Below are 144,179 nucleotides of genomic sequence, written 5' to 3'. Positions count from 1 at the left end.
ATTAGTGCGATTAAAGATTCAGTTTTACTTAAAGTACTCAAAGCTTGCAGGAGCATATCCAACATGGGAGTCTGTGATTCGACACCCTGACACCATGAGCTGTTTTGTTTTCCCTTGCTATTTTTAGGGTCCAAGCACGAAATGTGCTTGTGATAGAGTTCGGACCAACAATGTTAAATCAAAATAAGTCAGCTTCTGATTGGGTTAATCCAAATGTTAGTTAATGTTAATGTTAAGTTAGAAAGAGAAACAGAGAGATCAGATGTTCTTTTATCATATACATCAAAATATAGTTTTTTACACTGTGGGTGTGACTTCATTAGTTTTAACTTTTAATCTATAAATGTTACATTTTATCCAGTTTGTTCTGAAGCCTAAGGCCCCGTTCACACTGGAGAAAGTCATTCCAGCTAGAGTAGGATTGAGCCCAGACAGCCTTTAAGCTGGATGTGTTCAGACCTATTTTCAAATCTGGCTAGCACACAGTTGTGTCCGCACTCAATCCGGCTTCATCCAGCGTGTTTGCTGTTCTCCAAACCACTAGGTGGCGCCTCATAATATGGCTAATAATGTGGCTAGCCAGATTCGCTAGCCACATTTGCGTTCACACCTGAGCCACATTTGATCTGGATTGATCTGGATGCGGCCAAATCCTGCTTAAGCCACATTTTTTTCCCCAGTGTGAATGGGGCCTTTAAAGTGTGTCCTTCAATTCTAATCATCAAGCATGCACACAAAGTGAACAAAATGTATAGATATCAGTCATCTTGTGTGTAATCTTAAATCTCTCCTCAGTCTGTTCAGTGGTGTTGCGTGTCCTCAGCCTAACTAGATTATCTGTCCACAGCAGTTTATGTGTGTTGCTGCATTCTGTTGCAGCCAATCCATTCTAACTGTATCACCCTGTCAAATTACTTTACAACACATCACCTCTAAGGAGCAAAACACCCACCCACATACAAATACTCAGAAACTTTACAGACACATAAAATGGTAGGATAAAGCCAATACACAAGCACTAACTGTAATGGCTATCAAAAGAGACAACAAAGAGGCAAACAAAATCTATGTAATTACTTCTTCTTCCATCTCCTTGTCCTCTTCGGCTCATCTGTGACATGCATGGAGTTGACGCAGGGCTCCGTACCATCACCAACAAAACCCTCTTTCTAAGAATAAAGTGGTTTTGATTCTTTTATTGGCCCCATGGGTTATCTCAGTGCATAAAGAGAACATGTAGCTCTCCATCGTGACATCGGATCTGCTCTATAATGATCAGTATGTAAAGTGCGACCTCACACACAGCCGATTGGCTCAATTAAACAGAGATAGATTAGCAGTTTATCAAGAGACACAAGGGCCACTGATAATGTCCGACGGTTGACAGATTTCTTAATCCAAAGAGATTGCCAGTGTTTCAGACTGACTTCTTCAACAGATGGATGGATGTACAATTAAATTGTTTTTACAAAAGTAAAAATACTAGTACTAGATGAAAAGGGTGAACTGCCTATTATCCTCATGTAAGCATGTTGATATGAGCATTTAAATCAAAGTGTGGATTATTTTTATTCTGGTTTAATCTGACTATTGTCACATCACTATCAAAGGAGCTGCACCAATTTGTAACTTTGGTGTGAAACTAAGATAAACTGCACACATGGCTTGCCTTCACAAAAGGCCACATATGTGTCTGCCTGAAAGAATGAAAAGAATCTGAATGAGTGTATGAATGAAAGATCCATTCTGCCAGCTGCATCCACACAGTGTGAAAGTGACGCATGTTTATTTGCATATCAAGTGGGAACATCCAATCAGAAATTATAACGTGATGTGGATTTTGATGCTGAGTGCATGTGATCGGTCTGTTGACATTATGAATACCAGCCAGGTTTTAACTCGTCAGTTGTTGCTCAGTTTAGGACAATACATAAAGTGTAGTTGATATATATTTGGCACTCCTGCTGTGGCGTCAGCCTCGTTAATACCTACCACTTTACAGCGTTAAACACACACACACTCGCACGCACTCTCTCAAGGCATGGCTTATGCAACCCTACAGTGTTTCTGCCAATTGAATTATGCAGGCTGAAGTAGAATCGTCTTCAGTGCTCCTCTCAAAGTGATACACGCAGGCTCACACCGACCAAATCACATGTGGTTATGCATATCTAAAGCTCCACTCCACATCTTCTCTGTTGTTTGCAGTCCCCGGCGTGCAAGTGTTTGAAGTAGAGGTGCTGGAAGCCATTTTAAATCTGCTCTCTCTGTACCCAATATCAAACACACAATCCTGAATTTATTTGACCAGAAAAAGTCTACAAATATATAAGGTTGATTCTCTGACAGTGTTTTCCAAATATATATATATATATATATATATATATATATATATATATATAAATCAGGGACTATAATTATAGAAGGGGAATGGCAGCTATGAATATATAGAATATGTCTTTAGAGTTTTAACTCACCCTGGTGATGTGAGATTCTATGTCTCTTGGCCCAATTTTGTGTGTGTTTCTTTCTGTTGCTCTTTTGCTATGTTTTTGAAGTTGCTGATTTTGAATGCAGAAATGACATTAAGAATAAAAATCCCTCCCTTATTGTGGTGGAGTAAGTTAAATTCCAGACTGACAGGAGGATTTTTGCTGCTTTTTATTTTGTGTTTTTCTCTCCATCCACCCTCTTCTTCTCATCATAGGGGGGTGAGCAAAGGAGCTTATTTAAATGTGTCTTACAGCAGGAGTCACTGATTTGTTTTACTTTCTGTTTCTATTCATGCCTCCTCTGTCTCGGCTGCATCTCTACCCACCTCCATCTCACTCATTCCCAGGAGAAGACTGATGGCAGTTTAAGTTTATAGCTGTGTGCACATTTACGATATTGTATGTAAGACTCTGAAAAAACAGGCACAACATTGTTCATACTGTTGTTGTGATAAAACTAACAAACAAAACTCGTGTTTCTCAATAAATCCCAATGAATCAAATTTACTTTAAAATGGTGGTTAATGTGCATTCTCTTTTGCATTTCTTTCTAAACATTTGAATCTCTTTCATCATTTTGTCCAATCACGCTGGATTAAAATATATGCCCAGTGTTATCGTGTGCACATCTCATTCAGTATCACAAATAATCTGAGGAGTCACATTGTTCTTGTCTGAGCCTTCTCTATGCCTGCAGCCCCAGCAGAGCTCAGACCCAGACCTCTTGTGGGTCTAATTCTCCCTCTCTTGCTCTCTGTTTTTTTATGCGGCTCTAAGGGAGACGGATTTTAGGCAGAGAGACTCAGATGGCTAAGTGAGGATAATACTGCTATTAAAGAGAGAGAGAGAGAGAGCAGAGAAAGTGTGGACAGAAAGTGGGATGGAAAGGAGGGAGGGATAAAGCGGAGATGAGGGGGGTGGAATCAAAAGCAGGCATTCATGAAAGACTTAGTGGGAGAAAGAAATAGAGACAGAAAGAGAGAGAGAGAGAGAGAGAGAGAATCATTTTACTATTGGGGTTTTAGTCAAATCCACTGATGTATGCATTGCTTGCAAGTGTTGGATTTTTTTTTTGCCCCTGCAAGAATATTTGTCAGTAAGCACCTTTGTGTGTCACAACAATAACAGACACTTGGAAATGAAAGGAGACAGAGGAAGGGAGGGCAGCAGCCGAGAAGAAAGGGAGAGGGTGTGATGAAAGAGTGGGAGAGAGGAAAGGATTCAGACATTGCTCTGACTGGTGAGCCTGCTCTGTCTGCAACCCAAGGATACACAGCCCCTTACATCTCTTTTATTCATTGAGAGAAACACTGAAAACAAGTGTGCTTTCCTCAGCATAATTCAAAGCCTTCAGCAGCCATATTTGTATGAATTGTGTTTGTTGTTGCAGGTAGGAATGTCTATTTGTCAAGGAAATTTTAATGACCAACCAAAGATTATCATCACAGGCTGAGGAAGGGAGTTAAATATTTACAGTGTTCATGTACTGTTACTGTAGTCCACTGAACTTGATGGGGCATTTTACTGTATATAAAGCTGACAGCTCCTCAAAGGTGAGGATAAATCATCTTGATTGCCCCCTGGCTGCCTCCTCCATGTAAGAGGAGAGGACACAGATGTGACTTTGTTTGTGTGTTTGTTTTTTTGATCACACCAATCTGTATTTATTTTTTTCAACATTCATATTCAATTATTAGATGTTACTGGCTATACAATTGGCTGCTGAATGTGGAGTTACTACATTATGTTCGGCTAACAGTGTTGCAGCTAAGCAAAGCAAAACAGTTGAGAAATAACAGTAAGCAGGATTTTGGGTGATGGACAGGCAGAGCCATGTTGGTCATCTTTATATACAGTCTATGCGTTATACAGCCATACACAGGGTCAACAACAGTAATGCTGGGGCATTCGGGGAATGTTTGGAATTAACAGCATCACAAGCCACAGCACATAGACAGACACATAGACAGCACATTGCGATCCGTTTTATGGGCATCTTATTTTTTTTCTCACTTGTAAAGTTTTTGTGCCCACCTTAAGCCAAAGATGTTTTTTTGGGCTTACTCCCCTATACTCCCCAACAGTTGCAGTAACTCGCTGTGCATTCTGAGGTGCTTTTGTACTCACCACCGTCCTAAAGAGTGGTTATCTGAGTTACATTAGCCATTCTGTCTGCTCCAGCTAGTCTGGCCATTCTCCAACAAGGTGTTTCTCCCTACAGACCTGCTGCTCATTGTTGTAGTAAAAATCTCCCAGGAGAGCGACACTTTCAGAAACACTCAAACCAATCTCAAAGTTCCTGAAATCACAGTTTCCCCATGCAAGCAGACAAGAGAGATAACGCCTCGAGGCCCCAGGTCAGTCGGGGCTCTCTTAGGGCTGACAAACTTTAAAGTACAGCAGAGTTTGTAATGACGGGTAGAAGAACTTTCTATTTTTCACATTTTTTCTATGTTGATATTTTAATAAAATATAGTAATTATAGTTAAAGTATAGTTTTCAAATTACATTAGCAAATTGATGCTGTAACTTAATGGTGACGAACGCTGTGCGGAATCACCACTGTCCCCATGTTGATGAAAAATTATGTGAAGCTTCTAGACATTGATGTCACATGAGTTTATAATTACATTAATATACAGGTATACTGTAAAGTCATATGTATTTATGATTAAATAACAATTAAAACTGAGTGCAACATCACAATCTCTGGTCACAGTACTCCTAATGTCTGTTCCCACATCCATGTCTGGGCTACACCCTTTTCTGTCTGCTCCACTGGTATGACAACTGAATGTTCTGTCTCTTTGGGCTTCCTTTCTAGTGTACGAGGACTGTAATTCCCCATTGATAACGTCGGCAAAGGTAGAAGCCATTAGCAGTCTGAAGTGTGTATGTTTGTGCGAGCATTGCTGAGTTGAAGGTCAGGGAAAGGAGAGGCAAACATCATCACACGTCAATCAGAACACAAAAGAGAGATGAAGAGAGAGGGGGATGAAGAAGGGCATAAAGAATGAAAGAAAACACAAATTACATGAAAAAAGAGACAGGAATCAGCACACATGATGAATTTCTTCAAAAGAGGACCCTTTGCACACTGTAACCTAGATTCATTTCTCTGATCTGGGTGTCTGTATGTGTGTTTTGCTGCTTTAAACATTTCCCATTGTGCCAGCTCATAAAAAATAGACTTTTTAAAGGCAGCTTGGCAACTAGCAAACTGAAAGACACAATAAGGCTTTTTTGTGTTGGGACAATGTACAGACCAAAGTCATTTTAGTTATCAATGGCTCAGTGTGTCAGTAATCTGGAGTTCATTTACAATAGTATTAGTTGACCTAAACCCAGATTTATCAATAGGTTTATGCAAATTCAGTCAAAAGTTGAATACATTATATCATTTTGCTTCAGTACCTTTTCACTTCAGCCCAGTGAAATTGTTTTTGCACTTTCAAATCAATACTGCTTTGTCATCTCTGCCAGATGTCTATTGTACAAGCCTGTTGTGCTGCCTTTAGGTTCATACTGAAGGTCAGGGTACTTTGACCTCATCAGTTTTTGATTCGTGAAGATGTCACATTGCAAGGGCCGCTCTTCTTCTCAGCAGTTTAACACCTTTCCCTCTGTGTTTGAGCTGCGTCTGTCTGCGGTGTACAATACGTGCCTCTCCTCACTGAAAGTCTGCACATTATTCTGAAAATGTAACTTTAAATCTTTACATCTTTGCTCTGCTATAATCTCCTTATGCAAATTTGAAATCAAAGATGGAGTCAATGTTTATGTACAAAAAGACAAAAAACAGACACGGTTGAGACTAACAGTAATTTATTTTACGTCTCTCTGCCTAGAAACATATGCCCTGCACTGCTGCCCAGAGCAGCTCTTCTTTTGTCAATGAGGGCAACATATAGAAAGACTGATGCATGATCAAAATTGTGTAACTCTTCCACACAGAGAGACCCGAGGCCTGCCATAACTCCTCATGTGTGGACATACGCAGACTGTTTAGACATGATAAATCAGCTGTAATGACTCGGTTTTTATGTTCCTGCGTCATAATGTGTGATATGTGAGGCATTATGTCGTCTCCGTGCCATCTGCTTGTGGGTGGACACGTTTCTGTAAGAAGAGGAGCAACAATGACTGATGAAAGAACAATAGTTTGTTACTGAAACTGATATAAAATTAATTATTAGTTGAATAGTTGTCACACTTTTAAAGCTGGTTTTTTAACTTTCAGAACATGCACATTCACACAGCAGCATTTCTGTGCTGGACTTTTAAAAATTCATGGGGACGAATGAGACCTGGAAATGGCAATTGGTGGGTTTGCCCTCAAATAGAATAGCCTTTAGAAATTCAAATGTCAGCCCAGGGGCTAGCAGGTAGTTATCTAATCATTGCTATTAATCTAAATCCCTTATGATACTAATTAGATGTGTATTACGACCTTTTCGTGTAAGAAGACAGAAAAATAATCACAATTTTACTTCACCATTTAGTATCATGTTTGGTTAAACTAAAAGTAATTGCATATATTGTATAGCAGCCTACTGAATAGCACCTGTTCATGAACAAGAGCATGTTTTTGAGATTTCATTATATATAAAAGAGATATTTCTTCTGCTTTCAATTTAGCAGTGACAGCAGCTGTAAGCCAAATTATCTAGAAAGTACATCACGTCAAGCAGCTGTACTTTGATAGAGGTAGAAACATAGAATTAGATACTATGATACTCTATGACTAATATGTGGCACATAAAGTAAAGAAAAACCACTGAAATTAAATAAGATATTATTAGACAGAGACAGAAGACAGAAAAGACAGTTTATCACAAAATGTAATTCTTTACAGATTAGGCAAACAACTAATTTATTGAATGGGTTATTATTATCATTAAAGCAGTTTCAAATGTTTGAAAAGTGTTTGTGGTGTTAGCAGTGTGCAGGTAGCTAAACATAGTTTAGTGCATGTCTAATGGTATGATAGATAAAGAGATGGATGAAATGCTTTCATTGTGACTTGAACCCATGTCAGAAGAAGCCATAGTGGAACTACAGCCCTCTGCTGCAGAGTGAGTAATAGTTCCCAGGCAGCTGCACTGTCACCTGCAGGGCAGAGTCTGTTGGAGGTCCAAATAAAAGCAGTGCAGAGATACACACACCCTGACTGCTCACACCGTAAGATAAAAGCACAATCCTAAATGGTTGTTGAAATGCCAGCATTGAATTTTAATGGACTAAAACATTCTCACATTTTTTTTATACCTACAGTTATCATTGTTTCTGAGCGCACAGCACCCAGGGGCTGCATTTGCATGATGTGATTGGACCCTGCTGGAGACTCTAGTGTCTCTTTGGAGGCTTTTGGAGGCTTGTGGTTGGGGTGCAGTGGTTTCAGGAGGGCATCACCGCTGACACTGATCAAGTTTAAACAGACATCTGGGGTGCATTTACAGCTTTTTTTGTTAAGTGAGATAAAGGATTTATTACCTTTTTAGAAAAAAAGAACAGCTAGCACACTCATTCAAATTCAAAGTACTGCTCACTATGAAGGATTATTTTAAATCCATTTCTAGAATATTAGACATGTCACTGCATAAACAGAAGAGATGTAAGGATGTCACTCAACAAAGGTTTTTTGGCTGAATTCCACACACTGGTGGATGACAGTAGCTACGCCCCAAGGTCACCCTGGAAGATATTTGTACCCTTTCATTTTCCACCTGTCACGTGCCGCTGGGTTTGAATGAAAACGCTGCATACTCCTGGGCTTTGGTGACACATACACCACTGCAGCATGCAGAATGCAGTGGTTTCAACACAGTTTGGTGTTTCTCAGTTTAGAGTAAGAAAATGACTTTTTAGGGTTAAACCAGACTCTTTTACAACATTCATTTCTTGGTTGACGCAAACGTCTCCAGCATCAAGCTAAAGCTTATTTATTTACTTGTTTGCTTTGGGGATGGGTCCTGCTATATGTGCTCATTTTTCATTCACTACAGTCACATCAGTGTGGTAGTAGTTATATATATATATCAGTTGCTTTTTGGTTGAGGTCAGACTAAGTGCACTGAGTTACAGACTCAAGTGTCTCTTTGGAATGTTGCAATGAAGACCAGTAGCACACTGAATCAACAATTCAAGAGTCTACGTCAACTTGTAAGCCAAGATGCTTCACTATTGTGAGAAATTCAAAGAACATTAGAAACGGATAAAAGAATAAAAATCCTGTTTATATTGCAAACATCAGATTTAACTATTCTGTGATGTTCTTTTAATTGTTTCCAGATTCCTATTGACTGTGTTATAGGTCACCTTCGTGACTGCAGTAACAATTTGTATTTTTTGACCATTTGTATTTTCAACATTGCTTTTCTGACAAAAAAGTGAAAAATGAGGTCTGGTCCACTAAAAAGTGCTCCAGCCTCATACAGGCCTTGAATGATGAAAGTCTCGGCTTGCTGCACTGCATAGCAGATTTGTTTTTTTTTTTTTCCTCATTGCTGTGTCCTGAACTTGAATATTCTTCACACCAAAAACTACTCCACCCAGGTGTGATTTAATATAACTGCCTGAGTGACAGACTCACTGGCAAAGATCTCTGTGTACTTATGGAAACTTTTGCAGCATGAGTGAGACATGAAGCTGGAAGAACACATTACCAAAGTAATAAGGTGTTGATCGTCTAAACTGCAAATAAAACCCTAAATATCACAGTTTTTAGTTTTTTTTTTTTTTTTTTTATTTTAGATACTTTATTAATCCCAGAGGGAAACTCTTTATGGCTGCTGCCAAGCAGTGTCATACAATGACTAGCAAGGCGCGCCACAGGCTAGGGTGAAGTGTCTTGCCCAAGAACACACAACAGTGACTAGGGAGATACCACTGCGCCACTGCTTTTATCCCCTTTTTTAGTTTATGGAGGTCAAAGGTTAAGCTCCAAAAACACCAGAGTAAATGATTCCCATATACAACTGATGGGTATTTTAACAAGAAAGATCGCCTATGACCTTTGGCTTTAAGGCCTTGGTACTGCAACATGAATGCAAACAGAATACAAATAAAGTATTGATGAAGCCATGTGTCCAAATATGCTTGTCTTACATGCCCAAGAATAAGACTTCACAGTCCTATTATGAAAAATTCAGGCTGCAGAACGTGACTGCAGCTGTGACTGTACTCAGCTGAATGATGGATACAACTGTCTGACTGAATGACTCCCATGTGTGCACATGTGTCACTTTATATGTAGTGTGTGTTTTTTCTCTGAGTGTGTGTGACTGTACCAGGCTGAAGATGAAGGATACTGTTCCACCTGAGTGACTTGTGTGAGCATGTGTGTGTGTGTGTGTGTGTTTGCTTGGTTTGTGTAACTGCAGAGCTGGATGATGGATGTGTGTGACAGGTGTCTTGTAGGTGATGGATGGTTGGTATTTCACTGGCAGCAAGCAGCCCAAATTTTAGTGACTTGCCGTGGCAAAAAATAATGTCATTTGGGCATATCAGTATCCCACTTAGGTGAAAATTTAAATAAACATACAGTTAAAGTTTTAATGATGCTCATGTGGAAACTGGGTCACAGTGCTGAAGATAGTAACAGCAAAGAAAAGGGAGAGGCATGCAAGTGCCATTTACACATTAAAACATAAACAGAACATATATGAATAAAATCCTGACCTACAAGCAGCAAGGTGGGTTTTCATGAAGCAGCAACCTCCGGGGCTCAGACTTGAAGCCCGTGAGGAAGTGTCAAAACTTGTAGTTCACGCTGCAACCGCTAGGGGCTGGCTCCAGAATCGAGTCATTTCCCATAGACTCCCATGTTAAAATGGCCGACTTCACAGTGGAAATGAACATGTTTACAGCCTGGTACAAAAACCATTCTGGTCTCAAATGATAAGTTCTTTTCTAGTGTCAGTTGTTCGGGGGGTAAACTCACTTGTTTTAATTATATTCAGATTTAAAATTCTGCATAATTACGGGCGTTGCCACTTTGAGTGACAGGCGGTTGCCGTATCACAGCACGAGTTTCCTGCTTCCATGATCGCCGTACCTCCTCAACTCGCTCAAGCTCCCCCTAGTCCATATTTGAAATTTTGGCGAACTGTGATGCTGCCAACATGGTGGCGGTCAGAGCGTCCCAGAGCCTCCCCTTCATATGGAAGCTCTGTCCAATTTTATCTTGAGTACAAGTGGATAGATCATCAGTATTTTCCTCACATCTGCATTTTACCGTGCAGTGAACTTCTATTTCATTTAGGCAAACAGATGAACTCCAGACCAAATATCAAACAAAAAGTGTTAGCAGCAGAGAAATCTGAGGAAACGGGATGTGATGAAAAGTAAGAAGTAAAAAGGAGGGATTGAGAGGGGGTAACACAGTGTGAAGAGGAAGTGACAAGAGAGAGGTTAGGGGAGAGAAAGAGAAGAGCACCGGGAGAGAAACAAAAATTAATGGAAAGACAGAGACAAAGAGCAATTCAGCCAGTCAAAGAGAAAAGAGAAAAAAAATGGGTAAACAAAGCGAGTGAAAAAGAAGTAAGAGGAGACGAGAGAGAATCAATCTGCCATTGCAGGCTGCCACAGCCACAGACTGATTACAGCTGCCTGCAAAACACCCTGTGGTGTGTGTGTGTGAGTCTGACTGTGTATTGATTAGCCACAACCCTTTGACTGTTACAGCGTGAGGTGTCCATGACTTACCCAATCACTGATGAGAAGGACCCTGCTCACTTCCTAGTCTCTCCCTCACATACACACACACACACCGACAGACCTGGACTCTTTTATCAGTGATCTTCTTCGTCGCTTACCGTGGCATCACATTTATATCAGTCAGCTGGTCCATACACACGCAGCCATGCAAACCTGTGAGTACTGTGAACACACACACAAACAGACAAACATTAGGTTTTCCATGATAGCGAGGACTGTTCACTCTGCTGGATTGCTGCCAATTGACATGACTCAGTTGTCATTAGCAGAGCCCAGGGAGGGTGAGAGATACTGGGCTCCTGGGTACATCACAACAAACTCTACAGAATAAGGACATGCATCAAAATTAGTTTTCTCTTACATTTACAAAAAAATAGGCTTTTTAGACTCTGCAATGTGTAAAAAAAAGTAGATGACTTACTAAGTGCTGCAATTTCAAAGCACTTTATAGGAGGAAGCACAGCACACAGCATGTAAGACATCCAACATATGTGACAGATGTCACCGCACAACTCTCATTTTTTGTAAACCTTAAATGCATTCCTCACAAATGTGTATTTTTTTCTAAAGGTTGGTTACCTCTTGTAACAGAGTGTCACTTAAGACTAAAGTGGGTTGAGAACTCTCCCCAGCTGTTACAGTAACCCTCATGTTTAGAGGATCCAGCAGCATTATATTCCTCGCTGCTTGGTTGCCATTTCAGGCAAGTCTTTTTCATACCGAATACACTTTTGCAGCTCACCGAGACACAATAAACTCTATTAAGCATGACAAGCCTCTGTGCATCGAACTTTTTTTTGGTCAATACGACCAATGTTGCGCCTCAGCTGCTCTAATTAACCTGCATTTTTGCTCATAATGTTGTGACAATATTGTAATGATTTTACCTCCACTACACGGTGGAATATTTATAAATTGTGATCATATTGGCTTCGTGTGGAATACAACAATGAGGTAGAAAGTGTAAACTTAGCATCAGTAATAGAGCTACAGTAGTCCCATTAGCACAAAATAGAACAAGAGTTGGACAAAAGACTTTGAACATTAGCCAGAGGATTAATGATAAAGATGTGATTGCTCATTCAAATAGTAGCCCACATTCACACGTGTACAATGGAGCAACAAAGATGCAGATGGATCACACGACACACAAGTATCAGATGTCAATAATGACACACACATACAGTATACTACACAGATCCACCACCTACTGCACGTGTGTCACTTCTGCTTGTTAGTTCAGTGCACACTGTCTTTGTGTTAGGAGATAACACTGGATTAAATGAAAGGCTATGGAGGATGCCTCATTAGTAAGAACTACTGCCAGTAGACATGCAAAACACTCTATTGTCTATTTAGCCTGTTAATTGAATCAGTGCACTGCAATGAAAATAACTCGGCCTTGTTTTTTTCTTTTCTTGTTCTGATCCCTGCTCTACCCTTTTTAACTGTTAGAGAACAAACCTGGGGACACAGTGTGTGCGGATGTTGACACAGTCAGGAAAGCTGGTCATTATCCATTTATTATATTGCCTGGATGCCAAAGCACATTGCCATCCTATTTTATACTGCATAAAAAAATGTTTATTGCAGCCTTATCTGGTTACTTATGTTTTACATTTGTGATGTAGCAAATGGCTGTAGCTGCCTTCTTTGTGATCAGATGATAGCATTTACTTAGCTATGTAGGCAGAAAAGATTGCAGGCAGACAATTCAGCTTTGTTGCCCCCACATTATGAGACCTGTTACACCTTGTACTGCAACACTGTGCCGAGCTGAGGTCAGACTGATTCGACACCACAGATAAAATAACCAGTTAGTTTGACATGGGTGAGTCGCTCCGAGGAACACCTGCTTCCTCGGCGCACATTGAATGATTCTGTGGGTGTGTTTGCTTGTCTTCCTTATGTCATGTAAATCAGGTTAGCTCTTCAACATCGCAACAAGATATCATCACCATTATTTGGCACTTTACTTAACAGGCGATGAGACAAATGATCCTCAATGTCTGGAGGAATCCTTTAGCAAACACCACAGCAGAGAACAAGAAAATTAGCTTATCATGGAGATTCTTATAGCAAGCAGTAAATATGCTGTCTGGGTTGGTTTAAATGTTTCAGGTCAATAGAAACCATTAGAAAACACTACAGTGTTTGCCCCCCATTAAGGAAATATTCATTTTGAAGTGTATAAATAGTACCTGACAGTATTTCCTTGCAGGGCTATCACAAAATTACGCTAAAGAGGATGTTGAAAAGTTTGGGGGACTTTCTCTAAAGTTTTTGTTACAGTACACAAGCTGTAAAGCTTTAGAAATAAATGCATTCTTGCCTCAGTGGCCACATTTTATACATCTGAGTTGCTCTGAAAAACAGTCTGAGGTGTGTTCTTATGACTGACTGGAATTAGAGGATTGTTTCATTTTCCAGGAGTCAGGGCTTGTTGATAAACAGTCTATACTGTTAATAATAGCTACTATTATACTGCTATTAAACACCCTGTCCAATAGAAGATAATGGGATTATTATTCATTTTGAAGGTGTTGAATTATTGATCTTAGAAAGAAATATATATATATTTTGTTTGTGTTGATGTTGGAATTTTCCACTGGTTGGGTGAAAATAACAATGCCCATATAACAGCCCTAGAAACCAATTTTGCAGATGCTGACAAGAGTGAAGCTGACAAATAATAGATCAACATTAACTCATCACGAACTATAAGACACATTCTTATATATAGGCTATATATATGTATTACTGTTGCTGAGCAAAGCCTTCAAGTGCTTTATTTGCTGGCATTACATCTCAAGTGCCCACGTTCTAATGATTGCAGAGCTCTTCGAAAGAATAAATCCATCTGCATCAGACTTGAGACACAGTGAAACCACCACTTGAGACACGGTGAATTAGAGACACATTGACTGAATGTACAAATCATTGCTGTCCCCCTCATCACTATGAACTCAGTTTAATGTTAAAAAAGGCACCCTGGGAAGCAACAAGCAAATACCCTTTTTAGGAAGGCAGCACCTGGTTGTCATTTATGCCTCTCTGTTTTACATTATGGCAGTTTTCACTCATCATTTATCCTAAAAAACAAAGTATCTCCCTTGGTCACAAAGCTAATCAAATAAGCTCCGTGTACGGTACACTATGGTGGACTCAGGGTCAGGCTGCCTTGTAAAGTCAATAATTTGTTTGCAGTGCTTGTTTGTTGACTTGTTTAAAATGTCAAATGAGAGGCGAGATAACAGAAAGCCTGCTTTGATTTTCCAATTCATTACTCAGTGATGCTTTGCTAATATCTTAATCAATGCAAAGAGGCACACAGGGAGGAGTGTTTCCATTTTCAGCTTCCCCCACTGTACCTCTGACAATGACATACTAAGCATTCTATCATATAAATTGATTATAAACTGCAGTCCTAATATTTTCTTTATCTAACTCCCTTTTTTTGAAGGCACATTTATTTTCTACTGTGGCTGTATGTTTACAGGTTCAGGCAGTAAATATGCTTCCAGACTGAAAGTGTAATAAAACCTGCAAAACAATATATATGCTTTTTGATGTTTTTGGCTAGAGGCAAAAGATCTCCAGACTTTGTTGTGCAGTAAATATATATAATGGGCACAATGGGCCGTGTGCTGCATGCCCTTATCTGCAAACACATGCATACCAATATGCACAGTCAACAAAGGACTAAATAATCAACACACTTTTTATTTGTAGGAGGCCAAACTGTGTATTCTCAGATGACCAAATAATTTTGTGTTATGTTTGATCTCACCTTTGAACACACATAGGTTAACAAAAGACCGAAAGGTAATTTTGTTCCAGCTCCCACCAGTCTCCTTAACTTCCAGAAGGAGGCCATTAATTATGTATAAGTCTATGTACATGCAGTCACATGCTTGGACACGACACCTGTTTCAGTGATTTTGGCACTGCATTCATGTGTGAGGATGTGTTGCCTACACAGATTTGTGAAAACATAGATGCACACATAGTGTAAGCATCTACAGTATGTAGCAAAAGGAGTGTTTTTCTTCTAACAGTCATGACACTACTGTATTCAATAGCATCTTTGTGTGTCTGCTTGTGAAGTGGGTGTAGCGTTGCCATAAAGAAGCAGCATTGTCTTTCAGTGCTATAAATTATTAAGATTCACTAGGCCTACCAGACAGAGGGCACAGCACGAGAAAGAAGCAGCAGAAGGGAGATGATATGGATAGAAGAGACGAAGACGGCAACACTGAAAGGAGGGTGAGAAAGACCTGACCATAGATATTCCACCCACAAAGCTCAGCAAGCTAACCGCTGTCAGTGCAGTACATACGGAAGCAAGAACAGTGAACAAAAGCATCTTTATACAGTTTGATACAGAAAATGACAGTGGACTTCTATGCATATTCTGTACATGGTAGTTAATAAAAAGCTACAGCAGGTTTTAAGAATAAGTATTAAAAACTGCAGTTCACTCCGTGGTTGTTTTTTTTATATAATTTTTCTTTTTTATATAATTTATTTTAAAATTGTCTTCCTTGATGTTGTTTTCACATTTAGTATAATGATGGACGAGCCTGCTTGTGGATACTGACTCACAGTGCAAGCTTGACGATGCAATGCTACATGGCAACAGTCAGAGCCTTCCGCAGGCAACAGCTCCTCAGAAACCTTTGAGTGAAGTCATGGATACTTTGTCACAGTTATATACAGTCTGTGGTAGTATTAGATCAAAAAGAGCATCATCAGGGAGGCAGATCATCAAAAAAACTGCAGAATCTGATAGAACAATTTTAGTTTTAATCATTTTCTGCACACAGGCACCATCTTTGAGGGTTAAGCTAGTAGTAGAACTGACCAATGCTCACTTTCTGACGTTGCGCCACATAGCTGTCTCCCACTTTCATCAGAATTGTTGGGCTAACATCCACTCTGTAACTTAACTAACAGTATTTTGCCATTGCCAGCATCACTTGACAATGACCCCAGGAACCAATTTATCCTGAATGATTTAACAGCCATTCTAACTTTGCAGCAGGACACCTTTGGTCCCACACTAGTCTTTGAAAACCTCTATGTGTCAAGAAGAAGCAGTGGCTATCCTCTGTAAGCCAGCTCCATGCAGCAATTTGCTGGAGCAGTGTGACACAAAATCCCATTTCCCACTCTACAGTAGTTAACAGGATGGAAGGTGCTCCCTCTCTCCCTCTCTCCCTCTCCACCTCACCCCCTCTCTCTCCCCCTTGTTTCTTCTGTCTACCTTGCTTTGTCTCTTCCTCTCCTTCTCTGCCTCTCTAACCTTTTCTTTGAACTGATTTCAACTATGCTCTCCACATTCTTGCGCTTCTTTACCTTCTGTTTTCTTGTCTTTTCTTCTGTCGGCCTTGCATTCAAATGCATCCTTATTCTCAAGCTAATCCTCTTCTTCCCTGCTCAGCCCTCCTCCTACTTGTGCCCTTTCTATGTCCTCTACTTACCTTACTTTCATGCAGTTATACTAAGCCAGCCACATCTGAAAATGCCCTTTATGTATTGACAGTTTCTGTATGCGTGTGTGTGTGTGCGCGCACACGCTCTTAATTGACAGTAAAACAACCAGATGGCGGCTGAATGTCTTCTTAGTTGTCCTCTTTTAATCAAGCTTTTTCAAGTCATAGATGTAGTACAGCTGACATCTGGTCAACAGTGGGACAGAGCTGTGAGTTTTCCACTGTCTATGCCATCTATGCTACCTAACGACCTTTAATGACATCCTCTATCATCCCCTGCCTCCCTGTTGCACATTAAAAAAATGCCCTATTAGCTATAAACATGCAATCACATAGCCTATATGGTGGAAGGGTCCCATATACATACAGTACACATAAACAAAAAGGAAATGTTGATTTATATTATTTTTTAATACCACAAAAAAGATTTTCAGTGCACTAAACCAAAGGTAACTGCATTAGGTGACATCTTTAATCTAAGTATTTGAATCTTAATCATTCATGTACCTGCTTTTCAGGGTATATGGATTTTATTTGGTGAAAAAAGGAGGCATAGTGAAATATTAGACCTTAAGGCGATTTCGATGCAGACTATATTTTTTAATAAAGACAAATCGAATGAGTCATAAAAATTCAGTCTGCTGCACATTACATTTCTCAGCCTATTTCAGGGCAAGTCTTTCGAATTCACGCATATTGAGACTGAAGGTTCATTTAAAGAAAGTCAAATGCAATAAGACATACAAAAAAAAGGGGGGGGGGCTTCTGCTACAATACAGACCACAATTTCACATGGCATCACACTGCTCAACCTGAGGTTGGCTGCATTAACACAAACAGAATTCAAAGCATCCCTGACAATTTACCTCAACTAACATCCAGAACTCTCCCTTGATTATGAACCTGCTCCCATTCCACCAAACAGAATACTAATCTGAGTAGAAAGGTGTGATGAACCTTTTAAGAAATTGCATAATTTCCAGAAAGATTGTGTGACAGACACACACTGAGAGTGTCACTGACAACGCAATATGTGTTGCATGCACCTTGATCATAGATACATACTTTTGCTTGTTACCTGTTTGTAAACCTGTGCAGCAGAACAGCTTCTGGTAAAGCACTAGGTAATGGTTCAATGTGTCAACATACATAGGTGTTTATAGGCTTAGGTTTTATAGCTCCTGGTAGGTGATGTCAGTACATATGTGCATTTTCTGTGTGTAAATGTGTGCCTTAGGATGGATTTGTGCATGTGTGGCAAAGGTTTTGTGTGTATCCATGACTCTGCAGAGAACCTGGGTCTTGCTTCTCTGTTCCTAACAAGCACCACCCGCAGCTATGTTGTTCCCCTGTGTGTCTTATTGTGTGCCTGTGTGTGTCAGATGGAATAAGATAAACCCTAGAACACCAGTGATAACAACTTGACGGTTCACGCACACTTCTTTTTGAAGCAGTTTTAGATGATGCACGCCCACTACCTAAAGCTATTAGAGAAGTGGTGCTGGATTAGATGACCACACACTGGCAGACCAAATTAAAAGTAAAGGTGAGTGAGGAGAAAATATTTCCAGTCTTATTAAGTCCTGCTCTGTTCTGACTATTTTCCTACCTTCTAATACATCTAAGTGGATAGTTTATGATTGCTCTTCATGGAGTGAATACAAAATAAGCTCAATATGTATTCCTATATTCACAAGATGTGTTTGTTGACGCACTAAAGTGTGAAATCTGATCAGATTTGACATCTACTTTAATATCCAAATAATTCCAAAAAACATCATTTTTTAACATCTCTTATGATGTATAAGTGGTGTGTGTGTGTCTTTTCAGACTGAGTTCACTGTTCTCATTTTCCTGTAACTGCTTGTGGCACATCATGTTTGTGTTGTGATGTCTCAGACTGTGTGGGTGTGTTTTATTATGTCTGCCTCTGTCTGAGTAGTGACACATTGTTTCACATGTGTTGGTTTGTGTGTGTGTGTGTGTGTGTGTGTGTCTTCAGTTTATGAAGTCTGTGATAATTTGGGTGCATGTGCCAACTCCCTCATCCAGAGGATTGATAATTAAATCTCATGGAAATAACAACGGCACACACCAAACAAGGTTAGAGAGACATCAGAGAAAGTAAGGAGGGGAAGAGAGAAACAGCCTAGGAAAAAAAATAGCAACAAGACTTTTAGACTGAAGAAAAGTAGTCGAAATAAAGGCTCAAATTTAGGATATGTAACAATCATGTGGAAAAATCGACAAGCAGTAGAGATGGCAGAGATGGAAGTGATGAAGAGTTCACCAGAGTGGGTAAGATAAGAGAGACAGCTAAGGGAGAGAGAGTAAGTGACTGAGTGAGTGAGTGGGAGGATCATGGGTGAGTTGGAGACAAAGAGTGGGGTTTAAAATGCCAGGAGACAGTGTGCGGTAAATAAAAAGCTCTTTATGGCCGGCTGAGCGATTTAGTGGATTATCCCTTTACAAAGGTCAATGCTGGTTTGGAGCACGACCAAAACAACAACAACAACAACAGAATGAAACAAGAAAAAAAAAATCCTTCTGACTCAGGCCTTAAATGGCATGACCAGTAAGCAAATATGACAACAATGACAACAGCTTAACAGACAGCGTCGCTATGAACAAGAAGAAAAAAAGCAAACAAAAACTGAAAAATGGGCTGTTTGAAATTAAAAATTAAAAGCTTAAAAAAGTAAAAGTCCCTTAACACACAGCTTCAGCTGCTGATGAAAATGGAGAGTAATGCAGCTCAACACAAAAGGACATACACGGAGCTTATGACAGCTCGGGGATGTTATATTAGCAGATTTGCGAGTTGGGTAGACACAAACTAGAAGTTACCACAATGTTTAATAATATATACATATATATTAATTTGGTATTTATTCAGAATTTTTTTAACAATTTCTCAAATTACAATACATCTGTCTTCACATCAAAAAAATTACCAAATGAATAATTTAGTTGCTGCATCAGGTGTGTATGTACTACTACCTAATAAGGATGGAGATGACATCACCAACATGGCTGAAAATTCAGACACATGTTTGTTTATGCTTCATGGCTAAAATGGAAAATAAGGACATAAGCGCATACAGATCACACATTCACACATTTTACAAAGAGAGATGTTTCACACTGCTGCTGCCAGCTAACACCGACCATCTTCCAACAATATACGTGACGCACAGGCGGCAGATATGTAAACAGTGGTTGCTTCCAAGGACTAGAAGTATTGACGTTACTTTGTGTTTTCCTGGTTATGTGGCCCTGGTCTACAACTCCTGAGGTTTCACCATGCACACAATGCAAAAAAAGAATCCACATAAATGTCGATACCTGTCGACATGTAGCAGTTCCAAGTATAGGGACATGAAGAAACTACCAGTTATTTTGCCAAGCACAGATTCAACCTGCCGAGACATGGACTCTGAGTATTTCCTGTGTTATCTGGCACTAACACGTTAGCAGCAGATCCTCAGCACATCCTCCAACAGCCTGACAGCGCTCCAATGTTTGTTGCTTCTGGACCACGGTCAGTGAGATTGTAAATGCAGAGGGGAAAATGGTGAAGGAGGAAGGAAGTCTGTGAATGGGAGAGAGGGGAAATCTGAAAAATGTTGTGAAGCAGAGTAAAAAAAGGGAAAGGGCAGGTAAGAATGTGAGCAAAGGGAGGATCAGTGAAGACATTTTAATCAAAAGTAAATGAGAGGGAATGAGTGGGCAATAAGGGAGAAGACGGAGAGGGATTAAAGCGAGAGACAGAGGCGCGTCATTAAAAAGTCTCTAGTGGAATAAAATGAGGTATTATAATTTTAATGCATGAGTTAATATTCCTGCTTGTGAAATATGTGGGAGGCACACATACACGTAGCCTTCATATCTCTTTATCCGCCCTCTCTAAATTGCTGAATGCCTTTATTTTTAAGTTTCATCCCCGCCTCTCTTTTGGTACCAGTTTATTTTTATTTCATATATTTATGTACACCTTAACCAGGATGGATTCACTGACATCATGCAAGCTGCACAATATTTCCTGAGAGGCAAAAGCAGCAACAAAAGGAAAAAGAACACAAAACACGATGAGAGAGGACAAACACTGGCCTGATTCTGTGACCTGACTACTTTCAATTCATTACACAGCTGTTTGTGTTGCTACAGTTAAATTGCATTTTGGAGGAAACACAATGCAGCCAGATTATGTTTTCTATTAACTTAATGAGGAAATGTTATTATCTAAAATGGAGTATTTGGAGCTGAGCTTGTCCTCAACCTGAGGTTGATATTTCAGTCTCACGTGGGAGCAAGGACTTGTCATGATGGTAGCTGAAAATAGTGAATAAACAGAGAAGGAATCTTTTTTTCCCTATAGAATGTGCTTAATGTTGCAAATTTGTATATTAGAAAATGATCTTTACTTAAACCCTTACTCCGTTTGTAATACCTAACATTAAACAGTTTTTGTCTTTGTCTTGTTTACCAGCTGTGTACAACAGTACAATGTGAAGAAAAATTTGCAAAAAAAATTAAATAAAATAAATAAATAAAAATTTCCGTTCACGGCTGCAAAACTGAATCAATCCCCATATATGTGAAAACAAAACAGCTAAGGGTGTCAGCGCTACTTTAACCCCAGACTCCTGAGAGGAAGTCCACTGCATTGCAGGTATCCCTTACAGTATCCCCACAAACCTTTGCAGTTGTATTGGTCCCATGATCAGAGGTCTTTGGGTGCATACATATAAGCATACATATAATACAGTATATTGTCAGGCATATGTTCAATTAGCATGAGCGTACTCATGTGTGTCATATCTGCTGGATGTATTTAGTGTTATGTACACAAGTGTTACAGTTTTTTTCAAAATCACAACAATGCTTTAACACTGAGTCGCTTCACTGACAACATGAATAAACTGCTAATGGTTATGATGGCAGCAGTGGAGAAAGACTCCACGATTCAAACAAATTTGTAACATTTGACCAAAATCAGGAATTTTTACAAAAGACTTGCATTAAGCGTTAGTTGTTGATTTGTCTTTCAGACTCACTAGAAGAAAACAGAAACCTCATTTTTTATAAATAAATAAAATGTCTTTCACTTTGACCTTTAGTGTCTATCCCAACTCTAAGACATACAACACTGTGGTCAGAAGATACAGTACTGGGTGAATAAATACTTGCAGAGGGATATCAAGATCACCTGCACCACACTCTGAGTAAGGAGCAAAGGTTAGACAAAGTTCCAGATTTTCATTCATTACATTACAATTATTCTTGATTTACAGTTCACACACATATGTCCTATCATGGCTTGAGCAGAAGGCTCCTTGATTTGTGTAAAAACAAGGCGAGCTCATAGCTGTCAGTGACATTTAACAGAAACATATGTATTCTGTGAGGATTCGGTGATTTTCAGGCAGGCACTCCACCAGCCACTTATTGGTCTTGAGGGCAGAGATGCCTTAATTTTATAAATAAATTAAATAAAATGTGACAATGCATTACCCTCTGCGAACCCTGTGACATTTAAAATGAGTGAGTCACTGGCTTATTTTTCTGTTCTTTCTCGCTCTTCCCTGCTCACTCTCTGCTGTACACACACGTACACTTTATGCAAGTGACACAAAAGCTCAAGGGCAAAATGTGCATAGTCACAAACGGTGGACAGTTTTATGCAAAATACGCACCATAACTTTGGGTAAATGATTTAACACAGAAGAGTTTTTATTTGTGTAAGAGTAAATTAAGTGTAAACCTCTGCAATCCCTGCAGCTTCTTGATGGCATGAATAACAGAATATCTCACAGCGTGCTGAGGTTACGAGCCCACCGAGCATCCTGTCAACAGCAGAATCAAGCCGTAAGTGTGATCTTCCTATTGATTTTCAGGCAATATGAGCTCTGTCTTCCTCCTCCTCCTCCTTCCCCGGTGCTATCGAGCTCTACAGGTGTGCTCACATGGAGAGAAGTTGGCTCTGTGATCAATGACAGTTGCGATGCCCCCAAAACTTCACGATGATCAAAAGCAAAACAGCAAAGACACACAAAGGAAATATCACATGTATTACAATTCTCTCTTGGCTATGGAATGTCTTCTCAATAATAACCACACATTTAAAGAGAAACGGTAACCAAAGTGTGTCATCTTTGTATCAAGCCTGAACCCCTCTCCACACACACACACACACACACACACCCTCTCCCCTGCAGACTCGCAGAGCGACTATGTGAAATTTGGATTCACATCACTTACAAGAGATTCCAATTGTGACAAGTTTCACAGCAGGAGAAAACGATCAAAACACTCAATACTTCTCAAAGCACTTGTGCAGCATAATCCACTTCTTTGCTGTCAACAAGTCAGTACTTGAATGCAGCTGCAAGTTTGTGCTGAAAAGAGCCTCTGTGAATTATTTGGGGATATTACTTTGCAGAGAATGACTGTGCAATATCAGGATAGAATGGGTGCCAGAATATGTTGAAGTTTCAGACACAATGACCCTAACTGAAAAGCACAGTGATCGTGACTCGACGATTGGACATGCACAGAATTCTCACTCGAGGCAGTGTCTGTTTGGAGAGTTGTCTTTAAAGGGCATGCTGCTTTGAGTTAAGTGGATTAGAGGAACAGAAGATCCTCTTGTCACAAACTTTAAGAGGTAGAAACTCAGCGTGACGAATGGTGTCTCCCCCATTTTGTTTTCTGTATTCAGTTGGAGTAATAACAGTAACCCTATGGTAAGACCATAAGGTTTTTGACCACTTTTGACATGATATCAACTATACATTATATTTGTTGCTCATTTTTATGCCTCTGTGTCACTGACGGCTATTGCTGGAGGCATTATGTTTTCAGGTTTGTGTGCTATTGCTGGCATTTATATACTCTTAAATACTTACATGAAACCATGTGCCGCTCAGAAAGGCAGACAGTCTGTTATTGTAATGCATCCTACTGAGGTGTGGGTGGGTTATTGCATCGGTAAGTGAGCATATGTGTGTCAGCGTGACATGAATTTATCAATGATAAACTATATGCATGCAAAAAAGACACACATGCATACACACATATAGTGTAAAATAAGTCTATCATGTTGGCTCTTAGCTCTTGGCTTCTGTTTGGGGCTGAAGAGCTGTTATTATTGCGTGGGAGATAACAGGAACACATACACACAGTTAGCGGAGAATTGTTAAGATCTGCAGAATTGTGGCTGCCATAATGGAATCATGGGAGATGTAGTAGCCTGTTGAAATATAAGACATGTAGATTCAGACATGACATACACATTTAGATGACAGTACACTGATGATATGATGATGAGGTTTTCTGCCAAAAAAGTTGTTTGTTATACAAAAAAATCTATCTTTGCGTGCACAAGCTGGTCTTGTGTCTGTACAGCTGATGTGAGCATTAGACAGAGAGGCAGGAGTGAAAAAAAATGTGAGAAAAAAGTGATGGAGGTGAAATGGCTTTAGGCTTTATGTCGGGTTCTGGCACAAAAATATTTTTGTTACATATCAGGGGCAGGTCATGGTGAGGTGTAGTCAAGCCCTGCACTGTGAACTACTGTAAGAGGCATGCAGTCTCCACATACTGTATCAAACAACAGTCTTATTCAGAAAAAAGGCCAATCACAGTTCAATGCATAGAAAATAATAATAAAAACAACTTCCAGTATCATACATTAGGGGGAAGTGGTTCATGGTTAGGCATTCTGTATTAAAATGACACTTTAAACTTCATATGTCAAATAGGACATATAACCTGTTGAAGCCTATTACTCATACATTTCCCCATGAAAAAAATGACATTTCTGCTAAGATTAATCTGTTTTTCAAGATTTTAAATGGATCATTTACAACTGGATGATAGGTTGACATTTTTTCTTGACACTACAGAATCTTGAACTGGTGCTCTATAGATGAGTCAATAACTAGCAATATTTTCTTGATCTTGATTCTTCCTGTCTGCCCAGCTTTTGAATTATGCAGGGATGAGCTGCAGAACAGAACTCCTGGGATCAAGCAGGGAATCAATATGGGTCAAGGACAGGTGTTGGACAAAAGTAGTGTGAATCTGATTTCCATGTTCATTGCACCACCTCAGCTACAACTGATGTATAACTGACAGAGCCTCAGGTAAAAGACAGTGTGTTAGTATGGAAACAACAACAGAAGGTGAATGCAAAGTAATGGAAACAAACGGTAATTTAAATACACTGTCAGCAGGCTGAACAAGAGCCATGGTTAAACTGCTGTGTGTGGAGAAGCACAGAAGTAGGATGAGGATTCTCCTCTCATATCTTTGTCATAAAGTCCCAATGCTGTCTAATGCCTGCTGAGTTAGTGATTGGTGGTCTGCAGAGGGGTTTGCATCTTGTATGGTAAACTACAGCTATACCTCAGGAGGCTCAGGCTTCTTTAAGAAGCGTCTGGTTTAGTTCCGGTAATGCACCACATGCACTGGTTCGTGTGGAATGCAAATGACTGGTGAAGGTTACTATCTAGCACACACATGGTTTATGCGATGCACAGCCCCCCACAGACATGCTCACATGTTTTTTACACATGCAATTTATAGCTGAGCACACACACACACACACACACACACACAGTATGCTGAAATAAAGGATTAGCAGCAGAGGAACTATAAGGTTTCACAATAGAGCTTTTACAGAACACACCATTTCTACAAACCTTTGTACTGCTGATTGAATTAGTAATGCTTTCTTTGAATAATTTCACATAAGTCTTCGTGATGCCCTTTGAATTAGTAAGGTGCTCTCCCTATGCTATGTTTAGTCAATTACAGCATTTTTCATTTTATCCTCAGAAATTCTCTTTGGTTTCAGTTTTTTAATTCTTTCTTGTTATTTCTGCACATGCTTCTGGTTATTTCACATTGTTTTCACCTCCATGAAACTGAGCCCTTAAGGTCTAACATGTTTGCCCAGAGATACAACAAGGTAATCAAAGCTCTTGGTCTATAAACCGGAATTAATTTAAGAAATGTGGCACCATACAATGATGCCATTTTGTCCCAAAACTTGTCAAAGATAAATCAGGTGGCGTTAGGTCGGGAAAGCTACCAACTGCTTTCAGCATTTTGAACTGTGTGTGTTCCTTCTTGGTCACAAGCATATTATCATTATTGCTGTAAATGTATCCTATAACTAAGGCTTTCACAAAGAAATTTAAAATGTTAATGCACACTTGAGCAAGACAAAAGAGGAAAACCAAAAACACATTTCTTATTCAGCCGTGTTGACAAGTGTTGACTCTGCTCACATTGTCATTTTAAATTGCACACCATCGCACAACCCAGTGATTTGACTGCTGAGAGATGCAAATTATTTCCTATACCATGTTGTTTCACTTTAACTCACACACTCGAGTGCTCACTTTAAATGGTAATATCTGAAGATTCTGATTAGCCTAATACACAGTGAAATTGAAACGCAGCAATCACACAGGTGAACCACATGACACAGCTCATCAGGAATCTGGTTTACTTCACATCTACTTAACTTAATTACGAGAAAGGCTATATCAAAGCTGCAGTCTTTAGGTCTGATAAATGCTGCTGCACTACTCTGTGCTTACTATGTAACCTCAAAGTCACAAAATAAGAAGTAGATAAATAAATAAATGCAACGTTTTATTCACCATCCTGCATGAATCATCACTTCTTACTGTGGCTCCTAAATAGTTAAAACACTGCTGAAACGATTGTGTCTGTTTCACTTTTGTATCAATAAGCATTTAAACATTATGAGCACAAATTGCTTGACAAGTTTTCACACTTTCTTCTTAATGTTCTTTCACAATGAAGCAGGCCTTCAATAGACGCTTGAATGGCAATGTGATTAAACCCAGTCAAAATAATATGAGTGTGAGACGCTTTATTAAGAATTACTGGAACTGAGCTCTGAGAAAGCTGATCCTAATGTTTTATTAGCCATCAGTGTGCCTCTGCAGATGTATTCTTTACCCTACTAATTTTCTTGAAATCGATTTCCATTTCTATTAACAGCTAAATGTGTTTTTAGTAGGATAAAGTGACAACTCACACTGTCTTCCCTTCCGTACCGACCTCTGCTGCATGATTAGCCACTGTGGGACTTCATCGGAGCCTGGCTATTGATTGCGGATCAGCTTAATGAAGGTGACATTTCAACCCACCAGTCCAGCCCATGTCATACACTCCTCAGGGGGGTGGGAGTGAAGCAGAGAAACAGGAAGTAATTGATGGATCTGATTAGCAGACTAATTAGTCATGTATTCTAATAGCTGGTTTGAAACATTGTATTAAAAAAAACATATGAGCCGCTAAAAGTGCTGTATCTGCAAATAGAATATGTCATGTTTCATCAATATTTTTTACATACCACTGTATGCTCTATAGCTTTAAGTGACTCATTTTTCTCTATCTGTCAAATTTACTGGCATTTTATGCAGTTTTTTTATGTCTGTGTTAAAACTGGCACCTGGCTCGGTGTAAAATAAGGTTATAATAATATAATAATAACTTTATAAAAAAATGTGATAAGCCAACACTAGCTGTGAGGGGTGTTTTTATTTGATTTGTCTACTTATCTGTTCATACATAAACTCCACTTTTAAATTCATGGTTCCATCAGGATGTGTCTCTAGTGAATTCTGATGTTGGATTTTGTGTATGACTCTGCTCTGTGTTGTGTTTCCTAAGGAGAGAGAGAGCGAGAGAGAGCTGTCATTTCTCAAATCTCAAATTTGATCTACCACTGTGTATTTTTCTGAGAGCCAACAAAAACACTGAGATTTGTTTTTGTTTTATTTTGCAGACACACTTTCTGAAGTGCAGCAGATTTCACTACATGCACATTTTTTATTATTATCGTTCATATTTAACCCCCTGCTTTGCTAAACTGATTATTTTTATAGTGTCATACTGCCAAATGTGTTGTTGCCATTACCTTGGTAATTGAGCAGCCATGCTTTTAATTAACATTTAATGTGACCTTGGAGCTCAGTTAAAGACCGCCTGTATTAAAGAGGGCAAGTTGGCCCAAACAACCTGATGGGCATTTGATATGACAAAACTGGATGTCCCTTTATGAGCTGACTGTAGCACCAGCATGCAATGTTAATAATGAGTCAGCCTACAGATGGTGTGTTACACTAAATGTGCCCATCACACCATGAAAATAATGATGTAACAATAATATTTCCACATGTCTTAATGAGTAATTTTAACTAATCTATTGTATATTACACTATTAGTCCTTTTTACCTAGCAACACCTAGCTTAACAGGATTTTAATATTCATGTTATAAACACCTATCTCAACACATATGGTTGTAGGCCATTGTGTAAACTCAGTTTTTCTGCATGTTTTCGATCTCCAATCTGTAGTTTTTTACCATTTCAGCTATAATCCATAGTTGTGTATGACAGCAATCCACTTAGGGCAAATGAGCAAGGCATTACATCTTGAGCGTCATCCTTGTCATATGGCTTTGTAAGCATCTCTGAAATGGAAAATTGATTTAATGTAAATCGTAGCACTTCTAGAAAAAAAGAGGCTTCATCAAGCACGATAAATTGATTTCCTTAATGGTGCAAAATTGATGGGTGCCATAGTCCAGTCCAGTAAGTTACAACAGAATGTTAAATCCCTGACATTCTAGCTAAGAAGCCCTGCATCAAAATACACCAGCGCCATGGTTAAGAAACATGAAGTAATTTGCTGCTCTTTGACCAGACGTATACAGTCCAGTGACCATGGAGCATACAGATCCCTTATTTGTAAGAGTAAGCTTTGGATATTGAGAAAAAAAGAATAACACTTAAAAGATATGTATCTCACAACAACCACAGTGCAGTATAATTACAAATAAATCATGAGGACAGACAGTAAGAAAAGATTCAGGTTGTTAGTCCAACAAGAACATAACGGCATGCATTGCTCTGTGAACTTTTTGGATCATGAAAATCATTTTCTTTTGAAATTTTAATGTAAGTGTGCGAAACAGGAGCCTCTACTTCAACAAGATCAACAAAAGGTGTGGATAACATCATCATGGTGTTAAATGGTGCAAGAGAAAAGCTTAATGCAGTCTTGTTAGGATCACTACAGCCATAGGCTTTTATGGCACTCATTACAGAGAGAGGGGACAGAAAGCGTAACACTATCGCTGTGGCTCTAATGATACTCATTCACATCATTCAGCTGGTTACACCTCACCACCACACACATGTATAGAGTGATGTGTGTGTGCGTGTGTTTGGGGTCTGACAGAGAGGGAGAAGTTACAGAGAAAGACTGAAAGTACTGCAAGTGCCAGACTAAATGCGTCATTTATCAGAATTAAAAGGAAGAATTACATTGCACACTTCAGTGACACACACATACACGGAAAGAGAAGGAGAGAAAGTGATCCAAGTACGGAGCTACTTTTACTTTGTTACTCTGTTAGCTGTTACTTGTGAGTGTGTGTATGTGTGTGGTGATCTCCGTAGCATGCATGGGGCTCGTGTCCATCACGTTGTCTCTCTGCAGCACAGCAGCACTGACACACAGCAAATCAGACTGCCTGTGCCATTTTTTTTTCTTTTTTTTTTCCAGCAGGAACTTGGCTGTCGGCTTGTTTTAATGCGCTGCCATTGGATTCCAGCCTGGATGAACAGACAGATAGACTGATGGAAGATCAGTGAGACAGAATAAATGACTGGATGATATATACCAGGTGTAAGAAGGAGTTAATGAGTTCTCGGATATGTCGATATCTCCAAATGCCTGGAGCCACACTGTGAGACCGTATACATGCACAGCAGGGCTTTAAACATATACTTGCATACAGGAAGGTAATATTAACATGTTCGCATACCTTAAAAAGCAGGTGGAGAAGAAGTGAGGCTGATGGGAATCATCATAGACAGACACATGAAATCAGCTCATAATAGCTGAACATTTAAGGGGAAGGGTTTGCCCATTTCAGGAGCACCACTACACAACAAGTCATGATGATCTACCCCACAGTTGGTACCTGACAGACAACCTCCTGTCTGCATAGTTGAAAATTCCAACCAGTCATTGTATTTTCAAACCCAGCTCTAGTTTTTCTGTGATAACATTTTGTGATGTACTTTGTGTTTTATTTACCTTGCAAACTCAGTCATCATGTCAGCCTTGTTGGCACACTACTGTTAGAAAAGTCTCTTTTTCCAGTCTCATTAAAACAACTTTGACCTTTTGAGGAACCAGCTCAGTTAGATCCATGGCCCGTTTTATATCTAAACTCAACTGTAATGAGCTCAGTGCATTGGAATATACAGAGAGCAGTTATTTCAATGCAGTAGTCGTTGCTTAAACATATTATACAACACAGCTGCGACGGCTCTGTGCTTGTTAGAGGCCTTAACCACTTTCCATTTACATTTCAGGAAATCGGTTGTCTTTCATCCCGAGCAACCAAAGGTAAAACAGAAAAAGGCTTTGAATCACAGATCACACATGGGACTCTTGTGACCCAGAATATATAAAATAACATGGTTATAAACTGTGCAGTAAATGACCGCATGCAGTGCAGACTTTAGCTCCAGGTAGCCGAAAAAGTATTAGAGACCAAGACAGTGAGACAAAATTGACCACGAATGCACTCTAATTGCTGTCTTCTACTGTATATGAGCAATATATTCTGTCAATATATCGGTATTATACAGTATCCCTGCTCCCTAGGTAATGATGAAGACTCAGTGGTAGTGTAGGTTAAATGCAGGAGTTGTGTATAACACAATTCATCTACAGATTTAGATTTCAGTAACACAAAGTGTTGTTTTTTCCTTTTGCATATTTTAAATGGAGGGACTGTTTACATTCTCCTGGCAGTTTCTGCTCCCTGTGACCCACCTCTGGCCCCCCTGACAAAGTGTTTGACAACCACAACAGATTCAGCTCTGTAGTGCTTTTGCAGTCTGAAGAATAACGGTGTGCCTAGTAGGGTGTGTGATGTTGTCAGCTTCTAAAGCTCTAGCCTGTGTTCACACAGCGAGGCTCAGTCAGACACAGAAATTGTGTGGGCTTGTGTATATCTGTCAATGTGCTTTGTGTTAGTTTTGCTCCACTGAGCACCACTCCTGTTTCACACAAGTCTGGCGTTCTCTCTGTCGTCTCAGTCGTCTAACGTCTTCCATTTCCCCCATGGCTTCTTCTTCTTCTTGTTTTCATTGACGCTGTTGTTGTTTTTTTCTCAGACGTTGTTCCCTTCTCATACCCCTGACTTTCTGTAAACTAAAATGCTGTGGGTCAAGTCACGGTGTCTCACTGTCTATTGCTCAGGAAAATACTCACACCCATGTCAGCTTAAATTGATTCTTTTGTTTACGCAGGTCATTTATGTCATATTAGACTTCTAATCAAATAGTGTTTTTTTGTTTTTTTAATCTGACTTGTCACACATAAAAAAGTTGAGCAATTCATCAATAGCACTGCTTAAATGTCATTTTCTTTCAGGAAATATTGTTCCACCTGTAACTCTAAGAAGCTTCAAGCGTTCGAACAACGTTGAATTGGACAGTGCTATATAACATGCAGCAGCCTATTTCTGTGGAGCAGTTAATATTCCTTATGGTATTATTCAGACACACTTGTTATGGAAAGAGCCGCGGTTAAGCTGCTTGGTTATCTCGTTCTCTGTGTGAAGGGAGAGCAGCTGTCTGATCTTGGGCCAATTTTTAGCACTGCTATTCAAATTATCCAAAACAATTCCTCTTTGCAGTCAAACCTGCCACTTCTGAATGATGTCTGGCATTAGCAGCTTTCAAAAGTCATGTCTTCGGCTGTTGTGATTGGTAAGCGTGCTCTACATGAAAATGAAGATGAAGATGTGTTCAAAGGAGATGAGTTACATGGCTCTATTACATGCACAATTGTGGTTATGAAGAAATCTAAAATGCTAACAACTTTTAAAGCACACTAACCACAGTAAGACATTGAATGCTGAGCTTCAGCAGCCTGCTACTATATACTGACCTTATATGTTCGCATGCAAAGCTAGTTTCTTTCTTGCTGATATACTGCCACTGTGCAGGTAGCAGAAAGACAGGGTGCATTTAAAGAAAATACAGTACTTCTCCAGTGTTTTGTGAGTGTCAACGTGTCCATTTTCTCTTCATCATCCCAGCCATTACTGTCTGTTTTACAGTTTGGCCTCTTCTCTGACCTGTGTAATGTGTATGACGTATCAGAGTGAAGGTAAATGACAGTAATGGCAGCAGTGTTGACATCCCTGAAGCAAAGTAAAACCTCTGGTGGACTGCGATGCTGTTGGCTTGACCTTTACTGCAGCTTCACCCATATACTTTGATGTAATTGTTGACATTTGGATCCCAGGGTGTACAAGCTGTGGCTCTTCAGTGGACTGATGGCTCTTTGATTGGAATGTTTGGTCCTGCTGAGAGGTTAAAGAGTCTTCTTCAGACATCCTGGAGCTGTATTGCTGGAGGCTACAGTGTCCTCTGTGGATGCTACATGCCAACATTCATTATGTTAGGGATGGGAGTTGCCTGACTGTAATAGGCCTCTACTGAGTTCCAGTACTCTTGCAAGCTTATCCATTTTTTAAAATGTGGAGTGTCTGCTTATAAAAATACAATTAAATTAAAAATGAGGGCTGGATCTAACATGCAATGTCACAATACTGAGGTGAAGTCCAGAATGATTTTAGCAAATGAAATGAGCACATAGTGTATTAAGAATTAAATGTAATCAGCCCTAATGGCTGGCCTCCATGTTGCTTACTTGTATGTTACAATGGTTATTTTTATTTATTATTGGTTTCCCTGCAATGTAAGTAATATCAGAGTGCTGATTGAACAAGGTTAGATGAAATTCATGGCTGACGTGCAGTGAGCGGCTGACTTTAATAATGGATGTGACCAGGAAGGTAAAAGTTAGCATGTTCACCGCTGATCAGAGCTGGAGCCAAGAAAACAACCATTTTATGGAGACATTTGACCACAAATGAATGCTGTGTGCACCCTTTGATGCATATTAGTGAGTTTATTGTCCAATAAAGGTGATATTTGGAAAACAAGTTATGAGACTATGTGTGAGCTAGTCATAGCATGTAGGACATTTTACCTTTTCTGACACTGAACTGAACTGAGAGACGTGGACTGTTCATTTATTAAAGTTTTCCCTCCATGATGCCTTCTCATATAGAGTTAGTGCAGCATTGTTGTGATTCAACAATAACTGCAGGGCCATTAAATGAAGGCTACTAATTCTGACAATCAGCACGTACTCAGATGACATTACCCACTGAATAAGTGGTTAAACTGTGCACAGATAATATGAAATAACACATAATATACATTAATAGTTAGAGACCTTCTCAAAGTGCAGTCCCTTTTTATTTTTCACAAACTGTATGGTGTAGTCGATTCACATGGTGATAGATCAATGAAATGACTTAGGTTGACACAATTCAACAACATGACTGTTATAGAGATTCAAAAAAATGTCACATGAACAGCTTGTGAGCTGATGTAAGAATATAAGCAGTGTTTATCCCACTCAGCTCCCCCTGATGGCCCGTTTTCATGTCAAGGTATGGTCACATTTGAATTCCGTCCAGGGACACGTATTCACACCACAGAACAGGTGGTGATGGATCATTTTTGACGCACATAGCTACCGAGCAGTGGAAGATAAGCTCCTAGCACGCTATGAGATAAGCAATGATTACCATAGTTGAATAAACAAGATGAAAACATTTGTCATTGTCTAGTCCTGTCTCAGTTTTTACTGCATTTTCTGGCTATAATTAAAAAAAAAAAAACAGACAGGGAAGGGACAATCAAAATGTCCTAATGTTAGGATTAGACAAAAGAATATCTTCTTCATTCCATTCTTAAAAATACCCTGAACCCTCCGGCTTGCTCAACCCGAGTTCATATCAGGTATCCTCTTGAGCTATATATTTCCACTCGGCTCACTGACTAGATTCATTTGCATGATTTGAGATAGATTTTGAAACCTTCACTGCGGTGCTGTCACTGCCATTGTTTTAAATCCACATTAATCACAAGCTAAATTAACTGCAGTGGATTCACCCTTTCCATTTAGATTGTTTAGTTGTAATGACAGTGTATTAACAGATGCTCTGGCAGAGAAGGGGAAGGGAGAGGAGTAGATAGTTTCCAAAGAGCCCTGTTTTATTAATGTTAACACGGTGACTGGGCAGAATGATCAGTCTCCTTCAAGCATACATAATTACTGTGGTTCCCAGAGAAAGAGAGCGATAAAGAGCAGTAAGAGAGAGGGAGAAAGGTCCAGACAGGTGCAGTGAGGTGAACAGCACCGGGGAAATGAGGCTCCATTAAGTTTGTCATCAGCAATACGCCACCCGAGGTCACCTCAGAGGGTGACGCTACCTTATTTCTCCCCTCTTCTTCCTTCTCCACGTCCCTCTTTGGCCTAATTGTTTTGCATCTTCCAATCTCATATTCCAATCCTGTCTCGCAGCCCCCCCATCATTTCAGTATTTAAAAGCCTCTTTGTCCATGAGGGCGATTAAAGTGGAATGGAGCGTGTACTCAACCATCTCACGTCCCCAATTCTTCCCTCTCTCCCGTCGCTGTATTTAATATGCATAGCTCTAACCATTAAGATGAACAGAGGACTGCATTTCAGCGCACCTCAATCCATCTCTCTCTGCCCATTACGCCTACACAATAAGGAATAATTTAAATCAAAGCTTCGCTTTGGGAGAGGGGGCACCAAATTCACTTTATCTGATAACATAAAGGAAGTGATTTTTTATGTATGAAGCAGTGAGATAACAGTGAGAGTGAAACGCTGGACTATAAATTTAGATAGAGTGGTATTACTCCGATATGGCATAAGGTTTAGGATTATTCAAATTAACGCGTTGAGGACGACAAATTTCATATTATCCAGTAATGTAAAAGATATCCACTCTTTTGTTAGGATGTAGTCCATGTAGTAGATAGAGAGCAGAAGTAAAATACAATAGACACGGGCAGTGAAATAAGTTAATATGACACAATGAAATGAATAATTTGCAACGAACTCATTTATAGAGGTGGGCAGTTCATTCAGTGGTTGAACTAATAGATATTGTTTTATTCAGCAATATATTATTAGAGATCCCTTTAGATGAGTAATGCCTAAATTCAAAGATGAATGCGCTTGTGTGCTTTGAGAAATCAGGTTCACATGAGGATTACCTGTAATTGCAGTGTCTGTTTGATTTTGGGGGGTTTTGAAAGAGCTACACTCGATGCTAATCCTTCTTCCTCATCACGGACCAGCTGGTTCAAAACAAAGAAAGAAAGAACATGAAAAAAAGCTGTCGTCACAGATCAAATCATACTTGCTGTTCTTTTCTATTTGTGTATTATTGTATCCATATATTCTGTACTTAAAGTGCTGCCTTGATTAGGTTTAAAACATACATTTGTGTTCATTGAAATAGAGAAGCTGATTGGTGTTGAAGCATCATTCTAATAAACACATGGCTGCAGGCTACAACTCAACAAATGACCTGTAAGATAACTCAATTAAGTGATGAAATAGAGAAAAGACATATGACAACAAAAGAAGAGAGAACACAGAGAATTGTGGGGAAAAGGTCACCAGAAGAAAAAAAAGCAAACAAGCAAAAAACAGAGTGGGCTTAGAAATAAGATGTGTGAACATAGAAGGGCAGAATGAAGAGAGAGGGAGAGAGAGAGAGAGAGAGAGAGCGAGAGAGAGGTAATAAATGATTGTAAATGATCCTTTATTACTGTGGAGAGTGCCGCACTCAGCATTCTGTAAAGTGATGAGCCATGGAAGGTGGTGTGTGTGATCCTCAGAGGGGAGGCAGTACACACATTTATTCTTCAGCCCCTGTAGACTGCTGCCCTGCCTGCAACAATTCCTCTGCCTTTTTGTTTCATGTGGAGATGTGTGTCTGTGTGTGCGTGTGTGCACGAGTCTCTTTCTCTGAGCTTATTCCTGTATTAAAATGTGTGATATTTCACAGGCAATGTTAGAGTAATAAGTCGAGTTTGCAGAAAGTCAGATTGGCTTGGTGTTTGTTTTTGCTAGTCTGACACATTCATTTTCCCAAACCCACCAGATAGTCAGTGTTAACAGTGTAACATCACTTTATGTATGTTTGTTAAATCTTTCGTTCATTTTAAAATGTTCTATCCACTGAGCATTATTAGCTATTGTTGGCAAATCTAATAAGTGTGAACACCACATACACATTCGGGAATCACATTAAAGCTGCCTTTATTGTTTTTGTAGGGACTGCACACAACACACACACACACAAGTGAGGACATATCAGCTTTACATGTCCTCTGGCTAACAAACACAGCAGATTGCTGGGGACAGAGAACATTCTGCTTTGTGTGTGTGTGTGTGGGCTTAGCCCCCCACAGCGTCACTGATACAGAGTAAATGACACTGAATGGGCTTTGTGGACACTGTGACAAGACCCATGATAATTTCAGTGGATAATCTTTTTTCTGTAAAAGTGTTGTGACACTTTTCAAACGTTATGACCACATTTGTGAAGAGGAACATTTGTCTGTGGGAGCTGTAGAAAGAAAGGAAAGAAAAATGACAGTTGTATAGTGTAGGATTCACCCTGAATGCTCCATTCAAAAAAATCTGAAGGACTTGAATGGAAAAACGAAGGAAATTGGAAAATTCAACAGGATGAACACAATGATGTTGTACAGCTTTTGTTATGCCAATTTATGCCAACTATTAATAATAAATAAATACAAACATATCATAACTTTTTTAATGCTACAAAAATGTATTTAATATTTAATTTAATATCTCTATTTTACTGTTTATAACAATTGTACCAGGGTGATAAATTGACACATTTAAACTGCATTGTAACAAGTTATGTGTAAAACTTGCTCTTGTAGCCACCCACACAACCACTTTAATTAATATTAAATGTATATTTATTTGTGAGCTGCAAGGTATTTTTATTGAAACCCTTCTTAAAATTATTGCTACCCCTTACTTGTAGCTACTGAGGCAGGATGGGAATCATACAAGCTGTTAAAAGATGCAACTGTATGACAAAAAAAAACGAATTGGCTTCAGATGTGATGCAGTTGTAAATCCGCCTACACAGTTGTTCAAACTGAGTACCAAACACAGTAAATAAAGGAGCTCTCCAAAGATTTCGAGATACAGTTGGCAGCATCATACACAAGTTTAAACCTACTGTACTGTACCAGGTACAACAGCAGATCTTTGCCGTGGAGGAAAAACACAGCAACAATTCTCTAAGGGAATCAGATTTAAAAAAAAAAAAAACATCAGCTGAGGAAAAGACTTTTTGACTGCCAAGACCTGAAGGAAAACCTGCACAAGGAAACAGTATCAGAGTATCAGACTATAAGGAGGACATTAAACACAGTGCCCACAAACCTGGCTGCACTCCAAGCACACAGAGGTTGACATAAGTATATACATGCATCCAAAGTGGATACAAGTTATATAAAGTGCAGACACATAACTGGAACTGTTGAGACCTGTGGGTATGTTGGGTCCAGAACTGACAAGACGTATTTCACAAAACGAACACAGATGGGTTTGTCTTGTTGTGGGGGTGTTTGCTGAGGGAATGAATAATATGACTGGCATCTAGGATCCTTTGGAATGCCATGTGACTTTAAATAATAATGTGATGTACATCCAAGTCAATGAAACAGGGCAGGGAGTGGACACTGAAAAGTACACTTATGATTATTTTGTGAAGTAAAATAAATGGCAGTTACCCGTGGGTGCTACAGGTCACTCACATGTCAGCCTACTGAGTTGTTTACTACTTCAAAACGTCACTCAACACGAGTCTGGTCAGCGTGACCCCACCCACTCTGAAACATGCTGAGATACTTTACCAACATCCTCTTTCAATACACACATGCACAATCACCGTCCAGCGTGTTAGAATGCCAAGGTTTATCCCGGGAGCTGACCCTTTGAGAAGATGAGAAATAAAAGGCAAACACACACACACACTCAACAAGACCAGCTGCCAGCACATGAGGCACCATGTGTTCTCACTTTGGCTGTTAATGCTGTTAATTCCCCCTGGACAAAGCTTCCTCAGTTGATTCAACCTCACACATGGGTCATGGCAAAACACCACATCAGGTTCCACTCATACTGTCAATACTAACGTGATCTTCGGTTAAGTGTGACTCCACTCTATACACGCACAGTAGATGAGCATCTACACTAATGGGCATTCTACACGCACATGTACACTTTAGGCTTTTCTTAGTATTGACACTTTTTTGTTTTGGTTGACTTTATATTCTATACAAGACAAATCACAAGGGAGTAACTGATCTCTGCTGCTTTTAACTGTCAGCATCTGTTTGTCAATTGTATGTACAGTATTTGTGATTGTCACAGTAAAATGTTGCACAATAAAATGCAACAATTTCATTTCCTATCCGGGATTTAAACGTTTTCTGTTGTGCTTGCGTGTGAAATAGAGAAAAAGACAAAGTCAGAGAGGCTTTAAGTTAATTAAAGCTAATAGAGTTAATTTATTTTCTAACCTCGGTAACCTTCCAATCCGCCTGTACAGAATTAACCTCATGTATCCTTACTTCTTCACACACATTCTCTCTCTTTTTTCCACACACAAACACACACACACGGGCGTTCATGCAGAATTGTATCCAGAACCTAAACCAGCTTACGGTAATCTCTATGAAGTGCAGCTGAAATTAAATCTAACCTTTGACCTGACCTCTGTCACCGATCGGTGACATGACACTCCGCTCCGTGTGAAACTGCAAAGCAGACAGGAGGTATGAGAGCTAAGTGCAGCTCACACACACACGCAGTTCAGCCACCACTGAGAGTCGACAGAACTCTCAACACTTCTGAAACTAAAATCATCATTTGAAACACACATCATCATCATTAAACATCTACAGAGCAGTTTTAAACTATGTATCTCACTTTTGAACCTTTAATGACCCGGATACAATTTTATAAATAATTTTCAATGAACAGGTTAATTAACTTGATCTGTTACATTTAGGTATATCACTATGCCTACTCTTGTTATATAGTATTGTTAAGAAGGGGGTCTTCTTCTGTCTTCCATCACATGTATACTTTGACTGGCACAACAACAATAAGAAGTTTGTAACCATGGCATGTACAAAGCTTTTAAGCTTTTAGTAAAACTACAATTACTGCCTTATAGATGTGCTTCACAGGTCAGTAAAGTCCAGACTTATACTGTATTCTATAATACACTGTATATAAAAAGACTTTAACTGTAGTGACTAATATCCAGTCTAGATAACAAACACCTATAGAGCTTCATCACATGGTCTAAATCTCAATGTCAGAAAAATGACCATCAATCATGAAGGCTAACACATACGGTTATTTAGCTTTTGCCTTTGGTCACTTCACATTGTGTAAGCCAGTCTCTCCCCACGCTCATGTTCATGAGTCGCTGTTTCTGAAAGTGTGTCAAGCCCACACATCACACATCTAAGGTAGGGTGGGATTTACCTCATTAGTTAAACAGCTTGAAAAGGTCGTGCGGGGGCAGTGTGTGTATGTGTGTGTGTGTGTGTAGAAAAAGATAATGATGACAGGATTTAAAGTCTTTTATTCATAAAGTGCCACTTAACCCATAGAACATTTAGAAGTAAATATATATTTTTGTTAATCCCTTAACATGGGGGGAGAGGCTTCTTTCTTTTGACTGAGGAATCAGTGTCGGGTGTTCGTGGCACTTACTGATTTAAGTTGTAGTGGCATTTTGGGAAATCAGAGTGACGGCCTGATGAAGATTTACTGTCAGAAACTTAAGACAATTTAAGATTTTTTTTTTAAATCCAATTCCATCACCATTTAACTATCCTTTTAAATTGTGTCAACACTTGATTTTAATTTTTAGAAATAAATGTATTTTTTTTTAAATAAATAAGTTCGGCATGCCTCATTAAAATGAAGTTGTGTCAGATGAAACCGAGGGAATCTTTGTGTTTGCACTGTAAGCCTGCTCTCACTACATTATGGTGTAGAGCTGATCCTTATGAAGGGAAGACCCAACACTTCTTAAATTAGACTCACAACCAGTAGCCTATTATTGACAGTTTAAAGCCAATTATTTCAGTCATTTGGGAAATTGCAAAGATATCTGAATATGAGGGTGGAAGTGATGTAAAGCAACATAGAGCCCAAGGGAAAGGAGGAGAGCTGGCACACAGAGCTAACTCTTGCAAGTGGCAACTTGTTGCAAGATATACAGTAAAATACGGTAATGGTAGTTTCAAATATGCTGATATATATAAGTAAAATGATTTCTCTAGCACTTGGTATACCAACAAGTATATTGAGTTTTCTAATTATAGCCTCACTGTGATGCATGCTCACATAGAAGTGTGCGAGGGGAAAATGGCTGTTTTATGTGGGCAGCATGTCTTAGAACAATACACATAGCTGTGTCACAGACAGAGAGGATTTCATGTTGCTCAAAAACAGAACACATCTTGCCCAAAGCAAGAGACAGCCGAGCCAATACTCCGCTGTCCTAATCCTGTCAAGAGGTGCTGTCTGCATGGTGTTTTTCCTTTCACTTCTTATACGAGAGTCACTGTATGGATTCAGAATTGCTTCAGCCCATTTACACTCAAATGATTTCTGATTCTAGAGTCATACTGTTTTGAAGCAGATAAGGACTGGCAGTTCAGTGCTGTGGTTGTTTATCACTTCATAAGAGCATAAGAGTAACACGTAATGACATCACAGGTTTAAGTCCAGCGTTTATCCTTGATTTGGACTGGTTAATATTTGACATATATCTGATACCTGAATGTTTTTGACTCTCAGGCCTCTTACACCCCTTGTTTTCCCTTGTTTTCTTCCTAACTTGCCCCTTCCTTCTGTTGGAAGTGAATCTTCTCTAGCTCACAAGCGAATCAATTCTGAGTTGCTGTTCGCTGTATATGGCTGTCATGTTTTACAGTAGAGCGATCCAGAAAGCTGCGCAGATAATGACCCTGTCCTCTGTGTTTCCTGACAGGGGAGATGTGAAACATCGATAGCCTCCATTCAACCATTTTTAATGACAAATACCTCTGGGAGGTGTTGAGGTGTTGTGACATGACCACTCATCCTTGTTAAAGCCACTTTGTTTGAGAATTACATACATTTAAGGTGAGAGTTGCTGCATTTATGGATAGATAGAAATAATAAATGGAATAGCATTCACTTACGAATACTGTACAAATATTATACAGTGTATTTTATTTATGTGCATCTTTCAGGCGCTCAAGGACATCTTACAAAGCATACCATGAGTGTCATAGCTGGTAGGTCAGTTTGGGAAGGCGAGTTATGAGATGGGATTTCAAGGTCAGAGAAACAATGGTAAGGGTAAATGTCCCTTGAATTGTGTAGGGAAATCCATGTTGTTGTAGCCTAAAACTGTCAAGACAGAAGAGAAATTCTCTCGTTAGAGTGTTACTAGCATGTCCATGCATACATTGAAATCACCCAGCAGTATTGTGTTTGGGACATAGGGTATATGTTGGCTTGAAAAGTAGAGTGTGGGCGGTCGCTAAATAGTGGCCAAAACATGTATACATTTCGGACATGGATGATGGCATGATGGTAAAGATGTAGAACTGGTGTAGGCTCCAAAACAATGTGGGTTTGGAGTTGCTGCTGTGTACTTCAGTAGTAGTGTATTGGAATGATGTAGTACAACAGAACATATGTTTCTAAAGAGCCATTTTGTGTCCCTGTGGAAGGTTCTCATTGTGGAAACTGCAATTTGCTGCTTGCTTGTGTAAAATAAATCACCTAACTGAAGGAATCCACAAATGTAGGTGATCCAGAAAACTCATTTTAAATTGAGTAAAAAGGCAGTGACAAATGTTGATCGCATTAAACCACAGCAAGCCCTCATCAATGTCTGCTCTCAAACCCCCTGCTGTGCAGCAAATAAACTGCTGCTACTCATCTTACCTTAACTCTGGTGTAATAGCTGAAGGCCTGTATTTCACTGTATTACACTATATTGCAACAGAATCCAGCCCAACCGTAAAAAGAATAAAAGTTGTGCGGTGCTTTGACTTTACTGGACTCACAGCTTTGACAGCAGTGGGGGTGTTTTATGAGTACTTCACTGAACTGGAACTATATTTACATGAGGTGCTGCTCTTTCTTTGATACATATACTGTATGATAAGCATATCCCATTAGCGTACATTATGTGCCACAAAGTGATGTAAACACCTCCCAACAAAATTCTTCTACATGCGATAAGACATAAATGTATGTGCGTGTTTCAGACACTACTCCCTATCTGACTGTGCAGAAGTTTGCTGGTTGATCTATAGCCACTCACAGGCATTATAATTATGTGGCACCATTAACATTTGCATGCTAGCCTGTCATCTTGTAGTGAGCATGCTTGAGTTATTGAACCCACTCTGTGTGTTTAATCTGTACTGCAGACTACAATGAGTTACAGTCACAGGGACGTACTTTGTCTTTATGTTGAACAATTCTATGTGTGTTTAACTTTGCAGGTGCAGCAGGGTAATCAAACCAAGCTAGTGTGGTTTGAAATTGTGGATTTCTGTATTTGTTAGAGGATTTTTTGCAGATTTGCAGTGGTCTCTACTTGTTTTCTACAAGGCATCTAATTCAGCTGACAGATGCCCTCTGTGAGAGAATCAAAGAATTTGTAATGAGGAGATGCTTAACTGGAGCAGATGATGGCAAAATTGTATTAAATCTCAAAGACGTAAAAAGATGTATTCAACCTCAGTCTGTGATATTTTGCCTAATTTCCTGTGCTACAAAATGGCTTAAATTAAATGGTACATAAACTCATAAAAAAACACAGCAGGAAGGCTCTGAGGCAGTTTAATGAGATGGAATCTCAGCACAATATCCTAGAACAGGCTTGTCCGAGTGCATAGGAAGAAACACTACGACTGCAAAGGCAATGCAGCAACACTAACGACCTGCTGATGCTAAAATGTCACCCAAACATAAAGCACCTTTTTCTTCTTCTTCTTTTTACCTGACCCAGTGAAACATCCTTACTTCATAAATTATAGGATCACACAAGAACAAAACATTTTTAGAATATTTATGTAAATCGTATGTCACACCACACACAAGTTTGTCATTGCATATGTGATAGAACAATACAAACATTTTAAATAATCAATTATTTATTTTTAAGATCTTTGTGCCTCCAGACAACATGAATAAGTATTAGCATTGCAGTGCAATGACCTCCTGTCAGTCACTGGAATTTGATTTCCCCATATGGGTCTTGAGGATACTATGCTAATGTGAAATGACATCACCAAAAAACCGTCCAGTCCAGTGTCAGTCCATGTTATTTCATGTCTTCTCCTAAAGTATAACAGGGTAGTATGAATATGAACCAAAATGTAATGCTAGTTAGCATCTTATCAGCTGTAATCTGGGCCACACAAACACACATGAATTCACCCTTTTTGTTTTAGTAGTCTCGGATCTGTAATTACCCAAGCAACCCCAGGAGCTACTCTAAATCCATGTAGGAGAATTATGCATTTAATTAATGCAAAGTAACACAAGAGAGAGCGAGAGAGCCCATTGTTGCTAACAAAGAAAGGTCTACCTTTAACAAAATATAGTAAGTGCACTTGGAAAGTGGAACCTCGGTGTAAAATGCTTCTTTAAGAGCTGTTTAAGAACAGGTGGGAAACTATGTAGAGAAGTTGTTGGCTCAATATGACAATTTTGTGTCCAAACGGAAAGTCTCTGCCACCAACTCACAAGATTTAGGCTCACACACATTCATCTCACATATAGCTTACATACTTTACACCTGCTCTTTAAAAAAATCCAGATAGTAACACTGTACAAAGTGTTGTGGGGTATTAAGTAGGGCAACATGTTCTTTCCTGTCTGGGTTGTTCCTATTATAGAACAAAGTGGGAGGTACAAAAGAGCTGTCAGGAATTCCAAACTGTGAAGTCAGTTACCTAAACATTCCTGACAACCTTCAGTCAGCAACGTGATGCCTGATGTATATGACTGAATGGGAGATAGATATGTCTCATAGCCCCAATCATGTCATTTATGTTGGTCATTATGTAGTGTGATATGTTTAGTGACATGTTGGGTTTGTAATTAGACATTCTCTTGTTCTGTCAATATGTACCATACACACACACACTTTTCTGGGCCTGATATAGTAAAAATTGGACTTTCTCTTTTACTGACATTTTTCATGCTCTGTGTTAAAATTCTACAACCATCTGTTGTCCAGAGGCATCATTTCATCAGTCTCTAGATTTGTCTTGTTGAGTCATTTGGCCTGCTTGGACTGTTCTGAGTGCTTGCACAGACTGGGCTTCCTGGAACAGCCGCAAAATGTCAGAGCTGTATGGATTACAGAAGGCAACTTGCCAGTTCCACCGTCAGGACTATCACGTTCACTTTCTAGGCATATTTCCTCCAACTGTGCCTTCACTGTCACATCCAGCAATAAAACTGACTCAGAGTAGCCAAAAGGTATTCCACCCATGTGACAATTGTTGGTGTTAAGTGACTGACAGCAGCTCATTTAACATTTTACTAACCATAAATTGACATTTCTGTCGGTTCTTATCATAAAAGGATGGCATGTGTGTGAAGTCCATAAACTACTCTGTGTGATTGGACTTCAATTAAATGCTTTAAACCCCCTGGCTCCACACTAGTACAGAAGTAGTTATGGTCCAGGTTACTTTCTGCATATTCTCCTTAATGCCTACGGGGGTAATATGAAGAAGCCAACATTGGGATATGGCTTTAAATTAACCCATTCGCTTGCTGCTTTTGTCACAGGAAACCTGCAGAAATGCTCAAAACACGCTATGGCACCATATATGACAAAGACCATTGGCACATTTTTTTACCACTAAAGCTAACATCGTATCTGACTTGTGTAAGTAAATCCAATAACAGCTGCACGCTGCATTTCAGCTTCATCTTCTCCTTGTTAAAAGTGAATCCTCTTTATCTCCTCCCTAGGCTAAACTCTAGCTAAATTGTCTTGCCTGACCTCAGCTTTACAGATTTTCTGAGTAGGCTTATTAAAATCCTCAGAACTCCAGCAGCTGCCTGCGCCACTAGCCATGCCACTATACTGCAGTTTTAGGTGTGCATTGTCCAATTGTTCAACAGTTTGTTTGGCCGTTTAGTGTGTCCCCAGGTTCAGCGTCTTTTAGTCTGCAGCTAGTGGCTTTAAAATGCCGGTGCTAGTGTAAAAAAAGAAATAGGGTGATTTAACAAAGGAAATGTTGGACATAAAAAGGTGTAATCACACCCTGGAAGAAATCCCACTACAACAGAGAGGACTGGAATGAACAAAGTTGTGAGGGAGTTGTGTAGGTAAAAAATATAGTATTTTGCAAACTGTGCAAAGTCCTCATTCTCTCTCTCTCTCTCTCTCTCTTACACACACACACAGACTGTTCTCATCATTTAAATTTGTATAAAAATGTTCTAATGCAGGGCGCAGGGCCTAATACAGGGAAATAGCTACCTACAATCTCTCCCTTTGTTTTCCACTCTGCCCCACACACACACACACACTTGGCCTGTTTCAAAACAAATAGGGATGAAGTGAACTGCCTGGACAGAGGTCTGTGGTAAATCTCAGAGAGCAAGCAATAATGGAGGGGAATAGACAAGAGAAACTGTTGGATTGAATAGAATGAAGCAAAAGAGACACTCATAGAGTTATCGTGGAAGGGGGGATAGGGGAGGAAGATAAGAGGAGAGCAGTCAACAAGAGCAGGAAGGTGAAATGAGAACGGCATCTGCCTCACTCTTCTTGATTTTCTTAAGTCATTAATGGGTTGGTTTTCGTGTGTAATGTTGGTCTTTACACTGGAAAGTAGACAGCAGCTAGCTCAGGTTTTGAGGTATGTAAAAATAAGCAGATACACAAGCCATGATGTATATGTATATTGTTTTCTTCCAGAGACTCCATTCACCCAGTCATTTTACTTGTTAGGTTTAGTTATACCTGCTGCACCTTCACTTCTTCCTTTATTAATTTATATGTTTTGTATTACATTTATATGTTTTGTAACTATTATATTTTTGTTATATGTATATTTATGTATCAATTCAGACAACAACTGTGACTGATCCACTTGGCAGCATGGCATTTCCTCCCATGTGACCTCATTTTGCCACATGAAGATGTGTCAAATCAGTTTCTATTCTGTGTAACCTAGTGTAGGTGCATCACCCTGTTCATCTTAGAAACCTGCCTACCTGGATTTCATCCTTTCCGCTGGTCTCCTAAACTCCCATGTTGTCAGTGTGCAGCATAATGTATTCCTCCCTGGTTCTTCACCAATCAATGATCAATCTAATGATTTTTCTTCTTGCCAAACTGCTGCTTTTGTGTCCCAAGATCCTAGTCTCTTTGTCGATCTTCTTTTCTGCCTGAAAGCATCTTCCCAACCATCAAAGTACTACAGCATTCCAAACTAGGTCTTCTCCATTATGTTCCTTCCAAACTCTCCTTCAAACCACCCCACTTGAATAAAAGCCCTAAATAGTCTTCTCTGTTCCATTGCTATGTTGCTGATGCTAACAAAGGGGACTTGCTTTTTTTTTAGTTCTGGAGTAGATGGAGTCTATTTTCTTATATAATAAATAGAAAGCACAGAGTGTGTACTGATGCGATGAGTACTTTGGACTAAGTCAAGTAAATTATTGACCCGAGTTAATTCGGTAAATGTAATTTATTACTCCACAGTACCCTGTTAGTGCATGTTGTTGCATAATGCAGCAAAATGAGGAAAAAAGAGACCTGAATACTAAACAGTGTTCATATGACTGATTAGAAAACACTATGCTTTCCTCTCCTTGCTACTGTTTTCACTTCATCCTGATTGTTCTAAATAGGATATGACACTCATATTTGCCCACTAATGAATAGACTACTTGTATGGTTATCCACATAGGGAATATCAGTGTGTGTTTAAATGTAACGGATAAGAAAAGGACATTTTTTTTTCCATGTGAGCATTCTTCCTCCTCTCTCTGTTGTCTCTTCTTTTCCCTCTCTCCCTCCATCTTTCTCTTTTCTCTTAATGGGAAGCATCTATCACAATGAAGTGTGTGCCTACTTTTACACATACACTTACAGTAAAATAGCTCTCTGGTGGCCCAGCCCAGCGTGCACCGTATGCATGTGTAACCTCACCATTTTCCTCTGTGCAATGTCTGCTGCTGTGCGTTTTCCCATCTGTCAGTAACATCGTGTGTTTGAGAAATGAGCTAAAATGCAACTTCATTCAAGAAGCATGTTCTCTGTGAATCTCACATAATGCACACATTAACACAAAGGAACATCAATAACAACAGTAGCCTATACATTGGCAGTAATGTGATAAATTAGATGACTTTGTCCAGTGTTTGGCCTGTGGGCAGCAATTAAATTTTACATGAATCACATGGAGCAACACAAGGATACAAAGGTTTTTAAATGAATTAAGGGATCAACATTTAATGTAAATGTCTAAATTGGGGGGGTATTTTCCGGATTATAAATTGCACAAGCCAAAAAAAATCCATAATGGAGAAAAAAAAACACATATACAGTGTGAAAATAACAAACTTGTGAAATTAATATATAAGTCACACCTGAGTAAAGGTTGCATACCTAGCTAAAGGATGAAAAAGGTGCGACTTATAGTCCGGGAAATATGGTAAAACATTTCAACTGAGTAGCTAACCTGCTAAGCTAATTTAAAGTTACATTAGACATATTTTAAGCAAGTGATGGGTCAGATCAGAAAGTTGGAAGACATGACTCTTTGAACTTCCAAGATATCCCTTCCAGGGTGTGATTTTGTTGAATATATATACACAAAAAAAAAAAAATTCAACATCCAATACAATAAAGTCTTTGTATTGTTATTGATTTTCTGTCCTGGTTATTCACAATGTTTGTTGTTATCTTCACTATATATATATGTATATATATATATATATATATATATATATATATATATATATGATGGATATGATCATGATACAAGATGCCTCCTGAGGGCTTTGTAAGTTGAACTCGGACTGGCCTCTTAAACGGTTGTGAAGTGCTAAATACGCATCACGTGCTCAACTACTATTTTAATGTAAGAGAAAGGTTTATTTATGGCAGGATAGAGCCTCAGTGCGTGCATGTTTTTCCATGTCTGTGTGCTTGTGTTCCTATGTGCATGTGCGTGTCAGTAATTATTATCTAAAACCTATTTAAAAATGAGCCCCTGGAGACTATTGCGCACTGAACAAGAATAGAGGATGGAAAGAGATACACATGGAAGAGAGGGAGGGGAAAGAGAAAATAAGCATGATAAGAGACATGTTTTCATATTAGGAAGCTGTAATGCGTAATTAAACCACACGACCATGCTCAGCTCGCTTTTATTTTTAATTTTTGGAACAAACAAACTCAAAATAAGCAGCCACAACACACTTAATCTCTGTCGAGCTTCATTGTTAATGTTTGGGGTTATAAATGGTGATATAATGACAAAGATAATACTTATCCTTTCATATTGTTGAAGGAAAATAGTAATTTCAATAAATTATACATCATTTTCCAGGCTATGTAATTGTCAGTAATGCTTCTGGTGGCAGTGTTGAATTATGTTTTTAACCTCTAGGTGAAGATCTACTGGTTGGAGCAGGTTGGGCTTCATAGGTCGTATGAACAATAAACACACTTCTCTCCCAAAGCAAAGTGTTGTTTCAGGACAGTGCCATTCGCTTCCCACTTCTTTGGTTTTTCACTATAGACAATAAACAATTGCAGCTTCACACACATCGACGATACATGGACACCGGCTTAGTCCTTTGAGCTGTGGAGGTGTTGTGGAGGTTTATCTCATTCGATGTGAAAGCAGCTTTAGTTTTGTCAAGTATAGAAAAGCTTTAAAATCTTTTCCTACAACAACACTACTTGTACTTTGGAGCACGTTTAGCTTAAAAGGCCACAGTGTATGTTGAAGAAAAAGAGAAGATAATACCTTCACTGAAAAATGGAGAGTTTCATGCTGGCATGAGAAATAAAGAGAATAGTTTTCTTTGGACCTTGACTATTGCATTCTTTCGTTGAAATGGCAGTCTATTTCAAAAAAAATAAATATAACCTCACTCATGCATATGTGACAAGTATATTGACCTACAAAAAAAAGCCTTCTAGTCATCAATAGTTACTCATATTTATGCATCGTCTGAAATTATATTTCTAAAAAATGTGTTTTGTGTTCAATTTGAGATGTTTATTTGTAAAATTAACTCCAGTTCGGTTGTGGATACGATGAGCGTTAAAGCCAGAATGAGGAATGACAAATGAGACGACGTCTCGCTTGTTCCTTTCGGGTAGGTGGCCATCAACCAGTTGATCCCACAGTTGACTTTAATAGGCCTGCCAAGCTAAAGCTGTAGGTGTTAATTATGTGTGACATTGATTGAGTGAGAGAGTGCAAGGTATGGAGTGAAAAGGCAACAGAACAGAAAGAAGAATGAAGAGGTGGAAGAAGAAGAACGACGTGTGGAAAAGGAGAGTAAGAAACTAGACATTTTATTGGAGATGGAGGGAAAAGAATGAAAAGACAGGAAGTGAATGATGGCCACACTGAGAGAGTGAGGGGAAAAGTTGTCAATCCACCTTGACATTGTGTCTGGCACACTTACATGTATGCACACTTATTTCAGCATTAAACTCTGCTTGGATGCACGTACGCTGCACATCATTGGCTGCCGCAGTAATGGATGTGACAACGTCAGTCAGACACACACTGCCAGCTAGTGTGGTTTAATTGCTAGTGAATGTCTGCATGTGAGTGACAGGTGATTTTTGCTAATGACAGAGCTGGTTAACTGAGCTACCCAGGGGTGGGATGAGAAACAACTCTAATTGGTTAAGCTCCATGAGGTGTGCCATCAATCAATCAGTCAGTCAGTGAGTTGGTATCACTTTATTTCCATAGCAGGTGTTTAATAAGGTCTGTTATTGAATCATTATTTTCGCTATACTATATAATATTTGCTAACTGCTAAGCTTGATTTTGGTTCTAGTTATAATTGTTGGTTTATGTGGTCAGGCATGGAGGCCTTTGAACATAACACAGTGGATAAAGATGCCATTGTCCCACCAGGAAGTGGTTCTGAGAAAATAGTGTCATTGCTCAACAGGTGGAGCTGAAAGCTTGTCAGTATACAGCAACAGTACAACTAGCAAGTCATGCAGAGTCCTCATGATTTAACCTAGTTTTGTTCAAGAGAAAAGTTCTGTTGGTGTTGTCCCTCATTTGACAACAAAATCCTTCCTAAATTTGAGAGCGTGACACACATTAAACATGACAGCTCCGCGGCTCCGTCTCTCAAAGGACATCCCTGTCAACACAATTTGCATTTGGTTAGTTTACCAAACAAGGGCACTCAAACTATTTCTCCAAGTCAGATTTTACAGAAATGTCTATTGGACATCAAGAGCGCATAGAAATCATTTTGGCTTTCTTTGGCATTCTGCTTTAAAAAGAACCCCAAAAAACCTCACATGTCTTGTGATGCTGTCATGTTCTGCTTATCTAACCCTCTCTGTAATCACTGCTTGAATTTACAGTTAAAACAAGAAGAACTCATGGTGACTGGACATTCCTGAAAGCTTATCATAACTCACAGGGACCTTTTACATCACCTATCTGTGTTTCTGCAGCTGATAAAAAAATACTGTATCTGGTTCCAGCTCAGCACTTCAGCACTGCTGCCTCACTACCTGTAAAATGCAGCTAGAATCATGGAAGAGAAGTCTTGTGTGTCCTTGCCTACTGTGCCATCTGGATGGACTGTACTTATCTGATAAAACAGGAGGTAACTGTAACAAAATGACTGGTTCCTCTCATCTCCCACAGTCACCTTCAGGCAAGAGACTGCATGTGTGTGTGTGTGTGTGAGGGAAAGTGAGAGTCCAGGGCAGGACACTAATAAGCACTACTTTGTCTCTGTATGTCCTTGTCCTAGTTTAGTAGAGAGAAACACAAAAAGGAAAGAGAGAGAGTGAGTTTCACAGGAGGAGAGGAGGAGGAAGAGGAGGAGGAGGAGAGAGCCTGAAAACATCATCATGACCTGCCATTGTACTTTGGGAACAAGATGTCTCTGAAGCAATGTGACACACATACTGTGCATTTACAGATTATTACTGAGGTGTCTACCTTCTGTGTAACAATTTGAAGACAGGGTCACATCAGGGAACATCTACAACCTTCACCTGTCCAGCTCTATGCTATGCTATGCTGTGCACAGCAGTGTAGCATACTGTGAGTCTCTGTACAGATAATACGACCTAACCGGACCATGTAACCAAAATCTTCATAAAAATGATTTATAACCTTAGTTATCGTACAATTGCAGCAGCCTGTAGTAGGTGTAGTAGTAAGGACAGGAGGTAGAGAATGAAGTGAGGACATCTGACTATATGTGTACAAAGGGAGGAGCTCAGGGCCAATGGACGGGTTGACAAAACACCAGACTCTCTAACAATTAGAGTTATTTAGCACAGTATTCAAGGAAACATGGGTGCTATATTTGAACTCAAACACTAACATTTTTATAATATCTTGCAATATATATGTAATATAAATATTATGCTGCTGTCATTGACTTTTTAGAAGATAACACTATAATAAGATTTAAAAAAACCCTAACAAGTGTCACACACATGAAGTACTAACATGACAAGCAATGCTTTCACCTAATTGAAGCAGGTGTGTAATTGTATTAATTTCAGTAATTAGGGTACTTAATTATAATCCCATCAGTGAGAGAGCTACTAAAAGGGGGAGTAGCTGAGATAAACTGGGAGGAATGTGGATACAGTTCAGCAGGGTGATATGAATTAACATTAAATCACAACATCATCCTGTGTCAGTCAACTACAATGACATGTTGCAGTTTATAATTTTTAAATGTCTCAGTTTAGCTTTGCGAACATATGTGAAATGTATAAATCAGGAATAATGTTTAGTATTTATATTGAACATGGAATCCTCACAGTATATTACTGAATAATGACAGAAAAAGAAGCACTACACGGCACCAGAGGCATCACGATCCATCTGAATTATTGTGTAGGCAGTGTGCCAAGAATAAAGCCGACTATACCTAGAGGCCAGCAGCTGTACTGATAGGCCAGTAGGGGTAAATGAGAGGCTGGTAGAATGTAGTTCTTATTACTTATTATTATGAGAAAAACACCCATACATACAAGATTCAACCAACCAAGTCATTCACACACCAGCCCCTTTTTTCACCAATCGCAGTGCTTGGACTAGTCATCTCAAATCCTGGATTCAGTGTAATAGAATATAAAGCACCTTACAATAACAAAAACTATTTAACCATCTTTTTGACTAATCAGTTATAAGCAATTATGACAAACTCATCAAAACATTTGATGTGCATTGACTCTAAGGATACCATAAGGTAACAAAAACACTCCAAAACAGTTTACCCAAGATTATTATACAGTATATTTAGTTGATGAAGTGAGTTTAGTACAGAAAGGTGAACAAGGACAGAAAGAGAGATATGGATGGGAGGATATGCATTAGCCGCAGTCTGTTTTGTTGCTGCTTTCTGTCACGCAATGGGCTTTTATAGAAGGTGTCACACATAAAGAAGCAAGCAGTTGAATGATGTGACACGCACACACACAATACCTCACACATATGTCCACCCACACATACCATCACACCAAACTGACTGAGGAGACTCTCTCTCTCTCTTTCTCACTGCCACATAGGAGTCCTGTTGTGTGTGCCGTGATGAATATATCATTTGTCCATTTTCAGTGAACAACATGGCGGTTCCCACACGCTATGCGGCTCTGCCCTATCGCTTTCAGTTAGATGAACATGGGGTTAGGGCAGGACTGGTAAAGAATTTAAATACCATGCATGAGATGAAAAACTTAAGGGGGGACTCACGAGGAAACGGATAGAGCGAGGAAGAGTGGGTGCTGGAAAACAAATACAAGGGAAGAGAGGAGAGAAAAAGGGAAGGGAAGTACCATCTGTATCTGCCTGATCAGTTTCACTTAAGCTAGACAGGAGCAGTGAATGGGGAATAGTTCCAGAGGAATGAAGAGGAGAGGAAGAACAGACGAAGGACAGAAGGAAGGAAAGAAGGAAGGAAGGAAGAAGGCCGTAAAATATATGGCTCAGCTTAAACCCATAGCTGCCCTATCTGCTATCTGATAGCTTGACATGTCTGACAGTCATCACTCACTGCCCACTGTGATGTAAAGAATGATTATAGACCATAGTAAGGACTGGTCAGTCATGCAAGGGTGAGCTGAAGCAGACATGAGTGGCCTTTGCTTCTGCAGCATTCAGCGTTAACCATTTATACTCTATAAAGAAACATCAATTAGTCACCATCATGTAATAACGTTCAGTAGTTTTACTACAGTGTCGGGGGGAAATTAAACCATCGGAACCAACCTATTTATTTATTTATTTATTTATTTATTTTTTTTTTACAAACTAACGACAATATGGAAACTCTACATTAATATTGTTCCTGAAATGTGTTTGATTTCATATAGACAACAGGAAGTATTATTTGTGTCTTTAAGTTTTTAGTGACTAAATTAAACAGCTATACGTAAATCCTTCAAATTGTTACTTAAGTCTGATGGAAAATTTGTTAACAAAATATTGGTAGGAACTTCTCCTCTCCCCTCCAATTAGGTACATGCAGCAGTGATGGATAGGCCCTTGACTACAGCACCACCTGTTTACACAGTTTTAACTGTTTAATAAAGTTAAACGTCCACACACTAACAAGAGACAGCTGTTAACCAGAGAAGACACACACCTGCACGGACACAAACATTTCACAGCCTTAAGGGCTGATCATCCGCTGTGTTAATCTCCATGAAGTTGTGACAACATCCCAAGTTCACTGTGAAGACACATAAAACATACGCCAACACCTGCCACACACACACACCTGACTTTCACATCAGCATGCAGTCATGCACTCACCATGCCCGAGCAGGGTTTTAATGGCTCTTTAGTGAGGTTGAAAGACATCTGACATGTTGACAGCAGGCACATTAACACACACACACCTACTCACTGATGTGCGGTCTCGCTGCCACAGCAACTCTTTAGGGGAGAAGATGTACACACTTTTGACATGTAGACACACACACACACACACACACACACACACACACACACACACACATTCTCTCTGAAAGGTGGATTTATGCAGTCACACTTCTTGGGGGTAGCTCATGCGAAGTGGCAGGCCACCCTGCATCCATTCACACTGCAAGTTATTCTCCCATATACGCACAAGCTGTCAGGCATACACATACACAAATTTAACACTTGGAAGCACATGCTCCCAGAGTTCATGCATGGAGACACCTGCCTACACAGCAGAAAGGTAAAATCTCTGAACATATACGCGCTCCCAGGAACTGTCACACTGCAACAATTATTGCAATCATCACACTCCGGAGACCGTTATGTGTGTGTGTGTGTGTGTGCCTTTTAGGCGCACACACATCACGGGGATCACTTAAAATCTACTTTTCTTGCTGACAAGGCTTTGTGTGTCTACGTGAAAAGTAGGCCAGCGAATGACAAGCTCCATTTTTCACTGCCGTTACTTCAGAGACAGAGTAGGAACAGATGCCCCCCCGGGACACTAAAACAGACACACAAAGCAACACTCCGGCACGGTGTTACCACACACATACACATAAAAAAAGTTGACCTTGCTCAGTTTGAATTAAAATCGGTTTCTCACATAGTTGTATGAGTAATATGCAATATATGTGACAAACACAAAATCTGTTTCAGGGTTTATTTGTGATTTTAGATGTACTTCTAGTTGTTTTGGGTGTATTTCAATCAGGAGTGACTGAATGAGATTGCGATACAAAGAGTTGAAAAGAGCAGGAGGAGAGGCCGCTAGAATCAGAAGTCCCCCCCCCCGGGTCTAGACCTGGTGGTGGTGAAGAAGGCTGGAGAGCAGAAAAGAGGAAGGCTTGAACTGGCATATATCTGGCAGTGCCTGGGGCAGAGGAGTGTTGCCACAGTCGATCTTTAATTTTCTGCTAAACTGTGATTGGGTAGGTGAGGGACGGGCCGACAGCTGATTGGTGAGGATAGAGAGAGGGAGAGCGAGAGAAGGGTGGGAGCACGAAATCAGGAAGGCAGATAAAGAGAAGATAGGTGAATGGCATGCTTTAACAATGATGAAGAGAACAGTCTTTGTGATTTGTGATGGCCCTGGAGCGGGCTGGATCTTGTCTGTGTCTGGGGCCTTTAACTTTTGCTTCCAGCTCTGCCTCCTCCTCTTTGTTTGCTTCTGTTCCTATTCTCAGGTGTGTTCCTGATTGTGGTGCCACCTGGCGGGGGCGTGGCCTGCTGATTTAAAAGCCAGTTTCCAGCACTGATCAGCCCCTGCTCAGCTCTGCCAGCCCTGCTCTGCGCTGCCTGTGTTGGCCTGCTCGCCAGCGGCCACCTTTTCTTTTGTTTGGGCACTCATTTTGGGTTTTATTTATGTTAATAAATTGCACTTTAATTGGCATCCCTCCCGCTTCGTGTTTTGTTTGTCAGCCTTCTGCGAGCCAGGCGTGACAGATTGAACTTGTGTTAAGAGCATCCTTTGTGTTTCTCTGGGTTTGGTTATGCTCCTTTTTATTTATTTTTATTTTGAAAGTCCTGCTCTCCTTGTGCATCCTTGTTAGTTTGCTTAGTGTTTCCCCTCCGTGTTGATGTCGTGCCCTGGCCTAATGTGTTTCACCTGTGTCTCGTTATCCCTCATGAATTTTAGTCTGTTGCTCCCCTCTCCTGTCTTTGTCTGTCCGTACTGTGTCGTTCCTGTCCTGGTCTAAGTAATGCTGATGTGTGCTACCAGAGCTACCTGTGAATTTGCCTGGTTAGTTTCCATTTTTGGGGGGATTTTTAGTTTAGCACTGGCTTCATTAAAGCTCACATTTTGTTGGAGTTCTTACAAAACATAACATCTGCTACAGAAATATTAACCATACAGGTTGTGTGGTGTTCATTTTTAAGACCAATATATAAACCTCACAGTATTTTACATACTGTGGTACACTCAGACACTCCCTCTACTATATACAGTAAGGGGATAACCCACTTTTTTATTTTTAACATTTAATGTTTAATTCTACTGGCCTTTAACCTGGAGACCTGCTTAGTTAGCATGCTTCAACAGTGCTAGTGTGTGCACATGATGGAGTCTAATGTAAGATAACTTTGCCTCATAACATACACACAAATACAAGAACAACCTTTTTATAATTGAATTTTGTCTTTAAAAGCATCCAGCCATAGTGACTAAGCCTCCCACGCTGTGGTTTTAACTCCCTTTAATAGACCTCTATGGTTGCTTTATGGTGCCCTTTACAGTGAAATTATTTCCATGCTTTCCTTGTACGGCCAATATAACCAATTTAAAAAGTGTTGTTCTAGCTTGTGTTTTCTTGAGTTTAACATTGTCACATTAAACATGGCACACCCATCCAGTCTTATTTCAGCAACTGAAAGTGTTGGGAAAACGTCTCAAGTAAAAACAGAACACCCGTCCAAAGTGTTTTCACTTACTGCAGCAACACCTTCTCCTCCACCCTAATCTCCTGTCCTAACACAGTTTCAACAACAGATATTTTGACACAGTTATTCACCACTGCCATCCAAAGCTGTGTCAAGCTGGGGAACAACATGAAGTGGAATCAGCAACACGGTTTTACCCAAAAGCCTTTATGTTTATTTTGTGTCTTTTTTTAAAAAGAAAAACCTTTGGACTATTTTGCAATTTCAGCCAAAATACTGCTTACTAACAAAAAAAAGTGTTGTTGCCTGCTAACAATATGTAAATGAGAGTCTGTAGTGGTGGGTGTGTGCCTGTGTAAGTGTGCACTATGAATATGTAATCAGATCTGTTATTCTTATGGATGTATTTTTAGAACTTTGGACATACGGACGTAAAAAAATACCCAGATGAAACCGAGTACACACCAATTAACAATATACATATATATACAAGCTCATAGGACCTCACATAGACCTACAAGAAATACACAGCTGTCAAAATCAGAACTTTAACACCTGCAGTAGCAACTGTTATTGTGATAAACAACAAATTACCTTTCACGCTCATGTGAGCCAGCCACCCGTGCATTTAGTTTGTTCACCACTGCAGCAGGTACCACATGAGTCCAATTAAGACTGCATTCTCACCAGTGCAGCAGCAGCAGCAGTAGTTTTAGGGAGAGAAAGAGAGCCTCATGCCTGCCCAAATACACTGCTGGTGGGTAGTATTGCCAGATGTGTGAGTTTCCATCAGACCATGTTCCAAGCATGTTCCAGCGAAGCAACGTTTTTCTTCTGTTTTGGGTTTGTATGATCAATTCTCAAGAAAAGTGACAGAACAGGCCATCAGTGAAGTAAAATGATTGTCTCTCAGATGGACGTTAACATCATTCTACACTTACATGACACCCCCTACTCTCATATGAATTTGTTTTATTTATCATCGTGTTTTTAACTTCAGCACCAACCTGCAGATTTTTCAGTTTTTTTTTTCTCCATACCTTAAAAAAAGTCCAGCTGAATATTTGCAACCTTCTTTTTCCCCAAAAAACTCAACTATGACAACCCTGAGCTGTTCCTCTTATGTGTCAGGAGTCACTTTCTGCATGATTTCTCTACCACCGTTGACAAAACAACAGGGACTCCTGTCCAGCCTGCCTAGAAACTTGGACTAATTCTAGACAACCAGCTGTTGTTGTTGAAGCTCATGCTGGAGCCAAATCCTTATCCTGCAGGTATACACTCCACAAACACTGTCAAATCAGACACTGTCTCACCATGAATGCTGACCAGCTCAAGTTTCAGGGATCCACACACACACACACACACTTTTGTTGAAATTGCCAGCACTTCCTTTTTGTGTATTACAGACAATGGGTAGCAGCTTGAAGATGGACAGGTACCAACTGCCTTGAAACCCCCTTTTAAAGATATCACTTGGGCAGACCCTGAATAGACAGCTTCTAGTAAAAGATCTGGAGGTTTAGGAAAAAACAACATAATAAAAGAACAAGTGAAACAAAAGTAGCTTCCATTGTTGAGGTTTAATGGTTTGAGAACAGCATATAAGTGCTGTTTGCTGAGTGAGATGAATTGAAACAAAGTAGCTTTTCATCATCAGCACAAAATGCAGTTGAAGCAGCGCTTTTACCACAATAAAAGCAGAATAGTGTAAACGCGTGCCCTTAGACATTTCCCATCTGCTCTACTTAATTTGCCTCTCTGCGTAGCACTCGTAAGCCTCACACTCCACAGCTCAGTGCCTGTTTTCATATTTGTTTTCATTCCAGGCTTACTATATATAAAAATACACACATACACATACACGACAATTTAAATTTATTTTTGAAGTAGTAATTGGAGAAAGAATCTCAGTCACTCCACTAGTTTTGTAGCAGCCATTGCTGTAGCTGCAGGGACTATTAACCCTTGAGATGCCTGTTACTAAAACATTTTTTAAACTATAAATTTGTCCAGAGGTTTTCCTGGAACTACATTGATTTAAATTGCCTAAATAATATGTTTAAACCCTGTGGACATGGCCCCTCACACACTTTCCACATGCTAATCTAGACTAAAATCATGTTTTTGAGAAAACATACTTACATTCTACATTAGGAGCTCATGGTATACATAGGCCAAAACAGGATTAATATAAAGCTGTTCCTATTTGATTTAAAAAAAAACCCATCTATTGAGAGTCAGTGAATAAGACACATTCATAGGTTTAATACACTTTTTTTTCTTTTTTTTAATTTTGAACAAAGCCAAGCTGGAGTATTCTGCATATTGACTCATCCACTTGAAAAACACAGGCTTAAATGGGGGTTTCAGTTTCAAGTCCTGTCTGCAGGGAATTATTTTCCATTTTGCAGTGTCATGGTTTTTGATAACAAAGACATGCCTTCTGAACACAGGGTGATAATTGCCTATGATTCGTATTAAAGTGTAGCATATGTTTTCACAAGGCTGTCCCATTATGACACTATGGTGTCCATTTGTGCCCGCATAAGTTTAACCATGTGTTAAACTGAAAACTGTGGAACACTTGTGTCCTATTAAGCATGCTCACAGATAGACACATTTGTAAATGAAAGTGCTTTTTTAAAAAAAAGAGATGCTTTTGTCAGTTAAGGAAAGTTAAGTAATACTGTATTACTTTCAAGAGGAGTCACATAGAGACCTCTGGAATAAAAACCAACATGATAAATGCCAGGCATTCATTATAATCAGGGTCACTAAAGAGGGCCATGAATAAAACACACATTAACGTGCAGCAGATGAACTAAACCAAGCAGGAATAAATCACTGAAACATGCACTCTAAATAGTAAAAGAACATTATAGAACAGTGCTGCTACATTGCTGGTTTGGCTCCACCCTTATTAGTGATGTCACAAAGGGCCCTCAATATTGTTATCTAGAACAATATATGTGCAAAAATATTGGCATTAATACTAGGGATGTCCCAATCCGATCACGTGATCGGAAATCAGGCCTGATTATGTGGTTTCAGCCTCGATTGGAATCGGACGTTACCTCCCGATCAGGACTTGGGTATATATATGTCAGTTAATGCGTGTCTGCGTTAACATTGACAGTCTGAACAAAAGTATTTAGAATCTGCGCCAATGCGTTTTGGGCAGTTTGTGGAATTATTACCTGTGCAAATGACCAGTTGATCCGGTAAGCGCTCTTGACGCACACACACACACACACACAGAGTTTTGCACAATTCAATTTAGTAACATTTATATGTCCTGTGACATCACAGCAAGATAGCACAAAAGTAACACTCGGTATCGGCAGATATCATCGGCAATGACAGTGACTGAAGAACAATTATGGTTTGAATGATGAAGAAGATGACAGAGATGAAGACAAGAAGGAAAAAATGGGAAGAAACAATCAAATGAATGCCCAGCATGATGTCCTCTGCTTGCTCGGCTAACCCCTCTCATTAATTAACGTGTGACTGGTACACAAGTGAACACCCACACATGCACCGCTATTTATACAGGTTGCCTCAATGTAAGCATCATGGTTTTTGGTTAGTAGTAAAAACACACAAACATTTACTGGCTTTACCCAAACACAAACATGCACAATAAACAAGGGATTGGCTGGCAGCAACCACAGAGACAAAATGATACAAGGTTCAGTCCAACCACCTAACAGCACTGCAACATTAATGAAAGAAATATGAGCTTGCAATGGATTAAATGACTGATGAAGATAAAAGTTAGAGAGTAATATCCAGGCTTCTGTTATTGTATTCTCTCTATACATGTTTTGAGAGGTTATGCAGAAAGTTTGAAGTAAACTTTTGTGGTGTGTTTGAGTAATTTGGCTTTTGGCTAAATATAGTTTTAGCTGTCTAACATTTCACGCTGGGTTGACTATGCTTCTGGATGATTATTATAAATAAACTAGTGGGTTTCCCATCCTACTGCTCAGTTACACCACTTGAGCTGTCAGAGACACATTAGGATGTAGAGGAGGCGTATGTGGTGAGTATCTGTGTGTGAGACAAGAGCGTGTTTGTCTGAAGACATTCCTTCACAATTATGATCTATTTTGAATTGCCCATGAGTCTCAAGCGGTTGCTGGTTTTCGTGCTTGCCTCTCTTTCTCTCACACACACGTAGGATTTCTCAGCAGTACAAAAACATACCTCTGAATCACTTTCTGTTATCGTCAAAGTCAGCTATTGAAACCATAGCGTGTCCAACCCCCATGAACTCAGTTGCCTCAGTTCTCTGTTCTTTTTCTTTCTTATTTGGAAATAAGTTGGAAATCAATATATTTACAGTGTATGCTCTTTCACAAATTATGAGACAGTGATGCCAAAAGGTGAAATTTTAAAGGGCCACTGCAAAAAGTGCAGAATTATTTTAGGGAGATTTAAGAATTTCCTTGAACTGTTGGCCTTAGTTGATGGTGTCTAATTTCTACCATGATCAAATCAGTATTGTAGTTTTTTTTCTGATAACAAAAACTCAGATAAAATACTGGGATATGATGTTTTTGTCTTTGACTAGTGATAACAGACCAGCCATCTGAGAAAAAACTGAGATATATAAGACTTCTTGTTTCTCATATCTTCTTTTTTTTTTTGCTTTTGCCCTTCCTTGTCGTGCTTGCTCTTTCTCATTCAACACAGCTTGCACACTTATAATAAAGATGCAATAACTATCACATCCACTGTCACATCAGTTTTCCAGACTCCATCCACTTCCTGTATTGTGTTCGTGAGTGTTTGCCATAATGGTGAGATTGCTGCACAGCAAGACTTTCGTTATTTCGTGAGGTCAAGAGAAAAATCATGAAATGCTCCAAGGGACCCCGTTAGCATTAAACGAGGCCTGTTTTATCGATAGACACCCTGCCTTTATGCCAAACAAAAATTCATGACACACCACATCCCAGACTGTTACCAGCATCCTCACAGAGACACAGAAAAAAAGGGGAGCAAAGAGTGCAAATAGCTGCTGGATGAAAGCACTGCAATCCGCTCAAAAACGCTTCAATCCAGCTTTTCTTTGGCTGTTGCAGGTGATTGTGTTTGGCCTTCATATTCTTTACACTTGAACGCATTCCCAGGGCACACCTGAGTACACACACACACACATACGCACACCCTCGCCAACTGAGTCCATACACTCACACATAAATTTAGGAGAGGAGGACAGGCAGCCATACTCTACAACCACTAACACAATAATCTTTATTTCATGCAAACACACATGCACACATATACACTCATGGTGTGTCTGTGCTGGAGAGATAACCCAGAAAGGATTAGTTGTAACATGTAGATCTGAAAACACACACACCTTGGCTGTGTGTGTGGGAGAGAGAAATAGATTCAGGGCTGAGAGACAGGGTTTGTAGGCCAGCAGTGCTTTCACACTCTACTGCTAGTTAACCAAGAGCTACCGGTTTTGTTTTGTTTCATGAACATGTGCAGAATGTGATTCACATTATTGTCAGACACAACATAATTTGGTCAAGTTATGGTGCTCAGACTGGTTCTTTTGTGTTAAGTCTGTGTGTAATGCTTCAATCACACAAGTCATAAAGCAGTAAAGCAAAAGAGAGACTTTTTTTTCTTGTTTCCACACTGTGGCTGCAGAACATTTCAATCATGTGCTACATTCCAAAATGTTAAATTGCTTGTTGGATTGGCAGAACTCACAAAGAGCCACTGCAGTGGAAATGAATACAGGGCGAGGCCAAGAAAAGAATAGAGAAAGTTCAGAAAAACTGCAGCTTCAACCTGTTTTTTCTATATTCTGACAGAAAAGATTAGCTCCTGTCCAGACAGAGACGTATATACACACACATCACAACAAGTGAAGTGATGATGGGGTGATTACATTACTGAGTACATAATAAAGAGCTACAATTGTGGAAATGTGGTATTCATTAAGCTGTGGTGGTGGACTAGGAGCAATGAATGCATGATAATATTTGGGAATAGTGATGCATATAGGAACAGGAGGGGTGAGCAGGATGAGTGTCATCAGACCTGTAGTTCAAACAGACCTGAGGAAGATAATTGATCTCTTAAACTGCAAACTATGATTGAGGCATCTTCAAAGACCTGCAGTTACTCTGAAACTCCTTCACACACACACTTTAGCCCCTTGAGGTACCAGTGAATGACCAACATACCCCAGGAAACACCAACTGACATTCTGAGAAAACAAACTACACACATATCCATATTTTAAACACTGTGTGGGTACCTGTGCGTGTATGTGTGTGTATTTGCAAATTTGTTAAAAGCTAAACATATTGTTTACAAGCGTAAGCAAATGCTCTATTGTGTTGCAAGCAAACTATGTTTTGCTTTGATTGACAGTAGCACACTTTCAGGTTGTAATCCTGCCATTAATGTGATGACTAATAAAAGCCAAATGAAACTGGAGTCTGTCAGTGTCTAGTTTGAGTGGGTATTCTACAAAATGATAACTTACAGAGAAAGAACTGTATATAATGTCTTTCCATTCGACTAACTCTTGGATCAAATTAATCAAAGTGAAGCATGTTTGCGTAGTCACTCCTATAACTCCAACTCCCCAGACCTCCAATTCATCAGTGCCATCCACTCACAGTTTACAAGCTCTCTCCTAAATAACTCAAGGCTCTCATGTCCTGCTGTGATTCCTGCTCCAGTATTCCTACTGGCATCAAAAACACATTTCAAAGACTCTATTAGTTTTAATGGCACAATCTGTCATTGCAAAATATGTTAGATGTTGTAAGCATAATAAACTAATGATCATTTACACAGAGATAGGGTTGGTTATTTAAGGTATTTTTTTTCAATATTAACTGAATAATGTGCACACCAAATTTATTTCAAATTACAGCTGCTTGATGATTTTGGCCTTGTATTTAGTCCGGGTTAAGTGCAGCCCATGCAAGAGAAAATGTCAAGTGGTTGAATTTTAGCAGAACTGCTGGTGCACTTTAAGGAAAAAAAAGATAAAAAATCCTTGCAGCGAATGGCCTTTAACTAATCAAGTCACTCAAGGGTGCACTGCACTGCTGGCAGGTGTTGCAGACCTCCACACTGACCATCAATTAAAGGAGCTGAACAAACCTCCGGTAGCAATCAAACTTGTCAGTCTTACACCATGCTATGCTCAGATGGTAATGACTGCATGCGCTTGTATTAAATCACACATTAGGTGTACTGTGTGTGTGTGTGTGTGCATTCTCTGACTTAAACCCAGCTAAAGCCGTGGTAGTAAGAGACAGTGTTAGTGCAGTTAATAATTCTGGGGCTGATGTCGCCGCTATAATTGCAGATAGCTAACATGACTATTTATTATCTCAACGCAGCAGCTGACTGTCCATCCATCTTTCACATGGTCCAGTGTCATCAGACATGTAGTTCAGACTACAGACTTCAGTAGTTTCTTGAGGTATTGTCTCATACAGACACAGATACAGAGGGACTGAAATATTAATGTCCGATTATGTGGTGTATACAATGTTTGTTTTAATATTATTATTCCCAGTAATTGATCCTGGTCTTTGGCTCTGGTTTACACACCCACCCATGTCTCTGCTTAATCTTGGTCATAAGCCCATACTTCTCTTTTACATGTCAAAAAGCAAACCCTGATTGGAGTGAGAAGGTTTTTTCTGTGAACTTCATTTTTCTGTGGAAGATATACATACCACACCATACCATACCATACCATACTATACATATACATACATGAATACAGCACAGCCTTGTCTGTCTTCTCAGATAAACTTTATGCTGCTGTCCAATCAGTCAGTCTTTCAAGATTTTGATCTTGACCTATGTGTCATTTCTATATGTGAATCACTATATACAAATAAAACTAACAGACCTATTCTCCAAATGTTGAGGAGAGACGACTACTAGCTATGTGATTGTCCTGGGTTAATCATCATCTTTGTCCTTCTGCAGCTGGAATCCATGACTTTAATGTGTAGATTCTGCATGATAGTGTCTATAAAATTTGTCAGTCCCCAGACAGCATGGTGATATACGTATCTTCATAAGGAAATATTTTAAATTGTGAGACTGCATCAATTCAAATGTTTGTCAGCTTCTCTGAATGTCTAAAAGACTCCTTCCAACAGACTCTAAAAGACTCCTTTTTTTGGTCTGTAACTCAATTTCAGCCACACCCAAACCTGTTTCAACAACACAGAATCATGATAATCCCTAAACAATGACAACACTTTGCATACAGGGTGTAAAGTATTGAGTATCCTCATACCTTAACACCACACAATCTCATTTAAATGCCCATACAACACTGAAGACCAAAGCAGTTAACACATAGCACACATGATTACTAAAAATCTTTCTTTGCTTTTAACCGAAACAGCTTTTACATGTAGCTGATAAGTGGATTTCAGACTCAAGCCAATCCATTATCCTTTGTTGTTTTAGAAGCATATAGAGCACTCTCTCTGCTTCTCCCTCTTTCATTGGTCCATGTATCTCCCTGTGGGCATGGGAGGAAGCCTGATGAAACTCCACCAGGCAAAGAGACCAGTAATTGTTTATCGATCTATATCAATACGCACAAAGCTCATCTGTGAACAACAACTTATTCCAATGAAGCCAAACAAAGAAAGCAGCAACTGGTGTGTTGATGACTCCATTAGTAATGCACCCCCACCCACATACAGGCAAAATGGTACACTTCAATATGAACGACTGTAAACATGCACCCAGCAATTGCAATGCAATGCCAGAAAAGACCAAAAAACAAACATTGCTGAGGACATCTAGTATTAGAGATCATCATTTACTAAAGGCTACATGGTGCAGTGTTTTTATACTACTTTAAAATGATCATCAAATTCTGTCTTTGCATTAAGTACCACAATCCAGATGCATCAATTTGAAGAGATAATATTTATGCTGAAATGAAGACATTGTGTGCTCAGCACACATGCACACATGCATGCATGCACACAAAATTGATACAGTTCTGCAAGCAGGTTGCCACTGGGAATAGAGGTAGTTGTTGCCAGTAGCCATAGGGTTACAGTTTAAAAAGGTTGCCTGGCCTGTGAAAACAGGGAGAGAACTGACACTCAGACTTCAAACACACACAAGTGCACGCAGTCAAACACAAAACACACCAACACCAGAGGAGATTCTGGCACTGAACGTCACAGCTGCCATTTTGCCCTAAGCAAAAAAACACTGACAAACAACAAACTATAAAAAATATTTTTGCCTGTGAGTGACCCTGGAAACAGAGAGGAGAGAAACTAAAGCAAAGAGACAGATAGTCTTCACTGTGATGATTCAGTATAACACACATTTCTCCAAATCACAGGCATGTGCCAGAAGAGTCTGAATTTTTAATTGCTCCTCATAAACAATTTAGAAACTACTCACATCTTCATCAATCGCTAAGTCTCACATGGCTGCTGATGTTTCTTCATTTGTTGCCCCTCACACTTCAACTAGTGATTTTCTTCACTCGCTTCAATAATTTCAATATAAAATTGAGGAGACAAGGACGAACAAATTGATTTAACTCCTAAGGCAAATATTACATATAAGTTACATAGACCTCACTCTGCTCATAGACCTCATAAACTGATATCTTGCTAAAACCATTCATGCACGTTTACCAGCCATCCTCTAAAGCACACCATACTTGAGCCCTTCATCAAAAACCAAGATCCAACATCCTATAGACAACTGCAGCATCACAGCAAGATGTTAATTAAGCCGAGTAGAGACTGGCTTCATGTAGCCTCTAACCTGCTCATTTCCACTGCTTTCTGGTTGTTAATGGAGTCAGCTCTGATGTCCTTCTTGTCTCTCCAGTCATGCACATCAGGGGAATGATTTCAAACATTTCACTGATGTCTTGCTTTCAGTCTGACAATCAGTCCATCCTTGACCTCTGCTAATTCACAATTAATTATCATCTTTAGCGCATAGAGAAAGAAACTTGTCAAATACTCTAGTTTGGATACAGGCTAGAGTGAATCAATTCAGTTGTGGATGAGTCTTGAGCACTTTTTGAAGATGGAACTGTTCCTCCAAGGCAGTATTTAATGATGTGTCAAGGAGATGAAATCAGAAGGTTCATTTTTTATCTTGTGTTGTTCACTGAGATCTTTTTTAATATAAGACCTCCAACTTGGAATGGGGCTGCTATACAGTAGAGGGTTCAGGCATCTGTGCTCAGGGAAACATCTTATGATCCTTTACAGTCTGACTATATCCGAAAGTTCAGAATGCTTATTCGTCATATTTAGTAAGCATGAAGTTGGCATTATCTGGAGTGCACTTGTAGATATCTCCAGACTTTGCTCTCTGAAAATGTGACTACATGCCATATTGTTTCCCTGTGCAGTGATTAATGGGATCCTTCACTGCTTATTCTGTTCATATGTGTTGATGTCCTATACTGTGCATAATGCCCATAGCCATTCACAAAACACATAACAACTGCACCCATTTCATTGCACCCTCCAGTACAGTACAGCCATCATCAGTCCACTCATTCTTTTCCTTTGTGTTGCTATGACAACCCTAAGAGTAATACAGGCACCCTCTGTAGTAATTAAGTGTGTTTTTTGTGTGAGATAGAAATAGGGAAGAGAGAGAGAGAGAGAGCAATTCACCTGGTTGCTTGCAATGACCCAAATGTATTGCCAAAGGCTGCAATTAAACCTGGTCACCCTCTTTAATACAACGAATCCAGTTCCATGTGCATGCATTACTATGTTGTCCAATGTATCATCGCATTGTTATAATCATGCACAGCTGTTGCTAATGCAGGTTATGGTGCTGGACATTAACACTAATTTATTATTTTAGTACTCATCATCCACTGAGCAGTTCCCCCACCTCTTCAACACCACCACCATGTCTGTTCCCCCACCTCCTCTCCTCTTCATCTTCCTCCCTCCTATCCGCTCATCAGGCCGGCGTATGATCCATTATTTCATTAGCATCACAACATCACACTTTATCAAGATTGATAATAATAATATCTTTGATCAATTATATTCACTAAAAGATATGTCACATATAAAGCATGTCTGTACCAGATGTTAGAAACAGCTGATTTATTTTGAGCACTAATTGTTATTACTAATCATATCACTAATTAGAATAGAAATAGAACTAGAAATAACGTTTTAATTGTGGCTTAAGTATTAATAAGGAGAAGAAAATATCTTAAACTCAGTGATATCATACATTCATGTGCACATATCTGCACATATTAAGAGGATGTTCCGATTTCATATCAAATTACCATAATACATGTCATTACAATGCAATTACATAAAGATAGCCCCATCGTTATGATGCTGCCGGCTTTCATCTTGCGGCAGGTGATGACAACTCCCCGCAGTGCTACATAATGAGATTTTGTCCCTATCATGCGTCACATATTTGAGAGGGACAAGTGGGTTGCAGGATAAAAGTTTGATATCTGAATAGCAAAAAGGATACCGTATAATTTAAAGAAGCAGACAGCCTGTAGGTCAAAGACACTCTGTTGGTGGTAGGGGTGGCTTAGAATGTGACACAACGGACATCAGATAGTAGAAATGCCTGTTACTCTGTCTTAAGTTGGGGAAAAAAAGCTAATGTTCTTAAAGCTTGAACTGTCTTTTGTCGGTTAAGGGAGGATGAACATGCCTGTGTGCATCAGCTGTTCTCATAACACAGCATCTGTTGGGCAGTAATTGCTGTCTGGAAGGGGTACAGTGTGATGTTTGCAAGTCTGTGTGTGAGTGAGAAGGAAATAAGGAAATAGTTTAGAGACTGTGGATGGAAATGGAAAACAATAATGATGATGCTTGTAACCATGAGCCAGGTTAGCAGGGATGTGGATCCATGCTCTACTTTTCTTTTAGGTCCACCTTGAAAAGTGATTAAAGAAACCATGCAATCAAGAGCATAAGACTCTTAACCTCAGGGTCATGGCATACACTGTGTGCATTGGTATGCATACTCCACCGTCCTTTCACATTTCTTGTCAAACACGGACACCTTGTTTTATATATTTATATATAATACTTTCATCAAATCATTCAGTCAAGGCTGGTTTTCTCAGTCAGTGCAGCACGGGTTGCTGTTACTGCACTTTTCATTTAGCCACATGCTCAAAACAATAATGAAGGAAATCATTCTATGATGACCAGTTAGCATGAGACTCGTGGGTTCGAGCCCCACATTGGGCATACACATTGTTCTACTTTGCATCTCTTAGCATATCCCTGAAATATTACAAATGTATTTTCAAGCTTGTCTTGTCCCAATTAACAAATAAAATACACTGGCCCCCATGAGTTACTTTTTCTAGTTAACACCATTGTACTGTTTTTCTATCTATCTTGTTTTGTTTGTGTGATTGAAATTTTCCGGTTGACCCTGTATGAATAAAAAAAAAGACGATTTTAGTTTACAACAATTGTAATAACCTTGACAATCATAGCCAGACACACCAACAGCAGTGTTGGCCATCTGTAGACAGTAAATTACCCGGTTAGTAGATAACACGGCTGAGTGACAGAGAGAGCCAGCGGGCAGCTGGGACAGAGGAAAGCACAGAGTGCAGTGCACATGGATCGCACAGGAATGGTTATCTATATGTCGAGTATATACTACAACCCATCTTAACCATTCTTACGGTAACACCTTCCTGCGGGTATGTGGGATGTACATAAAACAAGCTAAAAACAAACCGAAGTAGTCAAGCAATAAAAAAATGTCAACCTGTAGCTTCAGTGCCTTCTTTTACAGTTGTGTTAGCATGTAGCATTTTTTCCGGTTTTGTAGGCGTAAGTCATTATTTCTGTGAGTAGTCCTATGAAATATAAAGATTCACAAAGCCCAAACACCCTGGTTAAAACGTCATTTGTTTGATAGATAATACACAAACACCCTCAGCACACAGTGAGTGTTTCGTAATGATAGGGATGATGAATGGTCACATCACTGCACCTATTATAAGTGGCATATTAAAGCATGCATACAGTAAGCACAAACAAACACACAGCACACTTGTGATGTGTCCATTTATCAGCTGCCTAATTATCAAACACATTAATCGTGTCTATATGTGTTAAAAAAAAAGCACTGTTCATTACAGCAGCGGCCAATAGGGTTGCATTGTTGACAGCAGTAAATGATGGAGCGGAGGCGGGTAGAGACGAGGTTGGTGACACGCTCATGAATCAGTTTCCAGTTCAGCATTTTGAGTTTTAAAATGCAGGTCCATTCAAAAGACAGGGTGTACAGTACAAATGATCTTCTTCTTGCATATCCTTTATACTTTTTAATGAAGCAAGGGATTAAGCATTATTTGAAATCGGCTAAGAGTGCTGTGACGACTCTGTTGTTCCCCCTCAACCTCCTTCATTCTGCACCCCACCCCCTTTTTCCTGGCCTCTCGTTCTTCTAGCTGCAGGCATCAATGCCGTTACGGCAGGCGTAGGAGAGATGAAGATGGAGGTGGTTGAAAACAGAAAGAAAAGAGTGGAGCAATGGAGACCACCTGCAATGACCAGACGTATCCCTCACCCCCCTATATGTGGTTATATAAGGCACGCCTGAAGGCAGGGGCCATAAATAAAGGCATTAACAATCTTGTGGTACAGACAGCCATCATCTGAACTGATGCAATAAATTGTCACATGTAGACAATGTAGAGCTGTAGGTCTTCATAATGCAAGTCAAGGGAGTATTTAAAGCTGATTATGTTATATAACATAGCATAAAAAAATCTGACGCATTTGTTGAAAAGTGATTGTATGAGTGGGGTGACATTATGCATATAGTGCATGTCTGTAGAACTCAGAAGGAAGGGTAACATTTGTTTTTCTTATTGCCACTTCTTGTTATTTGTGTTTGTATCAAGCTTCATGCATAATTATTGAATGTAATAATTTGATTATTTCCCCATTATCTTCCCCAAACCATGCAGAATTAGAATACGGTTCACTCACAGCTATTATTCATTGTGTTCAGTATGTTATATACATTGTATATATACATATATATTGTTATATACATACATAATATATATATATGTCATGAATCATGAGAAAATGTTCTGATATCTTGTGGTCTTTGGAGTGAACAAAGACTTAAAGCAAAAAATAATAATATGCTTATGTCATCATAAAATCACCAATTTATTGGCATCCAATCTTCAACATTACACAATCTGACAGAGGCATAACAAGAAGAATGTTAACTAAGCACGGCAAAATGATTTAATTGCCTGCTGGTGACAAGAACAAACTGACATTTCACATGCATTCACATTGCCCCAAGTCTAATCTGGATTGAACTTTAATGTAGTCAGACCTCTTCTCCAGCAAAGTCATGTCAACTCATCATGTACATCACATAAGTCATGTGCCAATCAAGCATAACAACCTGCAAAATCTGGAGAAACATAGCAGTGTCTCTGCATGTTTTGTTATAAGACAATTAGTATTGGTTCTATGTTAAAAGTTACTCACACATAGGTTGTTTGTGATGCAATAAGAGACAGTGAGACTGAAAGAGGAAGATCTCTTGTGTGCTGCAGCCAGGGGAAAATAAGATTGGGGTGAGCTGATTTAGTCTTACCTGTGTTTGGATCTGTATCTCTGTGTGTGTTTGTGTCCTTTGATTCTGGACCTCTCCAAACACTAAGTTGTCCCCTCTGACTTCAGACGTTTGGAGAGAAGCAGCTTACATCGAGGTTGTCACACACTCACAAACAAACTAAGGGGGGCACTAAATAAAAGTGACTTATCCTTGGCCTGTTTCACACACACACATGCACATGCACAAAGCATTAAGCTGTGTCTTCTGGTCCCGGTGGTGTATTGCTGCTCTGAATACATATGTATGTTTGTTTAGAGAGAGATCAATGGATGATTTAGCTCTAATGCAAAGGGGTTTGGAGGGAGGAAGACTAAGATGGAAGGATGGGGAGAGACTAGAAAGAAGAAGAGGAGCAAAGGAAATTAAAGTCTTAGCAGGGCTGAGATAGAAAAAAATGAGTTTTCTGAGCTTCCCATTTGATCTCTCATCATTTTTTTCTTGTCTTCTTTGAGCTCTCATTGCTCTCAACTGTCTCTATTTCATTTCATTTTTAAATCCTAATTTTTCTCCCTATAAGCCTGCTGAGTGTCCCCACTGTGCTCACACTGTTTTTTGTAATTATTAGAATAAAAAACATTTTGCCACATTGACAAATCCTGTCTCTATAGAGCACAGCATGATGCAATGTGGCCTTTTCTACCGTAGGCTACAATTGTACAAATTATATTGGTCAAGTGGCCCTCAGAAAACCATTAATTTTACTAATAATATGTCATGCATATACAATTTGTCAGTTAGGAGTGCTGCACACTTCAGAAAAAAAAAGTTTAATAATCACTATGACCTCAAGGTCAAGATGATATAGCTTCTTTTTAAGCGCTTCTGTGGTCTGTATAAAGACACTTTAAAGAGAGGCATTATTTTAATGCCATTTGAAATGCATTTGTGTTGTCTTGTCTGTTCATTAATTGTTCAATAGTTCAATAATTGGATAGTTTTTAATATGGGTTTTAATGGAAGGACATTGGTTCATTTTGGGTCTGGAGTTTTTCCCCTCCCCTTTAAACTTCCCTTTAAGCTTAAGCCTTCACATCTAACTTGTGGGAGTGAGCCGAGGTCATTTTCATAAATCAGACTGAACTTTCCTCAGTTGGCAGGATTGATAATGATGGCCTGCTGGTTGGATGTACAGTATATTACTATGGATTCCCATAACCAGCAAATAGACCTGAATCCACTGAGGGGCAAATTTAAATGGCCTGCTTATGAATATTTAATGTTCTACATGAAGAAAGTAGGTTTATGTCAGCAGCAGTGATATTGCTTAATATGTGTCTGTACTAATAGATTGATTGAGTTGTTAATTTTTATGCATTTTGTGTCATTATTATTTGTATTTAGGGCTCAGACCATGTACAGTATAGAGAGCAGTGACCTGGTAAGGTAAGGTGAGCAAAATTAACCTCAGCAGGGTGACATTGGACCCTGAAGCAAATGAATGGCTCACTGCCTTTTATCCACTTATAACATCACATCGTATTAAATAATTAAATTATATTTAATTAAAATTAAAAATGTTATTATAGCCTGTAAAAGAATTAGTCAGAATTAGAACTGAGAAGACAACAAGCTTACGCACTTGTATTGGTTTTGATTGGCAATCCGCGCCTGATGCATGTGCCCTCTAGTGGTCATATGAATGGGTGCATGTAAATTTGAGATTAATTAGATATATTATAATTAAAAGGTTACTTTTTTGTTTTTCTTTCTGGTTTTTGATGTGAAAATATAAGGCAAGAAAGTCCCACTGTGACTTTCTAACATCAGCAAATCACATGTTTGATTAACAGCTAATCAATAACTAAGGTTAAATGAATATTCTGTTTCATTCCAGCAGCAGTTAGAAGGACCTAAAGAAGCATACTGAGATAAATTGTCAGTAAAAGAGTAAAAATGGGAGGAATGAAAAGACGAGTGGGAGAGACAGAGGAGGGAAGATTGCATCAGAGGACGAGGTGAAAGGGTGTCGAATGGTAAAAGTGACGGCAGATGATTGCTATTAAATAGAGAGGTAGATAGAGAGAGTCAAGAAGGGCTGGAAAGAGCGAGGGAAGGGAGAGCAAAAGAGCGATTGAATTTGAGGACAAGATGGCTGGGTGACAAATGGTAGAATTGATGGCAGATAAATACCCATGGATAGATGGATAGATAGACACAGGTAATGGAGCAGAGAATGAGGGAATGCATGAGGAGAAGGAAAAGATAAGAGTTACCACATGATGGAGGGATTAGGGGAGCAAAAAAGAAAGAAGAGGCGGTGAAACAGGGGGGAGGGAGCAGATAGGGGTCACTTAAGAAGAATGGATGAGAAATGACCAAAAGGGGAGTGAAGGCGAGAAAAAAAGACGAGGAGAAAATGGGGTCAGTGTGGGTAAAATGGAAAGATAAGAGGGGGGGAGATCGAAGAGAAAGCGAGCTGATGAGGAGGATGATGGGATGGAAAGAAGGGAGGACACTGGAGAGGAATGAGAGAGATGGAAAGAAAGAAATCGGCTTTGATGAGATGCGAAGATGGAGTGAGGATGAGGAAGAGGAAAAAACATATTACATCTCTCATCTGCTGTGGGGTTTAATGAGCAGACGTACACTGATTCATACATTATTGAAATGAATTGGTGATCAGCTACCTGCTGGGTTATGGTTTGAATGGTCTGAATTTCTTAACTGCTAGTAGATCCATGATATATGCATGTATTATCTTCAGAACTGGGCTATAATAGAGTTGTTAGCTGATCTAGCAACACAATCCAGTCTCCTCCTGGATTTACAGCTGCCGGTGTGTTTATTTCTCACCTACACGCATGACTCCTTGGCACGGAGAGAGAGAGAGAGAAAGAGCGAGAGAGAGGGAGTCCATTTCTTTTTTCCATCTTTTTTACCGTGTAATTGTCCTTCCAGGACACCTCGAAACACACACACACACTTGGTATAATGTCATCACAGGCTATCTTCTGTGGTCAGATCACTCTAATCTCTGTCCAATCGTATCAAGGACACTGAGACATTCACACACAAACACACACACACACACAGCACATACATAAAAATGTGCCTTGAGATCCAAGCACAGCTACATTCACACGAACAGTAAGTGTGATGTTTTGTCTCTATATATACATACACAGCCAGATGCTGGTTTCCTTTTGTGTGTGTGTGTGTGTTTTAAATTGGTGGTAAATGTCTATTGCCACTTTGTCACAGAGGATTTAGACACCTCTGGCACATTTTGATAATAGCACTGACATCACACACAACCGCCTGCAGGGTTCAGATTACATGACTCTCCCCTAACATTACCTGATCAAGAATTAGTTACCATCCCAAATATAGCAATTGAAATATAGAGTAGATACATTCCTGATATGGAATTGGGTGCCTGTGTCCAAAATGTGGCTGGGTGTTTTTCAACATTTGGTCATATACATGTAATTAAGGTGATTAAAAAAGGTGCTTGTTGCAACCTATCTGGCATTTTTACACACTGTTTTAATGGAAGTTATCATATATGCTATAGTTATGCCTGAAACTACTTTCACACTTTTGTTTTAACCTTTTGATACATAGGTAATGAAAATATGGAAATATGTAAAGGAGTGGTGTAAAAAAAAGCACCTATAAACTGGAGTTACACAGTTTCTGTGTTTTTTTTTTTGTTCTTTGTCTGAACTGTTTTTATTTCCAACATCGACAGCAACAAGATTTAATCATACAGACTGTTGCTTCACTTCCTGTTTTCAGCAGACCTTCTGAACCAAACACTGTAGCAGAAGTAAAGAATGACTTCATCATAAACACAACAACAAACCTCAACCTGAGTAAACACTCATGTTCAGTCCCCTGTTTTGCAATCAGACATTTCTTCTGTCAATCAAAGGCAGTTTCAAGGAAACTCAAGTCCTTGTAAATGCATTATATTTAGGGATTATCTTGATAATGTTTCTTCCCTATGATCCCTTCAAGTGCAACTCATGGCAAGGTAATGAGAACCCAGGTGGCCCAGAGAGCTTGGCCAGATGCTGCTTCAAACACAATTACATATGATCGCATGTGAGAAGCCGGTCGGCGCAGACAACCGAGTGCTCAGTCCTGTTCTGCCAGTAGAGCACACCCCTGTAAGGGTCAACATTTTACTATAATGTTTCATTCAGTAGCTGCTATAGTTCACTGAATATAGCTGAATTCTGTAGTTGTGCATTCATCTACTGCACTGATGTTTACCCTGAAAGAGATCTAAACAACCTAAAACAGTCATTATCTTTATTTGTTTTAATATGTTTTTGTCAGCATTTGAACTGCAAGCTGGAGCACCAACACATACAGTACATGTGAATTTCTCCTTCTGGGGACTAATAAAGGATTACCTCTTATCTTATCTCATCTTATGCAGAGTGGCACAAAACCACATTTGCCCCCGGCTCTAAAAACTGCCTTTCACACAATCGCACGATCACACACATACACAGAGCCCACGGTTGTCTTGAATAGGATCAGCTGTTCTGACATCTGTGTTGTTGCTCTCTATTAGATCAGCCTAACCATCTGATATGTGCTGAGGGTCTGTGTGTGTGTGTGTGTGTGTTTGTGTGGGACAGAAGAAAAGACTAAAAAAAAGAGTGATGAAATGAAAATAAGAGCTAAGAGCAGGTGTGTCTGCAGATGGTCATAGCAAAGATCAGGTGTCTCTCTCTCTCTCTCTCTCTCTCTCTCTCTCTCTCTCATGCACACACCCACAAACACACACAAACATACACACATTCGGCCTTGTACTTTACAATCTGACATGCTGCACATGAAACTACAGTGATGTCAATGCTGTGATTATGTGTGTAGTCAGCTTGGTATCACCAAAAATTGAATAACCAATTCAAAAACTCACTCTGAGTGGTATTACTATGCATTTGGTGTGCTATTCCGTGCCACTTTGGTTTCCAGCAATATGCACTGAAACGCCATAGTGGTGGCAGACGGAGACAGTTCCCATTTAAAATGCATTTAATGTCATGAATGTGCATGTTTAAGGGCAAACCATGATCTTAAGAAAAAAAAACTGCCAGTAAAACTTAAATTTAACAGTGACAGTGGTGTGTGTGTGTGTGTGTGTGACACTGCATGCGAAGTGTCATTAAAAGTCATGCTATTTATTTGTCATCATGTTGGTATATAGTGTTCATTCTAATACAGGTGGATCATGGTTCACTGGGCACCCATACTTTCTGTTTGTATGTGTGTATATCTGTGTATGTGTGTTGTAATTCCCAGAGTGATGCAATGGCATTTCAAGAGCAATACAAACAACCTTGCTGCATTGTAACAATAGATGTATGCAAGCTGGCGGCAGGATGTTAGCAATACATATTTCATGTCTTGTATGTTACAAAAGATTAGATTTGGCCCAGTACATCCCTCAACACATGATGAATGATGTACTGGACAGTGAATATGATACAAACAGTGACCACTGCTTACCATCATTACCTCACAGTCATGTTCTAGTCCAATGGTCTTTGCACTGGTTCAATGAGAATTTTACACTGAAGTTTTTTATTTCGGAGGAATATTAGATTTAAAGTCTAAGCAAAATGTGAAAATGGTAAACCTGAGGTGAATCCATTAGATTAAAATGTTTTTTTTTGACAATAAAGTTAAAATAAAATGACTTCACTGCCCTGACAAGACTCAGTCATTAGTCTTGTTTCCCCTTGTAAACCAATGATTTCCTTGCATGGTCACTGCCTGAGGAGACTTTAAATGCAGTGAAAGCCTCCAAGAGGGCCTTGGTTTTGTGGTGTAATACCCTTCTAAGAGCTCTCTGTATTCAGCTGGGCATATCAAGGACAGAGGCAGTAAAAACATTTCCTTAAACCCCTGCCAATATGTGCTCTCTCACACACACACACACACACAAAAGCAAACAGAGGCATATGCATAAACACACATATTCACACAAAACGCACAAAGGTACAAACCGAGCACATCACAAACACAAATCATTGATAACACACATATGCAAACATCCAAACGGTGGCAGCTTGTATTGAAATGGTAATAGATAACCAGCGGTTTGTGTTCCCATGCTGTGCTCCCATAATGTGCTCCTCTTCTACCTCCTGTTTTCCTCCCTTGCGTCTGCCCCCCCTCCCTTCTCTTCTCCACTTTCTTCTATCCTGTGCTCAACTACCCTACGTCTCTTTACCTCTGACTCTCCCTTCCTCATCTTACCTTCCATCCTCTCCCTCAAACCGTCTTTGCTATTCTCCTCTCATCTCTCTTCACTTCCTCCCTCTCTCTGTCTCTCTTTCTCCTTCTCTGTGAACCTGCTACAGAGTGATACTGCCCCCTATGTGCCAAATGAAAAAAAAAACATTTTCCACTTCTGTGTTCCCTCTCTCTGCCAATTTGTCTCACTCTCTTTCATCATTGCTTCACTTCACAAACCAGCACACCCTCATCTCTCTCTCTCTCTCTCTCTCTCCCCCTCTTATCTTGATCACTCCATTCTCAATCTGTCATTGTCCTTCCTTCATCTGTTACTGCTCTTTCTCAACCAACATTGTTCTTCTTTTTTCTCCACATCTGGTTGCTTCTCATCTGTCAGCTACTCATCTATATTCTTACACCAAGCAGCTCAGGAGGGGAGCTTGTTTTTTGTAGAATAATTGCTGTTTTGATTACACAATGAAAGTCAATCTACCTGCGGTTAATTTCTTTTAATCATTTGGTTTTCTTCAAAAACTGTCTAATGTGTGATGGAAGAGAAGGTTGCCACAAATCAGCATCCTTCTCAATAAATGGCTTTTAGTTTTTATTTTTACCAAAATAAAAAGCAGGGAGAAAAGATTTTTTCCCCACATGACATGAAAATGATCAGGGTCAAGAGGCTTGCAGGGTAGCTTAGAGAGGGATATGAAGTGTTCCTGGAAGAAATGAGTTTTTCACACAGGCAGTTGCATCCTGTGTGAGGTGGGAATGTCATTTCACCGCCGAGGGGCCTGGAGGGAGAGAAGTGGAGCTCAGAGTGGAGTTATGACCCGGTGGCTGCTGGGAGCTTGGAGCTAAGCACATGTCTTGGAGGTATACGGGGATGCGCCTCACTTAGCAAACTTCAACAGCAGAGGTTTGTGATTTTGCCTCCGGGAGGTAGAGGAAGGGTGAAGGGAACCATGGGAGAAAATACAGACTTTTTAAAACTTCAGCACACATTATCAGCTAAGAGCAGAGTAAGTCATTAGACCAGACAGGGAGGAGGTGCTGTGTTTGAAACAGGATATAGGCAGACTAAGACAAGGTTCTAGCAAGAGGAAGAGGCTTTGGCTCTGATGCAAGCATTGCATATCAATTGGCTCCCTAGAATCACAACTGAGATCCTTGCTAGTCTAGGCAGGTGTCCCTATGGTGCTGTCAGTCCTGATAGAGAGGTCTTGCAGAGGACAACATTTGTCAGGGAAGAGCAATATCTCACTTTTGTCAAGGTTGAGTTCGAGGTGTTGGGCAGTGATTCAGCTGAACATATGCGTGTGGAAAGCAAAGTGAGGAGCAGAAAGAAAAAAAAAGTTCACTGTCCTCTACCATGGGTAAAAAAGTTTCAGGTTTGTTGAGGTCAAGAAATAAAAGCAAGTGGCTTTTGTATGAGCACAGAGGAACAGTGAAACATGGCTTGAATTGAAGAAAACTCCTTCCAAAACAATGTCAACTCAGTGGTGGTGCCTTTTCCTTCTACAATATAAAAAAATCTACTAGTGTACCAAATCCCCTTGGTTTGAAGGGCAAAAAATAGACAACAGAGGTTTAAAAGGACATCTTATTACAGTTTTTCTTGATTGTTTACACACAAATTCTGGTACTTGAGACACAATGACCACAACATGTAACTCATTTACCAACCCCCTGAACCAATGCTGCTAATCTACAAGCACAATTCCTGCTTTACACTCAAATTGCAGTCAAAACAGTACACACATTTCTCTACTTTTGGCACAATTTTCATACATATCTTGTTTTCACAAGGAACACACTGCCATTCAAATATGAAAACTGACACATCACAAGGGCAAACACCCATCACACAGTTTTACAATTAGCAATCAGAGCTTTAGCATAAAAGGGCAACAGGTGAGCTATTCTGTTTTGGAGCAATGGATTTGTGTATGTACTCTCACTAGAAAATGGCAGTGCTGCATATCAATACAGTACTCAATGAGTACCGTAGTACAGTAGCTACCCTTGGCCCCTACAACACCGCCCATCTGATCACATTCCTGGACACCCTACACAACACACTCATTCCACCAGATCAAAACATTGCTTGTGATGTGGATGAGGTGCTGTGGCCCGACCGCAACAGAAGGGAGGATGCAGCATTGTTTTTGTTTGTTTTTTGTTAGTTTTTTTTGGTACTGTAACTGTACACAGTAAATTCTTCTGTCGTTTTGTATGTAGTGTATGTGCATGTGTATGTGTGTGTTCTGAGTATAAAAAAACAATATTCTCAAATATTTTACAACACACTTGTAATGTATATATGTGTCTGTAGTCAGTGTAACACTGAACCAAAAAACCAAGTCATTGGAAAACACTCCATTCATCATAGTGTTTTACACAGAGCACATCAGTTGTCAAATAACTTTGTAATTAAAAGCTAAAGCAGGCTGTGTGAAAGGTGACACTTATAAGTTCTGATGGTACACACCAGAACACACACACAGCTTAGAGGAAGAACAGAAAAATGTATGCACACATGTGGGCGCACGCTCCAGTGTAATGTCATGATGATCCATCTGCCTCTCCATCCCTGGTTCCCTCTTCTCTTTCATCACACCTGCCATCTCTCCATCCATCACACATCCTTCTGCTTCACTACATCTCCACAGCTCGTTCTCTCTGTATAGTTCAATCTCCCTGTTCCCTCCAATCTCGCTCTGTCTCTCTCGCTGCCCTCTCTTTCCCTCCCTCCATCTGTCACCTCTGTCTCTCCCACTTTTTTTATTCCAATTCTCTTCTGCTGAACAAGGCACTCTCTACTGCTGGTTTTAGACACGTTAACAAAGTTGGTCCAGGAACCAGAGGATTTGCCTACGACATATCACAACAACTCTGGGTAGTTCTATGGATTTTCCAAAAGGAAGGAGGGGTATTCATAGTATTCATAGTATTGGATCAGCCTGATGGTTCTCCAATAAACCTGAAAACCCACTGGGACAAAATGTCAAAATATTTTCTACGCCTTGTTTTCTTACGTTTTTAGTATTAGACATGTGCTAATGTTTCTCAGTTTCTAGACATATAATCTAAATCACAGTAGTCCTTATGCCTGTTCACACACATGAACACACAAACTGTTCATCCAGACCGGTTCAGACAAATCACAGCCAGCATCTCAAACTTTTGCAGTTTTCTTTTTTTTCTGCTGAAACTAAAGTTTTCTAGAATTTCCCCAGGTACCTGCAAAAAATACTAGGTCAGGTTTAACACATCCTGTGAAAAAAAAACGAAGGTGAGGAGGAAGAATTAGCTGAGTCAAGGAAAATAGGGCAAAAACTCAATGCCACACCATTTCTTTATGCTTGTGGTTTGCACGTGTGCAGTGTCTGTGTGTGTGTGTAATTATACAGCTTTAACCAAACTGACTTCTAATTATAATTGCCCCCTGTGGTGCTACATTCACACTTGTTATCACCTTGCAATCTCTTTTTTCCCCCTCTGTCACACACTCTCTCTCTCTCTCACACACACACACACTATCTCACACACAGTTGCACACACACTGATTTCTGGCAGCGCCAGAGGATATGAGGTGTTAATGTATTCTCTGAAAATTCATTTGCTGGTCTACTCTAATAAGTTACCTGCAAGGAGAAAGCAAGAAGGATACAAGTAGGATGGAGGTGGGGGGGTGCATAAGGCCAGATAAATGCATCTTCCTTTCAAAAGGCATTTGGTAGTTTGGAACAACTGATTTTTTTCTTGACTGGCCCACTCTAGCTCGGTCAGATTGAACTGCATCTTCATGCTCTCAGCATTGGCTTGTTGGCTTGGACATTAAAGGACAGTCAGACTTGTACACAGCTACAGCACTGTCTGGGCTGACAGACAAATAATCAGATGGCATCATTGGTTCCATTTTGGAGAAGTGAAATGTTGGCATTCACTTTGAGAGCCCTGTTTGCTTGTTTGTTTGTTTTTTCTCCCCTAATTTTTGACCCTCCACACTGAGAGCAGAGAACAAAGTCTACTTAAGAAAAAAAGTGTTCTGTGCATTGATTTTAATAGAAAAAAATAACTGCCACTAGCAAAAAAAAATATTTTTCATAAGAATCAAAACAAAAAGGAGGAGGGGTCTTTTGCTTTCTAATGTGACCATGCAATTAGAGAATGCCATTACAGCTTATAATTACACATATTCAGGTGTGATAATGTGCATTAGTGTTCCCTGATTCTTGGCTTCAACCTTTCAAGCAGCCAATCAGATTCTTATGCAAAATCTGGCATTTAGAACAAATGGAATGAGATAGGTATCTCTCTCTCTCTCTCTCTCTCTCTCTGTGATTTGTGCTCATGGCAATAAATACAGAAAAAGTGAGCAGGCACCTGCAGCAGATGATTTTTAATGAGCATGAACTCAAGCAGATTGCTTGTTTTTTGAACACAAATTAAGAGAAAATTATTTCCCCATGTCCTAAATTGCATTGGCATGACATTTAAACCTATGTATCATAACAGAAAGTTCACTTGTAAATTACAGCAGAGATTTAATTATTAAACAGTCCCTTGCAGCCTTTGTTCTGAACTCACCAAGTCCTCTTTTTGTTTCCTTCAGTAATCACACAGGGACAACCTCCACCCATAGCTCAAAGGTTCCTTAGAATGCTAAAAATGAAGGATTGATTTAAACACATAAACACTAAAAGTGTGAATTATAAACTAGCTAATTGTCTTACACAGAACCAGCTCTAATCATTCTTAATACACATAGAAAGGTATGCTGTCATGTTATCCAGCCGTCTTAAATCACAGCCAACCTCTTTCTCCTGGTTTATCTCTCTCTCTCTCTCTCTCTCCTTACTTCTCACACAAACTGATACTGAAGCGGGCCACGTCCTCGTGATGAAGGTGCTGCTGGCAGTGTGTCTGAGAGGGTGAAACGCCTGTTACTGACTGGAGGTGCCATGGGATAGGACTTTGTGCGGGCACGACAGAGTCATAGTAAAATGAAATTTCACAAGGTAAAGACCACCACCTGATGTGACTAGAACTGGATCATTGATTGTTGGATTATTGAGAGTAATTCTTGTTTGATTGAGCTGATGCTAGCTGACAGCAGGTGAGAGTGAGCAGTCATTGTGATTTAGTGCTTGGAGATACAAGGCAGATCATTGGGAATGGAAGAGGGTTTATTATAGTAACCAAACATTAACCCAGAGGTCCCATCAGGCACCTGTGTGCCGTGATTCAGCAGTGCCATGATTCTGTTTCCTCCTCTATGCAGATTAACATGGTTCTGCTCTAGCTGAAGACCTATATAGTGCATATTTTCAGCAGAGCGGAGCAGAGGTTTGCTTCTGGGATGCTTCTACAACAAGCATGCATGGGGTGGGTGCATCCAGTGGGAACATGCACACTGACTAGAGTGGCCATGACTAACTACGGTGGCTGTGGCACAGCTGGCTCATGGTGACACCACAGGGTGACACTGACACTGGTCCTTACCTAAACTTTTTGTGTGTGGAATTTACATACAGATTATGAGCTCATCTGGTCAAAAAGCAGATCTCCAAGTTATCCAAAAGGCAACAAATGTCATCTTGTATTTTAAAGTAGGAAATGTCCTTAGTGACACACCTGTAACAGACATGCCTGGCAGACAAGTTCCTTTTGTACACATAATAGAAAACATGAAAGATCAAACACACAGCCATATTGCACGTTCAAGTTTACATAACCGTCCTGATGGCTGTGTCAGAATGGAAAATCTCAACATCTATGCATCCATGCTTCCTAATATGACCAACATCCTATTACTGGGTTTGTGAAGGACATCATCCAAGAGAACAATTTAGTGTTGAGGTCCTGGGTCAGACATAGACACACTTGTGCAAAAATAACACCAACACTTGAGCTCAGACAGACGCTGTCTATTCACTTTGTCTCCACTTTCATCTCCCACTCATGAAGTGGATCACAAAGCACATACTTACACCAGATGTCATCTAGTACAGTATTGCCTGCTGAGGCTGCGCCCTTCCCTAAACCCACAGTTGATGATTGAAACCAAATACATTCATATATTCATGGGGGTTTTCAATTGGTACTTTAAAACGACTGATATATCAAAGTTTTGCATGGCTGTAGTGATTACATTGTGCTGTTTTTAAAAAAAGAAAGAAAGAAAAAAATAGCATAAAGCATTAGACACAAATCCATAATTCACTTCCACGTATGCTGCATGAACACAACCGCTCAGGTCATGTTAGCAAAAAATGTCATGACAAAAAGAGAAGAGGAGGCTTAAAAGAGAACATGCTTTCAGGATAAGATGAAACTCCAAGTTAATGATTTGAATAATTGATTTTGTTTTTGATATTCAGTAGGGAAATGTGGGTGGAGATGGCCAGCTGTTTCTTTTGTTTGGAAACAGTTGCTGAATTCATTTTTCAGGAATTTATTACTATTATTTTTCAAAATAAAGTTTGGACTTTAAAACATGTTTTTTTGTAGTATTTCCTACATATTTATATGTCAAATTATTCCTCTAAGACAAGGACAAAGCACAACGATACTGCAATATACAACTGACTGTGAGGCTTCATGTACAATATGCCATTGATAATTACTAACACTTTATCTCTGTAGGTCCTCTGTGAGAGGTGATAGCTATATGAGTTTCAGGAAGACCTCTTTTGGCCAATCAGCTTCCTCTATTAGTGCAAAGATGGAATTTAGATGTAGATGTAGTCACAGTAAAGTGATGATATAGAGATGTAGTCACAAGTGACACTTTGCCAAGTACCTCTGGGCTTATGACCTGTGGCTTGCTGGTAAATCCCTAAAACAGCTGGGAAATCTGGGTGTAAAAACGAGTAAGCCTCCCTTAAGATTTAATACTGTTGTTTCATCGCCCAAGGCACCAAACACCAGCTGCTGAACTGGAGCAGCTTAAGCGGAACACTGGCTTTACCGGAAACTTCTGGGACGTGACACTGGGAAATAAATGACTAAAATAAACTACCTCTAGTCAGGTATTTATCTGCAGAATTTAAGAAAAGTAGAGGCTACATTAACAAATGGGAAATTTAATTTAATGTAACTCCCAATCAAGTTCCACTCCCGCTCCACCTCTCTGCCGGATTGGTTAGTTTAGGCTGACTATGACAACATGGCAGCCTAAACTTTGACCTTGGTGACGTCAAGGATGCTTCTTGCTTATAAGCAGTCTATCTGACATGCTCCACACATGTCAGTCTGTTTGACTGGCAGCGATTAACATATTGTTTGTGTGAGTGATGAGACAGCCAACTTGACTTAAAACCACTAAGCCAGTGTGAAAATAAAGAGACAGAGAGAGATAAGGAGTGAAGGATGAGGGCGCTGAGGTGGAGCAGGGAAGGTTTTATCTATGGGGAAGTGAGGGGACTTCAAAGGGTTCATGTAAAAAAGTGCATAGCTAATAATCATATGCAGGGATTTTGATCTCCATACTAACGTGCCACAACACGTTCAAGCATGGAGCCTTTAATGCATGCATGCATGTTCAAGAGGGAAGGTCATGGCCACTGTCTTCCACTTCATGGATTATGAAAATGTTTTGAAAAGTGTGGTACTGTCATGAGCACACTGAAGGAGCTGTGATAATGCAGGTGATGCTTCAAGGCAACACTCAACCCAACATGGTCATCACAGCATCCTATAGCTGCCCTTAAAACACCCTAATCTGACCAGTTCTGAACCAATAATTGAATCGAAGAACAGAATTTAAAATGGCACAAAAAGTCCCTTACTAAGCTTTAAAAAAGCAAGGAGAGAGTGTCACAGATTATTGGTGTGTTAAGTCTGAATGCTGTCATTACTGCGCAGTGTTTTCACCACATATCTAAAGATCAACAGCCTTGAAAGAGCAGTTTCTTAGCAACAGCTCCAGGACAGGGATTTACAGGCAACTCTGCTGCCATTCAGAAGTGGAGAGGCTGAACCCTTTTTTTTTGTGGCTGCACACTTCACAGACCAGCCTGTTGAAAGTGATCTCCTCAAATTATACAACAGCAGATTTATTTCAGCACAATAACCCCTGCTGCACTGCAGCATCGCTCTGTGCTGTGAGCGTGTGTCTGTGTTTTCAGTTTTCTTTGCCAGTAACACCAGCTAAATACACACAAACATGCACACAAATGGAAGCATTTGGCAGTTGCAGGCTTTATGGTGCAAACAGTGTTAATCCAAAGGCCTGAACGGTCATTAAACCACAGCTCGACCTCCCTAACACGTACACTCAGACAATAACATGTGGAGTCACACACCTGCTGACACACACACTGCTTGGTGGCTTTTGAAGCTTAGAGCTAAAGCAGATATTGATCAGATAGGCTGATCTCCTCTCGAATATTACCTGTGCCTGCCTTCTTCTTTTTCCTTTCTCTCCCCCTCGCTGGGTGTCTCCTTCTCCTTATCTCTTTCTCTGCCCCTCTACACCTGTCTGTCAAACACATTTTCTCCTAATGAGAGTTTCAGGGTTGAATGAATCATGTGGTTCTACTTGGAAATCCTGTTTTTCATATTTATGACAGCATCTCCATGCATCTTTCATTCCCTGTAATATACACCAAAAACTGATCCTAACTTAAAGTAATATAAAGTAGATGTTTGTTTGAGGCCAGACTGGAATGATCGACATCATGCCAAACCTACCTATGAACCACCTGCACACAGCCTCACTCTCATCTGTATGTGACCTTTAAAGGTAGGGTAGGAGATTTTGAAAACTCAATGAGAGTCAGCCAGATTTTGAAAATAAACACACGCCCCGTTCTCTTGGAGCTCACCCCGAAGCCACGCCTCCCAACCAGTCTGTGACTTCGGCCATCATGCACGTACCTCTCTGGTGCGTGCAGAGCAGGAACCAGCCAGGACAACCAGCCAACTATACGCGCAGAGGCGCCTTGTAGGATTGGCTGATGTTTTTAGCATTATATAGCTTCCACAGATGATTAATATTCTTCGTTTTAAAGCGAAACTGCCCAACTAAACGGTTGCTATCGGATCGTGAAGAGAAGTTACACTAATTTAACAAAAAGTGCATCAGAATGAAATTTCCTACCCTACCTTTAAGGACGGTTGCATGTCTGCCATCTTCAGGATTCTATAGACTCTAGATAGATATAGACTTTATCAAAACTACACCCCCCCTTTCCCGTCACACTTAGTCCATGCCAGTGACATCACTGATGATGTCACCTAGAGCTGCAATACAGGAAGTGTTTGGACACCTCCTCCTTTTGAGTCATATGGTGGCTATGCTAGGTTACAAACTCTGGTTTAAACTTGTGTTTTTTTAAGATGAAGACAAGCATGAACAGATGAGGCAAAGTCCCTGAGTGTGGGTGAGTAAACTTTGTTAGTATTTTACATCTCTGTGGATGTTTTGTTGTCTCTTTTTGGTCATTTTGTCCTAGCCTTTGTTGGTGCCTGTCTATGTGTCTTTCCCAAAAGAAAGAAAAAGAAAGAAATCCACATGTATAAGAGGACACAGGCCCCACATAGGCCTGGCTCTATATGTATTACAACATATTTTCAATAGCTGTGTTATCCTTTTATTCATGTAAAAGCAATCTGACAACACATAAATATGTTTTTTTTTTTACACATTTTACAGTCTTTTATTTCAGAGGTGGTGATGACAGACAGAAGGCATTCTTCTCATTGTCACACACCTGTGGCTGGCTGATACACAACATGATCTTTTTTTGTCATTACTGTGGGCTTGTGTGTGCCTGCTATTATTAGATCCTCATCTACAAGCTTTGCCGTGTTGGTGAGGATTTGTTTACATTCTGTTCAGCAGCTTTGATCACTTTCTGTCCTCATTCCTAATTGAATTCTATACTTTTTTTAAATAAATAATCGGCAAAACTCTACTAACAACCCTATTTCTCTATCCTATTCCATAGGCCACCATGCCAGAAAAATATACATATATATTTATTTAGTTAAGGATACAGCGTGAATGAGAAGAGGAAGTTGGCAGCTACTATGTTTCATCTGGGGATCAAAATGCAAGAAAAATAACAATGGGTGCCAGCTCTGTGTTGTGTTATGCCTACATTTAACTGCGCAAGAGTTTCGGTCAACAGATGGTGTTTATTTTACTCGTTCTATCTCCTCTCAAGATGGAAAATCACCAGTGTACTATGCCCCCCCCCTCCCCCCACAAAAAAAAAAAAAAAAAAAAAAAAAAAAAAGTAAATAGTAATTAAACGGTTTACCAAAGTTTCATACTTCCATCCAGGCTTGTTTGGTCTGCATAGAAGGATTAGGCCTTTTCTCATCTTTGATAATTGAATATTAAATGTTGTTTTTTTTTTTTAATAATTGTGTGAACTATGACAGAATTTTACAGATGAGTAAGCCAGTGTTTGAAATGTTTCAGGGTAAATAGAAGAAATAGTGCAGACGATTTAAAAGCTGCCGCACAATGTCTTTGAGATTTATACCCGTGTGTTGAAATGTAAGCAGGTTTTAGCTTCTGCCATGTAGTATTTGAAGATAGAAGTTTGCTGTTGGTACAGGACTTGAGCTGATATGGTGTCTGTTTACGTGCACAACAACAAAGACTGACAGAAGGGTAGACGGGGAGAGCAGATGCAACAGCAACACTGTGTCAACTGTTTGTCCACAGTCCACTCATAAGCTGTTCAGTCCGCTGTGAAGTTAGCATGGCAGCTCTTCAAGGTTCCCCCACTTTGTAGTCGGCCAGCTGCACTGAGAGTCCTCCTGTTCATCTTTGTGTCTGCAGCCACACATCCTCACACAGTCTGTCTAAATTCACATTTACTCAGCAACAAATTGCACTCAAGTATGGTGTGCTGTCACAAGCTACATGGATGCTATTGAAAAGCTCTGCAGTAAAACTGGTCCCATGTGTTTCAGGATGATGAAGTTGTCTTAGTATGAGTCAGTGATTTGACTCTGTTGATGCAAAAAGATGATGGTGTGTGAGTAATCAAAGTAGCAGTTTGGCATTAATGAGCAAATAAATATCAAAATTATGTTAAACAGTCAAATGTAATTTGAACAATTGTCCCATTTGTAACAAGATTTTCATTCAGTTCCCACAAGTCAGGAATTCATAACCCCTAAAACAGTAATCAAACTGTTTATTATTATTTTCTAAATGTACTCATCAGTCATCAGTGATTAATCTCCTTACAAAACACTGATGTGGTATTGCCTCTGACATCCTCAGAATTCTAATAAATGCATTTAATTTCTGCATTTTATACCCAACAATATTTCAGCATTTAATGCATTCAGAGATCAAAATATAATGCAGCACATCCATATTGAATGCCAATAAGATTGAAAAGCATGATTTTAATTCAAAGTAATTCTAAATCAGTGCTCAAAATCCTGCTGTAGTTAGCACATTTAAATTAAAGGTGCCTAATCTAAAAATCCCTTTAACCATGTTACACAAGAATTCATTTTAAAAACAAAATATTTTATGTCTCAAGTATTTTTTTTTAATCAGCATCTCAAACACGGTTACACAGCAGTGTCTTGCTGTATCAGCATTTGTCCACTTGAGTCTGTACACTCACGGAGCATAGGTCACAGGAAATTTGCTTGTTATAGAAAGTGGGATGATTTGGACTGACTAACTTGCTGCCCTGTGGTGCTGTGCTGATAGAAATAAGGGCTATCGAACCAAGCATGCCCCTGTGAGCTACGCTGAGCTCAATAAGGGATGTTTTAAAGGTCAGGGTGCAGCAGTTAATCTGGAGAGTGCTGAAACAGAGCCAGCAGGAAGGCCAAAGAGAGATTATCCTATATATTCTTTCTCTCTCTCTCTCTCTCTCTCTCACACACACACACACATGCACAGACACAATCTTGCCCCCCACCCCCCTCTTCTTACTCTGAAAGAGATGCTGTGTAGTGGGCAGAGTGTTTGTGGAAAAGCCTAGACCTGATTTAATCTGCACAGCTGAAATCGAGTATTGTCTCATTCACGGGTCCAGCTGTAGATACGGTTTTATTCAGTCAGAGAGAGAGAGGCAGGCTGACAGAACGGAACAGGGAGGAATGAGGAGAGCGGGATAGTGTGGGATTAGACTGTCACTGACACGACTAACTAGACACAATGTGAAATATCCCTGACAGTCCATACTCCACCGCCCCATCCTGTCCAACCTACAACAATAGACAAGAGGCTGGAACTTTATTGATGACTGAGGGGAACTGTGGGGCTGTCGGAGGTTAAGTTATAGATTTCTTGCACGGTATGTCAGTAGTTTATTTAATTGTATATAACAATAAGAAGCCATTCTAGATGGTTAGGTTCACATGTTTTACTTAGGTGCTTCATGACTGCCTTACTACTTCCATTGCATTTTAATGGCTAGGTTTAGGCATTAAAATAACAGGTTTAGGTTAATGTTATGGTTTTCCATAAACACATATTATTAAATATATTTTATGAGGGAAGATTTTCTCACCACTACTCCACCATCACTCTGACAAAAACTCACAAAATGTACTCTATAAACAGACAGACATGGCTAGGAAATACCGTATGTGGACCAAATATTTTGTGTCTCCTGGTGATGATGAGCTGTCCTGGTGCCTTTGTGAAGTGGTACAAATGTAGGAGCCACTTGAAATAAACTTCCAACAAAAAAGGAGTGCAGCAGAGAGGTAGGCCATGATAGAAACAGGAGAAGACAGACAAGAGTGCAACAGGACCAAGAAAGACAAGTGACAGAGAGGACGGAGAGTTGATAAATATGGCTGCGTGGATTTTTTTTCTTTGTGTTCTGCAAGCAGAAAGAGATAGGGTGAAAGAGATGGAAGAAGGGAGGGTAAGAAAGGAGAGTAACACAGTCAGGAAGCTAATATAAGTGACAGTATTTTGTTCTGTCTCCTAACAGAATTGGACTTCAACTCTGTCCAGACTGTGCCCAGAGGAGGGAAATTAACAATCTGTCTGTTCGTTTAGTGACTCGTTGCTTCCTGACGCCTTCTGGCGCCTGCTAGGAATCTTAACAAGGACCAGGCATGGCAGCGTGAGACAGGGATGTGTGAAGTGACGAAGGAAAACAGAAAGAGACAGAGAAGGGAGTGAGAATGGAGGAAACATGATTATCAAAATTGTTGATAGCATGGTCTGCCTTAATTCAATCCTATTCAAAATCAAAATTCATTTGTTACATGTGACTTTGGCTTCATGCCACAGATATGTCAACATGCACCAAAATGCTGCCAGCTGGGGTTAAAGCACAGATTCTGACAGTCTAAGAGAAAAAAAAAATGCATTTTAAGTCAGAAATGTTCTGCATTAAAAATAAAGTGATCTAAAAGAGGTTGTGAAAAGTTTCAGGGTCAAAGAAGGAAAACGGGCCTTGACACATTTGCCAAGGACAGAAGCAAGTTAGGAAGGAAGTATCAAATGGCCTAGTTGGCTCCTACTCCTGCTCCTCCTATTTCTATATTAGAGTTTCAATTAATGTGGCAGCATCCACCATTCCCAGATTTGAGGGAGTCACAGAACACAATGTGTGCTATACAGGTCAGCTGAAGGTGTGAGCTTCCAGTGCATATGTAGCTTCATCGTGCTACTTTTTTTTGTGCAATCGAAGGCATGCACCTCAAAGTGCTCAGCAGAGCTGAGGTCAGAAGAGAAACCAAACTGAGGTAACACCCGCACAGCAGGAAACCACTCCAACCCCGCTCTGCCAACCAAAGCCTTCACCAAGCTCCTCTGCAGTAACATTTCACAGCTGCATATCCATAGGCTCATTGGCTTTATGTGCAGGAAGTGTCGGCTGCATACTTAGAACTGAATGACTCCTGATAGTCACGTCGGGGATTGTTATCACAAACAGTAGAACTACTTACACCCATTAAACCAGTGAACACTAAAGATATTCTGAAGCTACGGTACGGAATTTGCAGTAGTCTTATCTGGCTTAATGTAACAGTATGTCTTCATCTCAGCCATAATAATCTGTTTAATGGCAGGTAAATAATCTTAAGCAGTAAATAGGCTGTTTAAACTTCACTTCTCAGCTGCAAATGTGCACCCCATGCCGAAATCCTTACTTTAAAGAAAAAACATTAAACACAACAGGATGCCTGAGAGAAGAGAAAAAGGAGACAAGAATTATAGGTAGAGTGAGTGTTTTATCACATTTTCTCCCTGAAACACCTGGCACGGAGGAGATATTAGAAAACGGATAGGGTACTGCCAACCTGCTGACACACACTCACTCTGCTAAGTGACCGTAGAGTACTGTCGTGCATACTAACTCTGTGTAGCAACAAGAAATAGGAGTGTTTGTTTTGCTACTGATGGCCTCAATAACACTGCAACGTCGCTTAAACAAATTGCCTGACCTTTAGAGACATTTTATGCATTTAGTGCAAATTACGCCGAGTGAAAAAGTGGAACGCTGTTTTTAATCTCATAAGATCACCATCCCCCCCCCAAAAAAACATTATATGAAGACTATAAATCATTGCTCTGCTTCTATATTTAACTGAGTCTTCCATTATCCCACACAGAGAGGACGCTCCATCAGGAGGTGGGGAGTCAGAATAGTGAGCATGCTCAAGTGTCTTCCATGATGATGTATTATGTTTGTGCATAGTGAGTCAAGAATGAAGGAGAATCCTACGATGTTGAATAATAAACTTGTTTTCTTTATTTTACTAAACTTTTGATAATGCAAAAATCATTTTGTGTTTGCAAGGCCAATTTAGAAGCATATATTTGGACCCACAAGGTCCAAGGAAGATCCACTATAGTGGATTCAAACCTTAATGCAGTGTGTGTACAGGTGATGAATCATGCGGTGTTCTCACAAATTGTTAGGTTAAGCAACGATCCGTAAATAATTGACATTTTATTTTAAAGGTTACTACTGTTGATTAGATCATGCACTCATGTTCGTTTGTCACAATTTGGACAGCACACAATCCCGAGTAAGCATACTGTATAATAAAGAAAATCAGGGCTGTGTGAGAAAACACCTACATTTACTTGGAATATAATTGAGTTGTCATATCGTTGATTGTGCAAGAATTAAATATTTATAAGGCATTTACAGACTTACCAGAGGCGTTAAGCTTTTTGCAAGAAGTGCCTCTCTTAATCCAAGTTGTTCTCAAGTGTTTTCTGCTCTGAATGACAAGAACCAATTTTGCACATCTACATATTCTTTCACAAGAAATGTGTCTGCAGTCTGTAGGTGAATATGCATGTTTTCTTTATGAGTGTGTTCGCCCATGCATATGTTCAGTCAGTGTGTCACAACATGTGCTTTATTGTGTCTGAGTGTCAGTGGGTGGTCTCTGTGTCCCTCCTGGGACTTTAATTTGTTCCCCCGTCATAATCATTCTGTGCATGTCTGATTAGTCTTGTTGTCATGGCAGCACTCCACATCACCAATATGATGGGAGGGGTGGCATCATATTGCTGATTAGATGACTCTTGAGCTATGTATATAGGCTATATATCTGATTTCTTGTTTTTTTAATGAAACAGGTGCTCTGTGATGGATTGTTGGAAAGTGTAAGTTCTTGAATCCAATATGCAATGAGCTGGGAACTCTCAGGTATTTGTTGTTAATTCTGATTAATTTATTTTGTTTTCCAGGAATCCGTCAGTTTTGAAAGTTTTTACAATTCCTTGATACTCTTACTTGACACTCCTAAAAGCAAGCAGTATGCCTCTGTTTATATTGTATTAGTGTGTGTGTGTGTATATATATGTATATACACACTGTATATGTACTGTATATATATATATATATATATATATGTATATGTATATATATGTACTGTATATATATATATACATATATATATATATATATATACATATATATATATATATATATATATATATATATACATATATATATATATATATATATATATATATATATATATATATATATATTTATATATTTTATATATATTTATTTTGATATCTTCACTGTGACCTTTGCTGAAACTTTTCCTTTATTAAATTATTTAGGACTTTTTTTTATTATAGTTTTTGCAGTGCGTTTAACTTTAAGACATTTTTTTAAAAAATACCAATACATTTTTTCATTTAGACTGAGACAAACTCATTGGTTTTGAAATCTTACTGTTGTTCTCACTCAGAGGAGAAATTGTTTTTTTTTTTTTTTTTTTTGCAGCAGCAGCAGCAGCAGCAGCAGCAGCTGCAGCAGCAGACATTTCTGGCACCAAGAGACGCTCCTTCTCTTTGTGTCTGAAAAGTGTTGATGCTACAGTTGTGCGCTGAAACTTTCATATGAGTGAAACATTCCCCAGTGATTACATGGCACTGCTGCTGCCATAATCAGCACATAATAGCACCTTAAATTGTCCGTTGTCATGTCCTATTTTTTAAATTTAACATAAATACTGGATGAAGTTTGATATGTCTTTACACTGTAATGTTTTTTAGTTGGATGCTAAAGGCATGGACGGTCTAAACTAAACTGTCTCCACAACTTTTGGTGAGAAACTGAGGCTAACTGTTGGTGACTTTGATTCCTCATCTTTTCCTCTAGTTCTACCATTTCAAATGATGTTTTTACTTTTCATCAGATAAATATGTTCATATTTTACTGAATAGATTCCAAAAAGTTATATGATTTGCCTTAAGACATCACTGAAATGGATCTTAGCTGGACTCAAAATGTGTTTTTCTAAGCTATAGACAACTAAATAAGCTGCACGAGAAATACAATATTATCTATTATCCATAGTGCTTGGGAGAAAATCCTCGAATGAAGATGTAATCTTCAGCCTGTTGTTTATGTCTGCCACCATTTCCTGGTTCCAAACCAACATGTTTATGAGGCACAGCTGAGTCTGTGTTTATGCTGATTAGCTGGCACTGTCCAATTCTGGTGCTTACTGCAGCAAGAAATTCCATTTGAATTTAAACCTTGCTCAGACCACGACTGCAAACACGGGACCATGTACCTATGTGCTTCATTTGGCAAATGCACACACACACAAACAGAATGATAGAAAACCTTTCATCTGGATTAGGTTTTTGTCTTTTTCCGTTTGCCCTTGTTCCAACAAAATTCTATTTTTAATGTGGCGAGAGAGCAGTTCGACCGAGAATATCATTCACATGTCGCTAAGTGCAATCCAAGGAGGCAGAGTCCTGCAGAAAAGTCAATAGTAATTTCAGTTTGATGAGTCACCCACAACAACTTGTAGAACGTCTGATCATTTCAGTGCAGTTGATTAAGTGCCAGGAGCCATCGCACCACTGAGAGAGAGGCTGTGCATAATTTTACACGTGGATGTCACAGCAGCGGTGACTTCATTAATTATTCAAATCTGCAGACAGGGTGACAGGCTTGGTCATGTTTGCATTCATATTTTTATTTTCCGTCGCTTAAATAAGCACTCATATTGTGCATATGGACATTTAGATGTTTATTGGACTTAATGGATATTAATGCTTCATATTTGTGCAGCGTATTATTAGAAGACAGCATAATTGTGTCCACACCTTTTTTTCATACTCCTATACCTAAAATTTATATTAAATTTTAAATAAGCAAAGGAAAAAGGTGTTTAACGAACTGTAATTATATCTGCATCAGATATGACATTTATCTCTCTGAACACTTTGTTCAGTTTGCCTCTCCAAGGTCTGGCATTTTCACTGCAGATCCTCTGTTAACAAAAAAAAAGCTCTAAAGGACACTCTGACCCAGATGTTCATCCCCTTTTAATGTGATACCCACCTATCTGACAGTGTTTCTTCACAAGTGTGAGCAGGGTGAGAAAGTCAACAGACTGCAGGTGGCAGCGCAGGGTGTAGTGTTCAGAGAAGATCTTTATACATTTTAAACTTTTGTATTTATTTTCTTTTGGGAATACGTATACATAGTGAGCAGAAGGTTCAACCTTGATGTGAAGATGCATGAGAATGTATCAACTCATTTTCTAATACTAATTTACCCAACGGACGTCAGCCATTGGCATTAGCTCAGATTATGCATGCACGGCAGGAAGGCTTCCATACTTGGATCAGATTGGAGGAACTGCTGTATCGTCAAGTCCCATTCGTTTTTTTCCCTTATAGCTTATTAAATGTCTGCATTACGACATAGCAGCATTATAATGATTTCCTCCTACTGCTTCTATAGGGAGGCTTAAGGTCTGCTACTGGGCAAATGTACTAGCAAAGTAAAATATAGCTTTGAAAAAAAAAAAAAAGTCACAAGTGAAATAAGTAGCACTGGCCCATTGTGTAAGCTGGAATCTATATAAAAAGCAACAAAGAGCTCCCAGCGGCTCAGCAAGAATTAAACAGATGATGGAGAGGAGTTATTAGATGCAAACAGAAGAGGGAGTCTTCATCCGCTCGCTGCTAGAAAATAAAGCAGACATACAAAATAAGGTCAGCATAGGAGCTCGGAGCTCTTCTTTTGCAGCATAATAAAGGAAATGTTGATATGCATCCTTTTCACTGACGGCAGCAAAAAAATCCCAAAAGAGGCACATAGCGGTCAGTACTTATTAGCTCTTACATTCTGGGATTCTGTGTAGAACTTTGTTTTTCCAACGCTCTTACATATCACAGACCGGACTCATAGAGCAGAGAGAGCCTTATATCGTAAACATTTTGTGCTCTTGTAGTTGAATTTCTGAAAGGTATAGTTTTTAATTACTTCCTGTCTTATGTTACACAACTTGCTTTAACTTCCCAAAGCGACAATGTGAAAGGTGTTTGACATCAGATAACAAAGGCACACCTTAGAGGGTATGTCGAGGCTTAATTACGGTGCAGCAAAAACTTTAATAATTGCACTATGAGGGTCTCTGCATCACCAAGTGTGCGTTGTATAGTTTTCCCTCTGTGTTCTCAGAGGCTGGTAATTGGAGAGATACAGCAAGATTGCTGACACATGACTTGTTCTAGCTGGGGGGTCTAGAACCTGCCTTTCTTTCTTTCTCTTCCTTCATTTCATTCATGTCCAGTGGGCAGAGGAGCAGAGACCGGGGAACAAAGGCTGTTAAATCACACACAGCCCCAATTTCTAGCTGCTCCCACTTAACCAGCCTTGGATTAAATTGGCTTTCACTTCTCTCTGCACCAAAAGCTGCCAGCACCCACAGCTCACATAATGATGGGGCCTTTATCCTTAGTCTTACTTTACTGCATATGAGAAGTTATTCTCTAAAATAAAATGTCACATTTTTTGCTTCTCATTTTAATAATAATAAACAAATGAAATAAGTCTTCTGTAAAGTGTCACTTTTTTGTGGTTTTTGTAGTGAAAAAAAATGTTTTCCCTGCCGGTTTGCTTGGCCAAGGCTTGAATATTCCCAGTGCAAGGGTGCAGCATGGGGCCATTTCCGAAGAAAGTGTGAATGCCAAATCAGAGACACATGCAAAAAATGTCATGATTACATGAGTACAGGATAACGCCCAAGAATATACACCTGTCTTGGGAATGAAAAGGTAATCAGAAGCCAAGTGTACACCAAAACCCTTGGCTGAAGTTTTGCTTGTGAAAGCCACTCTTGAATATGGCACAGCATGGGCACCATGAATCAGACACCTCAAAAAATAAGGGACATTTTCTTCAGATGATTTTAGGCTTTCCAAATCAACACGATGCCTTAGAGGAACCATGGCTGCTGCAGGAGCCAAAAATGTAAAGTAAACTTGCAATTTCTTACAGTAAAAAATAGAAGCAGCTTTCCTATCTGGTGGTAGATGGTGTGGTTTGGGATGTCTTCCTTAGATATCATGAAGTATAAGACTGTATTCATCTCAGGATTGATGAACAGAAAAACATGTTCAGATGTGTGATGTACTCAAGAGCAATGTCATTCCTTTGGATGCAGAAACAAGTCATATTTAGTAGAAAAGTGCTTACACGCATGCTAAAAGGTAAAACCTGTTGCATGCTCCAATCTGCTGCAAGCCTTATGTCTGAAAAATTAATCTCAAGAACCCCCAAAAGTGGAGGAAAATGAGCTTTCTCATTTCTTAGAAAGAACTGAGCAGTGAAGCATTTTTGAGTTTCAGAAGCTCAGAGAGTCATTTTTAGGTGACTGTCAGAAAGTTTAAGGTGCAAGGGAGTTGCAGATATTCTTTCTGTCACTCTGCCTCCGAATGAGTCACAATCCAGGCTGCAACGCAGAGCAGATGATATCCCACTCGGCCTGCTAGGAATCTCATTACAATGAGTTAACTGCATGTCTTTGCTATATACTATACCCCTCTATACCCCCCACCCCCCACCTCCTTGCAGCCCCACAGCACTTGACTCAACCCGTGTCGCTCTCCTCTCCGCCCACATTAACATCTATTTCTTGCTGTCTGTTACTCCTTTCATACTCATATCTGCTTCAATCTACTTTCTGTCACTGTTAGATTCTCTGGTCTCTACCCTCTGCATCTAATGTTATTACTCATTCAGTCATTTTGCTCACATTCTGAAGAGGCAAAGGAGAAAAGAATGATCACCAAAGTCATGAGAGATTTTTTTTTCTTAGTGTTAGGGCTTTTGCTTTTCTCCTTTAGGATTCTGCTCCACACGTTTTTTTTTATTCACTACCTCCTCCCTGTGCCCTCTCACAAATCCCATCTTCTCTCCTCTCTGGCTGATTTATGGTGTCAGTGTCTGTCCTCTTAGGATTATGGGCAGACATCACAAGCCTCATTCACTGACTTTCTCACCCATCTCTTCATTCTATTATCATTTCTTGGAGTAATGCAAAAGGTAAAAAGTACATACAGAAACATTCATGCCCTGTAACAAATGCAATCTCCACAATCAATAATGAACAACTATTGTAGTCATTATTGTAGTGTTTTATGTATGTGTACAGATTCCTTCAGAAGGCTGCTGGTTTGTAGATCTAAGGTCAGCTGGTGCTCTTTCATCGCACCGAAGCTACGCCGCTCACAGCTCTGTTCATGGCCGAATAATTAGCTACTGAGGGAGATTCAGATGAGACGAAGAACCATCTGTGTTTTTCTCTCTGTTGGAATTCGACTTTCAAATAGCGCTAGCAGCTAATTCAAAAAAAAAAGGACACAGAGTACAATGGGCTCAAGTTGTGAAAGCTTGGTCGAAGTCAGTGCAACAGAGAAATGTGTGGGTACCAAACGGAAAGCAGGAGATGTGTTTGTATTGTAGTATGAATTTATTTTACACTGTCTTTTACCAATACCAATGACCGATAAAGTGTCCAACTTTTGTTGTTATCTCTTCAGAATGAATGCCCCTAAGAATGAGCTTTTTTTCCCCCTGTACATAGATAGACGCTCATTTCATTCATTACCTTTTGTTCAGGCTTATCTACATATGAGAAAACAAAGTCACATTCATTCACAATTTAAACCCTTCTTCAAAATCTCGGTAATGTTCAGTTGAGGTGATGTTTGAATTGAGATGGTCACTGTCTGCAGAATCACAGTGGGCGAGTGAGTGAGTGGGCACACGTCTAGGGCCGTCAGTCTCCTGCTGTGAACTTCTTTTGTGTCAGACTTGATTCTCCTTACTTTGTCCAGAGTTCCTGTAAAAGTGGCTTCAGAACTGGAGGCTGATTGATATATTACGTTTGTAGTGCTTTTAAGAAGTCTGGATGTTTAACTTGGATACCATCAAACAGTTTATACTTGCACTCGTGGCCAACAAAAGCTCACCATAAGCCTGTACAAACTATTTTCCCAAGAGGCCATAATGGCTGCATTTTACAGTACATACAAGACCAAGGCTTCAAATCCTTTTTCTATTTAAACCATCTCTCCATCATGCAGGCTTTTAATTGAACAGTGGGTTCAAAGGCCTAAAACACACTCTTTGGAAAGTAAATAATCCGACACCAAAAGGCTCACGGCAAACATTACTCACACTAATTAGGCTCAGTACTGTAGACTTACTCACCCTGTCTTCAAAACCTACCCATGTCGTTGTTTAAATCTCTCACAGATACACACACTTCAAGACCACGGCATGGGATCAATTGTGTTGTTTTATTTTTATTCCAAATCAATAAATGGGAAAAAGGCAGGAAACTGCTGTCCTAATATGAAACACTATGACAATTATAGACAAAAAAAAAAACACAGTGAAAGAAACACAAACGAGCCTCTGTTGTGTACCCTGGCACACTCACCATATCCAATTAGTGTCAGTGTTTGCTGTGGTCTGACTTCAGTACAACACAGACCTTAGCTGCTGCAGTCCTGTCGGTCCCACTGAGCTAAACAAAATCCATCAATTTACCAACTCCACAGAATCCGCTTTGAAACGTCTCCTTCTGTCTCTCTTCCACTCAATCAATCCCTTTTATGTTTTTGATGGGTTTCAGAGTGTGTTTTTTTTTTTTTTGGTCTATACATATTCTAGATGAGCGTAGTGAACTACAAAAGGTCATACGGCCATGCTGCAGCCAAACTCCCAGGTGGAAACGGAGCAAGAGGATGTCATCAAATCCCATTCCCTGGACGAGAGGCAACATCGCTGAGGATCATGACCCTTGCAAAGCAAGCATATGTACAGATTCCTCAGTCTTACTAGTAACAGAGAAAGTAGTGAAATAAATCATCTTACGTTTTTTAACTGAAAAAAAGTTGAACTTTCATTGAGTTGCAGTATGACATGCTTAAAAAGCTTAGCAAAGGAAAGATCCCCGTACAATCACTGCATGGTCTCACTCGAGCCCCTGCTGCGTTGCTGTCAGAGTCTGTCTTTCCTTTGTTTCCACTTGTCAGCTCTCAGGAGGAATCAGAGGGAAACAGATTCAGGATGAAGGAGACAAGTGAATCTGAGTGCAGTCTGTCCAAGCTAAAGATATCTGTGCGTTACTCTCCTCCTCCCTTTCACTGTCACCATCACTTTCTATCTCTGTCACTCTTGCTTTGTCTCCCCTTTGTGTCGTTCACAGCATAAAGTTTAGCACAAGCCAAAGTTTTAGTTTTTGGATACGTTTTGGTGAATTACATACTGTATACCAGTTATATAATGCAGACGGCAGCTCGAGTCGTGTATTCATTAGAAGACTAGAGTTTATTTAACTATTCTTTGATCCAGAGATTGTGTGAGTAGTTTTATCCTTTAAGGAGCTATCAGCTGCTATAACGTGGTTGTTTTACATCATGATCAGTGGGTAGAGAAGATTGAAGCAAGGCATCTGGACTTGTAGAGTTTTCTTGAAGTCGTTTCGCTGCTCATCCAAGCAGCTTTATCAGTTCTAAGTGTTTTGGTGGGGAAACTCAGTGGGTGGGTCTGGGTAAAACAGACAGAATGAGGATCTTCGTGAGAATCTTCATCAACATCGTGATCAGTGGTCACAACAGCAATAGTTGAATTTACATGTATATACAGATTTCAACACTTCATTTCTCAGACATGAAGAGTTTTTTTTAGTGACTTCATGTTAACAAAAAGTTAAAAAATCAGGCAAAGATATTAAGAAGACTAAGGAAAACTAATACAAGAAAATAAGACTGGACATAAAGACAGAGTGATGGTATATCAGAGACTAAATGCTGGGAGGACAATACGACAGGTGGAACCACAGAGGTGGAAACTGTTTTAAAGCAGGAAACAGATTTGTAAATAAAACAGGAAATGACTAAAAACATTGAGAAATGAACAATTGGAATCAGATTTAGCTTTATTAAACTTTTGTCCCAGAAGCTAAATCACTCCCACAGTCCCCCCCTCTTTTTTTCATGTGTGTATATATGTATATATAAAACAATATTATTTTCTTCTCTCACTTAAACCATGTAAGGCATCTAACTGTTAGAGCAGATGAACTCATTATTGAAGTCAGCAGGTTGTTAAAGTGCCCGCAGACCCAGCAGCTGTAAAAGCTGATTCCATGCAAAGAAAACCACAGAAGCTTTGTTATACCATTGTGATGTTTTAGCAAAGGACACTGGCTCATTGTTTTTTTTTTAATTCTGGATGTGATACATGCAAAGATATAAGAATCTACATGAAACTTTGTACATTTTGACATGCCACTGTGAAAGGACAAACATTAATACATTACAAAAAAAGGTGATGTACTTCAGGCTTTGAGGTTATTATGTAGGAACTAGATGTACCCAAAATGGAACATCAGTCATTTACACACTACTGGATTAAATGCTGCTTTGAAGCATTACTAAAAGAAAACACTCTCAGAGAGGAACAACAGAGGAAAGGGAATTGTTGAAATCCAAGATAATATTTAAACAGATGACTATTTCTGGAGCTGTTTTGTCTGTTAGCTTCAATGTTAACTTCAATTAGAGATTAATAGCAGTGAATGGATATAGACTTGAGTCTAGAGGGACCAGAGAGGAGGAAGATGAGGAAAGGAATGAGGAGAAAGAGGGAAATTAGAAGAAATAACAAGGAAGCTTAATGAAAAAAGAAAAATCTTTATTTTGACTTTATTTTTATATTTTTGTGCTACTATAGTTGTACATTGTGCACTGTCTTGCTTTTTGTTCTGCTACTTTCCCTCCAGGGATCAATAAAGTCTTATGTAATCTTATGTTATATATATCTATAAATATATAATATATAATAATATATAATAATATATATCTTAAAAGAAGCACATTCCCACTACTACTTTGTATGGCGGTAGACAAGTATCCATTATTGAGGACCACAAAAGGGGCCACGTGACACACTGATTATCTGCACATAAACAGTTTTTTTGTGTATGATTGCTGTCGGTTTTGGTTTTGGTGTGTGAATCCTTGAACACAGCAACAGTTTTGTGGCAGCTACATGGCTGTCAGTAGAAGTGATGGGATTTCAGCTGTATGTTTACACCTGAAGCACTGAAGTAAACGTCTGTTACACTGTGATGGAAGCATACTGTGATATGAGAGGCACTGAAAACATGATGTCATGTTACTACATAGTTTAAGCGACCTGTGTGTCATTTCGATATTATAATAATGTGGTTGATCCAGTGAACAGTTAGTATCCCAACTAGTAGAAGTAAGAAGAACTAGAGGTTACCTTCAGTTCTGTGAGGGTGGTTCAACACAAAGGGAACAAGACACAAGCTAGTTACCGTGGGAAATAAAATTGAGGCACAAGTGTGACCATATGAGATACCGTTTCAGTGCAGGTATCATCTGAAATCAACTGTAGAACGTGTACTGCAGGTATACACTGGGTTTCAAATTAAGCCTTTGCATTAAGTAGAGATCCAGACTAGTCTTTGTTCCAGCTTTCATCTAAAGTGACAGACTAATAAGTTCAGTGATCCTGGAGGACCTTGATGTCAAGCTGTTACCTCATCCTGCTGGAGAGCTCGTCCTGTTAGTCAGGTTCTTATAAGGACGCTCTCTGGCCGCTGCCCTGTGGAGCTGATACAGCATGCTCATCTAAGAGGAGACAGTAAATAACAAAAAAATACTTTTTTTCATCAAAAACAAGTTGTTACAGGTGCCTGAAATCTTGAGCATACAGTCTCAGAAACAGCGAGGTTCATGAGGTGCTCCTGGTCTGTACGGTAAACACAGACGGCCAAAACAAGAACCAGGGACAAAGAGTTGAGGGTTAGACTGGAACATATGTTAGTTTAAGACAAAAACAATCTGCTTCTTATCTCCTGGTGCCACAGGATACCTCAGAGTTCTGAAAGTTCATGCTTTGGTGAGTCTGAGATGTTTTGACAGAACACAAGGGACCAACAGTGTATTGATCGTAATATTTGGTTTCTCAGTGAATGTTTTAGCTCAATAAAAATCCAAAACACAGACTGTTTAGTTTCATATTCAGCTGTAACTCCCTCTGGGAATCCTTTCTTAAATCTAGTTGGATAGTTATCATCCAAGATAAAAGGAAAAGACAAATACAGTTAGAGAGTTGTTTCTGTCTCTGGTGTCCCAATCACAGGCTGCCCTAGATAAAGATTGACAGACCAGTTATCCCCTGGAACCAGCTGGCTGATGTCAGATCAGTGGAGAGCATCACATACTGTATAACTGGGTGGTTAATAACTGTCACGCAACTGTTCACAAACCTATGCAAAGCCAAAGGGATCACTTGTCAGATACACACAACTCTTGCACAACATGATAGATATTCACGGAAGGAAACCTTCGGAGAGGTGTTTGTTTTTTTTAAAGTTGTGTTTTGCCAATGACCCACAACAGCAATGTTTTCGCCCCTATTTGACCATGTGCTGTTATAACAGACAAAGAGGATGATACAGCACCTGGGCTTCAACATTTGTGCAGAACAGCATTTTCTTTGAAAAGTCAACTAGTTTCTTTACCTGGTGCTTGACAAGCCGGCACTTAAGAGAGTTAGGACCGAGTTATTGTGGGGTGTTTGTGTCCTGACAGTGAGGCTTAATAAATGACCATCACTCCTGACTGAACATGTATTGCAAGACAAAGAAACTGCGGTTGTAGTCATTGTTTGATTGATGGTGAAAAACTAATCATGTAGTAGCTTCAGACAGGGGCAGGTAATGTTGAAAAAACCCCATATCCTATAGACAAATAATGTCGGCCTCAGGGGGGATAGACATCAGCCACTTAAATCCGGAAGTGTCAACACACACACACACAGTCAGCGCTTGTAATGTAAAAACAGATTCAAACTTCATAATGAGACAGACAAATAAGCAGAAAAGTCATACACCCACGCACATTCAAATGCTGTATGACAGATCTCCATGTTACTAATTAGACTTGATAAGAGTGTACATGAAGGCTGGATCTGTGAATGTGATGCAACCACTTTGCAGAAAATAAGCAATTTGTTACAGTCATTGGGTAAAGATGCACCAGCATGTGTGCAGCGCTCTGGGGGCTCTTTGCACTGTACCACACTCTGTGCATTCTGTGAGGTTACTAACCTGATCAAAATCAATTTCATAAGTTTGCTCAGTTGAGCAGATGTGTCATCTCTGGGCCAACACGCTGCCAGGGCAAATAACCAACTGTGTGGATGCTTCTGTGCTGGTGTTCCCGTACTTCCCCACAGAGACTAAAGAATGTTTGTTGCTGATCTGAACATTGTGAAACACTTGCAAAAATGTATAACAAAAATAATTCCTTAAAAAAAAAAAAAACTTTTTTTTGGCCGTGTATTTTCACTGAGCTGAGACAAGCCGGTGAACCCAAGGAGCTTACTACCCAGTTAACAGCTGTCAGATTAGTGTGTGATCTAAAGGCTGTCAAATTAGCTGCAGTATAATAACATTTTAAGGTGCTAAACAAAATACCTCGAGCCCTTAAAATGAGTGCTACTGAAAAGAAAAATAATATTTAGTGACTGCCGTGTCCAGGTTCACTTTTAAAAAAAGGTTTTAACCTGAAGTGGAAGTTTTGTGGTTGTTAAGCTTCACTTTAGCTAAAACTCAGCTACAAACACACACTGAACCATGAGCCAGTGGTACAATAACTAAAACAGGCTTAGCATGATAGAGGTAGGAGAAAGACTCGTGCAAAAGGAAGTCATGAGGTGAATATGCACAGACACACACACTAATGAGGATCCTTTTTTTAATTGAGGCAGGTAATTCATCAGGGTTTCATTTAATAATCTGGACTAATGGCTAATTCAATAGCACAGACAAACACATGTTCACATAGCCGTCTGGATACACAAAGATACCCACACACACATACACTTACTAAAAGACTGATGGACAGTCTGGACCGTTTCCCACAGCTTTGATTGCATGCTCGGCTGTACCAGATTGCGCTGCGACTGTGATGACGACATATAAAGTGACATGTCACTTCTAGGTGTAGGATTAGGTGAGAGGGATCCAGAAGTCACATCATCTTCCTTACACTGACACCAGTTCAAAAATACACCTGCAGACCTCAGCATTGTCAGCCTCCCAGTGATCAAATGCGATGCCACTGCATTCGGCTAACACAATATATGTACGGTATACTGTGGGAAATGCTGAATGAATGTGAGCTGAGAGTAATGTTTATTTATATGTGTGGGACTCCTCTCTGTGGCTTTACATTGGAAGGTGTTAACTCACAGGTTTATAATACATATGCTTTCATGAGCAAAAAGCAGCACATCGCACAAATACACACACAGACATTGAAGCTGGAAAGTAAAGCTAATAACAGCACATATTTACATAAAACATAAAACACACATGCCAACATGCTGTCACACTTCATGCTACACTACACAATGTTTGTGTGACAGAAAGGGACATGTGAGAGGCTACCGGAAGGCATGTTGTCATCACTGATAAATCACTAAAAGCAAAGCTTGTATTTACTCAGTATATGTACATGTGTGTGTGTGGGAGGAAGGAAGTTTCTAGTAAACTGGGTGAGCTGGCACATAGTTACATACTAATATAATCCAAGGTCAAGATGTCATACACACTGCTTTTTTCGATGACGTGACAACATGTTACACAGGTCATTTTAAGTTATTTGGTGCACATAGCAAGGAATTTGTATGTGTGTATATCTCACAGTGATTACACTTGGAGCTTCATTTTCCTCCACACACACACACACACACACACTTGATAGATTCATTTGTCACTATAATGAACTAGAGAGTCAGAGGGGTTCATCTGTCTATTGCAGTGTTAACACACACAGATAGCTAAACACACACACACATGCTTAGCACACACCATTACTCACATATGCATTTGTCTCCTGGAGTGTTGCATGACTGTCTAACAACATTTATTGATGATGTCTTAAGAGGTACGAAGAGATGCAGGAGGGAGATTGAGAGAAGGAGAAATGGAGTGGGTGGAAGGTAGAGAGAGAGAGAAAGAGCTGAGTAACTAGTAAAGTGTACTGACTAAGGATTTTTTTTATTTATACACACAAAGCAAGTGTGTTGCACTGTATGTTGGTTTCTGTGCTGTTACATTTACATGTCATCAAAGATAATATCCACAGAAATCCATGAGTAAAAAAAAAGCTAAATACTATGACTGAATCTTTATACACCACACACTATTATTCTCTCCTGCAGCTAAATTCTATTCTCTGTTGTTCTGCTTGGAGAGTTTTCAACCTTGTTGACTTTGATGTATGATTTGCTAAATATTTACCATTTATAAAAGTAAGACACAAGTACACCTACAGCACATTATGTATTGGAGATAATGCTCACCCCTGAATGCTGGACTAAAATGACGAAAAAAAATAAAACATAATTTAAAATTTAATTTAATTGCAACCACTATCAGGGGGTGTTTCTACATATTATAGAGAAGTAGAATAAATCAAAATATTTCTGTAAAAAATTCCAGACCATTCAACTTGTGTTTGTCAAAGGTAGAACCTTACATTGTAGGAAGTCCTGCACTGCATGGATGACGGAGAGTGCAGACTGAATCTGTCAGTCAAACCTGCAATTGGCTGGCAGTAATTAGCCTGTTCGTTTTATAGAACTGATACCTTGTATCACCATCATAAAGTCGTTAAACATAGCTGTGCACGGAACGTTCCTCATTACCCAAAGAGTGTGCTTTATAGTGATTATTTTCATAGTACAAACATAATTGGGAACAAATCATGTAATTTCTGTTGATTTAAAGCATAGGGTATACAATGCATATTTAAGATATAAATAAAGCATACAAATAACATTTGTTTAAAAAAAGCAGACTATTACAGAACTAAACTCAGTTTTCTAATGTTTTTTTTCTTTGATTCACAGGCAGGGAGCGAGCGGCGGAGGCTTCTTCTTTGTTTACACATTCATTATCGAGGACAGAACAAAACTAAACCACGCAGGACCCTCTAAACGCAATAATGTGGAGGTGAGTTTCCAACAGAGTACTACATCTACCCCATCTACTGTAAGTGAGATCTCAGTGTGACAGTGCTTACAGCGAAACTGCGGCATCTATTAGTAAGATATAAATTTGTTTACTAAAGCACACAGAGCTCAGTGCCTAAGGGACTAAACTGGATGATGTTATTTTGGAACAGAGAAGATGAAATCGGTGACCCAGGTCATTCTGTGTTTGCCTCCATTCTGCCCAAATAAACACAGACAACTAAATGAAAGTGTAAGGGTGATGAATATGCTGGGAATAAATTACAAGAAAGCTGTTAGAGCTGCCTCCTAACACTGCAGGCTTTTTCTAAGATTTAACTTTTGTTTTATTACACTCAGAAATTTGCATTTTTACAATTGACGCAGCAAAATAGTCAAATTACATGACAGTATGTGAACAAGTGCACAGCACAAAAACCCGTTTAATTACAAATTTAACACTGAAAATAACTGAGAAAATCTTCAGCTAATAATAAATTGCCTTTATTAATGTATGCACGTTGGTGTTAATGGGTGATAATGATAAAAGATTGTCTGACAATAAAAACACACATTTTACTCTAATACTAACAGTCTCTTGTTTGAGAAAAGCAAGAGAAATTGCAAGTGCACACATCCATCCATCCCTCCATCCATCATCTGAACCCACTTTTTCCTGCAGTGCAGGGTCACAGGGGGCTGGAGCCTATCTCAGCTAGCTTTGGGTGATAGGCGGGGTACACCCTTGACAGGTCGCCAGTCCATCACAGGGCAACATACAATCAACCATTCACACTCACAGCTACGGGCAGTTTACAGTCACCAATTAACCTAACAAGCACGTCTTTAAAGTGTGGGAGGAAACACTAGTGCACACATTTTGGTGAAAAAAATAGATCTGTTAGGTTTAATTAAAGAAATCACAGGGGTCCTTTCCAGCCTATGATCTTAGAGTACATATCACATGACACACAGAGTGCAATGAAATTCAATAAATGCCATAAGTTACATAAATATTAAAGTTTCATGGCACAAACCTGCCACTCTGTTGGTTCTGCAAGCTCTGCATTAAGGCCTTGCAGAAGAAACATCTACCTGCTGGAGCTGCCCACTGCTAGTTGGTGACAATGTCAAGAATATATGGGACAGCCAGAAATGTTGACCACACTTTTTGGTCTTCATGCTTCTTGTTGGTCCTTTTTCTTTTCTTTTGGCCCTGACTATAGAGAAAGTCCTTTCCACACAGTATGCAGTGCAGTGCTGAAACTGCCAAAACAAAGCTGCCAAAACATCATCCAGACATCACAAGTGGGCATCCATCCATACTAGGGGTGCCTCAACCTGCTAGGGGACTGAAATTTGCTATGAAAAATGTCTCTGATGCAGAAACTTACACGCAAGAGAACATACCAAGTGTGATTTGGTGGTCATCATAAGGCAGAAGGAAACTCGTTATCTTCCAACTGAATCTCTCAGGAGTCTTTAGAGTTTGTTTTGAAATATGTGACAACATTTATGGGAGAAAAAAAAGTGTGAAATTTCCATCCGAGCAGCACAGGCAAAGTTCACAACTACACCAGCTGTCAGGAGATGGTGTCAGTGCTGTTAGCAGCGTCACTGTTGTGCCGCCAATAGCTGAACAGTTACAGCGTTTTCAGTATGGAGTGAGTGAAAGAGATTCATATCTGTTGTAAAATTTATTAACACATGCACAAGTTGTCAATCAATCACCTGTAATTTATTGATGTAAGTCCCTGAATCCATTGATTTTAATATCTCTAAAGACAAGATAATGCATCATTGATATGACTGCTCATTAGGGTTCCGTTATTAACAAGTTGGATCATTTTAATGTGATGCCAGTTGTTTTATGTGTGTGACTCGGTGTCCTTCAGTGTATGTATGGGCAGAAATTAGTATACACCAAACACTATTTTTCTCTCTTGTGGCACTTTGTGGCACAAATGTAGTTAATTATGCAGTCCCATAGAGCAGGCTTATCATTTTAGTAGCCCTCTCTAAATTAACCGCTGCATTAAATCAGACTACCTCGCAGGCCTGAAGGCAGCAGTACAGCAATTTTATGGAAATTAGAACAAGACCTATGTAGACCTTATGTATATTTAACTGTATATTGGCCATCAGGTCTAATACGAAACAGTTTTATCATTATATTGTACGGATCCACATTTCCCATTAGTTCTGTTGTGTGAGTCCTATTGTAAAAGGGTATATTCTTGTCATTTGTCAGTTAGGGAATGACGCTATTCAGGATGAGAAGGTGACCAGTTCATTGATGATGGATGTTCTCTATACTATACATGCATTTCAATTTCAATTTCTGTAAAACGTCAGCTGTAAATTTTACAGAATGTAAGCGGGCAACAAGTGTAGGCTGACGAGGAGAGGAAGCATGTTAGGTTTTTGATGAATATTGTTGGTGAGATGGTGAAAGAGGAGAGCTAGAGAGGATGAAAGAGTGTGAGAGATGGTGGCTAATGGTGGGAAAACATTTTACTGGCAGCCAGCAGCAAAGTGCAGTCAAGTGGTGGAAGACAAATATTAACAATGAAGAGGATAAAGCGACAAAAGGGACACTGATATGATAATCTCGTCAAAAACACAAAAATAACAGAGGTTTTTTTTTTAAAACAGATGAGATGATATGATAGAGAGACAAGTAGAGAGGAGGAAGAAAACAGGTTAGGATAGAGATAAAAAAAGATTACCAGGCAGTGAAGAAGAAATGGCCAAATCATGGTGGAGCAGCAGAGACGATTCAGCAGGCAGAGATGAGAAAAGGATGAAGAGGGATGAAGAGAGGGAGAAGTAGGAGGATTAAAAGAAGTTATCTGGAGGAGAAGAGGAAAGGAAATGTGGGCCAGTGTGTGGGGAAGGAGTTGGAAAATATAGGAAAGAGATGTGGAGTAAGCTGAAGGGAGGAGTGATAACAAAATGATAAAGTGGGAAGGAGGATGTAGCAAAACAGAGAGGGGGATAGGCTGGATTATACAGTAAAAAGAGAAGGAAGAAAGCTGATTTCCTGCTGATGGATCCCATCTATAGCTCTAACACCTACACACGTTTTTACACACATGCACACACACAGTTGTTCTCTCACATCACATGAGGGGGGAGTGAGGGGAATTAAGTGGAGCTGTTTCTACCCAGAGAGGCCCATTTTATCTTGTACGGAACATCAATTCACACACAACAGGACATGCCTGTATGTGAGGGTGTGTGTGTGTGTGTGTGGAAAGCATGTGTGAATGTAGTGTTGTCTATGTCTGGAGGGAAAGATGACAAGAATCCCTGAGTCATAAACCCACATAACACCCAACATAAAACTGTGCTCAGAAACAAAAATGGCCGTTTATAATGCTAGATAGTGGTATTTAATGGCTCTATGTAAATAATGTGAGTTATCGTATATGTAATGAAGTGCTGTGATAACAGGTTATATACAACAAATGATGATATGTACTTGTGTATAAAATGTGAAATGAACATCTGAGTATATGAGAGAGGGATGGATGGAAACAAGTAAAGCTAATTAGGGCTTCCACTAGTATTACCAATAGATAGATGGGATTTTGCTTTATTTAAGATTTAATATTAAGATTTATTATTTGTCCTCAAACCTTATGACCAGATCAATATTTTGCATCACATACACACTCACACTGAAAGACTATACAGAAAGTGACTCTGTAGGTTTGTAGAAGAGAGGATCAGTTCTGCACAGATACTCCCTGTGGAAAAAAGGGGCCATAGATAACAAAGGATATTATCTTACCCATTAAATGTCACCAAGTTCCTAGCTAAGAGTTTCCTTAAGACCCGTTCAGCACTCCTGAGAGCAACTTTTAGTACAGAACGGTCAGACCTAAGAGTGGCAGCAGTTCTGTCCCTTATACCCCACTAATAATGATGTTAGAAAAACCACAGCTTTTGCTTATTGGTCTGGGTGCTGGTCAGGACAGATAGAATAAATATAAATCATAAACTAAACAGTGTTTCTATACTTTAGAGTGACTCCTCTTGATGATTTAAGCTGTGCCCCACACCTGACAGTTGTGCCCTTTGAGGATAGTTACTGACTTGTTCTGTTTTCTTTCTGCTTTCTGCATAAATAATGGTACATAACTCAAGAGTTAAAAAATACTACCTGCAGCTATCCCCCTACCCCTTCAGCACTGGACTGACATGCATGGAGATGCTTCATTTTACACATAAACAAACAGCAAGCATCACCTCTAATAACATTAGCAATGGCTTTCCACACTGTATATCTTCTGGAAAACTGCTCAGAACAGAAAGAGGCTTTTTTTCCTGGTTATTTATTCATAAGGACCACATGGGTTGCAAGTTTTAAACATGCTGAGTTCAAAGGATTTATTAACACAGAAGCATATGGAGGAATTTAACTAGCTTATGTTATCAATATATCAGAGTTAATTTCAATTTTTAATGAGCTGTAAATAATTTGTGATTATTTGTCATACTGGCACAAAGCAGCGTGATATATTTGACTTGGGGATTATTAACACAATACAGGCAAGACGAGCAAGATCTGTGGCTCGTCGTTAAAAATCATGCTGCGTATACTCCAAGTTTTCTTTTCTTTTCTTTCCTATCTCTTTAGTAATAGCAGTATTAGCATATTCAATGTGCCTATAGATAAGACTAATTTTAAAATGTACAATAAGCTATATACCTTTTCCATTATATACTATATATTATATATATTATATATAAGCAATTTCCCCCTGGGATCAATAAAGTATTTCTGATTCTGATTCTGATTCTGATATACTTAATAATAATAATGCATTGGTCTTATATGTGTTATTCATTTACACCACATTCACACACACATTGAATTTAAACATTTATTTGTTTATTTATTGAATTTGTTTATTTATTGAAACTTTCATCATCTAATTACCACGATACATCTTTGGAGTTTATTGTGAAAAAGCTGATTTCTTCGTACTAGTCCTGGCATTGTTTCATTCCTACCAAACTAATTACACTAATGACGTGTCAATCACAGATCAAAGACAATGCCTATGGTAAACTGAAGTAAATTGAAATTCAGAGCTTTTATTCTGTTTGTGATGAAATATTGTGCAACTGAAACCTGAGCCCGGCTAGTTTTTATACATGGCATTAAAATTAAAATCCATCAGGAGCTCTTATCAAAGCATCAAGTCCCAAAAATTATTACTAACTGGTTCATAATATAGATGTTTTATGAAACCATAAGGCTCATTACATGGGTAATACTCATACATAAACTGTATAATCGGAGAGTTTATCACATCACAAGTATTTAGTAGAAATAGTAGTGATTGCATTTAATTTGTTATAAAATGGGTCCTTTTCCTTTCAACGTTGAATTTTAATCATTAAAAATTTAGCTTCTTTTTGGAAATCTTATTAAAGATTTGTTTTTTAGCATGATTATAAATGTCACCGAAACTCACACACACACACAACTGCACAAATCGTACCAGATTGGGCGGCCGTTTACAGCCAATACCATGAGCTGTCCTCACTCTTACTCATCTCACACACACTCGCACACACACAAACCGAAATTCATGGACCATTTCACAGTATCTGGCTTTCATCGATGAGGAGTGTCTGTGTGTGCTAGAATGGTAAATATCAGAGGAAATTAGTTGTCCAGCCATGACAGTGTGACCATCTGTCTCCCACAGCAGAACTGATTCAAATAATAGGAGACAGAAGCAAAGGGAGAAAACAGAGCTATGGCTAACAGAAAGAAGAAAAAGAGGAAGTGATTAGCAGATTTTAAAACCATTTTCTAAGTACTAAGGAATTTTAACAAAAAGATGAACTATAATAATATTTTTTTTTGTGTGTCAATGTGACACTTTTTTTTTAAAAAAGCTTTTCATGTCATGGTAGCTTGACAAGAGCAGTGTTTAGATCAGATGAAAATGACCAATGCTAAATGCTATGCTAGGACCAAAATACTCAATTAATCCTAGAAGATGGACTGTCAAGTGAACATTGGTTTGGTTAAATATGTAGAGTAAATGCATTTCAACATTGTTATCCTGACGCTTAATGGGAAAAAAAGTCTCTTTCTCTGTGACAACATGGCCAAAAGCTCCTGACTTGACTCCATGATAGAGTCTTTTCCAGTGTCAGCATTGTTTAGTAGTGAGCTGCTCTGTTGCTTCACCAAACTGGAGGCCAGAGTTCCCAGGAGGTCCACTTTAGAACCCAATTTCACCCTTGCAGCCGCAGAGGAGTAAAGTACAAAACGCAGTGTGCAGAGATACTGAAGAAGAAAAGATTCGCCCAAGACTAAATCCTTCTTTCAGCAGCTGCTTCAGAAAGGTTTATAATGATTTTCTTTGCTTCTCCTGTAAAATTTATGTGAGTGCTGCACAGGGACTACTAGGCTTTCACATAAAACATTCTTGTATTTTTGTGTTCATTTGCAGAACACTTTGCTTCAAACATACATGTGCACAGACATCTCTGTGATAGTCCAAATAAAAAAACTCTTTCATGTAGCTTTGAAACTGTTCGCCAGGTCTTTACTGCAAGAGAGAGGACTAATCTCACTGTGGCTGCTTTCATAGAGGACATAGAGAAAGTAAACCGGTTCACTTCCATTCTGCTTTGGGGTAGATTTCCCTTTTCATAGTTTGAGAGGTCTCTAGAGTCTGGAAACCCAGTTTATCACCCTTCCAGCAGTCACAAAGGTGCAACTGGCTCCTGGGACCCCAATACACCTTCTCAGTAGCTCAAAGCTGCAGCTTTTTATTGTGTGTACTGCAAAATCACCATGTCTTGAAAAGCTATTAGCAGTGCTTTAAAGAGTAGGAGCAACAGCAAACCAAGCCCATGTTAAAAAGCTGCAAGACTGACATCACTGTTTAGTGTTTTAACTTATGATGAGCATATCACAGCTACAGCTGTTAGGAACGGAAATGTCACTAAAAAGACAGAGCTAGAGCCAAATATTCAGAATCAAATGTGATGAAACCCCAGCTGGGACAGTGGTCTGAAAGTCAGGACATGTATATAGGGAATTTCTGTCGTCCCCGGGATCAGATAGTTGGCATTTAAGTGAAGAAAACAATACTTTGACAATAATTGTGTAGGATTACTGCAACCCTTGTTCACTACAAGTAGAAATGCTATTGTGTTCGCTTAAAGAATCCCTTCTCTTCATGTCTTTTTGAGAATATTTCTTCTCACTCGCTCTCTAATGACTACACATTGCATTCTTATGACAGATGAAGGACATAATTGCTGGTAGTTCTCTCCACTCCCAATTTTTATACCCTGAAACCTTCACCCTCACACACACACTCTCTCACTCTCTCTTGATGATGAGGGATGGAGTAGACCAGTGCTGGTCCCACTCTCCTGCTCTGTCACTCATTAGTATCCCCTCCTTGCTACGTGTGTTGATTTTTCTCACGTTATGATAGATGGGTCAGGGCAGAGTGGCTGCTTGCTAATCAATCTACCTGTCAATAAAACCTGAAACAGGTTTTATACAGCTCTGCTCTGTGTGTAATAGGTGTGGAAGGAATGGAAAAAGAGAAACTGAGTGTATTAATGTGGAAAATCTCAAAGTGTGCATTCCTGCATTTCTGAAAATATAAACATAAATGTAATTGATCATATTAAAGACGGATGCTGGCAGCTGTAGAATAATAGACAGAAAATGACGTCCAGCTTCTGAACATACAGTCAGAAAACAGTAAAAAGCCTTAAAATCTAATAGGTGATGTGTTGGAAAAATAGTGTGTGTAGCCTGCCTCTAGTGGCCACATCGGGAATTAGAGTTTTTAGCAAAAATGGCTTCATTTAGCTTCTTAGTTATGCAAATTATAGACTTTTTGTTAAATTTAGTTAAAGGCATGATGTGCTTGTCATTCAAAAATGTTGCTCTAAACAGTTCAAATACTTCAGGTATTGTGTTTATGATACAGAGAGTGATCCTAAGGTGTTGCTATGCATTTGCTCATTAAGTTTTTAAACAAACATTCAGGGGGCCGAAGCAAACCACCATTTCATAACTCTAAGAATTCAGTAATGGGTCAGATAAAGTTATGTTCTTTGATGAGAATAATCTTCAAAGGCTACACATTTCATGAAATTCAACCATTCAAGTTTTCAAAGCTGCCAACACTGCACTGTTTACTGCTAGACCTGCAGACAAATTGTGGGAAAGGATGCACTACAGGGACTAATGTTGATCTTGTAAACATGTCTGTACTAATATTGCATGATCAAAGCCAATGCTACTCAGTAGAGGAGGAGCTTCGTGCGTTGACACCACTATATTTGTCTGACACCTAAAGTTATACTTTGCTGAATAAGGTTTTGCATTAAAAAGCTGATGAATGGCCACCTGTCCTGAAGACTGAATGTTTTCATTGTATCAATACGCTGGATTTGATCTTGTACTCCTGTGTGCCTTAATCCAAGGTAAGAAATCATGCAGACGCCCAATTTAGATGCCCTAAGATTTATGAGCTCACCCACAATTTGTGACTACACTGTAGACGAGGCTGTATTGCTATAAATCTGCAGGACCTTCAAGAAGGCAGCATCATTCACCCACTACCTAAATGTTACAGGAATATGTGAATAAGTGAGGTTGTCAAATTGGAGCCTCCCAGCACAGATGTTTGGATTAATAAGACACCATAGCACCTCCTCCAGGAGTCTTATCTGGCATCACAGAAAACGACCACATTACATCCAGTCTCCACAGATTTCTTCTACAATTAAAACTATCCTTGTTGTCAGCACTATTTTTAAATCCCTACTGACTTTGCCAGAAGTGGACCTTTATGAGAAGTCTCACCCTTTGTTGTTGTGGTATGACCATGTTGTGTCAACATTTTCAGGTACCCCCACCACCAAAGGTTAGAAACTGCTCTGTATCAGCTAGTGCATTAACCCTCTAAAGATTTAACGCTCTTATATTCTGCTGACAAGCAAGCAGGGCAGCTCCTGCTGCCTCCAGTTGTTAGAGCCACTACCGCACTGGTCATGACCTTGTCTCCTAACTGGACATTGGGCAGTCATGATAGAACCTTGTTAGGTGTACTTGATTGTATGTCTACTGTATATGCATAATGTAACTGTATGTACATTTCAAAGTTACATTTAAAGGTAGGGTAGGAGATTTTATTCTGATGCACTTTTTGTTGAATTAGTTTAACTTTACAATTCCATAGCAACCGATTAGTTAGGCAGTTTCGCATTAAAACGAAGAATATGAAAACACTAAAAAAATCAGCCAATCCTCCAGGTGGACCCTGCGTGGAGTATTGGCTGGTTGTCACTCTCTTCCTGCTCTGCGCGCACCAGAGGTACGTGCATGATGGCCGAAGTCAAAGACTGCAGCTCGCCTTCAGGTAATGCGTGTCCATGTAATTGGGAGGTGTGGCTTCGGTGAGCTCCGAGAGAAAGGGATGTGTGTTTATTTTCTGACTCTCACTGAGTTTTTAAAATCTCCTACCCTACCTTTAAATAACCTAAATTTGGATTATTTTAGTTATTTCTAACGTCCTCACTAAAAAAAAAAGGAAAAAGCTACATTTGGTTGATCCACCTTCCGAATACGCATGTGGTTACATTTCTGCTAAATGAACATATGGATGTAGTACTCAACATATGGCAGGTTAGGTAATGATCATCTTAATACACATAATTCACAACAACAACCACATTAGAAGTAAATGAAGATTATATGTCATCCAGGTCATTTTCATTCAAAAGCATAGCATCTGGACTTCAATCGTCTAAATTACAAGTAAACACACGCTTCCAATTTTCTCTCTTTGTATCTAATGTCCAATTAGCAGAGGAAAACAATGTGTATGAGGTGCAGCGGCACGTCATTGTTGTCCTTCCTGGGTGAACTTTCTCTAGAGCTCCATGACCTCCTTTCCTGTAGATTTATAGAAGACCTATCTTATACTCTTTCAATGTCAGATTCAATTCTGTTTGATTTGTTGGTATGGATAAATGAATTGCTTCATGCATTTTCAGTATCAATGGCTTCAGCAGGTTTATAAACCAGCATGGACACAGTGGAGGTTAACTGTAGTCCTTACTGAGTCCAACAAAAGACTACATCATATCCATTCGATTTATATAATATAGTGTAAGTGAATACAGATATAATAAGTGACTGCGTTTCATACACCATGACACTTGTTTTTGTGCATCCGTGCACCGTAATCCAGTGAACAGTACTGCCAAATTCTGCTCACGCTGCTTAAATTAAAGAGGAGAAAGAGAAAAACACCATTTTTTTTCTTTCAGTTATGCCTGTAAATAATGCACCTCTCACTACTAAGGTCCCATAATAGATAAAACAACAAGTAGGTAGATAAAAAAGAAGGCATAAAATAACAATGGATATGGGCTGAAGATTATACCCAAAGAAATAAATGCTTTGCTATGTGTTTGATGTGAGTGTATGTGTTTTGTATGAATGTAAGCTGAGGTTGCTGAAGACAGTGAAGTGTTCATCTAATCTGAGCAATTCTCACTTGTTACCCAATGTGGATGTTGGTCCAGTTGGTCCTCCAGGTAGTTGTTTGTGTAATTATTCCTTGAAAATTGTTCTGTTCTCTTTCCTAAGCTTTATTAGCATATGGTCACAATAACATAATGGTGCAGTACCTGGGATACACGTTTTGTGCAGAACAGCATTTAATTTTATACATTATGGAGGGGAGCTTTTAAAAATCATGATGTATGGTGTATTTATTTAAAGATAAGGACTTATTTTATTTTACTTATAGGTCATTTTGAAGTCGAATTATAAATCAATTATCTAACTTGAAAAAGCCAGACCTGCTGATGGCCTTCAGCTGTTATGACCATAGAAAAAGCTGCATAGACATTGACACAGTTAAATATTCCTAGTGATACTTTGGCAACCCTATTTAAATATCTACTTTCTAGAAGTTTATTTTTACATGGTGTTAATTTATTTTGTCGATCCTATAAAGGTCAAACTAGATGAAGAATAAGAGGAAATGGTGACGACGGGCACTTCAGGGCAGGAAAAATAAAGAAAGTGAGTGAAAGAGAGAATGCAAGGGGAGAGAGGCGCAGAGAGTCAAATTAAAAGGATTAGACAGCTCATTCCCTTTTAATTCCCTTATCACCTCCTCCCACAGTGGATTGGGTTGCCACGGCAATGTTTACATGACCCCATATCCTGCTGAAGCCAAAACAGGCATGGCCCACATTATGCTAAATCTTCCATTTACCTGGCATAATCCCTCCCAGACAAACAGTCTGCAGCTTGCTACCTGGAAGTCGACAGTCTTACGGGGGCTGTGGGGCCAGATACTAATGGAGTGGAGGACCCCTTTTTCTTTTGGATTATACGAAGGAGATGGGGGAAAAAAACCTCTTGTGTTTGCTGTGTGTGAGAGAGTCAACACAAGTTATCTGCCCTTGCTCCCATAAAGGCCTTTACAATACTCAAAGAACACTTTGTGTTTGTATGAGAAGTCAACACAGGCTTAGCATTTCAAGAACATTCTTTTTGTTACCAAAGTGTAGTATAACATTCTCAAACACAAATTCTCAGTGGCAGCAGTTATAGTACTGCTGCTGGTATTGTGGTCACACTGGAGAGGCAAATATATCAGTGACCCCAACAATCATCTTTATGATTGAACTTGCTGTGTCACAAAATAATTTACCTGTGGTAAAGAAAATCTAAGGTACTGAGTGTGAGAGATGTTTTCGGCAGTTTATTAGTTCTTAAATAGCCTGTTTTGCAGGGTAAGAGTGGCAGCAGACATGTCTATATCTGAGGCCGGTGCCTATGAGAGATTCTCTTTCAACTGTGCTGGGTAGCCAAATTGTGTTGTAAATTGTTGAGTGGTTAGATTTTTTCCCTCTGGGTGCTTCCACTAAAATGTTACAGTGGCACTGCAGGACTCTGCAATCTTTGTGTTAGATAATAGGAGCACTTTATAAATTAGGTGATTATGGAGTCAAACATTATTGCCAACAAACAACACGTTGGTTCCAGATAAATTACATTTATGCAAACAAAACATATGAATGTATTGCCTAAGGGCATCCAGTCATGGAACAAATACAAGCCTGTAATGTAGTGGATTTTCACTCAGGGGTCCAGTGCTTGAGTCCCCTAGACACAGTGAGAAGTGACTTTTCAGTTAGATCACTACACTTAAGCATTTCCTCAAAAAAAGGAAAAAAACTATGCAATGAATGAAAAGCCTAATGAACACAAACTAAAGGGTGGCATCAAAATAGCCTCATGGTATTCAGATAAAATGGAATAAGAGAGTAGGTACAGAAAAGAGGTCATATATAATTTATAAAACCTCAAGGACATATTTGCAATTCAATGAGGGGAAAACCTGAGTGAATATGTACAAACTGCAATCTTTATTAAAATACCTTAGCTATATAACAGCATAACAACACTTTTGACATTGACCCTGTTGCAGCTGTAATTTAAAGAATCAATGCTTATAAATAAGACAGACATTTAAGATTCACCATGGGCATCTACGGGTGAGGCCTTGGTTGCGAGGAGATGACCAGCACGCACACTGAAATGACAAGTGAATTTGAAAGTCTGCAGAGATGTCACATACCAAAGTAAAACAGAACCTTAAACTTGTGCTGACAGTAACACAGGTAGAGAAGATGGGGAGAATGAGGGTGAGAAAAGAGGGGATACGGTGGATGGCACGATGGCAAGATGATGGGAGGAGAAGAGGGAGTTGGGTGTGAAGGGAAACGTTTGAATATAAACTATGTGTACAGGTGCTCACAGGAGACAAGGGAGAAGTATAAGAAGTATGGAGAAAGTTTAGTGAGGAGTGAAGATGCAGAGGACATGTGTGTGGTTTGATTTTCACTTTGGTTTATAGATTTCTTCTGGCTTTAAATGACAGACGCAGAAAGAAGGAGAGACAGGAAGCAATGAGGAAAGAGACAATGAACGACACACAGCTGCGTCAACACTGAGGACTATGGCATCCGCTCAACCGGGTAAGGTATGTGGACAATCCACCACCACCGCATCTTGTCAGAACCACACCAAGGATAACAAGGACGTGTGCAGGTCATTAAGTCAGAGGTAAACATTAGATGTGTAGTGCAACAATATACAGTATATAATGTTGGATGTAGCTTCTGTGATGTCACCTAAAGTGCCGTATTCAGTCTCTACTGGAGGATTCGATGATCACCATGTAGGCAGCATCACAGTCTTCCAAAACTCCAAATGCAGGCAAAGAGTTGGAGCATGCAGGCACGTAAGAAGGCACCCACCTGTCACTCAAAGTGGCCACAACCATAATTTTAGGTTTTAACATAATCACCCATACACTTGTCATGAAAAGTAAATTTACCAAGGCCGCTTAGGTGAAACTATTGGACAACAAAAGTTAGTAGCTTCAACAAAAAAACAGTACAAACATAGAAATGCTGTGACCTCATAAATACAAGAGGAATCTGCTCTTCCTCCAGGACAAAGAGAGATGTCAGAGCAGGTGGTCAAAGCAGTAAAGGTCATCAATGCATTTGATACTTTTCAGTAAATTAATTCTCTTCCTGAAGAAAGAAGAATGAATCAGCAGGAAATATAGTGGTTACAGATGTAAAGCATCACATTACACAGAAACAGCCATAACAGGACAGCAACAAGCAGTTCAGATTAAATCTGTTTACATTATTGATTTATCAATGTTTGATCAATCAAGTAATTGTTTACCCTGTAAAAAAGGTTTTGGCAGATCGTTCCGTGTTGTATATTTTGTATGCTGTGAAGGCTGCTCTCAGTGCATACACTGAGCCTTTCTACCGTAAACATCCCAAGTACATCCTAATAACCGAGAGATTTCATGTATCAGGAAAAGTGTGATCAGAATAATGATGTTATGTTGTTAGAAAACTGCGCAAAGCCGACACAGACAGGAGGGAAAGTGAGAGAGCGACTGGTGTGATGAGAATATTAATTGTGCAACACTGTGGGTACCTTAAAGTCCATTACTGCTAGAGAGCTGTCACAAAACTATTAATGAGCGCATGATGGAGAGAGAGACAGAGAGAAGCTGGGAAAATTAGGACTATGCAGGCAGAAGTGAGGGGAAGGAGGAAGGATGGGGTCATGTTTCTGATTTGCTGTGCTAATATGATCTTGAGGTAGGCATTGAAGAGAGAATCAAACTGCAATTAAAACTAGATTAACAAAGAGCCACGCTGCCAAAACAAGACACGGAGGAGGGATAAGAGCAGGTGAGAAGTTAAAACAAGAAGGAAGCATACCATAACAGTAGAAGAGAACATAAAAATGAAAGCCAAATATGTCCCCTTAATACTAATTGGAGCAAATGTGCCTGCTGTTTAATGCTAATTTGTCTGTGGCAGAAGCTAATGGTAATGCTAATTACAATAGGGCGGGGGGGATGCTTGTTCTAAAAGGCGCATACTGCAGAGTGTAGGCAGGTTGAATAATGTATCAGTGTTTTTCCAGCATCTCTGCGTAAGTGAGGATGTGAGGATTTGATGTCAACAAGGCAAAGGAAGTTCAGAGCTGTCATTGTGATCGTGATAAGTTCGTGACCGAGATGAGTTAACAGCTTTGGTTTGAACTCTTTGGTTGACTATGCTGAAAACTTGAACATCCATGTTCCTGTTTTAGATAATTGAATACTGGAAGCTGGATTGTTTGATAAATTGGCAGGTCTATATTCAAAAACTGCTTCGATAGTTAAGAGAGAGATGATAGCATCAGAATATTGTCTGGCAATTCAAAGCAAGATTTGGCGAATTAAACTTTAAGAGAGCTGTAAAGCTATGCTAAAAATAAGTCCGCGCTGTGCAGACAAAGTCACGCACATGGCTCTTTTCGAGTACAAAAGGGTGGCAAGAGAAAGAAAACAATGTCTATATGAATATTTTATCTGGGAGAGAAAAGGGGGGTAAAAATGATTCAGGTTGTGGTCTACTGTTGGTTTTTTATTGCACTACTCTATGAGGAGAGGTGAAGAGCTTTGTCTGGGTCGTCTAGGGTTTTATATTGCACACAGGAAGCATGAAACAAAGCTACTATTACCACTAGCACAGTGTGTCTGTTTGTAAGATGAGCACCTGCCCGAGTTGTTACAATAAGAGAGAGAGAACACAGTGGTGACTGAACTCCGAATGCCAAAAGCATAGTAATCTCTGCTTTTGGCATTCAGAGTTCCTCCATTCAAAGCCAAAATTATTTCAATTTAGGATGGTGCAGCAGCACTTAAACCAATTGTGTGGCAAGTGCTTTAAAAAAAAGTGCAGGGTGTCATTTGACTAGTGGTGGAATATAAAATCCAATCCATGCATGGTTTAACAAAGTCTGCGGTGGAGCTGGTCACCCATCCAATGTTCATTTAGACATATAGACAGTATAGAATTAAACCTTAAAAAAGTAAAGGCTGACAAAAGCTTAAGCTTCTTGTAGTTATTAACCAACTCCTCAGTGCCTGCTGCAGTTTTCATTTCACACGAATTCTCATGGCTGCGTTTTTTTTTTCCACTTCATATTGAGCAGATTTCACCTCTCAACCTGGGAATCAGTGTAATAAAAAAATACTTGCTCTATTGTAAAGTGGCAGGTCTTTGGGGCTTGTTAGGATCCCAGCAGGAGGCCTATTATTTCTGTAAACACACCTCCACATGTTTCCTCCAGACACGTCAGCCCTTATGTCTTTGTTTTCATTTCTTGTCTGTTTATAGTTCTTATCCTTTCCTTGTAAATAAAGCTAAAGTTCGCGGCAGAAGCTTTGGACCCTGAGATGGTAAGATTCATCCTCGTAGAGAAGATTCTTAAAGACGTTTCGCTGCTCATCCCATCAGTTCTAACTGTTTGGTGGGGAAACATGAGAAATAACACTAAATGCCAGCCTGACAGCCCTGTATTCTTGGAGTGAAACTTCCTGGGAATGGATGGAAGCTGCATTGTATGTGGTAGAAAGATGATGTCTGAGATTCATCCTCATTTCTTTCTTTTATGTAAAGCTTTACCAAACCTAGCAGCCTAAATCTAATTTTACAATAATTTAAAATGCATTACTGCTTTGAGCCCCCTATCAGTGGTGTTGCATTTAGGTTAAGTACATCATCAAAGTTTAGATGAGATGGTGCATTATGCTTCAGCCCACCGAAAGAACTTCACTCTAACAAAGTTTAAAAGCCTTGTGCAGCCAATGAGCAAACACGCTGCTGAAATGTGTTCGGTTGTTTTCAGGTACTTTCATCATCCATATATCGGGTCTGTTTTGCATTCTTCCCAGCCAGACAATCTGGTCTATACCCTTAGCAAAATATGCAAATGTAATTGAGTTCTATGCACGTGTGTTTTGGCAGAGCGGGGCTGCAAAACAGAACAGTAAACCCATGTTGAATGTGGGGTCAAAAACAGGGCAGAACAGGAAAGGTAGTGTTACCTGTAGTTTTGGTGACAATTTAAAAACACATGTAATTTTGTGTTTTGTGCAAGAGCACAAAAAAAAATCTGCTCCTCAGACAGGCTAAAGCTCTATCGGGGAAACTTTACTTTTCAGCATAAAGCATTCAGCTTTAATATTAATTACCTTTCTATATTTCCATATATCTATGCTGGAAGGAGGCACCAATGATTAAACTTTGTAGTAATTCCGCTCTGCACATGTCTCCTAACGCTGCCCCACAAATGATTTCCCACACTGCACAGGGATTCCTAATTGTTTTCATTTCTTAAACCAGCAAAAGGAGGCCCGTTAAAGCACAGGCATCAATTTGATCAGATTTTGTCACAGCCGTGCATATGGGACAGTTTTGTTGTTGAGTCGTATAATTGCGTCCTCTGAGACAGCAGCGGTGAGAGTGAAACCTTTGATTAGAACAGCTATTCTTTCTTTTTCTAAGTGGGATAATCGCTAGTAAATTTCATTACAGTGAAATTAAACCATTTTTCACCTTGCTGAGAACACCCCTCGGGTGCACGAGCGCAGAAATGAAAAAAGGAAGGCGTGTTAGTTTTGCAGCTTAACTTTTTTTGACGTTCTGTACTTGTGATAAATCTGCCCTGCGATCTTACGTGCAGAAAAGGAATATCCCACTAATGGGCCTAATGACATGTGACTGACAGTTTCATGATTTATAATGACACTGTATAGCTTTTGCTTAGTTCATAGGTGCTAACTAACTGGCATTTAGCAACAGCACATTTTCTGTAGACGTATATGTTGGATTGTGACATGAAAAAGAGGATAAAAATGAAAAGACAAAATGAGACAAAGTAAGGAGGAAGACAGTTACAGACACAGACTCCAAGGGTCTAAAGGTCAGTGTAAAAGTCCGACCTTCATTTTGACTGATGCTGCTGGCATTTTCACTGAGTCAGTGCAGGCACAGACAGGACTGTAAGTGGGATATCTCTGTCAGTTGGCTAATACAGAGGAACAGAGGATGATATGAAGTGCTGCTCCTCCAGTTAACCCTAAACTGAGCATCTGACAGCCGCCCCAGAGTCCGTCCGTCTCACTTTGTATCCGTGCCGCAGTTTAATGATGAATATTTTTAGACTGTATGTACAGACACACATTCATTTACTGTGTTAGTGTGATCCCGCGACCTTCCCCGGCTGTTAAATATCAGGTTTCTGTGCTTATTTAAACAAGTATTCCTTCAGACAAGTACACAGCTGACATCCCATGCATGATTTTTGTTGTTGTTTTTGTTCTTGCTTGACCCCTTGAACTTACTTTTCACTCAACTCCAACCTTCCCACCAACTCTGCCCTCTGAGTCACCCTTTTGACTGTTTGATATTCCAATATAAATACATTATTTTATAGCAGAGTCACTGAGCTGTGCATCACATTTCTGTGTATGTGTTTATGAGCCGTAACAGCATGGGGAGGATTGCATGTCATTTCACTTTGACATATATTCTTTTGAAGTGGCGTAAACCAGAGTAGACATTGCAACACTGTTATTCTGGAGACTTGTGATTATAGCACCTAATATGCTGCATAAGTGATTAAAATATGTGTCATTCCAAGCTAAGCTAACTGACTGCAGCTTCATCCAGACACGAGAGTGGCATCACTCTTGTTGGCAAGTAGGCAAGCGTATTTTCCATAATGTCAAACACTTCCTTTCTGGACGTCTCAGATTACTGTCCGTCTTTGTAAAACGACTCTGCGTCCATGTCTTCGTCTCACCTCTTCTTCTCATTGATTCAGCTGGTGTTTATTTTTACAGCTATAGAAGGACAGATGGGTGTCTGATATAGGCGAGAAGCTGAGGTGTTCTTCCCAGGCGGTCGGTAAAGGTTTCCTGGAAGGAGACAGTTACAAAGAGCGGACAGGATCCCAGCAACCCCACTTTACACAAACCCATCATCGATCAGACTAACAACCCGTTTAGGTTTCCTCCTCCTTCGCTTTCTCTCTATCTAATGTCTCTGTGGGTATGTAACCTAGTATAGAACTATTGAAATAAGGTAACTATATCTCTTGCCCACAATTGAAGCAATTAGGTTGAATCAAACAAAGTGATTCAACACTTTTATTACACTTCAATGTAAGGAAGAACACTATGATTTATGGACTCATGTGTGTAGATGACAGAGGTTTCTCATGATCCAACCCATTCTAGCTAATCAGTAAAGGAGGATGTAATGTTATTATCTGTTCTTGTGTGCTACAAAATAAAGGCCAGTCTGTTTTCTTGGAAAATATATCTGTAGACTTAACAGTGCTTTAACTGGTGGTGACAGATGAAAACAGAGAGGGGGAGGGAAACAATGGAAGTAGAAAAAGAAGTGTGTGGGAGAGAAGTAAAAACATCTTTGTGTTGTATAGAGTCCTCCCTCAAGGATGAAGACACACTCTCTGAATTAGAAAAGTGTCAAGTCATATCCAGACACAGGCAGCACAGTCTGACGGGGGACGCAGTCGCATTATTCCGATGAAACAAACAAAAAAAGAGAGAAGGTTATGCAATAAACATGTCATATATTCAAGCAGAAATAGGACAGAGTGGCAGCATGTTGGTTGAAACCTGATGCTGTATATTTTTATGGGACTTAATAGGGGCAAAAACATACACTATGCCAGTGTTTGACATCATTAAGTCATCATTAAGTTCTAATAATGTACCTACTTTGTTTGTGCTGGAAGCTGGTGTTGATAGAAGACCATAAGTTAATGCATTGTTACCTCAGGATGGTCTGTCTGGCAGGTTGTGACCAGCCAAATGTGTGTATTCACTGAGTTCTGTGTGTAAGGAAGCATTAAATATGAGGAGCCGTAGGACAGCTAGGACTTTTTGTTTGTTGTGGGGGGGTTAAAAGAAAGCAGAGTTTGAATCATTAGCCACACAAAGGCTTTTGCAACATATGCTTATTGGTCCAGACAGTAAACTGTGCCAATCAAGTGATGTAACAAACAGCAATACCAATGATGACAATAACCAGCCTCATATATTTTTCATTGTCTTTCACACACTTAAACACAGTCACATAACTCTCACCCAGTGATGAAGATTGTGGGTAATTTGGTTGGATGCCATCTTTTTTTTTTGGATTCATATTTTTTGTTTGTTTGAGGGACCAACACACTGCGAAATTCGGTGTTTACAGCTCCGCCTTATTTTTAAATCAAGTTGCATCGGGTCAGGAAACAATCTTTTTTTTTTACAATCACAGCTTTTTAGTCATGGACACCTCAATGTGAACCTGCACTCAGTTTATCCTGCCAGATTCCTCCGTCACAGGACCAGCCAGATGAAAGAAATCAAGTGTCCCTCGTGTCTGTTCAAGCATTCCAAATTACTTAGTCACTGCTTTATCTCTGTGTGTGTGTGTGCGTGTGTGTGTGTGTAGAGCAGCTATTGTAATTCTGCCCCTTCTCTCCAATCTAATCTCATGAATACACAGCCAGGATGGAAAGGACACACCAATAATGCCCTCAATCCATTATGCATGTGTTGTGAGTCTGCAGCCATGACTTCATGGTTTTATGTGTGTGTTTAATATACATATTTAAACACATGCAGGTTGGTGCTGTATTTTTCATGGTAATGGCTCTACTTCCTTTCCCAGACATTTCATGTCTTCATAGATAGATCTCCCTTATATTTTATCTATGCTTTTTTCATTTGTTTTCACAATGCGGGAGTGAACTGCACTCTTCCGTGTGTGGATATGACTTCATCTTCTCCGAGCTGCAGATTTTCATTACATTATTCTTTCCTTAGAAGACGCTTGTACTGTCACACTTTTTGTTTAGATCATCAAATGGTTACCTATTCCAAAGGTTAAGATGAAGAAGAATGCACTTTCTCTCATTTTTGAGTGATTCTACATGCAAAATGGGAACAATATTTTGCAGTATTGATATCATAGGAAGGCATAAACTACATGCACCTTGTCATTTTCCATCCCGTCCTTGCTCTTTCCCTCCTCCCCCTCTCTTTCTCTCCTGCTTTCTTTTCCTGTTTCCTTTCTTTCTCTGCTTTCCTTTTGATTTATGGCTGGTAGCCATGCTCATATGCTCATATTGTCTTGAGGCGGAAAGAAAGGATAGTATTTCATCAGAGTGCTTGGAGGTTACACATACTGAAGTGCACAATAGATTACAGGAAGAACACGAGGAAGGCTGCCTAACACCATACCTCTATAGCAAATACACATTCACATTCTGGTACATATATACATGAATGTTGCTATGACTCACCCATGCAATCGTTGGCTGTAATTGAATATGCACGTTTTTGAGTAATAGTGTGAAAACACTGTAACCCCTTTCACTAATTTATTATATTCTACCTTTAAGTCACCATGTTTTTTTCTTATTTTATTCAAAGAAATGAAGTAAATATGAGAAATATGTTAAAGCAAGCTGTTGTTATTATGCATGTGTGTGTACTGCTTACTTCGGAGAGGAGTTGTTTGACATTTGAATGGCAGATAAAAAATTGTTTAAACAACAGCCCCTAAAAATAGTGAGGCGTAGGGAGATTTGTGATCCTGAGACCGTACGTGTCCCTCCGCGCTGTTTGGATGAAGTTTATCTTAAACTTTTGCAACATATTAAACCAATAAAATTTCAACACAGCATGACAACACCAACCCTTTGTCATTTCATAGCTGGTAATGCTGCTCCATGGAGATTTCTGTTTATGTGCCGCAACAGTAAATCATCTCACCTTTCATGAATGGTCTCTAAGGTTACAGTCTCAGTTACAAAGGCACTACTGGAGAATGAATAAAGTCACTCATAAATGGCTAAAACACACAAAGTAGTATGTAAAAAAGAGTGAAGAGACATACTTATAGAACACATTAATTGAGTGGTGAATGAAAATTTTTAAGATCCTGGCTGTATCATAGGCTACACATAATAAACCCATTTTTTATTAACTCCCTAAAATTAGTTTGACCTCACAACTGTCATAAAAAGACGCTAAGGGCCCATTCATCACGCTGAGCGAGAAAAGGAATCACCTGTGCGACTTAATTGATTTCTTAACAAGGTGGTGTTAATTCTGTGTTTGACAGGCGGCTCATTAAACGCAGGGCGTAGCTAAGGGTGGAATTATGTCACATGGGAGGAACTGTCAGAAGGAAGTGACAGCTCAAAGCACCAACAGTGTCCAAGTGTTCAATATAAAGCTGTCACCATGTCATTTTGGAGATAATTTAGCTTGCCCACCACACGTGCTTTATGGTGAGTGATACACTTGTGTACAAATAAAGATCAATGTGTAACATGTTGGATGATTTCCCACCTGAGAGCGACACATTATGATCTGCATAAAGGTGCAAACGGCATGAAAAAAAGTGTCAACAATTATCACAATTGTTAATAAAACTACAGCTGTATTGATGAGTTTGCAGCCCCAGTTAATGAGCCATGTAAATCAGAACAGGAAATATCATCAGCATCAACTGTAACATATATTATAATATGGAAATGTGCAGAACAGAGGACTTTTGGCAGCACTGTGATCATCCCGCTCTGTCGACTGGGAGCTTTTATGTAAAACAGTGTTAACGGTTCCAGCAGCACTTCTCTTCTTTATTGATCTCATTCTTTCTCATCATTACACAAGCTGGAGTAGGCAACACAAAGGGTACTGTCTGGATACACTTATAGACACACAAACAAAAGCAGTGCAAGAGTGCATAACAAACTTAAACGTGCAACCATAAATCAATTAGCGCTGTGTAGTCAATGAGCTGCTAATAAGAAAACTGCTGTGGTTAGACAAACACTCCAAGGAAGTGTGTGTCTTTTTGCCATCTTAGTCATCCGTCAGTGCCGTCTGTGTACAGGAGATTGGCTTGTATTAGAGTGTAGCATCATGATCCACACGTGCACCTATTTTAGTTGTTAAGCAAGAAAATGTTAAGCTAAAAAACATGTATTTCTGTGTGATACCGAGCTAGTTTTCATTGTATGGCTTGACTTAGTACTTACAGAACAAAGTCTTTTCCCCTCCTCTGGTTAAGACAAGAGCAGCTGACTGCCAGGCTGACAGTATGATGGCAGGTGTGCAGAGTCACACAAAAAAAGGACACTTCAACTTCACATGTATAATACATTAAGAAGCACTCCAGAGGGAGGAAGAAAAACTGACAGGAAGTCACACTTGTACAGAACATCTGAGGAGAAACAATTATCTTCAGAGCAAAACACCATCCCCAGCTTTCACACATCGTGGACGACAGACGACGGACACTTGAAATCATCAGGTGGACTGCCATGTCCGTGGTCTGACGGTGTGCTTGATTTGACACCTGCTCTGATTAAAAGAGTTTTTCATGCAGTGCTCATGCTGCGGGTGCTTGCCTCCCTGCTGTGTTAAGCCCTGGTGCATGTCACGTACATGGTTCTTTACTATTTTTCCCAGCTGAATGCTTCAATCAATTCATGTTCAGCTGGAAGTGGCGTTGATGGTGACTTCCTGATGGAGCGCAAAACAGCTGGATCCATCTGGTGTGCGTGCGGTGGAGACAGCCTGCTGACGCACGTCGATCTGTAGGCAGTCCCACGTGAGGCTGTCTTCTATCACACGAAGGGGGTATAAATTTAGACTTCCCTGCTTCCCACAGTTGTAACAGTAAATGAGGAAGAACATTGGACTTTAAAGGCTAACCCTCCGTTTCTTCCTACCTGCTGCACAGTAATCACTCATCCTGCTATTTCTTTCACACCTGAACATTAAGCATGATGATATTTCTACTTTGATGATTTCATGACCACCTGCAGTCAGTCCATTCATCACAGCTGATGATGAACATATACTGTAAGCCCCTTTCATGCAGAAACTGCACTATAACGACACTATGAGCGCCCTCTTTGTGTCATCTTGCTCACCTTAGTTAAAAAAGAACAATTTAAGCCGGCACTGTAATTTCTCTATGCCCACTTAAATAGAACAGCAGTGTTAAGCTGTCAGATATGTGTCAGTTGTGATTCACCCTTTTCTCTCAATTCCACTGCTCCACTCAGAAGCACAACCTTTCTGCATAACATCTTGTGGCATTAAATATGCTTCCAAGCCCTCAGGTTTTTTTTTTTTTTTTTTTTTTAGTTAGTATGTTAGAGTTAGTTTAAAAACATGTAATCATATTACCACCAGTGGCCTCAATCAGCCCTACTTCATGATTAGCACTTCTCCAGTGAGAAGCATCACAGCTTTTTGGAATGCTGCCTTTCCCCCTAAGGTTCATCCTAATAAGTTACATCCATCTTTTATCACCACCTGTCAGGTTGGAATAGCAAGGGCTGCTAGTCACTGTAACACCATCTGCCACATTTGGAGTAACTCTGTCAGGTTCTACTAAATTGTCTTGCTAGTCATCTCATCTCGCTAGTCAAATTTGAATACATCAGTTGTGATGCAGGCCCCTATGGATGGTCATTATGTGTATAGAGACACACACACACACACAAAAAAAGTTCATAAAAGACTTTTGACTCACACTTCCAAAGTTACAGGAAGACTCTCCCGCCTCATAGCAATGTAACAACAAAAATCTCTTGATAAAATCGGGATTAAACAAGGCTTAGACACAATGAGTACAGAGGCATGTTTCATTATCTCTCCATTATGTGGTCACTGTGTCTGTAAAACAGATCTGTTTCTCCCTGGGTGTTGCCCACTCAGTGGAGAATTTGATCTGAAGATAATTACTCTTTCTGCTCAAACAGCTTAGCTCCTTGTTAATTTTACAAAATGTGGCACCTGTTGCTAGTCCTTACATGCATGAGTGATAATCAGGCTTACTGTCCACATTGACCACAAACTGGACTGGTCCACAAATGCAGAGGCAATATACAGGAAGGGACAGAGTCGCCTGTATCTACTGGGGAGACTCAAATCCTTTAACATCTGCCAGACCCTGCTGCAGATGTTTTACCACTCGGTGGTCTCCAGCGTCATCTTCTACGCTGTAGTGTGCTGGGGCAGCAGGATGAAGACGGCCGACACCAACAGACTCAACAAGCTCATTAGGAAGGCTGGCTCGGTACTGGGAGTGGAGCTGGAGTCTGTGGTGGAGGTGACAGAGAGGAGGATACTGAGGAAACTCCTCAGTATTCGTAACAACACGTCTCACCCCCTGCAGGACACACTGCTGTCCTACAGGAGCACATTCAGCGGTAGACTGAGACTACCGAGGAGCAGCACAGAACGCCACAGGAGGTCCTTCCTGCCAGTGGCCATCAGACTGTATAACTCCTCCCTTTTCTGTAGGGAGAAGCACTAGATAATCATGTCAGGCATCACTGTCATTCCCTCCACTGGTCTATATTTATGTTTACTTAGCACCTTATATCTCCATATTTGTATCCATGTATCATATATTGTGCTCATACTGCGTACTGTACTCTTATTTTGGATTATAGTGACACTTATACTCTTATACTCTGTACTTAACTGCATTAATTAATGCTTAAAGACTGTACGTATTAACTGCAGGCCAAAAGAGATTATGTGAAGATGAGTGTGTCGCCTTCTGCTGAGCAGAGCTCTTAGATTCTATCATCTAGTCACATAGATGATTTGATGTTACAACTACTGACTGTACGTAGGAGTCAAGTTAAAGTTACAATTGCATGTAGGAGACTAACGCTAGTTAGTAATTTCATCAGCTGGGAGTTATAATTTGTCATCAGAAGAATGAACATTCTCTGAGATGAAGAGGCAATAAAGTAAACACACAAAATGACAAATTATTCTGTTCTGACTCTAGAGCCCTCAGGAAAACTTCACAGACAAAAGTATATGTTTGGTGCTGTTTTAATATAGCCTGTCTAGTTCTAGCTGTCCTGATGTCTTTGTTACAGGCTGTTGTGACACCTTATTGATGAGAAGATGAGCAGACTGGTGTGCTGTGTGCTAAATTGATGCCAATTAAATATGCCTATGGAATGTGATAGAAAATAAAAAAGAGATGGTAAAAGGGACCTTCATTATTAATGCCTTATTAACACATCAGGCTTGTGGTTGTATAAATTTATATTTATAATATAAATTAGAAAAGTCTTTATGCTTCAGACTAGTGAATATGGAACTCATGGCGGTGCCAGACCAATCTCTGACCATCATGAATGACCTCTGAGGTCCTTCTTGTCCAGCACACCATTAAAACAAATGCTACAATTATAGGCTGTCAACTGCAGTATAGCAACAGAGCACACCTACAACATGCATTACAAGGTTGAAAGACAGTTTGTGTGAGTTGGCTTTAATTACTGTTTTTGCAATATGACAAGGGTACATGTAGAGCTAATAGGCAGTGAAGTGATTTGTGTGCTTTTCAGTTGTCTGCAGCAGGAGGACTATAAAATCTGACAGTCAGCAGAAAAGGTGTGAGAAATCGTGCCCGACGTATGTTTAAATCGCAGAGAAATTACAGTGTTGTGGTGTTAGTTATGTTAATTTAATTCCACTTGTCAGAACGTGTGCTCTTTCAGTTTTGCTGTAATTGGAATCTGAGTAAAGAAAGAAATTTAATGTGTTTGATTGCCTTAGTTATGTGGTTACTTTGTGTGTGTGTGTGTGTGTGAGAGAGAGAGCGAGAGAGAGACACGCACACGACTATTGGTTTTTAAGAAGTTATTCAAAGGAAAAAAAACATCGCTAATGTCCTAGTGGCCTGTTTCCGTGGTAATGAGGCGGGTCTGGGTTGTGAGATAACCAAATCTATGGGTGAAAAAAGCACACAGACACACACCACTTGTGTGCTACTTGGAGTGGCTGACTAAAGTTGCTTCATGTTTAATAGTCCCACAACTACTGATCAACTTACAGGTACACTACATGCAGTCTATAAGAGAATATATCACTGACTCTCACTGAATCTCAGTATTGACTTTCACCCAGGAGTCTGACGTTCCAGCCCTCCTGAAACTAAGTTGTTTTGTTTTCACCCACGATTACACTTGTTTTTAGCAGCATTTCACATAAAAAACTACTGATTAAAGTTAGGGATTAAAAACAGGGTTAGGGGGTAAGGAAAAATCTTTTCTGAGGAAAACAGTTTCCGTCACTTTGCATTTGTCATTTTTGGCTACCATTAGGATGAATCCCTGCCCCCCATTAACATGAAGAGATGCATCCAGGAAGGGCTGGAAAATGTTAGCCCATATATTTATAAGCAAGGGTGCAAAACTCGATTTACTGTTTATTAATATTTGTAATTGTGTGTGTTTTCTTCTAACATATTACACGGAGTGGTAAAGGTTACTTTAACAGGCTGAGTGGTTTAGAAAATGGATGGATGGTAAAGGTTACTAAGTCCTGGGGAAATTAGTTTATTAATGTCAAAGACAGAGAGAGAGGGAGGGAGGATGGAAGTCATTAAGGTGAGAGAGAGTGGCATTTTCAGCAGTGTGTGTTTCTGTGCCTTTTTTTTCGTGGGTCACACTGACTGAAGGCACATTGATTGACTTAAGTACAATATGTCATGCAGCTGAAATCAATCACCGACACTGTGGGCGATCTCACACACACCATACTTAACATCATACACATGTTGGCTCAGTGTGTGTGGCACTGATTCAGGCACAGTCCTGTGGAGTTAAGTGGTTTTTGACAAAGTGTTTCCTTGTTGACACTGTGGGGTGTGTTAAGTTTTCCTAACTGAAAGTCACCATAGTTTTATTGCTAAATGGGGGCGGTTACAGAAAACACTAAGTCTCTCAATCCAACACCATCACTTATACATACAGCTTTTCTTTTAGATGTACATATGTGGTTAAATGTAGGAGTGTGACATCACAGACTGCTGACCACCATCATCTGGCTCTTCTCTGCAAGGATAAAGAGTACAATAGACATCAATAAATGTTTCCGTCATATAAAAATCATGAGGACCTCTTCATTTTGAGCAATCCACCTGACATAAATATATATATTCCAGTTTGTGGAAGTGTGCATCATTATTTCAGGTGTTTGCACTGGTCATGCAGACACTGAGTCAGCCAAGCATCACTCACCTCAGGGGAGATTTTGAGAAAGGGGCAGAGGAGCTGTATTTGGTGCAAAATTTGTATTAGTTTCCACTTTATTATATCATACACTGAAACTGAGTCAGCTAAAACAGCAGGGGATGCCAGAGGAAACGTCCATTAGCTCCTGTCACTTTAAAAGTAAAAGTTTATTGTGATGTATTTTTGAGTGTTATTGTGTGGTTTTTATTTGAATTGCATCACTTTGTATGTATTTTCTTGTCTGTGGTTATCAGACGCTGAGTCAGCTAAAACAATGACAATGCCAGAGGGTCCTGCAGAGAAAGGTAAAAGAAGGAGCAGCCAGTGTGACACCATATCATACAGTGATTTGTGAGGCACTGAGTCAGCTAAAGCGTCTTGAATTGGACAAAAAAGAGGAGTATGTATGTTTAAATTACTGAAAAGACTAAGGACCAGCTGCCAGCTAGAAAGAAACCCGAGTAACAGTCTATATTGTGGAGACACTCATGTCTAATTTTTAGTTTTGAGTTGGATCTGTGTCCCCTCCACTAATATGAAGTATAGACAGGGTTAATGATTTATAACGCAGCCAGCAAACTAGGGGCAATCACTTTTGGGATACTTGTCATCCATATAGATGTAAAGAAGTTGAATGCTCTAAAAACTTAGTCACTGACTGGTCTGTATGGGCCGAATGAGCAAGCTGAGGTCTCTATAGAGGTAAGAGTCAGATGGAAACAGTGCTATAAGCACCTTAAAGTACACATTTAATTTTTTACATCTAAACTAACTTATCCTCAAATCTCACAGGGTGTTCCCACACAGCACGAGATGTTTCACGTGCAGCATCAACACACGACACGGAATTTTTGCCTTTTGTGTTTATTCTGTTAGCAACAAAACATTTCAGATCCTTACAGTGACACAAAGAGCAAATAAATAATAAATATCCAAAGACCTGTGAGAAACAAGGCCAACAGCAGCAGCCATGTGTTCAATAACCTTCGGTTTAATCACGGAGTCTGTTTCTCTAACAGTGGCGCTGATTATCTGGCCTCGCTGAGGCATTACCCTGCAATCAAGGCATCGCCACCCTGTGATCTCTCCAATCAGCTTTCATCTATTTCTAAATTATGTAAATGCACTTTCTCATTAAGTGGCCAAAATATACAAATTATTATCAGCTGCTGCAGGTGTACTGATATCACTTGAAGTGACACAGCTCAATAAACGTATATATGCATATTCTACAGTAGGCGGCTTGAAAAGTTTACTGCTGATTACGATGGTGACCCAGTTTTATGGTAAAAAAGAGAAGTATCAAAAGATCAATTGAAACTTTTTCAAAGCACTCCTGCAGTGCATTTTTCCATCGGCCATCTGTATGCAGAGTGTTATTCTCTTTTTCTACGATATGGTTAAAAATGCTTCTGTTGCCTCATCAACTCCTAGTAAAGGTTCACACCCTAATGCGTATCTACTGTAGTTTCATAAAAATGTACGATGCTTTATTCATTCAGCTTACAGCTCTTCTGTGGTTTATGATCTGACGTCTGCATGTACCACAAAGGTCCATAAGGGAATACTTTGGTTTACCTCGCTGTCACCTTAGTTACGCTTTATGCATCTGTGAGTGTGTGAGAGCGATGCGACATCGATTCCTGAGGAACCTTTTTAGAATAATTATTAGTACAGGATGTGTGCTGTTGTCCGGCGGCCAAAGCAACAGCCTGATTAACAGTTAACCTTTCACAGAGAAGCAAAGTCAAACTGCAAAAATCTGGTGTGACTCTGTAAGCCAGGCTTGTTGCCAGACAGCTCTAAAAACACTCAGGTTCCATTTAAAAGCTGAGCCGGGTTGAGGCAGAAAGGTCACACGCTCCGACACTGTCACACACACACGCACACACAGCCTTGTAACTTTTGTGGGTAAAGCCAGCCAGAGGAGTGAGAGGGCAGTAATTGTGCTACATTTTAGAAAAGTGTGGCTTTAAAAAGGTCATGTAGACAAAGACAGTGTGTGTGTCTCCTTGGCTGGCATGTGTGTGTAAGTGAGAAAATAAAGTGAGACTGTACCTTCTAATCTCTGTCTGAGCTGCTACATTTCACAGCAATGTCTAACCTGCCTGTGATCTTAAATGTCTGTGGAAATTTGACTTTCCCAAGCCTTTCAATGGACTGTTAACTGCTGGCAAAGACGCTGTGAATGTGATTTCATTATTTTTAATCGCCAGATGGAAACACAGCTGGCTCCTGGACACAAAAGCCTTATTAAGCATGTTTTATTAGTGTTACTTGGCAAGTTATGGAGGATCTCATATGCTAAAATACCATTGCTGGGGCCAAAAACTGAATGGGACCTCACAGCAGCACCTGGCTCTTCTTTTATTTCAGAGCTGATTGTGTACATAATAACAGAACGTATTGTATTTCACTATTCATATTTTTCAAGCCGCTCTCATCATATAAACATGCACCCATCAGTTAAAATTCTTTCTTTGTAGATCCTCTTATCTATATATATATATATATGAAATAATCTCACTTCACAGCACTTGTGGCTGCTGTACCTGTGAAGGTGTGAGATCCCATGTCTGGAACTCTGCTGCAGCTCCTTTGTCTTTACAGGGTGCTAATCACACTTAATGACACTCACTTGGCATCACAGATGTGTGTCACTTCCTGACGAAATGACACTTTAAACTCAATACGATTGCAGTGTCTTTGTGCATGTTTAAAATGTGACAATTTTTAGTCAATGTTGGCAGTGAAGTTTGTCGATTTGGCTGACTAAGTCATTCTGACTCAAAACAGTCCCAAAGGTTTTCCTGACGGTCGTTAAAGATCCCTGTAGGTCAAGTCATGGTCGTATGAAACAGGTCTGAAGAAGTTCCAGCAGTATTCTAGATGAATTTCGTCATGCAGCTCATGCTTCCTTTCCTCTCTGTGTTTTTCAGACTTCCTTTCTTGTGTTTGCTTTCTCTTTGTTTGACAAGTGAACACTGTGAAGTGACACTGACGTTTCAGTTCACTTCATTCAAGTTGTGCTGGCCACTGGCCATTTCAGACCAGTGACTCAGCTATGGTTTGACTGAGAGGTGTGACTGGAAAAAAAATCCCTAGTGGGGCCCTTCAAAAGTGACTGAGAGAGAGAGAGAGAGAGAGAGAGAGAGAGAGAGATGGAGGTCTGAAGAAAGTGGGAATAAGACTGAGGTTCAGTTTCATATTATTTACATCATACACAAACCTTTGTGGTAATAGAAGATACCTGCTTTATTTGTTTATGAACTTGTAACAAAAGACATTGCATCTAGTTTCATAGCAGGGCTAACTAAATGAAAGGAGACGTTTCAAATAAAGGTCTGAAAGCAAAACTTTGCACCAGTCCTCACTAAGACATTGACAAACTGTTAGGCTAGACACACAAAGGATATCAGTGGTAAAATAAAATATGCTGTGGATTGGAAGTGAATTATGGTGCTGAATCAATGAAAGATGAAAAACAATAACTTTAAAACTATTTTTTGTGAAATGTAAACCATTTAAACATAATCCAGAGGAAACAATTTGGATTTATGTCAGTTTATTCAGCTGTATAATAGTGGAAAATACACTTGTGGTGAATGATGGGGGACCAGTTTTATATTTTATGCAGCGGATGGTAGGCCCCATTCAAATTCCACGTGTTCCATGTGCATGCAGGTGTGTGTGTGTGTGTGTGTGTCACAGCTCAGCAATAATCCAGTTTATCAACCACACTAAATTAGACAGGACATTCAATCACCTAACACGCACAAAATGATATGGTGTTAAAAGACCAGCTGTTTTCTTTTCACACCAATAGACATGTCCCAGGGTGAGGAAACACACACACACACAGTAAAATCAGTGACTGACTCACTAACCATCTCACTTGCTGACTTGTGTGTGTGTGTGTGTGTGAGAGAGAGAGAGAGAGAGAGAGAGAAAGGTAAAGTTATTCATCATGGTTGAAAACTCAAGCTTCAAACACACACACATACACTGATGAGCTGTTTAGAGACCATCTGTTGCCTTTATATTGATAGGGAAGATGCAGGATTTTATGAACACACACATATACACTAACATATTTAAGGGAAAATCTTGTATTAGCTAAATTGTTGGTTGATGAGCTGAGTTATTGAATCACTTAAATTTAGGCAAAACAGGATATATTGTAACTTCGTCCTGTCATCACACTTCACAGTCCTTGTACAGCAAACACTGCACTCATTTTATGATACTTTCTATTTTCACACTTTCCCAGATGTCTGTATTTATATAACAGCACTGCGAAACGCTGAAAAATTCCCATCTATACGGTTCATTAATCAAGACCTGAGGTGTATTTGGTTTGAAACAAATGAAAAAAATGACCCGTGTGGTGGGATAATCTCATTTCTTTCCAACACAAAGCCATTTTTTTTAGAATTTTTCTTGATCTGTGTGTCAAGTTGTTTTTACCTGTATGAAATGTAGCATATCCTCTTTCTTCCACCGCTGCTATTATTATTATTATTATTATTATTTGTGTCTTTGTCAGAGGGATGAGTTATTACCTCCCTCCATTCCTTCCTTCCCCTCTTTTCTTATTCCTGTTTTGTGGCTTTATTTTAGAGAAAAAAATGTAATCTGTATGCAAGGAGGGAGAATCTCACAACAAAGAAAAAAAGGTAAATTGAAATGTCATTTTATATTCATCAGCGCAGAGGGTGGTGCTGCGTGAGCCAGGGCATGGGTGTTATCTTGACTCTATGTGTGTGTGTGTGTGTGGTCTATAATGCCCATGTGTGTTACAGATTATGTGTGATGTGATTATGTGTCACAAGAAATGACTGTATATATTATATGAGGCCTTTAGAGACTTTTCTTATTTTCCAACAAAGATTTGCATGTTATAAAAATCACAAAAAATAAAAAAAAAACACCATATGAGAAACACTCTTATGTCTCAAATTAAATTGGCTAAACCGGCCTTTTTTTCCATTAGTGTATGTCACACTCTATCACTGACCTAATATAAAAGCAATTTGTTGGTAAAATTCTAATCTGATGGTAAATACTGTGGCTGCAGGCATCAGTCACTCGCCATAGCTTATAGAAAAATCAAATCCTCCTCGCAGAAATAAACAGAGAGAAGCCTAATGAGCAAGCTGAATGTCAGGCTTAATAATGGAGCGATAATGGCTTTTCACTTTAACTAGTTAAAGATGGCATCTTTTAAAAGACAATGTTTTACTCCTGTTGACTAAATTGTCAAACCTCCACTTAGTATTTCCAGGCCCTGCACACACAAAGCAACAAAACAGGAGAGTAACAGGAATACAAGTAGCCATCTGTTTAGCAGCTGTGACAGGGAATATTGTGTCACCTATAACTGAAATCACTTTATGCATGTGTGACTGATGAGCCATAACATTGTGATAGAGACTGCACCACTTTTTGTTTTGTTTATTTTTTCTTATTGATATCAAGCCAGCGGTGAATTATGAGAAGATTCAATGAGGTATAAGCCTGCTCACCTGGCAAGTGTTTTAAAATATACCGGTTTCCAAATGAGCGGAATACGGATACACTTTTGGCTGCATAATTGAAATGTAAATTAGTTATCAAATATAGTTATAGCAATCCTGGCATGAACAATTAAGAGCTTTCAGCCTGCCTGTCTGTAATTGGAACCTGCTTTCATTCAGTGCTGTGCTCTCACCTTGGGGGTTAACCATGTCTGTGTAGCTTCCTCAGTTAGAGTTAACCTTTGTAAAGAGTGCAGATGCCTGATCGGATTGTATGTGGAGGTGAGTGCAACAGCTTGAAGTCATGTTTCTTTATATATGGCCAAAAAAATGTGTGCAGTGTGCCAAGGTGCATTATCCAGCTTTATCATAAAGTAAAAGAAAATAAAAAAACAAGTCTATATTAGATTCAGTTCTCATTGGAAGATAAGAAGTTTGAAGATTAAAGTTCCTGACTGTCCATGATAGCAGGGCCTAATTTGTGCCAGACCTCTCATGTTGGGATGTGAAGCTCTTTAATTAGATCCAGTATCTCAACACATAATATGTAAATTATTGTTGAATGATAAATAAAAGAATAAATGAGTTTTTGAATTTGAAAGGAACACTATCTCTCTCACAAACACACATAAATGCAACCATCATAACATTTACTTATTTTAACTGTGGCTATTGCATCCATGATATATATGCTCCAGGATTGTGTATAGAGTGAGAAAATGAACAAACAACTGAGGCTTGTTGTAATATTGCAATATTGAGATCAAACCTGAAGGGAATGAAGAGTAATTCAAAACAGGGAGAGGGGGAGAGCATGTGCTACCTTTGGGATAAATCTAAACAAATATTGTTTTGTTTGTGAAAACAATGTTATTGAGTTGAAAAGATAACACTAGTGCAGTCTGTATTGTAGCATGTATTTACACAGATCTAACGCCAGCGCATACATGTTAAAGATGAGCCTCAGCAGAGACTGTGTGTGTGTGTGGCCTCGGGGAGGATTGACGAGTTAGCCACTTTCATTCAGACGCTTTAAATCTCAGAAGAAAAGGAGGAAATGAGTCAAGTTAACATGAGGTTATGAGGTCGGGGTGTGAAATTATAGACTGAAACTAGAAAGAAAAAAAGAAGAATTAGGTCTAAAACAACTGTCTTTTGAAATCAACATGTTAGAAATAATTCCTGTCAGGTCATGACCCGCATGTTATGATATAAGAGCGAAAGAAAAACGATGCCAGAGGAAGAATAAACAATATAGCAGTGAGGCAGATTTAGCTGCTATGAACATGTATTGTTCCATTTTTGATGCTGCTTCTAATATTTCTGTCTGCAGGCGTGAGTGAACTCCCTCACTCCCCCCGATGCACTGATCATTTCTTCCTCTACAAACACTCAGCTGTTTATTATCCAGACAAATATAATACGATCTGCGCATGCAACTCATGTTGTTTTGCTGACTCACACCTTGAAGGTGAACAGGTCATTTTAACCCACTGAGACGTTAATGAGAAATCAACACTGAAACAAATCACGGCTGTTCCCAGCCCGCTAGTCTCATTATGACTGTGTGAAGCACAGTAATGATATAGCGACCTTGAGATATGACACTAGATAAGAGTGCTAAGCAGCTGGATAATCTTTTTGTCTCACAGGAAGTAATCAAAGCTGAATGTAGATCTATATGTGACATGTTTGATTATTGAAGGATTATATGAGGTGTGTTGCACACTTGTAAAAGTCTGATGAAACCTGAAGAAAAGACCTGGTTTAATTAGGGCACCTGTTGTTATAAAAAATAAAATCCTATTTTTTATTATTAATGAAATGTCTTTATTCAATAATCCTGTAGTACAGTCAATTACTGTGAGTAAGATTAAATCATGTATGGAGCCTGCGAGGTCTGTAAAACACCTGTTTTCCTCTCACACACTCCACATTTGCTCATCCAGTCACTGACCTTGTTACAGGCTCCTTAATTGAAATAATAATTGCTCACTGGTCTAATCTCAGCATTCCACTGGGATTACTGGTTTTAATTTAGCCATGGTTTCCCAATCTTGGCCTTCTAATTTGAAGATTGTGTGAAATAATTAGATACGGTATGAGCCATTATATCTTAATTCTTTCAATCTCACATGGGTCTGAGGCTAATATGATAACATATACAATGACTGTTTGTGTGTTTAATGAGATAAGGAAATCCATGACACAACCGACTAAATGTCTCTAATTAGCCAAGTCTCTTAGGGGATTAGTCACATCCACCGCCATGTAATTTACACCAACATGTTGTCATGATGTCATAATTATCCACAAAAATTAAAAAAGTAAATTGTAGGTCAAATTATGTTGGCATTTTCAGACATTAACTCGCTTTTTTAGAGTTTGTCAAGAGGCACAGAGGCACACTTTAGTACTTATTTGTCAGATTGAGTGATCATGTATAGTATAGAGAGCTCTGACAAAAGAACATGCCAGTTTGACGACATTCATCCGTTGTCTTCTGCTTATGGCCCTATATAGTGCCTCCGCCATTTTGTAGTGCTGTCCGAATTCTTAGTGATAAATTATAGACCCCATGTAGGGCTATATGTATCCCACAATGCGATGGTCACTACAATTAGCAATATGTAGCGCTATGCATTGTGCAGACCAAGAACGGGAACAGAAGTTACGTCACCTGTCTTATAAATATATTGATCTCTTAAAGAATGTAGCATGACCGGTTGTGTTTGCTTTATTAATGTTTTGTCATAAAATGTTTATTGGGCTATAACGGCACAAATTATAATTGCTAACAACATTAGCCGGTAGAGTGTGGCTTGTTTAATTTGTGACAGCAATGACGTAATCAATGGCGACAGAAAATGATGGAGGTAGTGTCCGAGATGTCCGAAAATGCTTCCGCAATGAGTTCACTGTATGGTGCCCTACATTGAACTCCCCTTATGAGCAATAGGGAGTGAGTGAGTGATTTCAAAAACAGCCTAGATCTCCCACTTTCCAGTCACCTCCTCCAGCTCCTCCCCGATGATACCAAGGACTTTCCAGGCCATAGTTTTCGGAGTTAGGTGGAGTCAGGCACTGCCATGATGATTTTCCAGAACACTTACATCTATATGCAATCCATATGTAGAGCTGCTTTATTCTTCTTCTTTTTGCAATAACCACCTTTCCTCTCAGACTTAAGTTAGACTGATAAGATTCTTTCTAATTCAATATATGGTAATAGTATAATGACACAGCACTAATAAAGCCTGAGGGTAGAGGTCTTCTAACAATGACTGAACTCACTCCACACTTTTACTGTACTTAAGCTGAGAATTTCTTTCCTCCTGAATGATTTTCAATAATATTCCTCTTCCTTTTGTATCAAAGTCAGCCATGGCAGTTTAATTAGTCCCAGAGCTGGCCGACTCTCCCTGTCGGTCTGTATCCTTTCCGCTCTCCATCTCTCTCAGTGTCCGGCTGTTTCTTTCCATATCTCTGCCTGTCTCATCTGTCCTGTTACAATACAATAAGTCTGTAAACCTGGCAGTCAGATCCACTTTTATGTTGATTTCATCATGCGGTCTCTCATTCCGCTGCCGCGTATCTGCTCAGGGAGTGAGAACTCTGATACAGAGAGGCTGATGGTGAGCTCAACCCTTTCTAGCACTGAGACAAATTAACTGCTATTGTTGGCTTTGATTCCGGGGTGAAGGGAAATGATGCTGAAAAGGATTCAGAAGGAATGAAGCCTTAAAAAAAATGGAACTAGTGTGGTGAGATGGAAGCAAATGCAAGTCTGTCTCATTACTGGGATTTTTATTCTTTTTGAAAGAATACTATTGGATGTAACAGCTCCAACATAATAGGTCTGTACTTGTCCAAATCTTTAATGCATATGGTGATAAACATCAATGCATTTTCTTCACGGGATCAAGATCTGTAACCGTCTTTGCCATCTGATGTGGTTTGAACAGCCAAATTCCACTTGTTCATTGCTGGATGGATGGCACAATTATAGCAACAGATGG

The 144,179-nt window shown here is 39.5% G+C and overlaps 1 long non-coding RNA gene across 1 annotated transcript; it reads left to right on the top strand.

Moving 5' to 3' along the window:
- Positions 1 to 86,577: 86,577 nt before the first annotated feature.
- On the top strand, positions 86,578 to 120,431 carry LOC114428019 (uncharacterized). The gene is made up of 3 exons (XR_003669500.1): positions 86,578 to 86,676; positions 106,993 to 107,095; positions 120,066 to 120,431. It is a non-coding gene; the product is annotated as an uncharacterized LOC114428019 (long non-coding RNA).
- Positions 120,432 to 144,179: the final 23,748 nt, after the last annotated feature.

Source organism: Parambassis ranga, chromosome 22 (assembly GCF_900634625.1).
Source record: "Parambassis ranga chromosome 22, fParRan2.1, whole genome shotgun sequence".
In the NCBI taxonomy this organism is placed as follows: Eukaryota; Metazoa; Chordata; class Actinopteri; family Ambassidae; genus Parambassis; species Parambassis ranga.
The sequence above is the reverse complement of the archived record's forward strand: the minus strand, read 5'-3'. Positions and strand labels throughout refer to the sequence as shown.